We start from the raw sequence: 144,179 nt of genomic DNA on the forward strand, positions 1-144,179 counted from the left end.
AATAAAGTTGCAAAGCAGGACATCCCAATATCTGGACTATTTATTGCCCCTGTGCAAATAAATTGTTGGTTACTTATAGTGATATATTGAATTGTGGCATAGTTGTTCCTTCTGAATAAGCATGCATATGACTGCTCTATTTTAAAGATATGCCAACTGTTATGGGCCCTTAAAGGAATTGAATTGCCTACTGAAAGGTATAATGTTGAGGCTGAAAAATCCCCATGGACCTTTGCAAATAGATATTTATTCAGCTCTTTGAGTACAAATGGGCACTATGAGATCAACCCATTTCATTAGATTAAAAGTGCACACTGTCACTACTAGTAGACTTGAAAACATCTATGCAAACGGAGTTCAAATATATCACAGGGTTGCATAAATACAGATGTCCATGGAGCTTAATTGCACGGCTATGTTCATTTTTTTAAAAAGGTACTGCAGTGCGCTTTGAAAGTCAGAACTTTTAAAAGGTCATGCTTTAACACAGAAATTAAATTTTAGATGTTGATATTCTCTGGTTAGAGTAATTGCTTATTACCTGACTCCCTGGGGTTTTAAGCTCTTGGGAAATCATATTTGCATCTCAGCTCTTGTTTAAAGAAAGGAGGTAAAATCAGACAGCCTGTCCCACCAACTTAATGCTGAAAAGAAGGAAGAGCCATGTAGACAGGTTTACAGATCACTGCAAAGCTGGCCACTTCTGACACCATCTGCTTTTGGGACTTTATGCTACAACACATATGTGATCTGCAGTTTCTTCATGGTCTCATGCACCATACAAGGGGTGGTGGTGGTAGCAGGAAGCAGCCTAATAGTTACTGGACAGCATCCATCCCCTAGCGGTTATTACACTGTAAAGAAGTCTGTATAATAGGCATGAATGAGAAATCCATTTTAAACAGATTTATACATGAAATCTGTTAGCTCCAATCCAGCATCACCCACACAGAACCACCTCTTGCTGTTGTGAATCATGCACCCACTTATTTCTGAGCCACTCATGCATTAAAATTGAACCCTGCTTCCTTTGATTTCAAACCTCATGGTCAAATAAAGCATTCCCCCCTTTTTAAACAAGGCTTATAACAGCTGCTGCAAACCTCCCTTTCTTTGCAAGTGTGGTTTGATTTCAAACCACATAGGCAAAGGAAGAATTTCCCTGTTGGGTTTCCTGCCAGTGTCAATCAGCCAGTCAGTGTTGACATCAAGCATTGCTTTGGTTAAAGATTAGCTACACCATGAAGTTCCTAATTCTGAACTCCATGATACAGTCAATCCCAGACTTGCCTAACTGGGAATAACCAGGTATTCATTTTAATGCTGCATCTTTACTCAGCCCCACATATGATGGTAGGTGTGGGACATATGGGTATGCTTTGGGGAAACAGCCTCATGTATTAATCACTCATCATCACTGACCATGAAAGGTGACAAATGTAAGGGTATGCAGTGTGCAAATAGAGTACTGTGTGCCAACATCTGCGGTGTATGAACCAGTTCTGTAAAATAGCACTGCAGTAGCTTTAAGGAATGGGACACGGGTGGCGCTGTGGTCTAAACCACTGAGCCTAGGGCTTGCTGATTGGAAGGTTGGCGGTTCAAATCCCCGCGATAGGGTGAGCTCCCTTTGTTCGGTCCCAGCTCCTGCCAACCTAGCAGTTCTAAAGCACATCAAAGTGCAAGTAGATAAATAGGTACCACTCCGGCGGGAAGGTAAATGGTGTTTCCGTACGCTGCTCTGGTTTTGCCAGAAGCAGCTTAGTCATGCTGGCCACATGACCTGGAAAAACTGCCTGCAGACAAACGCCGGCTCCCTCGGCCAGTAAAGCAAGATGAGCGCCACAACCCATTCATTTGCGACTGTACTTAACTGTCAGGGGTCCTTTACATTTACCTTTTAGCTTTAAAGAACATAGCTTGGTTGTTGACTCTAGAGCTGTGAGATTGCACCAATGAGGGAGCTGTAGGCCTGCTTGGTTGAATGTAGCTGTTGCTCTTGTCGATATTTTATCCTTTTGCTCTCCAAGTAAAGGGATAGCTCAATTAACCCACACCCCACCCCTGCACCAGGCTGGTAGGGGGTTGGATTCAATGGAGTTAGTGCTGCTGCTGAAACTGGCCTCCTGCTGGCTTAGGATGTGGAGCTGGGAGCCCAGCTGATGAATCTCCCCAGCGGGGAGTTCCAAGTGGGAGTGTAGCCAGGACTGATTGATCTGCCCCTGCTCCGACCTTCCACTGTGGACACTGTGAGTAGCTGATCTATGGATGTACCAGTGGCTCTGCTGTTCCACTGGTGGGGCAGGTATTTGGACTGCACATTAGGTGAGACGTTATACTTCACAATATCTGTTGGCTGGCTCTAAATGTAAGTTGTTGTTGGTTGTTGTTCATTTCAATTAATTAGCCATCCTTGCCCAGAAGATTGCTGGTATGACTAGCCAATGAGAATCCCTCACTGATCACTTGAGGTTTGCAGACTCAAACTATAACTTTGTCCTCACTGTTTCAAGCATCTGCTTGAAATCTCATGTTGAGATTTTTGGAGTCGGTGTGCTAGGGGGATCCTTAAAACAACAGTGAGGCTGAGCAAGAACCTGAGCGAGAGCCTGTAACAACCTTTCCCGGGAACTGTAGTTTGCTAAGCGTGCTGGAAACTGTAGCTCTGAGAAGGGGAGATTACAAATTCCCAGGATTATTTGTGGGGATTCATGTGCTTTGAATATCTTTTAAAATGTATGGGGTGGATTTGCCCTTGGTCTAAAATCCTATACAGTGGTACCTCAGGTTAAGTACTTAATTCGTTCTGGAGGTCCGTTCTTAACCTGAAACTGTTCTTAACCTGAAGCACCACTTTAGCTAATGGGGCCTCCCGCTGCTGCCGTGCCGCTGGAGCACGATTTCTGTTCTCATCCTGAAGCAAAATTCTTAACATGAAGCATTATTTCTGGGTTAGCGGAGTCTGTAACCTGAAGCATATGTAACCTGAAGCGTATGTAATCTGAGGTACCACTGTACTTACTTAAACTGGGAGTAACTACCATTGAACTCAATGGGACTGGCATCTGAGTAGATGTGAATTTGATCCAAGCCTAAATAACCCCATCAGGACCCTTGAACATGGGAATTCATATGACTGGTTGCAAGCACAGTTTAAGCACAATTGCAAAAGTTCTGTGTGGTTTGTAGCATTCACATCATAGCAAATTGTAGAAAGCAAGTAGCAGTAGCTTTTATACACCCTAACTGTTGTTCAATATAAAATAGATTTAGCTTCAGAATATGTAAAATATTAAAGTTTCTCTCTCTTTTTTTCTCCACAGTTAGGAATAAACACAGCTATAAAGCATACTGATGTAAAACAACCACAAATTGAGGCACTACTTCAAGCTATTTGTACCACAGTTTTATTCCATTCACAGTTATGTACTATATGTAAATAAGTTCCATATTGTAGGGAAATGTTCCACTGTAACTCAGTTATTTGATCATTAGAAAAGAACAGAGGGTGGAGGGGAGGAAGCAGCAATGGATTCATTCGCATCTACTGAATTAGGACTGCTTTGCTCAAGAAAAACATTCCTAAACAGTTTGTCTGTGTGTGTGTGTGTGTGTGTGTGTGTGTGTGTGTGTTAGCTAGTGGGTAGGACAACACAGGTTCAAATACCTACTGAAATGTTCTTAGATTAGTCACTATCCCTCTTCAAGCTAAACTACATTGCAGGGCTGCTGTGAGAAGACAATAGAATAATTCCATGAATATCATCCTGAGCACCTTGGAGACAGGGGGATACAAATGTGGCTATAATATCAGATAACCTGAATATCATGTGTAGTAACTTCTGCAGATTTGACATGAAGTATATATTTCTCTGGCCATTCTCAGTGGTTTCTCTAATCCTTATTTTTTTATTTATCTAAAATGGAACAAAACTGTGATGAATATAGGGGTTACTTGTGCGTAAGTTGCCGCCACTCCTGGCTAAGTTGGCTTGTTAAACCTTTTCTGTCTGGACAGCCCTTCACTTCGTGGCTGCCTCAGTCGCTAGCAGAATCCATCAGTGGGCGTTTCTTAAACCTTTTCCAGCATAAAAGCTGTTTGACGCCAAGTCTCCTTCTACTCTCCCTGCGCGGAAGTCTTCTGCGCAGGGAGGGTGTGGGTAGCGGAAGACCCGTGCTCTCCCCGCTGGTGTCCAGCGAAGAGTCCTGGAGCCCTCTCGCCGATTCCCCCATCGGCCCCCCTTTATCTCTGGTGTTGCGTTGATTTCCTTCCCCCGCTGATGAGCTACCTCTCTCCCTGCTGGGTCCCTCTCCAGCATCACTTGAGAGCCTTCCTTCCGCCTCTGGCTCCGATATCAGTTCCCTGACAAAAACAAAACCCACTATTATTACAAGCAGAGCCGCAATGAGATGGCTAGAAGCAAAGGAGGCCATCAGGCACTCAATCACAATGTTTCCCTGTGTTTGTTACTTTTGCATATTGCAAATTGAGTTTCAAGTCCCTAGGTGGGCTAGGTTGAGCCAATCTCATGTTATGCAAACATATGCCAAGTGCAAGAGAATTGCAAATGCAGTGAAGAAAATGAGGCTTAACTTGACTAGCAATTTTATTAATGCCCATTTGCTAGCATAAAAAGCAACCTGGCAGATTAGATGAATAAAACAGATTGTGCAAAAAGAAAAATCACGCAGGGTCATTCTTCTAATGAAACCCTGTATATAATTTTACTCTAGCCAGAAGGAACTCAGGAAGCTATAGATAATCTTTTTGCTTTCCATCTCATGTGCTTCTGTGCCTTCAAACTGAGCAACTGATGAAATTTTGGACATGAGCAACAACTATATCGCAGATAAAAACAAACAAACTATATCGCAGATTTATTTTCCTACAGAATATGCACAGAAAATCCAATTCTAATATGAGGCTGTGTCTGAATGACTGTGAATCTAGACAGGTTCCGAAGTCCAGATCGATTCCTTCAAGCAAGAACAGTTTTAACTCTCTGTTCCGGTTTCCCTCTTTTCAAATGCTTTTATTTTTCTCTTCCTTCTCTTTCTTTCCATAGGTTAGTCAAAATTATACTAGATGTTTGTTTTGTAAACCCAAAGCTCTGTCCCCTTTAACAGATGTTGAAAATAATCCAAAACAGCCAAAATATTTTAGGGCCTTTGTTGTTTTTATTTTTTCACCGGCCATCCAAATGAGCCCTCCATGTAATACATGGTAATGAATCAACTGCACCTTGCAGAGGCTAAATAAATTTATCCTGTGCTATATTACCCCAAGGTTTCTAGTAATTGCAGTTGATTGGTGGGGGCAGAAAGCCATCCAGAGGAGAAACACAATTTGTTGCTGTGGCCACCAGCTCCCAGATTTATTAACTTGCTTCTTTCTCTCTGGGTATTGTAAAACATGTAGCAAATCCAGCTGGTTTAGTAGAGTCCTTTACTCCTTTGGCTAGTTATGTTTTTTTAAAGAGTGCATTCCAATTACAGCTTGTAAAGGGAGGTGGCATTTGCAAACTGTTTTCCCTAGTTCTCTCTTTTCAGCCCTTATCCAGAAGCTTCAGTTTAATAAGACATTTATGTAATGCTTCCATCCCTTGGAGGATCTTTAAAGGCTATCCAAAATGGAGCGCATTATCCACCAAAGAAAAGCAATTTTCTCTGACATGGCAAAGACATGAACGATTTTCACAATGTGAAACTGAAGGTACGGCGTGTATCTTACAGTATAGCAAACTTGGCAAAGACAAACACCCGCGTGCATTTTACATTGTCCTGATGTAATCATGCTAAAGGGGGGGGGGTTAGTAGAAATGGATACATACTCCATAGGGTTTTGCTCAGGGCCAATGACTTTATGGTCTTTCCTCCACAATGCCCTCCTAAGAAAGGGAAGAACAAAATCTCTTCTGAATTCATCCTGTATATGCTAATCTAGTTACAGATGGGTAGCCGTGTTGGTCTGCCATAGTCAAAATAAAAAAATTCCTTCCTGTAGCACCTTAAAGACCAACTAAGTTAGTTCTTGGTATAAGCTTTCGTGTGCATGCACACTTCTTCAGATACACACGAAAGCTTATACCAAGAACTAACTTAGTTGGTCTTTAAGGTGCTACAGGAAGGAATGCTAATCTATGCAGCCTAATGTTATCTATCTGGCAGCTAGCCTTAGTTCTGAATTTAGCTCCCTTGTTTCCTGTTCCTTAGCCCTGTCCCATGGGTACTGAATACCATCCTCAGTTTCAGGATGCGTTCCCTCTTCTGCTCTACAGCTTTTGCCCTACAGCTATGCAGGAATGTGCAACTGAAGAATTGGCTACAGTCATTAAAGCTTCTGCTCTACAGCTATGCAGGAACGTGCAACTGAAGAATTAGCTACAATCTTTAAACAGATTCTTCTGTTCTGCAGCTATTCAGGAATGTGCAACTGAAGAACTGGCTACAATCTTTAAAAAGATTGCACACAGATTTAGGGGTGGAGCCAATTCTAGGGAAGGTCCGGACAGCTGTCTTAAGCCTTCAGATGACTCTGGTTGAGATAATGTCTTGCCTAGCCAGTGGGATCTACTGGAAATTGCCCATGATCTTGATCTGTCTTGACTGGCCATTAGTAATCACTACCACTTCCCTGGTAGGCTTTAGGTCCCAGTAGAAGAACATAGTACCTTGAGCATCCTGTTATTTTGGCGCAGAGATAGCCCATGCAGGTACCCTCCAGATGGCATTGGATTGGACTACATCTATCATCATTCCTGGCCATTGCCCATGCTGACTGGGGAAGGTGGTACCACACTGCCTAAAAGACACACCACACCTCCATATGTTGACACATTTCTTCATTGTTGGGTTAATAATAAAAATTCATCAGCCTCCAGAGACATGGTCTTTGTTTTCGGTTACAGGTAGGGAGCCGTGTTGATCTGCCATAGTCGAAACAAAATAAATAAATAAAATAAAATAAAATTAAAAAATTCCTTCCAGTAGCACCTTAGAGACCAACTAAGTTAGTTATTGTTATGAGCTTTTGTGTGCATGCATTCCTGTTTCAGACTTAATTTTCATGTAACTTGAGAGTTAAATCGATCACAATTGGAGTGACTATCATTGTGGTTTAACTTTCCCACACCTCGGTTTATTGCCAAAAGCAAAGACATCTTAACCTTTGTTACGGAGGGCAATAAAGTAATTAATCTTGCCGAGCTGTTGCATAGAAAATCAGGCTAAGGCAAAGCGTGTGATTTAGACTTTATGGTTTATATTGCATTACAGCCTCAAGGATTTGTACATGCTGCATGTTAAATTATGAGTGGCAGAACTGGTGAAACTTGCTGCTGCTGCAAGATTGGAGAGGAGTTGGAATTTATCATCAGGGAAACTGGGTTGGATAGGATCAGTCCTAGCTCTTCTTACATTAGCAAAATGTTACACAAAGGACAACTGAAGCAATGTGATGAGCACTGGACTAGAACTAGGGAAACCTGCATTCAAATTTCTGTTTACTTATGAAACTCACTGAAAGAACTTGTGCCAGTCATCATCTCTCAACCTAACTTACCTCACAGGTAATTGAGAAAATGAAGGGGTGTGTGCGTGGACAATAGATGACTATATAAAACAGACAGGTGAATAGATAGATAGATAAGAAACTGTGGAGGAGGAGTGATAGTGTTGTGTTAGGGCAGTGCAGTGTTGCTACAGTCGCTGCTGGGGCAACTACAAAATGCTTCAAGTTTTAGTGCAGGCATAGGCAAAGTTGGCCCTCCAGATGTTTTGGGACTACAACTCCCACCATCCCTAGCTAACAGGACCAGTGGTCAGGGATGATGGGAGTTGTGGTCCCAAAACATCTGGAGGGCTGAGTTTGCTTATGCCTGTTTTAGTGGGTTGCTGCTGGAGTGAACTGTGGTGTGCTTTTAGTCATTATGAACAGCTCTAATCATAATAGCAAACAGTGTAAGCAGAGGTGTACTGCAAAAGAAAAGATAACTAAGTGGCAAGCCCAACCACTAGGCAAAGTGAAGTGGCTGCCTCAGGTAGCATATTCTCAAGGGTGGTGAGTGGAAAAACTGTGTGTGTCATGCAGCCCGCCTTGCACTCCCAAAGTTTGTCTGTTGAGTTCAGTGCAGTGTAGGACATGGTCCCATCATCGGTGTTGAAGTAAGATTTAGCTGCCAGTCTGATTGGATTTTGTTTATGGGTTGGGAGAGAGGCCATTTTGTCCATTGCCTCAGGCAGCAAAATGTCGTGGGCCAGCCCTGATAAGTGGCAGGATAATTTGCATAATCTGCTACCATTTGGCCTACTTTAAAAAGGAGATTAGACAAATTCACATGTTAGCTTCATCAATGAGGACTTTATGAATCATCCAGGTTAAAAGACAATACATCTCTGAACACCAATTGTTGTGGAACAGCAGTGGAAGAGGGAAATTGTGTTATAGCCTTATTTTTGGAGGCACTGATTGACCACGGTGGGTAGAATGACTCTGAACTAGGTGGACCCCCAGTCTGATCCAGCAAAGCTGCTCTCGTGCTCTTGCTGCAGTTTGCTAAATATTCAAATTTCCTTGACAGCCTCTTGATCTAATTCAGGCTCCTTAGCTAGTTTCCTGATCCCCATTTAATGGCAGAGTGCTCCTGTAGTTAATTTTTTACGTTTATGGCCCCTACCGTCATATTCTTTGGGTCTGTTAAATTTTATGTGCTGTAAAACTGTTTATGATTCATGGTGACCCAGTGCCGTCTTAGCTACAAAGTACAACTGTAAATCCTTTGCTTGGTCTGCCATAGTCAGTTTCTTTCCTTTCGTTCTTTTTACTCTTCACCACATCAGCTGTCAAGACTGACACAGTAACTAGTGGAGGAGATCATTCGCAGCCAGCTTTCCAGATGAACCAAGCATAGATGATCAGTTTGGGGTGTTTGTGGATCAGAGGGGAGCTGTCTACATATTTGGATAAGGAAAATGCTACAGGCAATTAATAACATATTGCTCCCATTAAAGACAATGTAAACTATCCAGAGAAAGATGAATAACCTCAGCTTCCACTGGAAGCCAGAAATCTCTTTGCTTTTTATTTTCCCTACCCCATATTAAGTGTAGTGGCTTTGTTTTATTAAATTTTATTGGTCTTTTCCTATCCTCAGATAGAAACAAGCAGATTCTATGTCAACAGTCTATATCATATGGCTAAACTTTCCTCACAACCTAATCTCAGCAACCCACCCAGTCAACTACTCCAAAAGATGCTTAGTCTTCCAAACTGAAATCTAAATGAGATTCCAAATGGCACTGTATCTGGCAAAAAAAAAAAAAAAAAGAAGACTTTTAGTTTATAAAAGAGATTAATTTGACCTTTGGGGGTTTGTGGAGTTGTAGCGTTTTTCTGAGTTCCACCTTTGTGTGTGGCCCTCTCGATGCCCTGTGGTGGCCACAGGGAAGCATCTAATAAACTAATGAAGCAGAATGATGGATGGATTGTCCCATATACATTCACCACTAATGCAATATTATTGCACCCATTACATGTTGTGCAAGATATCTGCCAAATACCCACCAGTATGGAGGGGCTTTAAGAAAACTGCAAGGCAGTTGTGGCAAAGTGGGATACTCCCTGGCCCTTACAAAATTTCAGGCTGACACATTTTCATGAGCTTGAGCAACAAGGGCTGCCTACTGAGGTCAAAGATTCTGGGGCACAGCTAGCTACACATATATGGCGGTGAAGCATAAAGAAAGATAATGTTGAAATCAGAGAAGACATGAGGAACAGATAGCTGGCTTATGAGTGACTTGAACAGCAGGGGCTGACAGGCTTGTAAACTAATAGAGCCATGGAATATTGAATCCACCCATCACCACAAATATCAGAAATATAAGTATAGCTCTTGGTCATTATGTGCTCCCCTAATCATATCTGCAAATAGCCATAGCGACAAGGAAGCTGCCTTATATTGAATCAGGTCAGTCTTTGTTAACTCAGTATTGTCTATAATACTGAGAACTTCACAGATGGTCATGCCTTTGAGTGCAACAAAAAAATAGTGGTAGGTCCATAGCTCAGTGGTAGAGCCCTTGCTTTACATGCAACATATCCAAAGCAACATATCCCAAGTTAAATCTCTGGTATGTTCTGTTGAACAGGCATGGGGGAACCTGTCACCCATCTTTCATGATCCTTGACCGGTGTCCAACAACTTCTGGAGAACCACAGGTCCCCCAGCCCTTAGCTAAAGGGATCAGCTAGAGGCTGCTGTCAAAGGCTGCCACCTAAGACCCCAAATAACCATTAGCTGGTCTGAGTAGACATTTCTGGGTAAAATGGACAAACAGCCTTACTTGACACAAGGAAGCTTTCTGTGTTGCAAATTGCTTGTGTCTTAGGATGAAGAGTGGCATATACATACCGGTATTTAATAAATAAAAGAATGTTAAATGCCGCTTTCTCTTCTGCAACACTAGGGGAACCGACAAATGCTTCATGTAGATGATTTTTCTTTAGCATTTTGGGTTACCTGTTCTACCTTCTTCTGAATTGCCTGTGTTGCATTTCTGCCTTGCTGCGCACAGATTTGCTGTCCTTTAGGTTCTTTTCTCACAGTTCACTGTGTTTCATTGTAAATCTAAGTCAGTTTATCTGTACCTGCCCTCTGGCTCCAGGCACTTCTGCCAGTGCGGATTTGTGTAATACTTCCATCTTGTTGAATAGGTCGTTTTAGGCCTCCCAACTATCATGCACTTCTTTTACTTGCTCTTCTCTATTCTTAGTAGTAGAGACAAATGGTTGAAGTATGGGGGCCTGTCATCTCTGTCTTGGTTCATGTCATTGCTGTGAGATGACTCAGTTCATTCTTTTTCCAAAATTCAGCCATGTAGATAGATCTCAAGGACAAAGGAAGACCTACTGAAAAATAAAAAAGTCAGAGTATGTTAGCCATGTAATGGAGGCTGAAACAAATTCTAAGCCTGCACAACAGTAGCCTGAGAGAAGGAAAGCTTTGTGATGAGTAAATAAGATAAAAACTGGAAAATGCCAACCATCATAATTCTCCATGGTGCTCTAGGAAAGTTTATCTGCTACAAGCAATTTTACTGGCTTTTGTTTAAGATATTGTAGGTGTCTGTACAAATGCTCTGACTTAGAGCTATGCACAAATACCTTCTTGAAAGTCTCCATCCTGTTTGTAAGAAGAGAAATTAGGGGAACCATTGGGATGAGAATTCTCCCAACATTTTCTTAGAGTGGGATTTGTAGTGGAAGTAGCAGTTTCCTTTTCCCAATCCCAGCTAGTACTGTTATTGTTGTTGTTGTTAGCATATTTTCATTTATTATTATAAACCCAAAGTGGCTTATATCATTAAGAAATATTAGAAATGCAATTGGTGGTCAGTCCTGAACACTGATAATTGCAGGAGTGAGTTCTTTTTAGATCTGATTGCTTCTCTACCTTTGTAGTGCATGGACACACATTGTTAACATCTACCTTGATCACTATAACTTTATTTTGGTTCTTTTCATTTCTCTTTATGCAATGCAATAGCCATAGACTAATGATTAAATCCCCTCCAGCAGCCATTTATGTTTCATTTGGAGTCATTATTACCTCTCTGGATGGGTTTTACAGTTTCATTCAAAACATAGTGAACGTTAATAGAACAGCACTGAAATCCATGCCTGTGTAGCTATTTCTTTAATTGCCTGTAGATGGAATTACTGCTTTGCTTCACTTTGCAAACAAAAAGGAGCAGCAGGTTTGATAGGATTCCCTGGGCTGCTGCTACTGTGATCTGGAAATCATCTCTCTGTGTCTCATAACTGCTGTTATCTGTGAAAGAGGTACAGCTTCCTTTGTCCCATTCTGGAGCAGGGCACTGCTGTCTTAATAAGTACTATCTGATTAAAAATGCAATTGGAAACAAAAACAACTGCATAGTAAATATTTCAGACAGTATTTGTACCCTAGAAGACAGAAGGCCCTTCCAAGGCAGCCCACCACTAACTGGAGAGCAAACTCATCAGATATAGAGACATCACTGAAGTTTTCAGTTACCTGGTTTGGAATACAAACCTGTCCAGTATGCCATGATTGGATGTCTTATGAATTGAGCATCATTTCTCCTCCTCTGAAAGTACTTTGCTGGCTTCAAATAGAAAATGTGATAATGTACACGCAGGGTTAATGATCAGAAGACCATGCACACCAGATCAGCTGTTTTGTAGGCACATACAAAAGTTCTTTAATATTACACCCTTACTCTCAATTAAACTCTCACTGACTGCTATATACTGTGGGACAAAGCTTCCTGATCAAGCACCTTTTGGGTTGGTTAACATTTGTTTCAATCAATTACCTTGAATATTTCTTGGTAACATTTTATGTAGTCGTTCTCTGTCCAGATCTACAACCCTCTCTTGTTCCCAGGGATGTCTGCCTATGGGTTCTTAATCTCCAAAGGGTTGTTTCTATCACTGCTAGTATGCAGTAGGTCCAGAGTAGGCAAGGGGAAAGTGCAATTGCCATGGGGCAGCAGCATAATGCACACTTGCATGAAACTATGTGTCATAACCAGGGATGAAGGAGAAATCTGATGTAGTTTGCATTGAAAGGCAAATTGATGAAATTAGTACTTTCTGAAACAATATGAGAATGGAAACATCCAAAATTTGCAATAATCCAGATTTTGTGATGCAGTTCTCCAAGCAAACCATTTGTAGAAAAATGCACATGTTAGGGAAAGATGTGCATAAAAATGACTATACTGTATTAGTGAAAGCAGAATACAAAAATGCATCACAGAAGGGGAAATTGCTTGCAAAAATGTGTATATTAGACAAAACTGCATACTCCATTGCCTCAGTAATGGACTGGATGAGAGCCAACCAACTGAACCTCAATTCAGATAAGGCTGAGACAATGTTAGTGGATGGTTCCTTAGACCACAAGGATGGGAGGTTACCTGCTCTTGATGGAGTTACACTCCCTCTGAATTAGCAGGTGTGCAGCTTAGGGTACTACTGGATCCTTTGCTGTCACTTGAGGCTCAGGTGGCCTCAGTGGCACAGAGTGCTTTCCATCAGCTTTGGCTGGTGGCCCAGCTGCACCCCTCTCTGGATAGCCTAACGTCTGCCATCTATGCTCTGGTAACCACTAAGTTATAATATGTTATACATAGGGCAGCCTCTGAAGATGGTTTGGAAACATCAGCTAGTGCAGAATTCAGTGGCCAAGTAGCTAACCGGGGCAAGATGGTTTGAGCATATTACATCAATCCTGGCCCAACTGCGTTGGCTGCCATTTTGTAAGTTTATGTTGTGATCTTCAGTTGAGGAGCGGTACACAAATTCAGTAAATAATAACAAATTATTGGGACAAATTTCCACTAAAATGCTGATGAATTTTCAGTACAATTAAAAATAATCATAGATTTTATTTCTGTCACGTATCCAACATAGAAACAAGATTTCAAAGAATCTCCTGGACTTCCCTCCTCCCTTTTGTGGGTCCTATTGTTAATCATTTTCTCCTGCATCTTTTATAATAATCCACATCTTTTACCTCTCCATTGTGTCCAAAATCCACCATTAAACTACAAGTGTTATTCCAATCCTACTAATGCTTTTAACAGTTTACAATGGTTTTTAAGATAAATTATAAATTTCCCCTGTTCCTTATTAAAATTTTGGTCTTCCTGATTTCTGACTTTAGACATTTCAGCATAATCCATCAACCTGATCTGCCATTCTTCTCTGGTATGGACTTTATCTCCCTTCCATCTCTGAGCCAATAACATCCGTGCAGCCATGGCCACATACATAAATAGTCTTTTCTGCTCCCTTGGGATTAAAAATGATCACAGATTAAGACAGGTTAAGGAGAACTGAATTCAAGTTTATTAAAAACGAGAAATGGAGAGATCCTTCCATCCCTAGTCTTGAAAAACTTCTGGACTTCCTTGGAAAGTGGTGTACTTTTCTTCATCGGAGGCTTTTAAACAGAGGTTGGATGGCCATCTCTCAGGAATCCTTTAGTTGTTATTCCTGCATTTCAGGAGGCTGGACTAGATGATTTTTTGGATTCCGTCCAACTCTACAGTTTTACAATTCTGTGATTCAAAGTGATTGATTCAATGGGTCTACTCTGAATTGATGTTTTTGTGTTATAGTGCTGGAGGAGACTCTTGAGAGTCCCATGGCCTGCAAGAAGATCAAACCTATCCGTTCTTAAGGAAATCAGCCCTGAGTGCTCACTGGAAGGACAGATCCTGAAGCTGAGGCTCCAATACTTTGGTCACCTCATGAGAAGAGAAGACTCCGTGGAAAAGACCATGATGTTGGGAAAGAAAGAGGGCACAAGGAGAAGGGGATGACAGAGGACGAGATGGTTGGACAGTGTTCTCGAAGCTACTAATATGAGTTTGACCAAACTGTGGGAGGCAGTGGAAGACAGGAGTGCCTGGCATGCTCTGGTCCATGGGGTCACGACGAGTCAGGCACAATTAAACAACTCTGAGTGTGAGTTAGGCAAAAGCTACTATATGAACTGGAGATAATTCTCTGGAAACAGATTAGATTTTCACATGAATCTTATGAGAAAGCTTGTCAGTTCTCAGATGAGATGAGTTTGCCTGTCACTAATCAGATGACAGCAGTATGCCATACTGAGTCTAAGCCTAGCTATATCAATGCAGCAATGGGAGCAAAAGGAACTGTGCCTGGGGAATGAATATTCTGAAAGATCTTTTCATGTCAACACGGAAGGCATGTGTAAAACAAGCAGAGAGATATTGCTTGTGCTCAGTTGGGAGAGGAGAATAGGAGAAAAGATTATGGTGGGTACATGGAGGGAAAGAGCAAGTTTCTTTAAAACCATCTGGCCATGTGGATCAGAGGTGAATAAAGTCTTGGTATTCCCTGCCCAGCAGCTCTTCTTCCTTTTCCAGATATTGCCTCAAGCTCCATCAATTATTTCCTGCACAGCCCATGTCAGCGTCAACCTTAGTCAAAAAAAGAAAGAGAAAAGAAAAGAGCAGGACACGCCTATACACAACAACCAACCACACACATTTTGAAAAGAAAACAATGAAATAAAAATCCCTTTGGACACGTGAATGCTCCCTTGCTTCTTGATCTTTTTCTGGCTTCTGTTTTCTTGTTTTGCAATTACAGACTAAGACACAATTTGTAGAGATGGAGCTCCATAGAGGAATCTGCTGTGTCCCTCTGATTCTTTCATCCTCTTCAGATCCGAGGGATTTGATGTGCTTTTTCGTTCTTTGCTTATGTTTGTAATTCTCATTCCTAAGAGAGAAGTTACTCCATTGGTATGCCCCCCTCTTCCCTCTTTCTGCCAGCAAATGATAAGCTGTCATGTGCTTGAGTGAAATGCATCCTAGGATCTATTCTGTGCGATGCCTAAATCCCATGTATGTATGTGTGCTTAGGAAACTTGCTATCTGTGGGTGGCCACACAACAGCAAATCCTTTCGAGCCACCATTGGAAAGTGCCAGTAATAGACCCTTGGGGACCTCACAAGTGCAGCAGGTCATCCGCAGCCAACTACAGCGTAGCCCCAAAGGGAGAAGTACAACGCCAATGCAGCACAAGACTTGTACTTCTTTATTTTTCAAGTTAAGGTGTCTGGGAGGGAGGTGGAGAACAAAAGCTCTCACCAAAGCCCATTTTGCAATCTTTTAACATTAAAGGGAAATAAAAAAAAGAGAGAACACAACACTTTTATTCATTTGACTACAGAGCGTTATGTTAACATCCCCTATTTAAATACAAAGCTGGCCGGCTTGTAAAATGAGCTTTGAAGTGCTGAGCTGACAAACCCCAGGGAAAGCATGCCTTTTATTAACAACTGCTAGTACACTTCAGGAACCTAATTCTAATGTTTAGTGAAAACCTATTCCGTAAGAGTAAAAGGCATCTTCAGATTGGGAAATCTGCTGGACGTGGCAAGGCAAATTGTTTCTATTTTACTGTCTGTGCCCAGGCCCTGTTATCAGTTTCTTTCTTGGCCAATTCAATTTAAATTCCCTCTGAGAAAAGTGATCCATTTTCTGTGTTGCTCGGCTTCAATTACCAGAGTTATAGGGTGAATGCACGGCAAACCCAGCTGCATTAATGGAGATAATAAATGCAAATATGCCTATCAGGGGTCTATATGTTCCTAAAGGTACACAGGCTGCCATGAAAAATATGCAATTAACAAAGGCAAAGCTGTCATTAAGTATGGGGACCGTGATTTTGCAGGGCTAAAGATAGTCATGGTACTTTTGGCTCAAGGTATGGTCTGAAGGCGCGCTTATTTCATTTATGAATTGCTTCCAATGAAACATCCCAAAGTGAATAACAACTGAAACATCGTAGGAACACAGAAAGCTGACAAACAGGCCATTGGGCCATGCAGCTCAGTATTGTCAACACTGGCTGACAACAACTCTCCAGGATTTCAGGCAGAGTTATCTCCCAGCCCCACCTGGAGATTCTGGGAACTGAATTTGGGATATTCTGCATGCAAAGTATGTACTGTAGTGCTAAGTAAAACTGTGAGGGGGATATATTTCACATGAGGCTACCACTTTGCAGAAGCTAAGCAGGTCTCCATCTAGTGAGGTCGTGGGTAGGAGACCAAGGGGAAACAACAAGCATGCTGCTGTCCTGAATTACAAGAGAGAAGTAAATTGGGATATAAATAAAGCAATTTTTGACAGTATTATAGAACTATCCACAGCACAGCCATTCATTTCTAGTGTCCTGTGACTGAATCAGTGAGTGAGCCAGCAAGATGCAACCCTTCATTTATTATAGTGGGCTCTCACTTGTGGGGTGCCTCAGGGTTCTGTTCTCTCCCCCATGCTTTTCAACATTTACATGCGGCCGCTGGGAGAGATCACCCAGCTCTACCTCTCTTTTAAATCACCAGTGAAGGTGGTGAAGGTCCTGTGTGAGTGTCTGGAGGCGGTTGGAGGATGGATGGTGGCTAACAGATTGAGGTTGAATCCTGACAAGACAGAAGTACTGTTTTTGGGGGACAGGAGGCGGGCAGGTGTGGAGGATTCCCTGGTCCTGAATGGGGTAACTGTGCCCCTGAAGGACCAGGTGCGCAGCCTGGGAGTCATTTTGGACTCACAGCTGTCCATGGAGGCACAGGTCAAATCTGTGTCCAGGGCAGCTGTTTACCAGCTCCATCTGGTACGTAGGCTGAGACCCTATCTGCCTGCGGACTGTCTCGCCAGAGTGGTGCATGCTCTGGTTATCTCCCGCTTGGACTACTGCAATGCACTCTACGTGGGGCTACCTTTGAAGGTGACTCGGAAACTACAACTAATCCAGAATGCGGCAGCTAGACTGGTGACTGGGAGCGGCCGCCGAGACCATATAACACCGGTCTTGAAAGACCTGCATTGGCTCCCAGTACGTTTCCGAGCACAATTCAAAGTGTTGGTGCTGACCTTTAAAGCCCTAAACGGCCTTGGTCCAGTATACCTGAAGGAGTGTCTCCACCCCCATCATTCTGCCCGGACGCTGAGGTCCAGCGCCGAGGGCCTTCTGGCGGTTCCCTCATTGCGAGAAGCAAAGCTACAGGGAACCAGGCAGAGGGCCTTCTCGGTAGTGGCACCCGCCCTGTGGAACGCCCTTCCAGCAGATGTCAAAGCGATAAACAACTACCTGACATTCAGGAGACATCTTAAGGCAGCCCTGTTCAGGGAAGTTTTTAATGTGTGATCTTTTATTGTATTTTTGGTTTTTATGGAAGCTGCCCAGAGTGGCTGGGGAGGCCCAGCCAGATGGGCGGGGTATAAATAATAAATAATAATAATAATAATAATAATAATAATTATTATTATTATTATTATTATTATTATTATTATTATTATTATATTATATATAGAGAGAGAATGACCATGGAAAGCAGGCATAGGTAACCTCGGCCTGCCAGATGTTTTGGGACTACAACTCCCATGATCCCTAGCTAACAGGACTAGTGGTCACTGATGATGGCAACTGTAGTCCCAAAACATCTGGTGGGCCGAGGTTGCCTATGCCTGATGGAAAGTAAGGCATACAGCTAGTCATCATAGTGACAAACAAGATAGAGTTGGAAAGCATAAACCTGTGCCTGTTTACTCAGAAGTAAGTTTATTGGGGTAATAAACCAGGTAAGAATGCATTGGCCTGCAGGTTTCATGAATATTCAGCTGACAAGCTATATATTAATTGCTTTACTTATTTTTGTTTTAACCTTTTACAATTAATAATTTTACTAGCCTTTTTAATATTCCACATTTGCAGGATGAGAGTGCTTCACATTTTGAATTATACAGTTCTCTGTCTTTGGAAGGCAAATCCTAGCTCGTATGAAAGGAGTTGAATTATCACTGGGAATTTGCCTTTGCTTTATAGGATGCTGAGTTCGAGCTCTCATACATTTTGCCAATGCAAGCAACGTTAACTTCAATGGGAAGCTCAGTGGTGCAAGAGTTTTGGGGACTGGGTAGGAAACTTAAGCTCTGCTATTCCCTGAGTGATTTTTTACAATGGAGATGGGAGATAAATTAAGAAAGTACTGTGGTGTTTTCTCTGCACACATGGGCCACTAGAGGCCACCACATACCTTGCAAAGTAAACGAATATGAAGGAATCCAAATATATAAAGGAAAATTGAAAACTCCAATCTTTCCAGGAGGTCTTCATAGGTCCATCTCTCACCTTCTATATTTGATCTTAACTACTAAAAAACAAATATAGAAGGTGAGAGATGGACCTATGAAGACCTCCTGGAAAGATCAGAAAGAGGATGGAAAATTAGACCATATGAAGAGTTAAAAAACAAATTAACAGGTTGGTTGCAGTATCATCAAATTAACACCTTATGGAAGGAAGATAAAAAGATTGGGATGAATGAGAAAAAATCTAGGTTCCAGGTAGAGATAATAGAAAGTAAAACCAAACTTCTATCCAAAATGTATAATCAGTTATTAGAATGGGACACTAAGGACGAGGAGGTCAAGGAAGGTATGGTAAAATGGGCGATAGACATTGGATACAATTTGGATTTTGACAAATGGACGAGGTTGTGAAGTACAGGAATGAAATTCACAGCCTGTACTACCCTTAGAGAAAATATGGAAAAGATGATGTACCGTTGGTACATCACTCCTGTGAAATTGGATAAAATGTATAAGACTGGAGATAAAAGGTGCTGGAAGTGTAAAATTAAAGAAGGAAGTTTCTGCCATATGTGGTGGAAGTGTGAAGAAATTTAAAAAAATTGGGAATCCATATACAACGAATTGAAAAAAATATTTAAATACAACTTCGTTAAAAAACCTGAAGCCTTCCTTCTGGGAATGATCGGAGACGAGATTAAGAAAGAAGATCACATAATGTTTCAATATGCAACTGTAGCTGCCAGGATCCTGTTAGCACAAAATTGGAAAACCCCAAATATCCCGACCGTTAAAGATTGGCAAATTAAATTATTTGAATATATAGAATTGGCAAAAATGACGCAGAACATCAGACAGCAAAAAGGTACAAAGTTTATTGACGATTGGACCAAATTTATAACATACATGGAAACAAACTCTAGAGATTTAAAAATCACAGTAGGTTTAACATAATCCTTGCGATGTGTAGATGATATAAAATGAAAACTGCAGAATGGAATTATTATTTTACATAACCCAAAACCGAGATGGAGGGAAATCAACCATTATTTGTTGTTAATTAATGTTTGTCTTTTGGTCTGTTTATGTTTTCTGTTTTGATCGATGCTTTCTTTTTTCTTTGGTGTGTTTATTTGTTTTTCTTTTTCTTTGTTGTTTGGTTACTGAAAATCAATAAAAAGAATTGGGGGAAAAAAGAAAAAAAAGAAAACTCCAATAAAAATCAGAAGTCTGATGAAGTCCCAGAGGTGGGTCCGTGCTAGTGTTATTCTTCTGCTCATTAAATTCATCAGAGCTCTGCTTTATATTGTATACTTGGTTCAGTATCATGTAAGTATTTTCATCTGTTCTAAGAAATACAGAACCGGTAAAAGGTAAAGGGACCCCTGACCATTAGGTCCGGTCATGACCGACTCTGGGGTTGTGGCACTCATCTCGCTTTATTGGCCGAGGGAGCGAGTGTACAGCTTCCGGGTCATGTGGCCAGCATGACTAAGCCACTTCTGGTGAACCAGAGCAGCACACAGAAATGCTGTTTAACTTCCTGCCAGAACGGTACCTATTTATCTACTTGCACTGCTTCCTTTCGAACTGCTGGTTGGCAGGAGCAGGGACCGAGCAACAGGAGCTCACCCCATCGCGGGGATTCGAACCGCAACCTTCTGATCGGCAAGTCCTAGGCTCTGTGGTTTAACCGGCAGCGCCACCCACGTCCCTACAGAACAGGTAAACAGGGGTAAAAGCTCTTAGATAATGTTGTAGCTAACCAGGTTGCATATCACTGAACCTCAGCATTGATGCCTTTTTGTTGTATTGAAATAATTTAAATTAATAAACAAAAGCTATAATTCATGATTAAAAGGAAAGAGTCACCTTGAATGTATTATGTTTCCGCTTTCATTCCCCTAACACACCAGAGTTGAATTAGCCTAAGTAAAAACTTACTCCTTACTCCTGGGGCTTTCTTCCATAGAAGAAGGGTTAGGATTTCAGCCACTATATCTTGATTTTTCAGTTCAGTACCTAGACTATCTTTTTATCACTGGCCATTAGAGAAGGAAAGTCTCATCAGAAGGTCATACAGTTTTTAAAACGAGGATTTAGGGTGGTGAAAAGGAGCAGTCAAATCCCAATGGTTCTCCCCATGTTATGAAAGGGGGTAAGACTTTAAGTGAGGAGCATAAATAAAATCCACAGGTAGCAAAAGAGATCACTACTTTCCATGTGAAAGTACAATAATGAGCGACACATTCCATTGGTTTTTAAAATTCACAGCATGAGGTGAAAATCCTAACCCCTGGAATAAAGTGGAGAGTAAGTATCACTGAATTCTATGGGATTTACTTCTGAGTAGACATAGCTAGTCTTAGTGAATATAGGCTGCCTTTGGCAACAAACAACACTTCAGAAACAAGAAAAGCAAAGACATCTGTACATATCAGTGAATTTACATGAAGAACAACACAAGGGTGAATATTTTAAAAGTTTTAGAACACTACGGCAAACACTTTTTATAGCAAGAGTTCATTCCATCCAGAATGGCCGGGGCAACCCATTCTGATAGACTGGGTACAATTAATAATATTATAATTATAATAATTATGCCACAATTAGGGTTAAATGGGCAGATGGAAGAAAATTTGGTTGGTAGTTCATTTTCAATGGATTCCACTGCCATATCTAGGCAAGACACCTTTATTTCCATAAAACAGAGCAAAAGTTACAAATCAAGGAAGGGGGGGGGGAAGGTTCCACTTCAGGAAGTAGAGGGATGCCGCAAATACACATTTATTCGGAAACTTCCAGCTGACTCAGTGGATAGCAGATCATTAGTGAATTAGTGAAATTCAGTAAAGCTGGGGGAAATTGCATCAATTATTTGATGCTTTCAAATTATGCAATTTCTACATGCTCTCCATCAGTGATCATGCTTGGTCAACTTGACCTGAGTTACTATAATGCTTTCGTGCAGGGCAGATGAAAACACTGGTGAAAGTGAGCATCTGGTGTACTCTGCAGTTGGAGGCAGAAATGCTTTGGAAAACCAGTTACTGTAAACCACAGGAAGGGAGAGTGAGTGCTCCTGTTTTCAAATCCTGCTTATGAGTTTCATTCGGCCACTGAGAACAGGATGCTGAACTAGAATGGGCCATTGGCCTGAACCAGCAAACTCTTCTTATGTTCTTATATTCCCATGATACCCTCTAGCTGAAGCAAAATATAATGTCAATCACCTAAAAAGTAGCATGGTATGAAAACTGCTTGTTTATACTCCACAGTTAAAATCAACAACAAAATATAAACATGCTAAAATAGCATTTTTTAGATCAGGAGTGAGGAACCTAAGCTCTCCTAAGCATGGCCACTGGCCAGATTCACCCAGATTCACTACAGACAGACACCTTTCATTTCTGCCCCTTTTCTCTGTAGAATGGGAGAAAGTTCAATCTATAGGTCAGACATTCCAGGTGTGTGTTAAGGATTGTTCTTCAGAACAAATTATACATAGCATTAAATGCATTTTTGAATCCTTCTCTTTCCACCCTTAACTTGAACCCTGTTCCTGTCCCCAATTACCAGGTTCTTTAATCCTTTATCATCACTCTGGTACATTCAGTGTTGACTTCTGGAAAGAAGATGGTGCCTGATGCAAGTCTCCTGTGAGCCTCAGCAGAGTGAGTAGGAGCTTTTAAAAAATAATAAGGGGAAAAGACACACTCCCGGAAAACAAGCTTATATCCCAGCCAAATAAGGACTCTGGGAGTCGCCGGACAGCATTTTAAACATCCTCCCTTCCTTTGAGGCTCTTGTAAAGCCCCCTTGAAATCCCGCTGAAGCTACCCAAAACTCCATGAGGTTGTCTAAAACTATTTGAGGCTAATTACAATGCTCCGTCTTTGAATCTTGAGATTGGAATGATCTTCTCTTATATTTTTTCACTCATGGCGACCATGGCAGTGCATGCAATCAAGATTGGGACATGACATGGTGAAGGGAATTTACCCATTTCTCTCTGCTAAAAATCACCTCCACAGAGCTGTGATTTGCCCCTGAAGCTGTTCATAGAAGGGGGGGAAGGGTAATTCCCACCCTTCCTTACACCATTCTTCCACTCTCTAGTTAGTGAAAGAAAATATACAGGAACCTCTGAAATACACATTTTGAAAGTTCATTTAATGTAGTATGCAGGTTAACCCTTTCTCTTTAGGGTAATACATTTTAGATGAGCCATTTCATCTGTGGCAGTGGAAAAACAACTTGTGAAATCTACAAGTTGTGGATTTGTACCCAACTATGCCAGACGCGGGTGGCGCTGTGGGTAAAACCTCAGTGCCTAGGACTTGCCGATCGTATGGTCGGCGGTTCGAATCCCCGTGGCAGGGTGAGCTCCCAATGTTCGGTCCCTGCTCCTGCTCACCTAGCAGTTCGAAAGCACCCTTAAGTGCAAGTAGATAAATAGGTACCGCTTTATAGCGGGAAGGTAAATGGCGTTTCCGTGTGCTGCGCTGGTGCTGGCTCGCCAGAGCAGCTTCGTCACGCTGGCCACGAGACCCGGAAGTGTCTTCAGACAGCACTGGCTCCCGGCCTCTTAAGCGAGATGAGCGCGCAACCCTAGAGTCGGACACGACTGGCCCGTACGGGCAGGGGTACCTTTACCTTTACCTATGCCGGAATAAAACAGCTAGTCCTTAAGATATGGCCAGCACAGACCATTGGTCCTTCCAGGTCAGTATTGTGAACACTGAGCAGCAGCATCTCTCTATGCTTTCACACAAGAGTTTTCCCCATCCGTAGGTGGAAATGCCAGGCCCTTCTGCATGCAAAGGATGTGCTCTCCCACTGAGACATGGCCCTCGTCAGCAGCCCGAGCTTAAGCTCCATGTGTAAGGAATTCAAGCAGAGTCTTCAGAAAATGTCCTTTTTTTCGCTTCCGGAGGCGGCGCGAAACGAGTAATGGCGGTCCTCTTTGCGCAGCAGAGAGGGGCTCCGCAGGAAAGGGTTGTTCGCTACGGCGAAGCGACGACCCATTAAGTTAAACCACGAGCAGAGTGAGCTCGTGGCCGTGGGATCCGGCGGGCACCGAGAGCGACCCCCAAAACGAAGAAGGTTCATTTAATGAAAGTTCATTTAATGTAGTATGCAGGTTAACCCTTTCTCTTTAGGGTAATACATTTTAGATGAGCCATTTCATCTGTGGCAGTGGAAAAACAACTTGTGAAATCTACAAGTTGTGGATTTGTACCCAACTATGCCAGACGCGGGTGGCGCTGTGGGTAAAACCTCAGTGCCTAGGACTTGCCGATCGTATGGTCGGCGGTTCGAATCCCCGTGGCAGGGTGAGCTCCCAATGTTCGGTCCCTGCTCCTGCTCACCTAGCAGTTCGAAAGCACCCTTAAGTGCAAGTAGATAAATAGGTACCGCTTTATAGCGGGAAGGTAAATGGCGTTTCCGTGTGCTGCGCTGGTGCTGGCTCGCCAGAGCAGCTTCGTCACGCTGGCCACGAGACCCGGAAGTGTCTTCAGACAGCACTGGCTCCCGGCCTCTTAAGCGAGATGAGCGCGCAACCCTAGAGTCGGACAAAGGATGTGCTCTCCCACTGAGACATGGCCCTCGTCAGCAGCCCGAGCTTAAGCTCCATGTGTAAGGAATTCAAGCAGAGTCTTCAGAAAATGTCCTTTTTTTCATCAAAGCAGAGCAGGAATAAAAGATCTCTCTATTTTGTCCAAATGAAAGGCTTGAAAGATGACAAAGATAAAGGGAGCATCAGAATAATTGAAAGAGCCACCTGATAATATAAACAAATGCAAGTTCCTGCCTCGACTCTTGACCTGAGCTCCTGGCATATGTTAGCTGTGCGGTGCACCCTGTTACCCTTTGCAAAAGCATTTTCCAGTGGAGAGGAGGAAGGTTGAAAGGACAACATTGTGCTTTCAGATATTTAAGACATTTATTCACCTAGATTCATTTTCACAGACATTTGTTCATGATGTGAATGCATTATATAGTATGAAAGAAGCTGCTGCAGAAGAATGATGAAGTTTTGTTTCCAGGCTCATGATGGGGGTCAGTGAATCTGCTCTCATTTCCCCCCAGTGCAATGCAACTCCCAGACCTTTTAGCATCCCACTCCCATTCTGGTATCTGTACGTATTAGGGCTAAGCTGAAAAGCAGAAGAGGAAATCACTCCTGCAAAATGTGTCACCAGTTTCCATGATAATGCAGTGGGCCTTGGAAATGGGGTGAAAAGATTGTCCTGTTTGGCAGAGAGAAGCATTGCTGTCCCTCTCATTTATGGTCACATAGCAATCTGATTGGCTGTGTGCACTGTGGCATCATTGCATTGACTACATGATCTCTGATTGGCTTGATTGCATAACCAACAAGAACACCAATGCTCAGGGCAGTGTGTCCTGATTCACTGCTTGAATCAAAATGGGAAGTGCTACACTGCCGCTGCTTCCAGCACCACCTACTTGCTTCTGCTGCCGCCATGCATCCTGCAGCATCTGCCACTGGTGGAGAAGTGCTGCCACAATTGGTGCCAATTTCAGGCAAGATTGCACCAATTTTAGGTGAGACCTCACCCCAAAGCATGCGAGGTCTTGTATGCTCAGGCAAAATCTCATCCAAAATCTTACCCAGTATCGGTGCTGCTGGTGGCACAGCTTCTCTGCTGCCGACAAAGGTGTGGCTTGGAGATCTTCTGCCACCTGATGCCATTTTCAATTGCCTAAAGGCTGTGCCAGCTGTACCAATGCCATTTTCAATTGGGACAATAAACAGCGGGAAAACGGCATGAAGAAAATGTTTGGGGACAGATCTTTTCAGGAGTGCAGTTTTAGCAACCAGTTGTGATGACGTGCTTTGGATCTTACTTGCTCCTTTGTCATCCCTTGATTATCTCCTATCCAATGCTCATTACTCTTGTTTGGATCCCTGATCTGTTCCCCATCCATGTCTTGGCTATCCCTATTAGATTGCAAACTCTCTGGCCTAGAACCTTATCATCATCATCATCATCATCATCATCATGATTTGTGTTCTGTACCGCATCTAGCAGATCTTTAGTTACAACATTAATGTTACATGTTAATGCCTCTGTTCAAAAAACAGGCACGTTTAGCTTCCTGAATGTTTAGCCGTGTGCCAGAGGTGAAGTATGCTTTATGTACTTTTATAGGAAGCGTTCCAATAAACTGAAATTCTAGACATCTCTTGCTTCATTGTTGTTGTTTTTCTCTTGGTGGAAAGAAATATGCGCCCAACACAACAAATCTCTTTATAACCCACTTTATTGTTCCAGCTTTTCAAGGCTTCAAGATTGGCCCGGCTGTAGCATAACTGGTGAATATTTTCAATCCTGTTTTCTGTGCATTCTTTGCAGTTTCTTCTCTCTTTAGAATTCTTAAACTGTGCAGAAATGCTTGGAGGCAATTGCTTTGGAAATTCTTGATGGGCACCTGCTGTTGCTGTTTGTGTGTGCACTGGAAATGTGTGTTTGTGTGTGCACTAGAAATGGATTCTGTCCAGAGTAAACTAACTGCAAAATCCTCTCCTTCCTCACCCCAACTCAGACAGAATTTAATGTTGTATTTCATCTCCTAATAAAATATCATTTTTTTAAAAAAAACAACAACAATTGCAAATATCTTTGTCTGCTATATTTGCCATCAAGTCCCATGATCCAGCAGGAAATGAAATGTGGAGCATGTAATTTGATGCTGAGAAGAGGCCCTGCAAGACATCTACTAACGCATTCTCTTCCATTCTCTGATACCATCTCCACCTTCCCCAAGGTAAGGGTGAAAGAGGATGAGCACTGGCAAGAAGACTGTGTGTCATGAGATGTGAGCCTTTTGATGGCAGCCTGGTCCAAATCTGAAATGTGGTGTGTGTGTGTGAACCATTTTAGCCCACCATTCTTGAATACTTGCCACATCCCAAATTCAGAATTATTACAGATACTGTGAAATTGAACCAGCCTGATCTAATTCCCTGTACTTTAAGAGTGAGTTCACACATACATGTTCATCACTCAATGACGGCAGTATCAAACAGTTACTTGAACATATAGAATAACCTTCATAAATCAAACGCCACAAAATGAGCTTCTCATGTCAGCTGATATCACCTTGAACTTAATACTCATCAATTGATGCATTTCACATCTTCAGCTTCAAGTCTTTAAGTGATGAATCACTTAAGCCAAAGCTATCAGTCACATTGCATCTGCTTGGCATATGAGCCCCATTGCTCTTTCTCTATTACAAAGTGCTCTTGGTAGGGAGTGCTTTGCAGTGGGAAAGTGGCAAAGAAGGGGAAAGGGATTGTTTAAGCCTTCCATTGCCACCTATCTTTCTCCTGACATTACACCTAGCAGCTTTAACTACTTTCTGATACAACCCCTGCCTCCTTAGATATGCCTTGCAACTTAAAAAGAGCTGTTTGGTTAATGGTGCAGGGAACCTCCAAGCAATATGAACTTTGATCCTTTGTTAATATTTCTGCATCTTGTGCCAAGGAAAGAGGACACTAGAAGGCACCTTTTATCATATGTGGTGGATGTGCAAGGTAATAAAAGCATTCTGGGAAATGATATATAATGAATTTAAAAAAATGTTTAAAATAACTTTTATTTTTAAAAAACCCCAGAAGCTTTTTTTATTGTAGGTATCGAGATTCCTGAGGAGCAGAAAAGACTTTTCATGTACGTGACAACAGCCGTACGGATGTTACTAGCCCAGAGATGGAAAGAAGACAAGGTCCCTACCAGAGAAGAATGGCAAATTAAACTGTTGGACTATGCCAAAATGGCAAAATTGACTGGAAAGCTCACGAACCAAGAAGACCAAAACTTTAATAAAGAATGGGGAAAATTTATAATTTACCTGGGAGACTACTGTAAGCAGATGGAAACATTAGCAGGATTGCAATAACACTTGTAATAATAGCAAATATTATGGACAAAATGGAGAGACATAAAATATGGATTACTGAAGAATATGCAGTTGAAAAGGTTGACAACAGGACCCATGGAGGAGAAAGTGGGAAGTCCAGAGATTTGGAGAAATCTCTAAATATGGATATGTATTTTGTATTGTTATAATTCTACACTTGTAAAATCCAATAGAAATTATTTCCGAAACAGAAAAAAAGGAAAGAGCACACTCAACAACAACATTGTAACACATGGCAAGGCAGAACTGGGGAACCTCAGTGTTGGAGTCCTCAAATGCACCCTCATGAGTCTTCCCAAACAACAGCCCCTCCCCACCACAGCCTTTCTTTGTACCTTCCTTTAATGTTTTTGCCTGGCTGGAATGTGCCCTTCAATTTAATGCTTCTTGCTTGCCTGGATGGAAGACAGAGAGGGATGTGCCAAGGCGAAGAACCTATACTACTGTCCAAAGGCAAAATTCACATTTGTTGTTCCTGCCACTTTTGCATCTGGTTCCACCCTTCAGTGGCATATAGCCAAAAGGGAATATGGCACTCAGGCTGAAAAAAGTTTCCACATCCAGTGGTAAGATTTGCATACAGTCAGCCTAAAACACCTGACCTTTCCATCTCGGTAATAAATGGAATTGAGTTTTATTGAAGAATTTCAATAAACACCAACTGCACGGCTATATGATCTAGCTTGTTGCTGCCAGTACCTGCTTTCATTAGGCTAAGAACAGTATTTGGCTAGAGTTCCTTTTCCCAGTAGTGGACAGCCTGCTGTTGGGTAAGGTTATTTTTTTTTTTTTACTATTAGTTTTTCTTTTTCTTTTTTGCTTGGGTCCTCAGAGCCAGACCTTAAAACCAAATCCAGCTGTCTGTTGTAATTAAATTTTAATGACTCAAGCCGGGTGATTTTTTTTTCCTTTTCCATTTTGCATCCAAAGTTGAATTACGCTTGAGATGATTTTGAGCTGCTGTTCTCCACCGACATTTCCTGCAGGCTTCTGCATTTATGTCCATGGATGAGAATGGGAGAAGGGAGTTCATACCTACCTTTGCAAATGTGGTCACTCCGTTGTGCTTTAAATGGACTCAAATCAAGGCGGTGGTTTATTGAAGACATATCACATTTACACCCCTCTTTCCTTTTATGTGCTACTTAGATGTGGCAGAGAACTTTTGGGTTCCTTCACCTCCTTCTAAGGTCACACGATCCCTCTCATGCTAGGGCATGATCTTAATGATCCTAAAAAGCTGGAACCTCTTGCCCTTCCTGGTCTTCTGTTTTGCCCCCTGGAAAAGACTCAGCATATTAATAAGTCTGGCCTTGGCAAACAGCCAGGAGAGAGTGCCTATTTCCAACAGGGAACAAGAGTCCTTCAAGAGTCCTCAGATATGGAGAAAAGGGTTACCACCTGCCTTGCTCACTGCTCAACTTTCAGTTCCTCTTGCAGCACACCTGTACAGGCACAACAGTATGTTGTTGCTGCTGGCATCCATCCCGTGTGACAATGTGCCTGTGGATGTCAAAGTCAATCTGCTGGAGAATCACAGTGCCTGCTGCGGCTGCGGAAACCAGCACCTCATAACTGCTGCCTCCCAGCAGGCTCTTCTTATGCTCTTATGGGATGCACAGCCACATAGGCATACTTAGAATCACAGCTTTCCTTTTACGGCTCAACATGTTTTATCTTTTGGGTTGTTGGTCTTTGATGATATGGGTATTAATCTGATTGAGAGGTGGTTGGTTGGTTGCCGCTCGAATAGGATTTTTGGATCAGCATGAAAGTCCACACAGAAACATAATAATGCTTGCTTCAACTCGCCTGTGGAAACAACTCAGAGGTTATTAAGAAGAAAAATGATAACAACAAGAAGATTGGAAGATGGAACTTGTGATCATTAAAGCAGCAGAAATATGAGATGATTGGACCCTTACTGAACTCGAAGCATGGGTACCCCCAACAAAAATTTTAAAAATTCAGCAAAATATTTGGATTTTATGATATGTATTGGTATAATTTGGTTTAACTAGTGTGATATGATTGGATTGTTAAATGGAAAACTTAATAAAATTTATCTTTTAAAAAAGAGAGGTGGCTGGTTGGTTTTTTTAATAGTGACTTTTGTTAACTGCCTTGGAAAGTTATTTGTGTATTCATTAAGAATGATGACATTTCTTAGAAATGAAACCACATATTATAAAACAACAACAACTGCTGCCTCCCGTGTTGTCTCTGCTCCATTAGCAGCACTGAAGTGACCTGTCTGGGGCGCAAGCCTGGGCAGTGTATATGGAAGTCCTGGGCTGCCCAGACAACAAGACATAACTCTCAGCCACCATTAGCCATCCTGGTGCCCTCCCATTTTGAAGTTTTGGACTAATGCCCAAAATACAGGAAGCGGCCTTTTACTGTGCCAGAACAATGGTCCATCTAGTTCCGGATTTCCACACTGAAAGGCAGTAGCTCTTCAGGATTTGAGGCAAGAAACATTCCTAACCCTACTTCGAGTTGCTGGAAATGGAACCTGGGTCCTTCTGTATGCAAAGCAGATTGTCCACGACTGAGCTATGCCCCTTCTCTGTCTGGAGGGCACAATGTTGGAGATGACTTAACTAGATAAATTGTGCTTGCCCTCATCATGATTCATAGACCTAATTCCTTCCCCTTTATCTTCACTGTTAGAGAAAAGGCTAGAGAACTGTTAAAGGTACTTTCTTGCTTGATTCTGAATCAGACTACCAGTGAATTTCAGCACTTTTTTGCTGGTAAAAAGAATCAGGGGGGTGGGGAGGCTTCCTTCCCATCGACACTAATTCTCTTTCATAGCCTGTAGATGGAGCTTGTGCATGGAGATTGCTGTGTAATATATATTCCACGCCTGCATACTCAGATTTTGAAAACAAGGGTACTGTCAGTCTAATGGCTCCACTCTGTGATGAATTTCATTGCTTTGCCAACTACATTTCCATGAATGCTAATGTCACCATTGTTTTTACAGCGTTTGCAGTGTGTTTTGGAAACCACAGAGTGATCCTATCTGTGAGTGATGCCTGTCGTTGTATGGGATAGGATTCTGATATGCTACACCAGTGAATTTATGTAAGATTAAGTGTGGTAACAGGCTTGCACTAGCAGGGCATTATGGCTTGTATCCCACACATTGCAAACAGATATGCAACGGGTCTTCCTCTCTTTCCACTCACTCCCCCAACTATTGGTGCCCCAAAATTTGCTCTAGAGTTTGCCTCCTCCCAAAAAGTGATTCTGATTCCAATCCAGTTCAATTCACAGTTCGTTCATGTGGTCCTTGGCATCCCCCCCACCAGAATTTTACACGCTGTGTTGCTAAACTATACTTAAGGGGGAAAAAGAAAAGAAAATATCAACACCAACAATATAGTGCCAATATTAGTGCTATTTATTTCTTCCAACATTTATGATATTTAAACTTAAACAGCAGCATCATTTTTCACATAGGTAGAAATGGAAAACACAATTGCCACAATCAAACACCAATTGTAATGAAGCATTATGAAATTGAATTGAATTTAAAACTGCCCAAAGTTCCACCACAAAAGAAATTTAATTCACATTCAGTTGACCTGGAAAGTATAAGAACTACTTCAGATGTAATTCATAGATTTTTTAATTAATTCAGTGAATTAGTTAATCTGAATTAGTTCTTTCGAAGTACTGTTTCTAACACATTCTTTGAGGGTCCGCAGTGGAGAAGGATGAAAGTACAACTGAAAATCAAACAATAAAACCGAATGACCACTCCCCACATCAAATGGGGGCACCTTTTGCATGGTTGTGCGCAGCCCCCCCCCGAACCTATGCTGCTCCTGGCAGTACAGCCTAGCTTTGCCCCCCCCCCCGCCGGACTCCTGGAGGTCTCCACCTACCTCTGCCAGTTATCCTATTCTGGCTGGGGAGGTGTTGCCAGGAGATTTGGCCAGGTAAGGGGAGGGACCGCCCTGCTCACACAATAGAGGGTGGAACTTACCTGGAATCCTCAATTGACTATTTAAAAAATAAATAAATTGTGATCCATAGACCCTCAAAACAGTTTCAAAACAAGATACAGTTAAAACAACCAAACAACAGATGAAAGAGACCAAGGTAGTCATTTTGTTATGTCTAGAGCATGAAGGTCTTTTTTTCTTGTGACCTCCAGAAGAAACTTTGCCACGGTCAGTGTAATATCATTTGACCTATCCTCCAGAAGGTATTTAATATGGGAAGCTTCATATTTTCCCAGCAAATTTGCTAGTAAGGGTTTGATCAGTTGATCCCTTGCTTGCTTGTACTGCCCACAATGCAGTAGGATATAGTTCATGCAATCAAGGTCCTGAAAACATAAACAGATGCCTCTCAATCTGCCATTTAAAACTTCCGATGGAAATAAATTTAATCTAGCTTTGGTAAATAAATGCCGATAGGTGGGTACGGACAAATTCCGAAGATATGACGCTAACTGAAAGTCGTGTTAGTATTGGATTCCAGCTGCAGTCAGGCCACAGATTACATTGGATCTGGATCGCAGGTCGCTATGTGAGATGTCCCAAAGCCTTTGCCTCAGGGATACAAGGGCGGTATCATAGCCCAGTTGATACAAAAGCGATGGAGACAGTCCAATTGAGATGCAAGCCAAATATTTAAATTCCCTGAAACTTTGCTAGAGGGCTGATGCTTGTGGATATCATAAAGGCAATGCAAAACATAGTGTATGTTAGAGGGAGCTGGTCAGGATCCTGTTCTCATTCCTCAAGACAGCATTTGTGTACATGTGCAGACGTTATGTGGGTGTGTTTCCAGGTTCACTCCAGGTATGCATTCTCTGTACTTACGTTGCCTAGACAGATCTTCTGACTCTGCAGGAGGAGGATTAGAAGGAGGACACAGATTTTCATGAAACCAACCAACCAAAAAAGTACTGTACATGTGCATCTTGTCTGTCATCAATCCTGCTGTGAATATTTGGATGGGAAAAGTGCTTCAAGGCAAGTTGTAGGAGGCTAGAACAGATGGCACTGGCCATCACTTTGAGAGAATCGAGAACTAATGTGTTGGTCAGACAGCACACAAAGATAAATTATGCAATCATTTATGTAAAGTGAAGTGACAGTTCGCCAACCAGAATGAGGAATGTGAAGCTCAAGAGATGATTGGGCAGTCATGGCCTGTAGACGGAAAGCAAAATTCATGGCAGCTACAAGCTGTGTCAAAAGCAAACCCTGGGAAGGAAGGTGAGAGTCAATTATTATAATAGGGGATGATCTTCTTTTCATTGCTCTTTGATATCTACATGAAGCCTTCGAGAGTGGTCATTAGGAGTTTGGGGGCTGAGGTGCCATCAGTATGCTGAGGACATTCAGCTCTATTTCTCCATAACGTCTGAATCAGAAGAGGTCATACAGTCTGTGGGAGAGGAGTGGAGACAGTGGTGAAATGGGTGGGTAAAATAAGCTGAATTTGAATGCTGGCACTGCATTCGAGAAATTGGTCAGTTGCCTACCCTGGATGTGGCTCCACTCCCCCTGAAGGATTTCAGAATCCAGCTAATATTTGGAATATTGAAGGGGAAAATACAGGCTGCAGCAGTTCTCCTGGGTGCAGCCTAAACAAACTAGCCTGGCTGGGCTAGTTTAAATACAAGCCCTTATGAAACAATAGACAGTTGTTATCAGCTCAAGAGGAATCCTTCAGGTCTGTGCCAAGCAGAGGTTACCAAGGTGACAGGAGGATGTTGGGGTTTTGTGCAAGGTATGCTGGGAAGAAGAAAGGGGAACAGAGGAGTCCTCAATGTGCTGCTGCAGAAGCCAGAACTCCATGCTGGAAGTCCGAAACCATCTTGGCAAGCTGAGAGAGATGTCTTGGAGTCAGGCTACACTACTGTGTAGAACAATCACCTCTTGAGATGACCATGCTGTAAGATCTGGACTCCCTCCAGGTGTAAATATGTGAATAAATAATATTTCTTAAAGCTGTGACAGCATCTGCTTCTTATTGATTCTCAAAGGAACACAGACCCCAGGTGAGGACCTGGGACCCCCCTGGAATCTTGCCACAATTCAGCAGAGATTGGGGGTGGCGTCCAACCTTTGTATCAGTATTTTAACTTTTGCATAGTTTAAAGAGTGGTTGTGAATTGTTCTTGATTTATCTTTTTTTTAATTATTATTTTTTTACAATCAAACAATGTATACATTTTATGGAATAAACAGATAAATGCTAAGAACCAATTCAAACTGATACAGCATGAAAGGATGGGATAAAATGGGCAATTACTCACCATATATATATATATATATATATATATATGCTTTCGTAGATTTTCACGGGTACAGGAATGCAGGTTTTGGTGTCTTCGGGTGTCTTCCCGTGTAAGAGTCGGGGTGTCTGTGCGACGTTTCGACGAGGTCTCACTCGTCATCTTCAGGCTGGTGCTTTCGGCTTCTTGTTACTGGAACAGAGCTGCAGGTTTTGGTGTCTTCGGGTGTCTTCCCGTGTAAGAGTCGGGGTGTCTGTGCGACGTTTCGACGAGGTCTCACTCGTCATCTTCAGGCTGGTGCTTTCGGCTTCTGTTCCAGTAACAAGAAGCCGAAAGCACCAGCCTGAAGATGACGAGTGAGACCTCGTCGAAACGTCGCACAGACACCCCGACTCTTACACGGGAAGACACCCGAAGACACCAAAACCTGCATATATATATATATATATATATATATATATATATATATATATATAACCTTCACATCACTGCACTCTTTTCCAACGAACCTGCTGCCTTTTTGTCATCTCATCACCCACATATCAGCAGAGCGGAAAGTGCTGTGTCCCTTTGTTTCATCTCTGCTCAGAACATATTTACCTGCATCCCTCTGGGTAATGGTTGGCTGTCTTTCATAAGCAGGCTAGCCAACAGTTACAATTCTTAAGCAGTAGACAATTGCCCCCATTAGGATAGAGAAGCTGTCGAAAGCTCTTTCCCCTTCTTGGTTTATCTTTTCCCATGTGTACATTCTATGTCGTGCCATGTCCAACAGAGTATCAAGTCCGTCACTGCACTGAGATGTTCCACTGCTGCCGCACATGACACTTTCTCCCAGCTTCCACAGTGTGGAAAAATCTCATTAGTTTGTTCTTGAAAGGAATATATTCAAACCCACTCCACTCCCCCCCTTTTTTTAAGCAGGAGGCTCTGACTTGTGAGATTTTTGCTCATGTATTTTTATGCTGGTTTCAAATGGTTTTAGATTGCTTTAACTGCAAATGGTTATGAGCTGCCTTGTGTATCCTTTTTGAAGTTTTTAAAGAAATAAACAAATGAACAAACTTCAAAACCTCTGGGGGATGACCTGAGAGAGGAAGAAACCCTTTACAAATGGTTAGAAATGGCATCATTATTCCTGAACATAATAATTGTCACATTTACCTTTTGTAATAGCTGGAGAAGTGAATGTATAATTTGACTTGTGACCGAACCAATCTAGAAAAAAATGGGAGGGAAATTTCAGAGGTGAACAAATATCTACCTTTAAACCCATACATGTCCTCCCTAGAAGTCTTATCTTACACTTGGAGAAACTGAATCCAGTATCAAATATAACCTTATTATTATTATTATTATTGGTGAGGGGAACACCTTTTAATTTGAAATATTAAGGGCCAAATAAGGCAGAGAATATTAATAGAGAATTTGTAGCTGCAAGGGGCAGGGGAGAGAAAATAAGAATGAAAGAGCTTCCTATTTTTTGATTATTTTCATATCGCCTGCTATATTTGGGGAAATTGACATGCATTGTTGGTAAGAGGCATCATTGACAAGTATTAAGGGTATGAAGTTAATCTAAATATTTGCCCAAACGCTGCAATAAACTTGAGCCAATTTTTATGGCTTAAAAGTTGAGTTTCCACTTTCTTAAATTGCTGCTCATTTTCGCCGATCTCCTTGGAACGTGCCTGCATGCTAAAACAATCAATAATAGCAACCACCACAGGGCAACAGAAATCATTACACTTGATTTGTTTCATTACAAGGCTTGTAATAGGAAATAATCTTATCACTCTGTTGGTAATGCTCTGATATCCTGCAAGTTACAAAACAGCATAGCAGTTGCATAGAATCATTTTGGGAAATTTCAGTGTTGTGGAAAGCTAGTTAACAGCAGAAGTGTTTATTGCACATCGATGCAAAATAAGCAAAAATAGAGATGGGTCTCTTCCCTGTGGAACTTGCCTTGAAGATTTTGACAGTGATGGCAACAACAAAGATTGGAAATGGGAGAGGGAAAGAGAAGGCAAGGGTAATAGCAGAAGAATGTGCAGAAATGCAGTTAAGCTTAGGCACTGCTTTCTATGGAGGTGGAGAGAAAAAGGGCTAGGCCAGGGGACGGATTTAAGAAGGCATTGTTTTCTATTCTGTTCCATGGACTTGACACATGCAGAACTGTTTCCATTAGGCTTCAGTTCACCCTCCACCAAGAACTGCATTATTCATCTTGCTGTTGGCTGTGCTGAAATTACCTAGCGTATGTAATGCATATAATTAATTATATAAATCACTTAGTCATATTTGCCCACCCCATTCATTACAATGCAAAGGGAACTGGGCACAAATGGTGTGTGGGGTTGTGGGTGTATTCAATCAATCATGTATTGTTTGCAGACTGAAAGCAACAACAATGAATGTTGATTGCATTCACTGGATTGATTTCCGTTCCAGATATGGGATGAATAAGTGAATGCTGGCAATCTCCGCTCCTCTTTCCGTTTTCATGAGAATTTTCTGCTATCCTTAAGCCACAGACATATTGGAAGAGATCATTAATGCTCCTAGGCACAAACTTTGGGACCCAAGTCTAGAGCCCCACATGCTCTGCGTTCAGGGGGCACCACAAACAATACTCCCTGGCACATTCATCTCACCAGCCTTAGACTGAGCATAGATTGGCTGCCAATCTCTGGAAAATCACTGCCTGCAAAGAGGCAAAAATGCACCTGAAAACCATAGTGGCTGGTGCCCACTTGGGGTGTTCAAGTGGAAGGCTGACCTAGTGACCCACAGTAAGTGGAGCAAGAGATGGCAAGATAGAGGCAAAGCTAAAGAAGGAATGGGAGTATGAAATTAGATTAATGATTGCACAAGGTGTCCAGGGAATGGACCTAGGGAACTGGCCCTAATCTGAAGTTAATGTGAACATAGATTACTTTGCCAAAAAGCAAAATAAGTCAGCAAATTCATGTCTGCCTCCCATGGTGGGTATCCAAATGCTCAGAGATGAGACAGATCTCCTGAACCCTGGCTGTCCACCAGCAGGAGAAAACATCACACCAAGATATAGTTTCACTGCAACAGAAAGATTGTTGGGGGGATCTCATATGCAGAATTGAACTCAGTGTGATGTTACTTGGGCTCAGTAAAATTAAACTATTTAAGCAAAGCAGTGGAAATTTAGGTTGTTGGGCCTTTAAAATACCCCCTTCTAAGTTGCTTCCAGAGTTTCCCACTTCCCTTATATAGAAAGAGACCACACATTAAGCAAGTTAAAAATGGTTTACTTACAAACACTTCAAAGGTCAGATTCATGTGCTTTTCCATACAGCGGCAAAAAGAAACAGACAGTATAACTTAGGTTCCAAAATGGTAAGAGTTTCTAAATTATTTGTATAGAAACACAAAGATGGCTTGCTTAAGCCGTTCACTCTAAGCTTGGAACTTCCAACTTAGACCTCCTTACTGGTAGAGTTCACATGATAGAAGAGTGGAATGTGAAAGAAGAAAGAGTTTCCTAGCCCTTCCTCCAAAAGTGAGGGGGAGTGACTTAGCCAAGCCTGACAGGACAGCTTACTCTATGGTCTTAACCCCTTCATGCATTATTTAGAATTAAGCATGAGGCTGGATATCCCAGACATACAACTCAAGCAGCTAGTTTTTATTAGCATGGTCACTTACCTCTATCAATACTACATCCTGGAGAAAATGTATCATTGCTGTTCCCTAAAGGTCAGTGCTAATTGCTAATGTTTCCATGGGAAGATCTAAAAGTGTCCACTAAGCTTCAAATGCAGAAGCCAAGCATTGATGACAGTCTGTGAGACAGAAGCTGAGGCTTTGCCAATAGTGAAAACGTTACCCGTTCCCCAAGAAAGTGTTGGGTATTTTCCCTCCTCCTAGAGCCATTCACTGAAATGCTACTCTCCCTTTCTCTGCCAACAAATAGGGTGGAGAATTCCAAGAGGCCATCTGCATATAGTTTTGGAATGTCTCATTTCACTAAAGAGCCAAAAGAGAAAAACCCAGTGAAAAAGTTTTGTTTTCACCATCCATCTGAAGAAGAGGGGAAAAAGAGACCTGTTGCACCTCCTCTGAGGAGGAAGTTCCAAGTGAAAATGTATTATTATTATGTTAAAAAAAATCTTTAATATTCTCTGTGCCTTCGTAGCCAATTATCTTGACCTAATTCATGACGCAGGATGAAGCTACAGCAACCCTGTTATCTTTGCTTAGTTTGCTGGGTTTGCTTAATGGAAGATCTGCGCACACGCACACACACTTACATTTGCTTATTTACATTTGCTGACAATGAATTTGCATACATTTCATATTTCTCCATCTGTTTTAGAGCCTGTTAGATGAGTCCTCAACAAGCTCCAAGCCCCCTTTAGACATCATTGTCTGCACATTTCCTGAGCTCGGCAGTCTTCTAATGGAACCAATAGATCTAGGTGACAGGCCTATATGATTTAAAGAGGTTCATTAGGGCTATGATGAGCCGCACAACTATCTTGTTTACTCACAGTTAGCAATTCCACTCTCTCTCTGCCTTTATTTCAAAATAAATAAATAAATCCCTATTACGCACTGGGTGACATATCCTCCCCCCTCCCCAAAATAAATTAAAATTCAAGTACTGACACTTCAGGCATACATCAAAGCCTTACCAATTATGCATATGACCACCATTTAAAAGAGGAAATGCTATCGCTGCTCTTCCATTAATCTCTGCAACATTGTACTTGCAATGCCTGGTACTAGCACATAGGTTACTGGGTTCACTGCTGAGAAATGCTGGGTTTGCTGCTGCTGCTGCTGCTGCTGCTGCTGCCAGGCCCACAGGTGCTGTAATCACCCAGTTGCTTTCCTCCACCATGTTGGGAACTAAGGTGGGCAACAGTGATCAGAGTTCTAGACCATGCATCCAAAGTTGCTGACTCTGCCACCTTAGTCATATTTCACGGTTGGCTCAGCCAGTGTGTTCAGGCTAACGGCTCATAGCTTCACTTAGTGTGACTTCTGAACTGCCACAGTTGCTGCTGAGTAGGTGAACAAACTGCACACATGCACTTCACTCCCATTCAAATGAGACTGGAGTAGCCTATACCCACATTTAGTTGAATATGCATATGGCAAGCAGCTTTGGTTTCTCCCTTCATACCAGTAGGCATTTGAGTTTCTCCCCTCCTTCTAATTTGCTGTGTCAATTATGTCAATTCAGTACCAACAGGGCATATGTGCAGATAGCTGTTTGTGCACCTTTTGTATAGATATATATATAAAGCCCTTCCCAAGAAGTGTGCAAAGTACACAGTCAGGCCATTTCAAATTTGCTTGTGCTGTTTTTTTAGTTTTGTGCAAATCTGAGGTATCAAACAAAAACTATATACATATAAAAGTTTAAGCTGCTGTCACACCCTAACGAGCATGGTGGAAAATATATAAAATTATGCACATACTTTTCAAATTGCTGCCCAATATATGTGGGGTGGAAATTGTTAATGTTGTTTGTGCAGTTTTCTGGTTTTGTGCAAATCTAAGGGATCAAACGGGTGAGGAGAGTACTCCTCTCTTCAGGAGAGCACTGGAAATAGTTGTGAGCATGACCAGAAAAGAAATGAGGAATTGTGAGCATAAAAAGGGGGCGTAACAGAAATTGACTATAGAACTGCCCACCTATAAACAGCAAAACAAGTAGTCTGCAGCCCTAGAGGGAGTGCTTTGAAGCCCAATTTTCCCCAATTTGTTGGATTTTTCATGTATTGTGTAAATGAATTTACAAGGAAGAAGCATCAAGATTGGTGGCTTTTTGGAGAGTAATGTAAAGTGGATTATGCAAATTAAATGGGAATGCAAACAGCTGCAAACACAATGTAAACTCTTAATGTGGACAAGCCCTTACTTAAACTCCCATCAGCTTCAGCCAGCATGGCCAGTGATCAAGATGATGGAAATTAAAGTCCAGCAAGTTCTGGAGAGCCACAGATTATCTGCCCTTGACATAAGTGCTTGAACACAGTTGCACACATTCAAGAGGGAGAAATACATGTGTATGAAATTGAAACATGAAAAGCAATTATAGAACAGCAAAACTCAGCTGGTAGAGCATGAGAGTCTCAATTGCAGGGTCATGGGTTCAAGGAGCCCTATATTGGGCAAAAGATTCCTGCATGGACTACTAGATGATCCTCATGGACCCTTCCAACTCTACAATTCTATGATTCTATGAGAAGTCAAATGAAATTAAATCTGACAACATCACTCAGTACTTGCAGAGTCCCACTCGCTGGATCATCACCTTGTCGTGGTGAGTGGGCTTGCATGTTCCTATGACCCTTGTGAGTGAAGCCATTGGGAATCTCGTACTCCCAGCAGGGTCACCCAAGGCGGTAAGGTCAAAGGGAAGGAGCCAGACAAAGAATGATCCAAGAAGTCCTCAATGGCAGAACAGACGGATGATCATAAGTGATATGTTACAATGGCTGTGAAGGCGGATGAAGGCTGCAGCAGATAGGAATCTACCAGTTTGTCATGACCACTTCATGCCATTGGAACACAGCCCTACTGCAAAGACTGTGCATTGGTCAGTGTGCACACGTAAAACAAATTCATGCACAGGCGTCTTCCAAAAACCCAACAATGTCCCCATTGTGGAAGGAATGTCCCAACTGTGGAAGGACGTGTAGATCCAGAATTGGCCTCCACAGTCACTTATGGACTCACTGTTAAAACTGTGTTTATGGAAGACAATCTTACTCGGCTATGAGTGATTGCCAAAGAAGAAGAAGAAGACTTGCAGAGTACTCCTATATATGTGCCTACTCAGAAGCAAGTCAAATTACATTCATCAAGACTTACTCGTGGGTAAGTGAGGACTGGGGTACAGCCTCAGAGCCAGAGGGAAAGGTATACAATATATGATATAGAAAAGCACCACATAGCACAACCATTACACAGCAACAAAGCAAAGCCTCCTCTTTTTTTCCACATTAAGATTCTCCTCGTATCTGTTAGAGCAATATTAACCTTTTGAATTTATTTAGAAACTCATTAGTGCTTTCTACATAGTCCATTCTTTTCCTGATTAGCTCTCCTCATTACAATTCAAATTTCTTTCTGCTACATTTACCACATTGTCCTGCTTCCTTTCATCTCTATTGTTGTTCAGCTTAATTTATTAAGGTAGTGAAAGAGGAGCAGGCAAGGGAGGGTGAGCGGGGAGGAGAAATCAGTTGACATCGCAGACTTCATATTTATTCCCAGGCTTCTCTGGGGAAAGGATGCACAGGAAGCTTGAAGAGAAGAGGAGGGAGGAAGCCTCACGGCAAAGAGGGATGCAACGTTAACTTCTCCCAACCTTTTGTATTGGTAGGCTGCTTTCTTCTTCACTCTTCACTGATTCCATCACACAGTGATCTAGTGTCTATGGAAATAAGAAAAGGAGCAAGAGAGGATACTGGCAGAGTTCTGATGCGTTTGTACCATGAAAGCACCAAGGAATGCACAGAGGCCATCTTAATAATAGAACCCAGATCACAGTGCAGAGAACAAAAACACAACCCCGAATGGAGGCCAGTGCTTTTCATGCTTTTCAGTCTCTGGGTGGGCATCTGCACTACTGTACTGACTGTATGTGAAAAGCATTTGGAAACATCCACTGAGCCAAAATGTCACTGCCAGATGGTTGCCCAGGACTTGTCCAAAGGAGTACCTTAGGTTACAAATGCTTCAGGTTACAAACACTTCGGGTTACAAACTCAGCTAACCCGGAAGTAGTACCTTGGGTTGCGAACTTTGCCCCAGGATGAGAATGGAAATCGTGTGCCGGCGGCATGGTGGCAGTGGGAGGCCCCATTAGTGAAAGCGTGCCTCAGGTTAAGAACGGTTTCAGTTTAAGAACAGACCTCCAGAACGAATTAAGTTCATAACCTGAGGTATCACTGTATATTATTCCAATCCTTTGCAATATTCACTGGCTCCCTATTGTTTCCGGGCTCAATTCAAGGTGCTTGGTTTTACTTTTAACATTTAAGACCATCTATTCTCATGTGTTCTCTGTGCCACAGACTGATCAACAAAAGAAGTCCTTCTCCCCTGCCAATGGAAATACAGCAGGTGAGTATTAAGAGTCTTCAAGGGCAATCCCACATGCAGCACATTGCAATAGTCTAAGTGTACAATTACCAGGTGCATTGTGCCAAAATTTGTTTTCCGGGTTCTTCTGGGTGCTTTGAGAATGAGGCAGAAAAAATGGAAGAATCTTTGGCAGAAGTTGTTTGTTTTTTTTAAAGACCAATTTGGTCACTGCACTAAATTACGCAAGCTAACTCAAGCTCCCAGCACCCAAGGAGGCCTCTATTCCATATTCCCCTCCTATCCATAGAGGATTTCCCTTTCATTATATAGGATTCACACCCAGCAACCTTCCTTTGGATCCTTCACCATAGACAGGGCATTGCCACACACAGATGATGTCACTCCAGGTTTAATCTTCCATCAAGATTCTGAATGTATCACCTACAACATTTATATGAACTGATTAAAAGCAAAACACCTAATCAGCAACAAAAACAGCCTGTACTTGGTTGACAGCACTAATTAGAAACAACCAGGTGGCTGTTGTGTATTGTCACACATTCATTTAGTTTCACGTACTACTGTAACATTTGCATGTGTGAAGAATATCAATTAGTTCTTGGATCGTGACATAAATTGTGAATTGCAATGGTTCTCAACCAGCAGCATGGTGCACCCCCCCCAATCCAATCCAAGATAAAGACTTAATGGAACATGGACATGGAATTAGAATTAAAATGGCTGCAATCCTAATATAAATCATTTTGGAAGTAAGTTGTATTTATTCAATGGCATGTGTTGCTGATGTGAGTAAGTAGACATCTCCCTTTATTCCTTTACTGTCCTCATATGGTTAGACTTTACAGACAAAATGGGTTGTTATTAATACATAAGTCTGATTTGCATCATTAATTAATCCAAACCTACCTACCCTGACTTAGTGCAGGTATATTTGCTATTTGAGAGCTTGGAAATGGCATCTTCTGCTGCCTGTTGTGTGGAAGTGATTCTACCACTAGTCCAAGCGTTGAATGAATGATATAACTAGTCTTTGCTTTTCAGTGCCTAAAGACATGAAAGGTGTACCAAGGATGCCCTGTCAGCATCATCAGCCCATGAGCCAGCACACCTTGTGGTCGATGAATATGTCAAGGCTCACAGTGGACCTCCTACCTCCAGGTCCCCTTAAGGCAGTTCAGCACGAGAACTTCATTAAAATAAACCTCCCTTCATTGCCCTGATGTCTCAGGGTGTTCAGAACAACCTGTATGCCTCTCCATCCCTTCAAGCCATGATGAATTTCTGCCAAACACTAGCTGGGAAGTGGGGGCAGGGAATATTTGGACAAGGCACCCTGTGGGGTTCAAACTGAATTTGCAGCTCATCTTGGAATTTACCAAGCAGTGTTTAAGTTCTAGGAAAATAGTTTACTTTCTCCCCATCAGTAGCTGAAATGCATGCATTTTTGTGGTGCTGCAGCATATCCCACACAAAATATTAAATATCCAAAAATAAATGTTTGCTAGGAAAGCTGTGAAATTGTGCCAAGAAAAGCAACCTTCTATCAGTAACCAAAGCCAAGCCATGTGATATTATTTTACTAACCAAATTGGTATGGCTTGCATATTAGCTGATGACTAAGTAGGAAATATGCACACAATTGGTCCCGTCAGTGTGATTCCAGTTACTGCACTTCTAGACATAACACAGTGACAGTGGTGGACTTTGGACTCTCAAATTTCAGCGGTGCCTTGTGCAACACCAAAATTCAGTGCCCCCCACCTCTTGCACTCCATTATACAGCATTGTTGTGATGACCCCTACAGCATGACACCCAGTGTGGCCAATCCAGTTGCACGACCCTAAAAGTGCCTCTAGGGATGCGGGTGGCACTGTGGTCTAAACCACTGAGCCTTTTGGGGTTGCTGATCAGAAGATCGGCGGTTCGAATCCCCACGACGGGGTGAGTTCCCCTTGCTTGGTCCCAGTTCCTGCCAACCTAGCAGTTTGAAAGCAAGCCAGAAAGTGCAAGTATATAAATAGGTACTGCTCCAGTGGGAAGGTAAACGGCATTTCCATGCGCTGCTCTGGTTTTGGTGTTCCGTTGCGCCAGAAGCAGCTTAGTCATGCTGGCCACATGACCCGGAAAAACTGTCAGTGGACAAATGCCGGCTCCCTCGGCCTGTAAAGTGAGATGAGCACCACAACCCCAGAGTCCTGTCCGACTGTACTTAACTGTCAGGGGTCCTTTACCTTTACCTTGAAAACTGCCTCTGGCGGTGACCAGGTGTTCTGATTTGCCAGCTCCCATCAGCCCCAGCCATCATGGCCAATGGTCAGGGACAATGGGTGTGTGGTCAAACAGCATCTGGAGTGTTCATACCACAGACCATCTCCACAGGAAATAATTTTCATATTTGTTTTTATCCTGCATTTGAAAGTTAGTTCTTTTTACGCTTTTCAGGGGATGGGGAGTGCAAAATCTTACTTTGCATGCTCCTATAGAAACCAAACAAAATGATAGCAACAATCATAATTGCCTAAGTGTATAATTTTGGACTCCAACCGAGGCCTAAAACAAGTGGGGTAATTACTTCACACATCTCAGAGCCATTGGGAAAGTAGGATGCTCTGAACAGCTGAGCTTTTAAGATAAAGAGCATGAATTGGAATGAATTCAGAGAGCAATAAAATTTTTAAAAATGCAAGAAGTATTTGGGGAAATGAGACTTTTTTTAAAAAAGAAAAAGTTCAGAAGGAGTTGGGCCTGTACAATCTGGATGGAAATGCCATGGGTGATAAATCATTGTAGCCTATATCTGCCAGAAAAGTCAGAAGTCCATTGAGGCTAAGTCATACATGACCATGCTGAGTTGGGATATTTTGTTGGCATGGTGACTCATCTTGTGAATGCACACATTGAAACTTCAGCTTGCTCAGCCCAGACAAAAGAAACAAACAAGTAGGCAATTGATCTTGTCAGTACTGGAAATGGTTTGGAATACCCACAAGGCCTGTCAGTCACTATTATTTATTACATTTTCATTCCACTCTTCCTCCAATGAGCTCAGGACAATAGATGCAATTCTTCTGCTCCTCTCTTTGCCCCCCACAGCTACTCTGCAGGTAGATTAGTCTTAGAGGGCGTGATTCAGTGAGCTAAATTGACTTGAGTCAAAATTTGAACTCTAGACCCTTCAGGCCTGGTTTGACACTCAAGCAAGTACACCATGCCAGATGTAGGGGCACTGGGTGCACAGCCAAGGATGGCACCTTCTCAAAGCCCAGTAAGCAGTTGCCTGGTTTTGGGTAGGAGATCTGTGAACTCAAACAAGGTCCTAGAGTCCACCTACCTCCTCCCCAAAGCCAAACAAGTGCTTACCGGGTGTTGGGAAGGAGATGGGAGGGCTCTAGGGTCCTTCTGGAGCCTCACACCTCGTTCCAAAAGCTTAAGCCGGGCATTGTATGAAGGAGTGCCAAATCTCTTGTCAATCAATACCACTGGATGCCCAGAGTAATTCTGTCTCATCTTGCTAAGTCATAAGGAAGATTATTTATTCAGGAAGAGATGCTTGGTAGAATACGAGTGGGGTGGGGAAATAAAAGAAGTAATCTATCTGAGCTGTGTAATATTATGTTCCTCATATAAGCACATTCTTAAGTATGGTGCAAGGTACATGCAAGGAAAGTACTGTGTGAACTGTACTTCCATCAGTATATGATGGAAGGGTAGGCAGCTTAGAACATACGAAGAGCTTGCTGGATCAGGCCAATGGCCCTTTAAGTCCAGAATCCTGCTCTCACAATGATCAACCAGATACCTATGTCCTCAAGCAGGACCTGAGCATGCAGTACTCTGTCCTTTGGTTCCCAGTAACTGGAATTCAATCAATCAATCAATCAATATCCTTTATTCGACCGACAGTCAGAAATAAAACACAATAATTATAAACTATAACAAGTAACTGGAATTCAGAAACATATCGCCTCTGACAGAAGGCAGAACATATCTATTAGGGTTAGTCGACATTGCTAGCCTTCTCCTCCATTAATTTGTCTAATCTTCTTTGAAAGCCACCCAAACTGGAAGCCATCACTGCTTCTTGTGGGAGCAAATTATATAGCTTAACGATGCTTTCTACGATTTTGCTGCCATTTTTTTAAAAAAGCTTCCAAGGCCAGCAAAATATACTTTGCACGTAAAAAAGTACTGTACAAACAAAATAACAATATGCTGAAACTGAAGACGCAAGACCGTGTATGTCTAATGTGCTTATGTAAAAATGAATGTTGTAGAGAAAGTGCTTCTGGTTTTTGTCCCTACATCACTAAATGCAAGTACCAGGCTTTACTTTCATTTCTCTTGCTCCCTAGAGGATATGATCTGCACATTTCTTCAAATATGACTTCCTGCTATGTAAGTTCGTCATGTAGCTTATGCAAACTTTACTTGTGCTGGCAAATATTTGGACACTCAACAAACACAGTCATAAAGTGATCCGATGTCTATCAGGGCACAGGAGAACTTTAAAGAGCTGAAAGTGCAAACGTGCTTTATTAAAAAAAAAAAATCACTGATAAAAAGGAATGCAGGAGGCTGCTGCACTCCAAGTACGAAGAATAAACTAACAATAAAAATATCTACACTTGTGTTCTTTTATGTTGGGAAAGCCGCATCCACAACTACTGCCTGCATATGGCCTTGACTATGCTATTGTTTTTATTCCTTTCTCAGTAGTTTCAGTAAGATGAACCTAAATAGCTCTGAAGACTAATAAGTGGATAGCTATAATTTTCCTTTTCGTGACTCTGATTTGAATCTCGCAGTAGCTAAATTTTAAACTTCGCCCCCACAAGGCATGGATTTAAAAGGTAAAACTACGGTATGTCTTTTGGGGTGGGGGTGGGATGGGGAATAAGTTTTAATAATTATTATAACAACTGATCCTAGTTACACATTTTTATCCAATATGTAGATATCCAATAATGACACTTAAACATATGTATAGTGCTTTCATGTGTTCAAAGCACATGACAGTCATTACCTATGCAATCCTTACAAGAAGTCTGTAAGGGAAGTAAATAGAACCTTTTGCTCCCACCCCTCAGAAGGGCTAGGTTCTTAGAAGTAATCCCAAGCACTCTTCACTCATGTCTCTGTATGCAATAAGAGATTAAGTGGAGCGTGATCCTGAAAAGAATCGTGCACGAGGTAATCACGCATGTAACTGTTGTAAAAGTGTCTTGAATTTTGCATTTGGGGTCCAGAATTTGGAGAGTTCCTCTGGATCATTTATTCTTGCTGCAGCCTGCAATAAATATGAACTCTTTCCACGACGCTGCTGTCTTTATTTGGCTAAAGAGGACTGGCGTATTTCCAGACCCCCTTTGTAGGGTAACAATAGTGGGGCTATGTGCACTTGCTACTGTGCCCCCATGTGTTGAGGGCAGGTCAGAAGAGGGGAAGCTTTCTGAATGCCTGTTGCCAGGAATGGCCCAAGACTTTTTGGCACCTGGGGCAAACCACAAAATGGCACTCCTCTCCCCAACAGGGAAGAAGGTGTGTGTGAAGGAACAAGGGGGGGGGAGGCGTTCTACATCAGGATCTGCTGCCCCTGTGGATCCTGTCACCTGAGGCTGTTGCCTCACCTTGCCTCATGGTTGGGCCATCCCTGCATGAAACCTACCCCTGTGAACTGGGAGAACTTTGGGAGAAGGCTGAGTCCCTGCTAATGGAGACAAGTTATATGCATTTGCCAGTGGAAGCTGTCCGAGTAAGGCAAATAGGGTGTTGCTCCACCAAGCTCTGTCTGCCATCAGTCAGCCCCCCACTTTCTTACTTACAGCTTGCCCAGGATGTGGTCCTGGCTGTTGGCTTCATCCTCTTCAGTTTCAGTGCTGCCATTGCAGAATGCAACAGGGAAGAGGATGGGCCAGAAGTAGAGTTAGTTGGCTCTCCATCTCACTGGCTCTGGCTGCACCTGCTACTGGCCTCCATGGAGAGAAATGCCTGAAGATGGCTCTAGACATGCCATCATCTATGGAGCAGCAGGTGGTTCCAGTGGCCAGAAGTTCCGTTTAAAAGCTTTGACTGCTTTTCCACCTGCAACCTTATCGATAGAACAATGGTTGGTGGTGTGCCAATGCTCACTTGATCTCTGGTTGGTCACATTGCTGCTGCTTACCGGGAGTAGAGGGGGTGGCACTGAGGGGGCAGAGAGGTTGACATGGTGCAAACACACCAGCAGGATTGCCAGATTGACTCTTCTGAAGCAAGCAGACCTTGCCTCAGTGAAAAATACTTTGGCTACATCCAGTCCAAATTACTGCCATGCACTCTATACAGGACCACCGTAAAGTCTGGAAAGGTCAATAACTGCTGAAGCTGGCAGCTGGAATAGAAAGGTAAGAACAAAATATTTGGGTCACGTTACAGTTATCTTGTAACAGTTACAATGATGTTTCTTGGCCTAATTTAAGGCGTTGCTATTAGCCTCTAAAGCCCTAAATGGTTTGGGGCCAGATTGAATGAAGGGACATTTACACCTGCAGGAAGCTACCTGAAATTTAAGATCAGCACCCATGGCATTGTTCTCTAGTCTGCCAGTTATGCCGACCATATGTTCTACTTTACAAAAGAACGTTCTCCAATTTGAAAGAGTCCATTATCTGAAGCAGAGGCTTGACAACCATATGTCAGGAGTGCCCTGATGGTGTTTCCTGCTTGGCAGGGGGTTGGACTCAATGGCCCTTGTGGTCTATTCCAATTCTATGATTCTATGATTCTATGAAGGCCAGTCCTGTCCAAGTCTGGTTTAAGGATGCCTAAGTTTGTACCTGGACAACCCAGAATTCTCATGAGCAGATCACACATACTGTTTTTTCAGTGACCCAATCCTGGCTCCAGTCCTGTCAGCACTCCCCACTTGAGTTCACTATCAAAAGAAACAATGCATGAAAGGTCCATCAGAAAAGAACAATGAAAGATTTCCAGTGAATCTTTCATTTCTTTTTAATTTTGGCTGATCACTAGTGAATCACCCCTCATTTTATGCTTATACAGTATATATTTCTTATTTGCCCTGTATATAATCATTTATATCGGCTAAATTTCCCTGTACAGTGGTACCTTGGGTTAAGTACTTAATTCGTTCTGGAGGTCCGTTCTTAACCTGAAGCACCACTTTAGCTAATGGGGACTCCTGCTGCCGCCGCGCCGCTGGAGCACTATTTATGTTCTCATCCTTAAGCAAAGTTCTTAACCCAAGGTAATATTTCTGGGTTAGTGGAGTCTGTAACCTGAAGCGTATGTAACCTGAAGCGTATGTAACCCAAGGTACCACTGTACTGGTCTCATTGAAGCTTCCTAGCCTCCCGGTTTACTGGCAGTATAATTTCCTCTAAAATTGTTGATCTTATTCCCCAAGTTGTATCCTCTAAGAATTTGATATGTGGACTGTTCACTCAACCAGGTAAAAATGAATGAAGTTGTTGAATAGCATCAAACCCAATATCTGGTCTGCTAATCCCCTGATACATTTTTCCAGTTTGATGTCTAATTGTTATGCTTTCTGTATGCTATATTTAACAAACCCAGAGCTCCCACAGTTATTCTTCCAAGTCCATATGTCTTAAGCGTTCTTAGAAGGCTGTCATGCTGGAATATGATGTTGTCTTGACTACACTTCCTCCAGCTAATAAAACCGTTATTGGATTCTCTTAGATGTCAACACAAAAGTTGGTTACAATGAAATAAAAGAACATAGTTTCTATATCTGAATGCCTGTAATAACCTCGACATCCTTTCTAATTTATAGCAAGGTCAATAAAGAGAATAGCAGCAAATAGTCTTCCAAAGACTGTGGAGCCTAGTCACTCCTTATCGGTTCAAAAATGTTGGTGCCTGGAGCTATCATTCTTGCTATAATGCAAGGACAACTTGCTTTCTTTCTTTTTTGTTGTTGTTGCTGTGAAATATTTAAACTTACCCTACACACAAGCAACAGCAGACCTGTTTGGTTCATTTCTCTTCAAAAGCTCTAACATGGACATTTGTCTCGGATTTTAAATTAACACTTTGTTTAGAGTTTCTATTATACAAATCACAGCAAAGGCTTGTGGTGTGTCTTTGTAGATTCCCCCAACCACGAGTGCAGGAAAGTTCTTCAAGGAAACACATTTTTCCCCCTGAGTATAATTGGAAGGAATTCCACAGAACACTTTATTTCCTTCCATACAGTGAAAGGAACATATCAGGGGATGATTAGCTGCTTGTGCTTAAAATGGTGCCCCTTCAGAGTTTGTGCGGCCCCACAAACCTCTGTGTGTGACAGAGCTCCTCAGACATGTCTGCTCTAGTCACTATTAGAGTCCGACAGTGGCTGTTTGCGGAAACGCCTCCAACAAAGAAGTTCCTTAACGGAAACACGTCTCCTGGACTCACGACGTGACAGCTTCCGACGAAGCATGGGTCTCCCTGCAGTTGCTTCTGACACCTCCCCACTATTTTCGCTGGACGTGTCTCTCACCCCTTTCTCTCCCCTGCTTCCTGCCTGCGTTGCTGCGTCTCTCTCAGTATTACTGAGATCCTCCTCCAGAGACCCCGCGCTCCCCCTGCTGGTCCCTGCTTTGGCTGTTGAGTCTCTCCCCGTCTCTGGGAGCCCTATCACCTCCTTTCCCTCTGATGTCAGTTCCCTGACATCCACCTCCCCTCCAGGGCCCCCTTCCCCCCCGCCCCCTCCCTCTCCTCTGGGCGGTGAGGAGCTGAAACCCCGAAACGAATCCTCTTCATCTTCAGACGTCTCGAACATTTCCCTCCATCGGTCTTCGTTCCGACTCGCTGAATCCTCCTCCACCTCGGAATCAGAGAACCCCTCCAACTCCTCTTCTTCGTCGGTGGTGGCGAAGTATTCCCTCCGGAACCTCGCCACTGGCTGGGGTTTACGAGGGAATCTCTGATGAAAAGTTTCAATTAGAACCTCGTCCTCTACATCCTCTGCCCTGACCCAGGTGTTTTCCGACTCCGGTTCCCCTTCCCACATTACCAAATACTCTACTTGCTCTCCCTTCCACCTGGAATCTAGAATCTCCGCTACATGGTAGCTGTGTTCTTTTTCCTCCATCGCTGGTCCCCTATTGACCCTCCCCTCTCTGTCCCCTATATACGGTGACAGCAACGATCTGTGGAACACTGGGTGCAACTTCATGTGGTTCGGTAACCGGAGTCTGAAAGCCACTGGGTTGACCTGTTGCGTGACTTCAAATGGGCCCAGTCTTTTGGGTCTTAACTTCTTACAACCTCCTTTAAATGGTAACCCTTGGGTGGACAGCCACACCTGGTCTCCCACCCTAATGCTTTCCCCTTCCCTTCTGGTTTTGTCTGCCTGCCTCTTATATTCCTCCTTCGCCCGGTTTAAATTAAGTTGGAGTTGGCGATGGATCGCTTCCATTTCTTCAACGAACTGTTCTGCTGCTGGAACGCTCCAGTTCTCCCCCTCCCCCCCTGGGAAGGCTCGGGGATGACACCCGTGATTGGCCAAAAAAGGGCTCATCCCCGTGGACACGTTCTCTGCATTGTTGTAAGCAAATTCTGCCAACGCCAGCTTCTCCACCCAATCATTCTCTCTGTCATTAACATAACACCTCAAATATTGCTGGAGGACACCATTAGCTCTTTCCGCCTGCCCGTTGGTTTCTGGATGACGGGCAGTAGAGAAATTAACCTCTACATGCAGTAAGCTCATGAGCTTCCTCCAGAACCTGGAAGTAAATTGTTTCCCTCGGTCCGAAACCACCCTCAAGGGGGCGCCATGCAACCTAAACACATTTTCCACAAACAATTTGGCGGTTTCTTCTGCTGTGACCGCATGTGAGCAGGCTATAAAGTGGGCCATCTTGGTTAACAGATCTACCACCACCATAATGGCTGTTTTCCCTTTGGACCTGGGCAGATCAGTCATGAAATCTATTGCCACTGCCTCCCACGGTCTTTCCGGCGTGGGTAGTGGTTCTAATAAACCTGCCGGCGCCCGCCTCTCCCCCTTGGCTCGTTGGCATCGGTCACACCCTCTCACATACTCCCGTACATCTTCCCTAACCTTGGGCCACCAGAATTCCCTGGTAACCAGCCACATGGTTTTGTGTTGCCCAAAATGCCCTGCTGTGGGGTTATCGTGCAGTTGCTTGAGTACCTTTTCCCTCAATTCCCCTTCAGGTATGTATAACGCTCCCTTGTAGTACAACGCCCCATTTCTCTCCTCAAAACCCCCGGGTTTGTCTCCCTCCCTCCTAAGACTCCTGAGTTTGTCCTGGGCGTATTCATCCTGCCCCGTTCCCTCTACCAGTTCCCTTTGCCCCACCAATGCCGCCCCACACACCCAGCGGTCCTCGGGAATGACATGGGTCTCTTCGGGTGCACCCTCTCCCTCCAAATATTCAGGTTTGCGTGAGAGAGCGTCCGCCCTAACGTTCTCCGGGCCTGGTACGTAACAAATCTCAAAGTTAAATTTGGAGAACTCCTGGGCCCATCTCAACTGCCGTTGGTTGAGCACTCGCGCAGTTCTCCAATACTCTAGATTCTTATGGTCCGTGCACACTTGCACCTTCTGTTGTGCACCAATTAGTAGGTGCCTCCATCTCCGGAAGGCCTCATAAATTGCAAGAAGTTCCCGGTCGTACACCGTGTAGTTCCTCTCAGACTTGTTCAGCTTTCGCGAAAAGAAGGCACACGGTCGCCACTCTGACCCCTCCTTCCCCGGCTGCAGAAGAAGCACCGCCCCTATGGCTCTGTCCGACGCGTCTGTTTCGACCCTCAGCTTTTTTTGTAAATCCACATGTAGAAGTTGTTCGTCAGAGGCGAAGGCCCTTTTCAGTTCCTCAAACGCTCGCTCCGCCTCCCCCGTCCAAACAAACTTCTTTTTGCTGCTGAGACAGTCCGTGATGGGCGCCGTCAGGTGGGCGAAGTTTCGGATGAACTTACGATAAAAGTTTCCAAACCCTAGGAACCTCTGCACATCCTTCTTGGTCTTGGGTGTTTTCCATTCCAGCACCGCTTGAACCTTGCCGGGGTCCATGGCCAACCCCTTATCTGACAAGCGGTACCCCAGGAATTCCACCTCCTTGGTATGAAACTGACACTTCTCCAGTTTCACCCACAGTCTGTTGGCTTGCAGCCTGCTCAACACTTCTCTGACGTCTCTCACATGTTGCTCCTCATTCTCCGAATACACCAACACGTCATCTAAGAAGGCCACGCAATTCTTGTAGAGCAAAGGCCCCAGTACGTGGTTCATGAAAGCTTGAAAACACGCGGAGCCTGTTTGTAATCCAAAAGGCATAACTAAGTATTCAAATGCCCCCAAAGGGGTGAACATGGTGGTCTTCCATTCATCCCCTTTCCTTATACGTATCAGGTTGTACGCCCCCCTTAGGTCCAGCTTTGTAAAAATCTTTCCCTTCCGCACCCTGGTCAAAATATCATCAATCCTGGGCATAGGAAAAGCCGCCGGCTCGGTCACTGCATTTAAGGCCCGAAAGTCACATACCAGCCTCGGCTTGTCCGTGTGTTTTTTGTCCACAAAAAACACTGGGCTACCCCCCGCTGCCTTGGACTCTCTGATGAAGCCTCTCTTCAGGTTCTTGTCAATGAACGCTCGCAACTCCTGCATTTCCCTGTCTGACATGGCATACAACTTGCCTACAGGAAGCTGTGCTCCGGGGAGTAAATTGATCTGGCAATCAAAGGGTCTATGCGGAGGTAGTTGGTCAGCTTCCTTCTCGCTGAACACGTCGCTGAGATCAGCATACTGTGGTGGCACCTTCCCCTTCTCCATTACTTCAGTCCCTGCCAGGGTGGCTTGGGCCCCTGCTGACCCCTTTTCCCCCCTGCAGTGTTCTAAGCAATGTGCGGAACCGAAGGAAACCACTCTTTGATGCCAGCCCACCAGCGGATCATGTAGGGCTAGCCAGCTCATTCCCAAAATAATGGGAGCACCTCCCAAGGTGGCCACATTAAACGCTATCAGTTCTGTGTGCCTTGCCACCCTCATTATCATTGGGATGGTCTGCAAGCTGACTCCTCCTCCCAACAGTTCCCTGCCATCGATCGTGGTCACCTGCAGGGGGTTGCTTAAAGGGATAGTCTGTATCTGGTGTTCAGCAGCAAACTCCTTGCTCATAAAATTGCAGGAGCTGCCTGAGTCCAACAGTGCCTTTATTTTTAGGGGGTGTCCATTTTGCAGCTCTAGCAACACTTCAATCACTAGAGCAGGTCGAGGAGCTTCTGGCACTGGCACTTGGGGAAGGGGCACTTTCACTGCTCTTTGGCCTGGCTGCAGTGCCCTGATGGCAACCAGGCGTTGGCTTTTACCTGCTCCGTTTCTCCCTGCTCTTCCCCCTCAACAGCTCCCACCATTCCTTGCCATTCCTTCCTCTGGGGGCAGACTCTGGCAAAGTGGCCTGGCTGTTGGCAGAGATAGCATTTCCGGGCTCCCTTTCCCTCCTTCTTCGCCCCCTCACTGGGCTTTGAAACTGCGCGCGCGCGGGCTGTTCCGATTTCCATCGGCTCTGCCGGCGGGAAAGCTGGCTCAGGAATGTCTGGAATGCGTAACTCCTTCCAACGTTCCCCTCTCCCTTCCCGCCTCTCCAAGGCTCTTGCCTCCTGGCGCGCTCCAATGGTCAGCGCAGATTTGGTCAGCTGATCCATAGACACCGCCCTGGGGCTCCTGGCCAGCTCGTCTTTCACAGCTGAAGAAAGACCTTCTTCAAATAGCATCTGAATGGGTGCTGCCGATAAATCCCACCCCAATCTGTGAATCAGCATGGTAAATTCAGTCCAGTACTCACGGACAGATCTGCTTCCCTGCTTGCAAGCCATTAACTGTCTGCGCACCACCCCTTCCTCAATGTCGCTGGAAAACATGATATCCATTGCACGAAAGAATTTCATAGTGTCCTTTAGGATATCGTTGTGCGTTGCCATCAGGGGTCGAACCCAGTCTCGCGCGCCCTTCTCAAGATGCCCAATTACAAAAGCAACTCGAGATTCCTCATCAGGGAACTCATCAAACTGGACATTCAGGGCATATTGCATTTCAGTCCTAAAGGCATGGTAATCCTTGGGGTCCCCCCCAAACTTCTGCACCAATCCTGGTACCTTTCTGGGGAACTGAGTGGTTCTCCCCTTCTTGTCTGCATCTTGAGCCCTCCTCTCCTCGAGCCTCGCCGTCTGCAGCGCCAGTTGGACCTCCAATGCTCGGTATCTTTCTTCCAAGCTTGGATCAGCTCCTCCCCCTGCTACTCCGGCTCCGGCTGGGTCGCTCATGATGCTTTCTCCTGCACAGGCAGCGTACAGAGACTGTCGGACTGCTATCAGGGGATGATTAGCTGCTTGTGCTTAAAATGGTGCCCCTTCAGAGTTTGTGCGGCCCCACAAACCTCTGTGTGTGACAGAGCTCCTCAGACATGTCTGCTCTAGTCACTATTAGAGTCCGACAGTGGCTGTTTGCGGAAACGCCTCCAACAAAGAAGTTCCTTAACGGAAACACGTCTCCTGGACTCACGACGTGACAGCTTCCGACGAAGCATGGGTCTCCCTGCAGTTGCTTCTGACACCTCCCCACTATTTTCGCTGGACGTGTCTCTCACCCCTTTCTCTCCCCTGCTTCCTGCCTGCGTTGCTGCGTCTCTCTCAGTATTACTGAGATCCTCCTCCAGAGACCCCGCGCTCCCCCTGCTGGTCCCTGCTTTGGCTGTTGAGTCTCTCCCCGTCTCTGGGAGCCCTATCACCTCCTTTCCCTCTGATGTCAGTTCCCTGACAGAACACTTGGATCATCATAAAAATAATATAGAGATCTTTTCATATTGGAATAGTGGTGCAAATGGTGAGTCCAAGCCATGGAGCCACCTTCCGAACACTGGAAGAGGAAAATGGCCACCCTGGGAAGGAAGTGAAATTAGTCAACAAAACAATAAATACTTTTAGAATGCCTAGATGGGACAGGTCAGGGTGGTGGTGAGGCTGAGGCTGGCACTCATGCCAGTGAATTCACAAAGCCTCACTACACCCCCCCCCCAATGCGCTGGCCTGCTCAAATCCCATCTAGGTAAGCAACAGCAATGTAGCAATGTAAGAAGGTATCATTTGCTATTCTGCCTGGTAGAATGCAGCATTGTTTCTGTTCCGGCCACAGTTCATCTTTTCCCCAAAACTACATTATTCACCTCATTGTCTGCTCTGGAAAAGTTATGTACAGTGGTACCTCGGGTTAAATATGCTTCAGGTTACATACGCTTTAGGTTACAGACTCCCTTAACCCAGAAATAGTACCTCGGGTTAAGAACTTTGCTTCAGGATGAGAACAGAAATTGCACGGCGGCAGCACGGCGGCAGCAGGAGACCCCATTAGCTAAAGTGGTGTCTCAGGTTAAGAACAGTTTCAGGTTAAGAATGGACCTCCGGAACAAATTAAGTAGTTAACCTGAGGTACCACTGTAAGTAAAGGTACCCCTGCCCGTATGGGCCAGTCGTGTCCGACTCTAGGGTTGTGCGCTCATCTCACTTAAGAGGCCGGGAGCCAGCGCTGTCTGCAGACACTTCCGGGTCACGTGGCCAGCATGTCGAAGCTGCTCTGGCGAGCCAGCACCAGCGCAGCACACGGAAACGCCGTTTACCTTCCCACTAAAAAGTGGTACCTATTTATCTACTTGCACTTAGGGGTGCTTTCGAACTGCTAGGTGGGCAGGAGCTGAGACCGAAAGACGGGAGCTCACCCTGCTGCGGGGATTCGAACCACCGACCATACGATCGGCAAGTCCTAGGCACTGAGGTTTTACCCACAGCGCCACCCGCATCCCTGCTAGGTACCACTGTACTTTACTTTATTAATTATGTAAACTGCACATTAAAGAGTACTTTAAAATGGACTGGAAAGATTGTCATTCCTGAGTTAACCCTTTTCTCCAGCACCCAACAATCCTTCTAAACAACTTTGTGTGTTAAAGTAGTATTGTTACATACCTGCCAACATTTCTCTGATGAAAATAGGGATGTCCCATTCCATAATGATAATTTTACTATTTATACCCCACACATCTTACTGGGTTTTCCCAGCCACTCTGGGCGGCTTCCAACATATATAAAAACATAATAAAACATTGAACATTAAAATCCTTCTCTCTACAGGATTGCCTTCAGACAGCTTGGGGGTTTGGATAACTCCATACCCTCCAACATTTCTCCAGTGAAAATAGGGACATCCTAAGGGAAACGGGCACATTCAGGGATCAAATCAGAAACCAGAACAGCTTATCAGGGACATTCCTGGAAAATGCTTCTATTCCCATATTACAGATCCTGGGTATTGAAAAGGAATGACTGGTCAAAGTGAGATCATGGCACAGGTCAAATATGAACCAGGAGCCCCCAGATTTGTCACTTTCTTTCTTATCCTCTGGGCCATACAAGCTCAACCATTCAGCAGGGTGATGCAACCTATGTCAGGTGACATCATGAACTGTGTGTGTATATTGATGAAGGCAGGAATGAGTGTCTGTACTGTGTAGCAAGACTTTCTAAAATGTTGGCTTTAGCAGGGAAGCTTTTGGGTTCTGCTTCAGGTAGAAATATCTTGGACCACCACGGAACAGTAAGCTCCTGTAGTCTTCAGTTATGCACCTTGGCTATTCGTAACCAGTTCATTTGGTTTGATCTGAAACTTACCCCAAAGAGGTATTAAGCAGTTTTTGTGCCCATTAGACAAGATAGGGATCTGATCCCAGTGTATCGCTGATGACACCTTCTTCTCCCTTCGGAGTAACAGTAGAATGTAAAGATGATGCTCTTGGAGCACAGGCTGGGAAATACTTCACGGCCCTTGACCACACACTGTAGAAGGACAGAAGCATTAATTGAACACAACAATAGTGTCTGGGAGTGTGTCCATCTCCTCATGGCAATGAGAATGGGCATTGTGTAAAAGGATGCTGGAATGAGACCCACAAGCTCTTCCAGTTCGGAAAGTAATCACCACCAAATGCTTTTGTAAACTTCTGTTCACATGCTGTCATGTCTAACACAGGGATTTCCCCCCATTTCTATTTCTGAATTGTTTTACTGTCAAGAGATGAAATGTGAAAAGAAGAAAAGGATTTATACTTTGGCAGAGAAATGAAAACTCTAGTTTTCACTCACTCTTTCTCCAATTAGAACTTCGAGGGAACACACCAGGAATAGAAGGTGACCTTTCTCCTCATCTAAGCTGGAAAAGATTCAGATGACACAGTCGATGACAGCTACCAGTGGGCTGAAATTGCACTTGCACTTGCTCTGGAGAAAATTGTTACAAGGTGCATGCACAAGCCTGTGTTATATTTAAGGAAAGCACATATAATCTTCAAATGTTTGTGCCATTTGGAAACACCACTCTTTGGGGGTATGGTGGGGGGAATGAACAGAAATGCATTTTCGACTCTAAAGGTTACTGCAGAGAACACAGGCTGAAACTTGGGTTTTGACTTTTGAAGAATGTTCCCCATTTGGGGGAAAGTTCAGATTAATCCGATTTCATCTCAAGAGTCTGGTATTTTGTAATTTTCTGCCCTCCCTAAAAATGTGATTTCTCTCTTCTCCCTCCCCAAACAAATCTTAGCAATCTCTCTGCTCTCTCTCTCACACGAAAATTGGTTGACATACCACATCTGTTTTTAAAGGGACATGAAAGAAAAGTAGTTCGATAGATACGGTAACCTTTCTGAGCATATCTACTAGAGGAATGGAGATTAAACTAGATCCAAGGAATGATAAGATGAGACACCAGGATGTATTCAGAATGGTCTTCAGTCATGGTAAAGCTAAATGAAGGGAATGATGTTTCCAGGAGTTTAAATATCAAGTGGAGGTCAGAACTGCTGTGGACATTTTGAGCTGTTATAATTGCAACCTGAGGTGCTATAATTGTTTGAGAATGGATGCTATTTTTTGTTTATTTGGTGTGCTACATTGTACCATGCAATGAAACTCTTAATAAACATTTTAAATAAAAAAATATATTATTCTTTATTTCTCTTGATTCAATACTGTTCCTGTTGGGATTTTCCATTCCACCTTACAGACGTGGGATTGTTACATGTCACATGTCTGTTTATATTCCAGCACAGTTTTGCTGGTGTAAGCGGAACTTCTGCTGTGTTGTTTTTGCTTTTGCTTTTCTCTCTCTCTCGGAAGAGACGGCAAAGAGAGGCGACATGTTTGTCCTGATTTATGTTTAATAAATCCGTAGTTTGTTAGTATGTCTCCACAAGCCTCAAGCCTCTTTTGCTTTGCTGAATATAGTGTGCTTGGGTCTTGAGGCCTGAGTTGCTGATTTATGTTGCACCAGAGGTCGAGGAATCTTTGCAGCGGCATGACCGGAAGGAGACGATCCAGCTGGGGGCTAGCCAGCTGGCCGTTCGACCCCCGGATGCCGACAGTTCCATCAGTGTCACTATTGTGCACGGTTGCTTCTTCTTGAACTCCATCACATGGATGAACTATCCACTCATAGATCACATTGTGAATGGGATGATGTCATGGTGCTTTGACATGTTAATGTTGTGAGATGTGAGCAAATAGAATCTCATAGCTTGACATAGCTAACCAGGTCTGGCTGTGTGATAATCACTGAGGGCAAATGGTGGCCACCAATCAGAGGTAAGGCAAGTGATGGAAATTTAAATGCATGAGTTAACACTTAATTGCAAGTTACTAAAATAGAAGGAATCATATTCAAAAAATATGGTGTGTGCAGCTTATGTTCAGCTGGGTTTAAAACAAGTTCCAGAGCTAGGCTTTGGTGAGCTTTAGCACAAATTAAGTCTGGAGCAGATCTATATTCTATATCACAGAGCAAAGGGAAAATGGATTGTATATATTTTCATGTAAAAGAAATATTCAGGTTTTCATTCCCTGAGTCACAATGGCCACTTATCAAAGTCAATGGAATGGCCCTGTCATTCAAATGATGGATTTTCCCCATTGAAAGAGAAATGTTTAATCTGCTTAAAGGAATGTTGTTTTAGCTACTTTAAATTCAGTGGTGTTTCGTTTTTCTCATTTATTTAAGCTATTATATTCAAAAACGGGCTTAGTTTTGAGCAGCTATAACAAATAAATAATAACATTGCTCGTATTACTGCACTGTACTCATTGTATCCCATTAGCCCACGACTATTAATAAAGACAATTGAACTAATAAATCAGTAGTCAACAGAGCTACCAAGTAACACTCCTGATTACATTTTAGCTCTTCTGTCATATTGCTGCAAATTCCTTTTCTATGCCGGTAATGGGAAAAATCACTGTTTTGGTCCCAAAGCAACATTTAAGAATCTGAGATACAGTCACGGGAACCACAGAATGCCCATTTGACAGAAGGAAAAGTGGTGATTTTAAGAAACACCCCTCTTCCAAAACTACAGGCAAAACAATGCACCCCCCCAATAAAACAGACAGAAATGCAGTCAACTCCCACTCAAAAGAGGCAACTCTCAAAACAAAATGAAATTTTTGAAAAACTCTCAATTTTTAGTTTGAGCAGGAACCGAGTAGGGTGTCTGAGGGTGTCAAAGTGCCCATAGATGCCCTGTTTTGGACCCCAAACATATGGTCGATGGATTGGCTGTAGATGAAGCATTATAGTTATACCTTGGGTTGAAGCAGCTTCGGGATGAATATTTTCGGGCTGCGCTCCGCGGTGACCTGGAAGTAACGGAGCACATTGCTTCCAGGTTTCGCCGCTCGTGCATGCGCAGACGCTCAAAATGACGTCACGCGCATGCCCGGAAGTGGCAAAACGTGACCCGTGCATGCGTAGACACGCAGGCGCGTCTTACGTTTACTTCAGGATGCGAATGGGGCTCCGGAACGGATCCCGTTCATATCCAGAGGTACCACTGTATAGGGTTGCATAGGTTTACCTTCTTTAGCGGGACGCGGGTGGCGCTGTGGGTAAAACCTCAGTGCCTAGGACTTGCCGATCGTATGGTCGGCGGTTCGAATCCCCGCGGCGGGGTGAGCTCCCATCTTTCGGTCCCAGCTCCTGCCCACCTAGCAGTTCGAAAGCACTCTTAAGTGCAAGTAGATAAATAGGTACCGCTTTATAGCGGGAAGGTAAATGGCGTTTCTGTGTGCTGCGCTGGTGCAGGCTCGCCAGATGCAGCTTGTCACGCTGGCCACGTGACCCGGAAGTGTCTCCGGACAGTGCTGGCCCCCGGCCTCTTAAGCAAGATGAGCGCGCAACCCCAGAGTCGGTCACGACTGGCCCGTACGGGCAGGGGTACCTTTACCTTTACCTTTTTACCTTCTTTAGCAAAATGGATTTGCCTCTACACTCAGTAAGGCCGCAATGTAGGGGCATGTGTGAGGGGCATGCTGGTGACACATGGCTGATGAGTGGGTGCTGGCCTTTATAAAGTGCTTCTCCCCCTGGCTCTTTTCCAGCTTGTCCAACAACCCCCTCCCTTCACCATCCCTTAACAGCAGTGTGGAATTAGCCACGATGGCTCTGCTCTGACTCCCGTAATTCTTCTGAATACCAGGTGATGGAAATCGCAGGAGCGGAGAGTTGTGCTTGAGGGTTTCCCACAGGCATCTGGGTGGCCACTCTAAGAACAAGATGCTCTTCTTATGTTCTTGTTAGCCACTTACCTTTGTGGGGGTTGAGCATAATTTTGGGGTGTTCCCCAATTGACTTTGGGGTGCACCTCTGTTCACCTGCTCCATTCTGTTCATGGGAGTAGGGTGCCCCTCGCCCCCCTTCGTGTTAAAAAGACAAAGCAAATCACTATTAGAACATGTTGCATGTCAGTGACAGGTTTTATGAGATCTCAAAGCAAAGATGATTGTTAATGACACGGCTTTAGGCAGATGCGACTTTACATCTCCGTCTCCTCCTCCCTGGTTCTTCTGAAACTTGGCTCCCTTTTGTAGAGTAAACAGCCTTTAATTAATACAGCCAGGTCATCTCCATTTATAGCATAAGATGCTGCAGCCAAGAGAACAACAAAAATGTATGGCATTGGCAGGGAGCCCATTTCGAGATCCGTCTGCAATAAACAGGGAGAGACTCGTGAAATTGAGAGAAGTGGCATGCAGCTGTCTCATTTGCCAAACCCATTGCAAAGAAGAGCCAAATATTTTCCCCATTCCAGTTCCATTCGTGCACAGATCCCGATGCCATGCCAAGAATGCTCTGAGGCCAAATTCAGGCCTGTTGCAAACATATGTAGCACAACGGATTTCATTGGTGTTACACCTGCTTAGACCAGGGTCCAGATCCCCTGCAGGAACAGAGGTTGGATCACTTCTGCTATTTGGTAATGATGGGACCAGCATGAGGTCTAGTTTAAACATGATGTCAGCTTCCATGAGACACCAGCTCATGCTATATGTTGTTTTCCGATGTTTCTGTCTCTGCTTATTAACTTGATGTAGCTTTCTTCTCGTATTCCAACATAAACTGAATTAGGGGTTGAAAACACAGCTTCGGGTAAGGCCAGAAATGGCCGATTCACATTCCCAAGCTATTGCCACCTGCCAGCAGTCTGGAGCTCTCCGCCCTCATATATGCTGCAAATTTTGCTACTGCCATTCACAAGGGTTTGGCATGCATGTATTGTATATTCAAAATAGTGGCCAGGCCAGTACAGAAATGCTTCGTTTGTTCAAATAAGTCTTCCTACCATGGTTGTTTCAAACTGTCTCTGAATGAGTGGGCTTCGCAGTCAGTGGTGGTGAAAGTGATTGGCGGGAAGGATAATGACATGAAAGCCAAAGGAGGTGTGCCCTGGCCCTCATGTTTGTACTAGTCACTCAAAGTTAAGTTGCATAGTCTGGACAAGTTATTTTGGCACCACAAGTGCTCCCTGCACATAATAAAAATGCAATACTACTACACTAGGGAACCACAAATTTGCTGTCATTTCAGGATACCCACAACCAACTGCCTGAGGCAGGTGCCTGAGTTCACCTAATGATAGGGCTGGCCATGTCTCCACTGAAAAATGTTTTATATAGTAGCTGCTGGTGATATTATTGTTGACATCTGAATGCAATGGAAATGTTTATCATATCTGATTCTGGTTAATATGTTTTAACCAACTGATATCAGTTGGTGTGTTTTAATGATGGATAATCTATATTATTACCCTGTGAACTGCCCCGAGGTTATTATTCCCAATGTATGGTGAACTAATGCCTCCATTAGTCTCTATGTGAGTGAGAGAAACAATGCAGAGCTAAAATCAGAGCCTCAGGCCAAAATCTACCTGCCACAAATCATTTATGGGAAAGTGACTTTTGGCACCCACCTCGTGATTTCATCTGTGCACCTCTTAAAATCCACCCTGTATAATGGAGTGGAATGGTCCAGCTTCATTACATCACATAAGGACAATTTTAAGAGGGATAATCCCCTCCCCTTCCCCCCCCCCGCCCAGCCCTTGGCTCACAAAAGATATGCTGAAGCTCTGCACAAACCAAGGAAACCTGTGTTGCTTCTCCTTCTCAGATTTCAATCTGAGAATTTCATTCTGAAAAGAATGTGGGGGCTTTCAAAGCTTGCCTCTCCTTTGAGCTGGGTTTCTATGAGGCTCCCACCCCAGTTTTTCTGAGCCTAGCTAAAGAAAATGCCCCCAGAGTTCTTAAGAGCTCTCCATCTGATGGCAGTGCAGAATATTGGGCAAATGAAGAGGGGAATATACAAATGTGTCCCACAAAAGTGATTGGAGGTGGCTAAGTCATTCTGATCAGTGACAACATGTCAGACACACACACACACACACACACACACACACACATCATTTGTATTGTAGCTCCATTTGTGATTTTTCAGCCCAGTTCCTATCCAAGACAGCATTTCATGCAGTTAGCTTTGCAAAAACAAGAGGAGGAGGAGGAAGGGCACAATGTAAAAGTCAGCCGTGCCCCTGCAACTTGTATACAGAAAATCTGTGACCCTGCTCTGCCACATGTGGTAACATTCATGGCATTTCAGTTGATAAGAATGATCTAAGACACTGCTCTTTAACAGCCTATAGAAATCAGCATGTACTTTGAGCGCACTGCCCTGAGAAAACTCCCAGAGATCATGCAGGCTTAGTCACAGCATGTGCCCCAGTGGTGGTCTGTAATGGGAAATGACACATTTATGTTGAAAGCTTTACATGCTCCTGTCCTTAGGCGTGAAGGAGACAACATCTGTATGTGCGTGAGGCTTCTTCAGCTGCCGGAGGAATCAGGAAGGAAGTGTTTGCTCCCTACTAATAAAACACTTGCTGTCTTGATAAAGGAGCAGGAAAAATAGTAACTGTTGAGGTGCTGGGTTTTACTCTGCCTCTGACAATGTCATTCAGGGACACAGTTGAGGATTCCCAGGTGTATTATCATACTTTTTATTATAATTTATGACATGCACAGTAGACCTAACCGGGTTGACAGTAGTCTTGATGTATAAATATTAGAGCTGATTGCAAATGGAAATAAAATATACAGTCTTCTTGACATTTTTGTATTGAATCAGAAGAATGTCGGCTGGCTGAAAATGCAAATCAAAAGTGAAAATGTTCTTATTCAACACAAGTTGCGTTGAAAATGAAATTGTACTGTATGTGGGCATAGTCAGGGAAGACTAGCTGAAGGGGTGTGTGAGAGAGGCAGTCTAATATGGCCAATAAGAGAAATGTAAAGAGCAGAGCTGAAACATGCATTGGCAAATAGAAGGAAGGGAACTTTTCATTCCGTACTGTTCAAATGTTTGAGGGAGAGATTCTGATGCAAAAATTCAATTTTTCATTTTGCAGGTAAATATTGTTTCGAGTTAAAATATGAAAGCTTTAGGCTTGGCATCTCTGTTTCAATATTGTTGGGATCCAAAACAGTTTATAGGAATCTAAAGCAAGATAAATAAAATTGACTTTCTAATAAAAATACAGTAACAGCTGGAGAAACCAGGAAAATTGCAAAAGACTGGCTATTAGTCACCTGAAAATGCTTAGTCATCTATCTATCTATCTATCTATCTATCATCTATCTATCTATCTATCATCTATCTATCTATCTATCTATCTATCATCTATCTATCTATCTATCTATCTATCATCTATATCTATATATCTAGGTAAAGGTAAAGGTACCCCTGCCCGAACGGGCCAGTCTTGACAGACTCTGGGGTTTGTGCGCCCATCTCACATCTATTGGCCGGGGGCCAGCGCTGTCCGCAGACACTTCCGGGTCACGTGGCCAGCGTGACAACGCTGCTCTGGCGAGCCAGAGCCGCACACGGAACGCCGTTTACCTTCCCGCTAGTAAGCGGTACCTATTTATCTACTTGCCCCCGGGGGTGCTTTCGAACTGCTAGGTGGGCAGGCGCTGGGACCGAGCGACGGGAGCGCACCCCGCCGCGGGGATTCGAACCGCCGACCTTTCGATCAGCAAGCCCTAGGCGCTGAGGCTTTAGCCCACAGCGCCACCCGCGTCCCATCTATATATCTATCTATCATCTATCTATCATCTATTAGCAAACAGCAGCTTGACATGGTCTAAACCCGCAGCAGCTTTCCCAACACCTTCATATAGATGTTAAACACAGGGCTGGCCTGCCCATGTGACAGGGTGAGGCAGCAGGCTTGGGTGGAGGAAGCCCAAGAAGCAGTGCCTCAATGGGTGCCCCACCACCTCCGTTGCCAGCAGAGAAGCTCTGACTGAAATTTCACAATTTTTGGCAAGATTGCACCAGAACCCATCACCACCACCGCTTCACAGGCACTATAAAAAAATTCCTTCCAGTAGCACCTTAAAGACCAACTAAGTTAGTTCTTGGTATGAGCTTTCATGTGCATGCACACTTCTTCAGATACCACAGGCACTGTCACACAATCCAGGTAAGGGGATTGGTGGGGTGGCAGCAGGGCAGGGCAGAACATTGTGGAAGTGCCATGGACACCAGTCACAAAATGGCTGCAATGGGCCATGGTATATTGCAAAATGGCTACTCTCTGTGTGTGATACAACACAAAAAATAACAACCAGTTTTTCAGTGGTGCCACCACTTTCATGGAATGCTATCCTGAGGGAAACACACCTGGTGTTGGGATACTGCCAGGGAGACAGAGGCATCAGGCAGGCCCCCAGTCGTCTCTGGACGATCACCGGTCTCCCGTGGAACAGCATCAGTCAATTAGCGACACGAGCCTCAGAGACAATTCAAAGGCCCGTGCACACCCTTTTCAGCGGAGTCTCCACAACGAAAGGATGCAGACAGAAGAGCATATTTACAGCTTTATTCAATGTAGTTGAACAAAGGAACAACATGACTGCTTGCCTCCATGTCCAGGAAAACAGCTGGAACAAAAGCTATATACAAAACGGAAGTTCTCAGCGAGAAGTTAGAAGTAAACAGGCATGTGATACACAACAGCCTGTTCCCTTTTTAAGGTGGAACATCTGGCACCATCACTGTCAACTTTCAGGTGCTACTTTAAAACATTCCTTTTTGCCCAGGCTTTTTGGTTGTTGATTTGGTTCATACCTTGTTATGATTGAGGACAGCTTATGTGTTAAGTATATTCAAGTGGTAAAGTTTTCCTAGAATGATTCATTTCAGGCTGCCAATAGTGTCTTGCATTTCTGAGCACTCCCCTATAGAGAGGTGGGAGGAGACCTCTCTGTATACTAAAATATAGCTTGTTATTAGTTACAAAGAAACATAGGCAGGACTCTTCTCCTTAGCATGTTCCCCCAACACTTCCTAGGCATAGAGCATCAGGATTCTATCCTCTAACTGCAGCCTGCACTCCAGAAATAACACTTAGTTCTTCTGACTGTATAAACTTTCCCTTATTAACATTCCCTGCTTGCTTTTTCCCCATTTCCAAACTAATTAGAATGACATATAGGGAAAGTATATCTCCTTTCCAAAGCATCCCAACTGGAGATTAACCCCTCTACAGGAAGGCATCACATGCGAAGTATGCATCAGTGCATGAATGAGTCATGGAGCAGAATTAGTACCATTGTGAAATGATAATGCTCTCAGGCATCTTTCCTATATCACAGTCTGTCTGGTTACCCAGATCCTAGATTCTGATTATTATTTTGAGGGCAAAAAATAAAATCTATATAGCCAACTAGGCTTATTTTTCTTTTATGCTATAACAACTCCTTTATGCACTCTGCAGCATTTCCTTCATGCCTTTCAAAGTGTTATTTGCATAGAGATGCTGACTAGAGCTATAAATTAAGAGCATCACCTGCATTGGCCCAGATTTTGGTTTTGCGTGGCATTTGCTGTCAAACAATTTACAAATATTTGCAGCCAAAATACACCTTGAGTTTTCATGCGATATTTAGTAATGCCATATTAGTAAATGACCCCTGGATGGTTGAGTCCAGTCAAAGACAACTATGGGGTTGCGGCGCTCATCTCGCTTTCAGGTCAAGGGAGCCGGCGTTTGTCCACAGACAGCTTTCCAGGTGATATGGCCAGCATGATTAAACCACTTCTGGTGCAACGGAACACTGTGACAGAAGCCAGAGTGCACAGAAACATCATTTACCTTCCCGCCGCAGGAGTACCTATGTATCTTCTTGCACTGGTATGCTTTCAAACTGCTAGGTTGGCAGAAGCTGGGACAGAGCAACGGGAGCTCACCCCTTCGCACAGTTTCAAACTGCTGACCTTCCAATCAGCAAGCCCAAGAGGCTCAGTGGTTTAGACCACAGCGTGGATATCAGCTAACTGGACCAAAAAAGATAATGAGCAGAAGAAGAAGAGTTTGGATTTGATATCCCGCCTTTCACTCCCTTTAAGGAGTCTCAAAGCGGCTAACATTCTCCTTTCCCTTCCTCCCCCACAACAAACACTCTGTGAGGTGAGTGGGGCTGAGAGACTTCAGAGAAGTGTGACTGGCCCAAGGTCACCCAGCAGCTGCATGTGGAGGAGCGGAGACGTGAACCCGGTTCCCCAGATTAGGAGTCTACCGCTCTTAACCACTACACCACACTGGCTCTCAACAATATCAGATTGTTACAAGGCATTGTATTTAGTGCTCTCTCTGTGTGGAGTTCTGCTTGTGCAGTGGGACTTCTTCCTCCCCTCTGCTCGTATGACCTCAAATCTGCTCCAGTGGCTTGGAGGGGGAAGGCCCATTGCACAAGTGGACTTCTGATAGTCTAGTGGATATCACTCTATGTGTCCTCATCTACACATACATTATTACCAACGTACTCCTAGGGAACATGTGTTTGGTTCTTGAACTTAAAGTCACAACACACCATGACAAAACTGGTAATGCCAGGAGGTGACATAAGCCTCAAGACAACAAGTCAGAATAATGGGTATCTGGCCCAAATTACATCATTGGGTTTTCACACCACATTTTATGGGTATTGACAGACAGGAGCAACAAAGATCAGACAGTGCTTTTCTCCTGATAGGTCCCATCACACTGAGGAGAGTGAGAGCATGTTAGACCTCCCCCCCCCCAAAAAAAAAATCTGGCACATCTGTGAAGGCAAATAGGAGGGCGCTGGCTGAGGTTGGTGGGTCAGTGTCCCAAATGCCCTAATGGATAAGCTTCCATTAATCCTCTGAATTTCTGTATGGATTGTTTGCCAAGTATACACAGAACTGTAGCCTTAACCTGTTTAAGTAGGTGCCCACTTCAGTCATGCAAAGTTAAGATGACATTGACCTGATGATTGAAAAGAAAGAAACTCTTTCCATGACAAGGTGCCCACTTGAACTTTATAAGCATTCCTCCTGCATCATCAAACTGTTCACCAACAGGTTTTTGGATGAGGAATGGCTGCAAGGGAGGCCAGTCGAGTTGCATATGGCCATGCAGTATGTTCATATCGCATGGTCCCCAACAACGTAGTCAGAACTTCCAAATGCCTTTGAAAGCTAATGGTCTGTGTGTAATCGCTCCTGGCCCTGGAACCTAGGCTAGCAGCTGGTGCCACTAATTGGTAGCCCTGAGGAAGAGTGTGCGAGCAGCAGCCAAGCAACTGATTCTGGACCAACCGAAAAGGATTATTGTCACAACACGGCTAATTCCATCATTCACTGTAATTTTTAATCAAGATGCAAAGTCAAGGGACCACAAGGGGCTAACAAATAGCGGCTTTCCCCCCGATTACTGGAGACCATCTCATGCAAAACTTGATGTCCTTTGCTTTGAAATGGTTGGGCCTGTAGCAGCTTGCAACCGCGCCTAGTCACAGCTGCTCATCTCCCTTCCCTCTGGCATCTGCCAGACAACACTGGAAATAACAACATCAGAGGGAAATTTTGCCTGGCTTTTGGCCTCTGCTTTTTGGGACACGTGCTTTGTTGTTCAAGAGGACCATCTCACATTATATATTTTTGTTTTAAAGTGAAAGAACGCCAACCAAGCCAAGCAAAGCTGAGATGAAAGCCGTAATACCAAAGGGATGCATTATGGAAGCACAGCTTATCTCCAGTTCCTTACTTGGTGCCTGCCCATCGCAATACTGTCGAGGAAATTAAAACAAACAAAAACAAACCCACTGCTTTCTGATGCATAAACACAGTGCAGCTTTCTATCATTATTTACTGACAGAAAACCCAAAAGAGATTGCTGAATTGCTAATGTTCTAAGTGGCTTGTTGAGATTAAATACAGTGGTACCTTGGTTTTCGAACATCTCCACTGACAAACATTTCAGAACTCAAATGCTGTAAATCCAGAAGTAAATGCTTGTATTAAGTTTTCCGTATTGAGATTTCTGTTTTGAGGCTTCTGTTTTGAGTTTTCGGTTTTTGTGAAAAATTGCAATGACAAGGTTGGTTGGTTAGCTTGTGATGCTGCAACTTCAGAGAAAGCCATGCCTAATGGCTTTACACAATAAAGGTAAATTAAAGACCACACCATTTTATGCAGCAAAGAGGCATTTCTGTAGTTCTGCATTTCCCACCCAAGATTTAAGAGTGTATATATTTCAGTACTTCTGCTAAAGACTAAATTACTGGATAAAACTGTTTCCGATACAGTACGATCACATATTACAAAGGGGTTCGGGTCCAAGTGTTCTACGTGTACACAAAAATATGTATACTCAAACCAGCTTCATATGAGCATCAATAGCCTTCCTGACGCAGTGAACTTAGCAGGCCTTACCTCCCCAACCCCACCCCACAAGCAAGACAGAGAGCGTAAAATTTCTCTCTATCCCAAGTAACTCAAGTGGGCATGACACAAGAGGTGCTTTTAAGCTCTCTGCTGAGCAAATGGCCCCAAATCCTTGAATATGAGGCCTTTCAAAGGTCACAACACAGGACTTATGGGGCAGGGACCAAGGTATTTAGGCAAACCATGGGTAAATTCCCTTGGGAGCTTTCAGAGAAACCCCTGAACAAGGAGGCAAAGATTTTCTCAAGTGCTTTTCAGAAATTTTAAACAATACTGGAAGGCTTTAGAAGAGGATTAGACAAATTCATGGCGAACGAGGCTATTGTGGCTACTAACCCCTAATGGCTGCATTCTACTTCCACTGTCAGAGGCAGTGCGCTTCTGCATACCAGTGGCACAGGAGTGGAGAGTGCTGTTGTGCTCAGGTCCTGCTTGTGTGCTTTCCATAGGCACCTGGTTGACCACAGTGAGAACAGGATGCTGGACTCAATGGGCTACTGACCCTGATGCAACAGGGTTCTTCTGATGTACTGCTTCACAAACCACTGCAGTTGCTCCTTTCTTCTCTCTTCCTCATCTCTGGCTGCAAAGGACCAAATGTGACTTTGCTTCTTATTTAGCATTATGTAAAAGGCACCAGATATATTGCTTTATTTCCACATAAGGTCTCCCTTTACATTCCCTGTTTCCCTGTTTTGTGCATAGCCCCACTGATGTTCTCGATTAACACTCCCTTCTCTACTTTGATTTCCCTGTCCCATTGATGTCTTCCTCTCCTGTGCTCTCTATTTGACAACCGACTTGATATCTTCTAAACAGCACTTCCTGAGATTAAGTGAGATAATTTTTTTTTCACCTTCTCCCCTCTTGTATTAGACATTAGGCACCATTAGCTGGCTCGTAGCTCACCTTGGTACAACATATTGAGATTTAGAGCATCATATATTAAACATGCAAACAGATACTTTTAGCGGTAGCCGCCACATCTTGCAATATGTTTTATTAACGCCAGGCTGCTCCGAGTCATTTGTCACTGTCAGGATCACTACTGTTCCCAACATTTCTTAGGACCATGTAAGTGAACAGAATAGCGGAGGATATTACATGTTTCCCCAAGGATTTTTTGTAATCTCTGAGATGGGGGTGGGGGGTGGGACGGACAGCAGGGGAGGAAGGAGAGGGGGGGAGCAGAATGCAGTGATTTAAAGTGCACTTCAAGTTTGTTTATGTATTTTGGGTCATTCCTGTTCCTAGTGCTTCAGACAATAAAGGATATGTGTTAGTCAAGGGACCCTCAGATTGTGCAATTACAATCAACGGTGCCTTTTAAGTAAAAGGGTACAAATTTGCTCATTTTGCAAATATTATTCTGTTTCTAAGCTTCAAAGACTTAGAAATATTTCAGAAAGGAAGGCAGCAGCAGAAGGAAAGGAAAGAGGGGGAAAGGAATGCGAAATTGGGTAAGATAGGCTCAGGAGGCAGCAAGTAGTAGCATCATCCACTTACCATAGACAGTCCTGCCAAGGCATTATTTTGCTTTATATCTGTAGTAATGGGACTAGGGATGGGTGAATTTTGGTTTCTCTCTGTTTCTCATTTTACCAAGTAGTTGCACTTCTCTTACTTTTGCAGTAGCTGAATTGCAGTAGGTATTTGCAAATGTCCTTCCATTCTACAAATTGTGTCCTCCATCATGGAGAGCATGTGTTGCAGTGAGATGACCTAAAACTGCCTCCTTGTTGCGGGGTGGGACTGTTTGGATAGCCACAACACCCCATTGGTTGCCCCTCAGTTGCTGGGGCAGAAATTTGGCCTGTTGGGTTGTCTATTGGCTACCGAGGGGCTATTTAAGTTGCTGTACATCGCTGTATGTTGCTGGGAGCTTCCTCTTTCTTGCGACGTGCACCGGTAGGAATTTTGCCATTTGGCTGCTTGGCTGTTGCCATCTGGTTTTTGCCTACTGTGTAGCAAATCGTCACAACTTTGTAAGGTTGGCGGTTAGGCATTGGTTCAATGTTTTCATTTTTTTTCAGTTTCATTACTTTTTATTAAATTCCTTTTATGCATACAAAAAGAAAAAACAGATACATTTATCAAAATAGAACAGCACTTAAATACTAAAGTGCTAGATAAGAAAAAGTATCAAAAAGAAAAAAGAATCATAGAATCATAGAATCATAGAATCATAGAGTTGGAAGAGACCACAAGGGCCATCGAGTCCAACCCCCTGCCAAGCAGGAAACACCATCAGAGCACTCCTGACATATGGTTGTCAAGCCTCTGCTTAAAGACCTCCAAAGCAGGAGACTCCACCACACTCCTTGGCAGCAAATTCCACTGTCGAACAGCTCTTACTGTCAGGAAGTTCTTCCTAATGTTTAGGTGGAATCTTCTTTCTTGTAGTTTGGATCCATTGCTCCGTGTCCGCTTCTCTGGAGCAGCAGAAAACAACCTTTCTCCCTCCTCTATGTGACATCCTTTTATATATTTGAACATGGCTATCATATCACCCCTTAACCTCCTCTTCTCCAGGCTAAACATGCCCAGCTCCCTTAGTCGTTCCTCATAAGGCATCGTTTCCAGGCCTTTGATCATTTTGGTTGCCCTCCTCTGGACACGTTCCAGTTTGTCAGTGTCCTTCTTGAACTGTGGTGCCCAGAACTGGACACAGTACTCCAGGTGAGGTCTGACCAGAGCAGAATACAGTGGCACTATTACTTCCCTTGATCTAGATGCTATACTCCTATTGATGCAGCCCAGAATTGCATTGGCTTTTTTAGCTGCCGCGTCACACTGTTGGCTCATGTCAAGTTTGTGGTCAACCAAGACTCCTAGATCCTTTTCACATGTACTGCTCTCAAGCCAGGTGTCACCCATCTTGTATTTGTGCCTCTCATTTTTTTTGCCCAAGTGCAATACTTTACATTTCTCCCTGTTAAAATTCATCTTGTTTATTTTTGCCCAGTTCTCTAATCTGTCAAGGTCGTTTTGAAGTGTGATCCTGTCCTCTGGGGTGTTAGCCACCCCTCCCAGTTTGGTGTCATCTGCAAATTTGATCAGGATGCCCTTGAGTCCATCATCCAAGTCGTTGATAAAGATGTTGAATAAGACCGGGCCCAAGACAGAACCCTGTGGCACCCCACTAGTCACTCTTCTCCAGGATGAAGAGGAACCATTGATGAGCACCCTTTGGGTTCGGTCAGTCAGCCAGTTACAAATCCACTGAGTGGTAGCATAGTCAAGACCGCATTTTACCAGCTTCTTTACAAGAATATCATGGGGCACCTTGTCAAATGCCTTGCTGAAATCAAGGTAGGCTACATCCACTGCGTTCCCTTCATCTACCAGGCTTGTAATTCTGTCAAAAAACGAGATCAGGTTAGTCTGACATGACTTATTTTTCAGAAATCCATGCTGACTATTGGTGATCACAGCATTCCTTTCTAGGTGCTCACAGACTGTTTGCTTAATGATCTGCTCCAGAATCTTCCCTGCTATTGATGTCAGACTGACTGGGCGGTAATTATTTGGGTCCTCTCTTTTCCCCTTTTTGAAAATAGGGACAACATTTGCCCTCCTCCAGTCTGCCGGGACTTCGCCTGTTCTCCAGGAATTCTCAAAGATGACTGCCAGTGGTTCTGAGATCACATCTGCCAGTTCTCTTAATACTCTTGGATGCAGTTCATCTGGCCCTGGAGACTTGAATACATCTAAACTAGCCAAATATTCTTGTACTATCTCCTTAGTTATTCTGGGCTGTGTTTCCTTTGCTGAATCATTTGCTCCAAATTCTTCAGGTTGGGCATTGTTTTCTTTATCGGAGAAGACTGAGGCAAAGAAGGCATTGAGTAGTTCAGCCCTTTCTGTGTCCCCTGTTTGCATTTCACCATCTTCTCCTCTGAGTGACCCCATTGTTTCTTTGTTCTTCCTTTTGCTACGAACATACCCATAAAAGCCTTTTTTGTTGCTTTTAACCTCTCTAGCAAGCCTGAGTTCATTCTGTGCTTTAGCTTTTCTGACTTTGTGTCTACACGTGCTGGCTATTTGTTTGAATTCCTCTTTGGTGTTTTCCCCCCTTTTCCATTTTTTGTACACATCCTTTTTTAATCTTAATTCAGTTAAAAGTTCTTTAGATAGCCACCCTGGCTTCTTTAGGCACCTTCCATGTTTCCGTCTCATTGGTATTGCCTGACGTTGTGCTTTTAGTATCTCCCTCTTAACAAACTCCCAGCCATCATGAACTCCCTTTCCTTTTAGTATTGTTGTCCATGGGATCTCACCCAGCACTTCCCTAAGTTTTATGAAGTCGGCTTTCTTAAAGTCAAGAAATTGAGTCCTAGTATGTTTGGCTGCTCCTTTCCGCTGTATAGTAAACTTCAGAAGAGCATGATCACTCGCGCCTAATGATCCTTCCACTTCTACCCCACTAACCAGGTCATCAACATTGGTTAGGACCAGATCTAAAATGGCTGTTCCTCTTGTTGCTTCTCCCACTTTCTGGACAATGAAGTTGTCTGCAAGGCCAGTGAGGAATCTGTTTGACCTTATGCTCTTGGCTGAGTTTGACATCCAACAAATATCCGGGTAATTGAAGTCCCCCATTACTACTATCTCCCTTCCTTTTGCATGCTTGGCCATCTGTTCCAGGAAGGCATCATCTATGTCCTCCGTTTGGCTTGGGGATCTATAGTAAACTCCCACAATGAGGTCTCTGTTATTCTTCTCTCCCTTAATTTTGACCCAAATGCTCTCACTTTGGCTTTGAGGATCTAAATCTTGGATCTCTTCACAGGTATACACATCCCTGACATATAACGCCACTCCTCCTCCTTTCTTGTCTGGTCTGTTTCTCTGAAATAGATTGTATCCCCCCATTATTACATTCCAATCGTGGGACTTATCCCACCAGGTTTCAGTGATGCCTATTATGTCATATTTAGTTTGCTGTACCAAGAGCTCAAGCTCATCTTGTTTATTTCCCATGCTTTGGGAAAAGAACAGAAAAGAAAAGGACAACAAAAAGATAAAAAAAGTTATAGCATACAAAGGTTGACTTCCTTCCCTACTGCTTTCGGGTATCTGCTATTAATAGTTTCATTTTTACCGCTGGTGTTTGTTTCTGGTTTGTACATCGGAAGTTTCATAACAGACCTGCTGTAGTTGGTAAGTTCTTAAAGTTATTTTCAAAATAAACCATAAATTTATTCCAATCTTCTTTTAACTTCGTATTTTTTTGATTTCTAATTCTTTGCGTCATTTTTGCCAATTCAATGAAGTCATATAATTTTAATTGCCAATCCCTCACCGTTGGGGGGTTTGTACTTTTCCAGTTTTGGGCGATTAGCATTCTGGCCGCTGCTGTTGAATATTGAAATAAAGTTTTATCTTTTTCTTGAATTTCTTTCCCAACCATCCCTAATAAAAAGGCCTCTGGATTTTTGGGGAATGTGTATCTGAATACCTTTTTTAACTCATCATATATCTGACTCCAAAATTTTTTTACTTCCTCACATGTCCACCACATATGTATAAAATTGCATTCTTTTGTTTTACATTTCCAGCAGGCCTTGTTTTCAGTTTTATACATCCTGCTTAATTTTTCTGGTGTTAAGTACCATCTATATATCATCTTTTCTAAGTTTTCTCTAATTGCAGCGCTTGCCGTGAATTTTAAACCCTCATTCCACAGTTTTGACCATTTTTCATATTCTATATTATGCCCCAGATCCGTCGCCCACTTGACCATAACTTCCTTAATTTTTTCATCTTTAGTGTCCCATTCCAGTAGTATATTATACATCTTAGATAGGATCTTTGATTTGCTTTCAATTATTTCAATCTGGAATTTAGACTTCTTTTCGTTCATTCCTGTTTTTTTATCTTCTGTCCATTTCGCATTGATCTGATGGTATTGTAGCCAACCCGCCAGCTTCTCTTTCAACTCTTCGTATGATCTTAATCTCCAACTATCTTGGGATCTTACCAATAGATCTTCATATGTCAATTTTCGCTCTTCCATGTTTTTCTTTTTAATTGATACAATATTTGTTGGGGATAGCCACCAGGGAGTTCTCCACTCTAACAATTTCTTATTTTTTCCCCAAACTTCATACAAGGGGCCTCTGATGATGTGACTCGAAAACCCTTTGTGTATTTTTTCTTTATTTGACCAAAGGTAGGCGTGCCAGCCAAATCTGTTGTCAGCTCCTTCTAGGTCTAATAGGTCAGTATTCTCTAAGGTTATCCAATCTTTAACCCAGCAGAGGCAGGCCGCTTCATAATATAATTTTAAATTAGGTACTGCCAGTCCTCCTCTCTCCTTTCGGTCTGTAAGTAATTTGAATCTAATCCTTGGCCTTCTTCCCTGCCATATGAATCTCGAAAGAGCTTTCTGCCAGTCCTTAAATATTTTGGACCCTCTGATGATAGGTATATTTTGGAATAAGAACAGCATCTTAGGGAGTATGTTCATTTTTATTGCTTCCATCCTGCCCAGCCATGAAAGATTCACCCTGTTCCAAACATCTAGATCTTTTTTCACTTTGTTCCAGGTTGGCGTGTAGTTGTCTTCGATTAGATTTATATTTTTGGGTGTGAGCCAAATTCCTAAATATTTTATTTTTTTAGCTACTTTAATTTCATATTGTCTCTCTAATCTTTCCTTCGCGTCATTTCTCAAATTCTTCGTCAACATCTTTGTTTTGGTTTTATTCAACTTGAAGCCCGATAATTTCCCGTATTCCTCCATTATCTCCAATGCTTTGCCAATGCTTTCTTCCGGCTCTTCTAGGGATAACATCAGGTTGTCCGCATATGCTTTTAACTTATATTCTTTAAATCCTATTTTAATCCCTTTAATCTCTGATCTTGACCTTATTTTATTCGTCAGGACTTCTAAAACCAAAATGAACAAGAGCGGGGAGAGGGGACATCCCTGCCTTGTTCCTTTCTCTATTTTAAATCTACTCGTAAGATTATTGTTTATTGCCAATTTAGCATGTTGGTTTGAATATATTGCCTGTATTCCTTTCAGAAATTCACCCTCAATCCCTGCTTTTTCTATAGATTTTAATAAAAACCACCAAGAGACGTTATCGAACGCCTTTTCTGCATCTATAAAAATCAGGGACGCCGGAATATTGTTATTAATCTCCAAATATTCAATTATATTTATAACGTGCCTCACATTATCTTTCATAAATCTATCTGGGAGGAAACCCACTTGATCTTTGTGAATTAGATTTGTTAAACATTTTTTCAATCTGTTCGCCATGATGTCAGCATATATTTTATAATCGTTGTTTAATAACGATATTGGCCTGTAATTTTTCATGTTCAGTTTATCTGTGTCTGGTTTGGGGATTAGTGTTATAATGGCTTCCCTCCAGGACTCGGGTATTTTCCCTCCTCTTAAGATGTTGTTCATGGTGTCGCAGAGTACTTGTGCCAGTTGGCCTCCCAGGACTTTATAGTATTTGGCCGATAGACCGTCTGGGCCTGGTGCTTTTCCCAGTTTCATTTTTTTTATCGCATTCTCAGTCTCTTCCATACTTATGGGTCTATTTAATTGAATTCTTTCTTCTTCTGTGACGGTCTTCCCTGTACAATTCTCTAGGTATTTTTCTATTTGGGCTGGGTCCTCTTCTCCTTTCTTGTATAGCTCCTCATAAAATTTTAGGAAATTTTTTGTATTCTTTTTGGTAAAGGTAAAGGTAAAGGTAGCCCTGCCCGTACGGGCCAGTCTTGCCAGACTCTAGGGTTGTGCGCCCATCTCACTCAAGAGGCCGGGGGCCAGCGCTGTCCGAAGACACTTCCGGGTCACGTGGCCAGCGTGACATCGCTGCTCTGGCAAACCAGAGCCGCACACGGAAACGCCATTTACCTTCCCGCTTGTAAGCGGTCCCTATTTATCTACTTGCACCCGGGGGTGCTTTCGAACTGCTAGGTTGGCAGGCGCTGGGACCGAACGACGGGAGCGCACCCCGCCGCAGGGATTCGAACCGCCGACCTTTCGATCGGCAAGCCCTAGGCGCTGAGGCTTTTACCCACAGCGCCACCTGCATCCTATTCTTTTTGGATCTGTTATTAATTCTTCCTCTACCCTTATTGTGTTTATAACATTCTGTTTTTGTCTTCTTCTCAGTTGCCAGGCTAGAAACTTCCCCGTTTTATTCGCCGATTCAAAATACCTCTGCCTCATTAACTTAATTTTCCATTCTATTTCCTGGTTCGTTATTATTGAATATTGTCTTTGTAATATTTTTATTGTTTGTATGCTTTGCTCATCTTCCGGGTGTTCTATTAGTTTTTTCTCGTGCTCCCTTAGCTGTTTAAGTATTTCATCTATCTTTTGCTGCCTTATTTTCTTCCTATAGCTATTCTGCTGGATGAAGAGTCCTCTTAAAACCGCTTTACTGGCGTCCCAAACTATTTCTATGTTTGTTCCCGTGTTGAGATTCAGATCTAAATACTCTTTTAGCGTGGCTTTGGCTTTTTCAATGACCTCATCGTTGTCTAACAAGTAATCATTCAATCTCCATCTAAAGCCTCCTTGTGATTCCCCCTTTATTTCCAACATTATTGAGTTATGATCGGAGAGAGTTCTTGGCTGAATTTCGCATTTTATAGTTCTTAAAGTAATTTCCCTTGAGGCCCAAATTTGGTCTATTCTTCCCCAGCTTTTGTGTACTTCTGAGAAGAAGGTAAACTGTTTTTCTGTCGGGTGCTTGTATCTCCAAATATCTGTTAGGTCCAAATTTTCTTCCAAACCTTGAAATGACTCCGGTAATTTTCCTTGTTTTCGTTTTCTCTTTTCTGTCTGTCTATCCAGTTCTAATGACGGCACTGCATTAAAGTCTCCCAATAATATCATCTTGTTATTTCCTAGTTCTAGTAACACTTGTTCCAATTTTTTGTAAAACTCTGATTTATTTGAGTTTGGAGCGTAGATGTTTATCACGTTGATCTTCTCACCTTGAAAATTTATTTGAACTCCCAATATCCTTCCTTCTTCCTCCTTGTAGATCAATTTGGGTTCCCATTTTTCATTGACATATGTTACCACTCCCCCTTTTTTCTCTCTCCCGGAATTTATAAATTCTGTTCCCAAGTTCCTATTTACTAATACATGTTTGTGCTTTTTGGCTACATGAGTCTCTTGTATACAAATTACATCCAATTTTTTCTTCTTCAACACATTTGCAATTTTATTCCTTTTTGTTTTTTCGTTCAATCCATTTACATTCCATGTTAAAATTTTAAGATTCATTATCACTTTAATCTGTTAAAAAGTCAGTAATTTGTCGGTTTAAGTTTTAAGTTTTAACCGGTTTAGATTCGGGTGTTTTGGTTCTCCGCTTCTTCCTGTTCCTCGCCTGCCTCTTCCTCCTTTGCCTCTTCCTCCTCTTCCTCCTCCCCCTCCCCCACTTCTCCTTCATCCTCCAGTCTCCCCCCCGATCCCACACCTCCTTCCCCCCCTCTCTCCACCCCTGCCTCCATATCTCTCCACCAATCCCCCGAGGTCTTTTTCATATCTGCGGAGAAATTTACTGACTTCCTGAGTCTCTGTTATCTTGAATCTTTTTCCCTTGTAAAAAAAGGAAATCCCCTCAGGGAATTCCCATCTGTGTTGTATACCATTCTTTTTCAGAGTGTTGACTATCTGTTTATATCCCTCTCTCTTACGGAGGAGTCTGATTGGTATTTCTTTAAAGATAATAATTGGTTTCCCATCAATTATCAATTTCTTCTGATAGCTTTCTTTCAGAATCATATTTCTCATCTCTATCGACCTAAAAATCACCAAGCAGTCTCCTGCAAAATTTTTCTGTTTGTTTTGTTTCGGTCTTATTTTTATTCTAAAAGCATTTTCTATAGTTTGTGCAACTTCGTCTTCTCTCAGTGCTAACCACCTCGCCAGTTCCTTTATCATTTTTCCTTTTATATCAATGTTTCAATGTTTTCAGAGGGGAAGTGGTTGGCTGTGCCTGCCCCTCCATTTGCTGCTGCTAGGGAATTCCGTTAAAGGAATCTAGGGGCTCGCCTTGCTTTTGTCCGAACCCTGTCGGGGGGCTAGGGCTACGCCAGAGTCCCTGGGAGCATCTGGGGTGAGCTGACAGACTGAAGCCAGCTTCGTGCTCCCCCAGAATGCTTTCCCTTACTGACATCTGGTGGTGCTCAGTTGTCAGTCCTGTTCCCGCCACAGTGCAGGTTCAGGTAGTCTGGAACCATGCCTAAGCAACCACTCACATCTTGTAATCAATAAAGTTGTGGCCAAAATTATTGCCAAAAACCTTAAACTAAAATTCTGTGTCTATTGTGTATTTATTTGGGGGTGGTTTGGGGGGGGTCTTCATATGCAAAGCATTTCGCCAGTGGACTGTACTTCATATCCTTACTGGGTGTTCACATTTCCATTGAAGCCCAAGGGTGGGGGGTAGAGACAGAAAGATTTCAGGTTGTGTGCAAGATTCACAAAAGGTTTCCTGATCTCCACTTTGGTATACCCAAACATTGCGGATCAGCAGCAGCCATGGTAGTGGCAGCGGCAGTGGCGGCAGCATATATTAAGAATATTTGTTGTGTTAACCTTTTTATGTCCAAAGATAAAATGCTCCTTCCTGGGCATGGTTGGCCAATTGGTGTCAAAGAAGGATAGAACTTTTTTATGTATGCAACAACAGCAGCAAGAATACTCATCGCGAAGTATTGGAAGACACAAGATTTACCCACCCGGGAAGAATGGCAGATGAAGTTGATGGACTATATGGAATTGGCGGAAATGACTGGCAGAATCCGAGACCAGGGAGAAGAGTCGGTGGAAGAAGACTGGAAAAAGTTTAAAGACTATTTACAGAAATACTGTAAAATTAATGAATGTTAGAAAAATGTTGGAATGAAGTTATATGGCTTTAATAGAAATGTTATAAGGAATTAAGTATAAATAGATGAATAGAGTATTAAAGGGAAAAATAAGGTTAGAATGTGTTAAGATAATTATAGGATAGAAATCAGAGGAAGATGGAAAGGAATTGCTGAAACAATTAATAGAAGTGGAATACAAAAAGGGAGGTGTGAGGAGGTCATTGAAATAAGGGAATGAAAGATAAGATATTGAAATTGTTTGATGTGTTTTAAACTGTTTTTGTTTTGTTTTGTTAGTTGAATGTGTTAGTGTTATGTAGTGTTTTTGTATTGTATTGTTCATTTTTTTGTAGTGTTTAAATTGTTGGAAAAGTAATAAATATTATTTTCAAAAAAACAAAAAAACAAAGATAAAATGCTCCTGAGCAATAAACCATATGTGGTCTAAAATGTAATAAAGAGATTGACTCCACCTCATTCTTCCAGCCCTGCTTTCCTCCAATGGCTCTACTCTATGCAAAAGGATTATGATCACTTACAGGTCTAATTGCTGCTGAGGGTTTTCTTTGAGAATCCATCCAGACATCTCTATTATTCTGACCATTAGCATTACTGTAAATTCATATAACAAAGAAGTCTCTCATGAGAACTGTAGCCTGAAGGCTGGATTCTCCACTTGCTGTGTTCTAATATGAATCGAGTGTGAATATGTTAATAGCTATGGTATTGTCCTTCCAGTTGTGTAGAAATAGTTTGCAAGGAGATTCATTAAAAGAGACCCATGTGGGATGGGTGGATTACTAGTTTCATGTGAAATGTCTATTCTTTGTGAATCTCCACTGCATTGCATACATTTCTAGAGTTCTGTGGGACTGAGCCATATTGAAGCAACAACCATGGTACACTGATCATATTCAGCGACCCACCAAAACTTGCTGGTTTAAGATCAGCATTAAAGTTGTCTCATGTTGGATCAACCCTGGGAAATGGGAAACGAAGGCTAATAGCTTAACAGACATGTCCCATGATCAGTAATGGTGTTGCAAATTGTGCTTGCTTATAACACACCCTCCATACATCCACACTGTTTCTGGTCTTTGAAACCCAAATCTAAGTTGGGTCAACCCCAGATCATCTGAGGTCAGACTGGGGCCTTTCCAAAGTGCCAGATTGGGCCCCAAATCAGATCTGGGGGCCTATTCCCACCCATAGTAGATATCTCTCAGTTTATGTGGCTCCATTCACCTTTGCCTTTGGCCCTGCGCACCACTGGTATGCAACCCCTAGAAGGCTTTCCAGGAAGGGATGCTGTCCTTGGGGTGAAGAACTCTCTGCATTCCTAGATAAAGAAATAGGAGGGCACACTCTTCCAACATCCATCACCATCCTTATCTTGGCTCATCATAGAGGCAGTTTCTCAATGGCACTAATTGAATGACATCATGAGAATTCATGTTTCTTTTTCTGGATTTGGAATTGCAACATGGTGAACAAGAGAAAACTATTTATTCACTCCCACATTGATATTTTCATCAAGATACTTCCTGTTGCCAACTGGCTGCTGATTAAACCATCCAGACTTGATCCACCTCAAGTGTTTTCCCCACCCCATCATGCCCAGATTAACCAAAATGTTGGTAAATGAACAATGTTATCCCCTGTTGGCATGCATTAAATGTATTGAAATGTGTGAGGGATGCCCATTTTATTTCCCTCCTGGGGAAAACTTGGTCCCAAGCTTAATGTTAATCAAATGGCAATGAGAGAAATGTTTGTGGACTCACTTGTATGCAAAAGAAACCTGTGTACAAGAACCATTTACACATAGTGCCAAGGGTGCATGAAAGCCTAGGGCACAACAACTGAAAATGTGGGCCCTTAGGGCTTTGCCTCCATTTGGCAAAAGCAAGACAGCACCTGCATATGTGGGCAAACAGTGGCAGCTGGTGTTGCGATGCTTTGCTGAATGCATCTCTGGGAAACAACAATGAGAAGCTGTTTAGCTATTCCATACAAAATATTGATAATGCTGCCTTAGTGCCTTTCCTCTGAAGGAAGAATGGCCTGATCAGGATGCAAGCAGCATCCAACTCAGTCCTTTGCATCTTATATACCAGTGCAAGAGAAACACCGTGAATATCAGCCGCGTTGTTCCCAATTTGCACTGGCAACAGCAAGAGGAGATTCAGCTCCTGGGGCTGAAATTTGCATGCGAGGTGACATTTTTATAGGCATTTACAGTGTTACCAATCATCAGAATAATAAGGGGAGTGTCCAAATGGGCTTTCTAAGCAAGCCCTCAGCCACAATTAGGACAATGAGCAATTTGAATCCTTTGCAGAGAAGGCACAGGGGTACTTTCTGGAATTAAGAAGGCAACAGAACCCTGCAAACTCTCTCTTGCGGCAATGTTACATTGCACACTGCTGTAATTAATAAGAATACATACTTTACAGGAAATTTTTTTTTCTTTTTCAGCCTGACTTGTCTAATAAAGAAAAACAATACCAAGTACTTCATAACAGGACTCCTGCCTCTCTCTTTTTAGTGGCACAGTGTTTGTTGTGAATTATTTAAGGCCTTTAGATTTAAGCACAGAGATTCAGCCTCACCCCAGATGAATTGAAAAAGCCTAATTAGCAGCTTTGATTTAATTCTATTTCAGTGCTAGTCTTCCACTCATGAAATGTACCAGCTACATAAAATGCTTCTGTCTTTGAGTGGGGGCAAGGCCTATCTTGAAACAGGACTTGGAAGTCCTGTCTTTCCTTTTTTCCTAACAGGAAATCCACATTTCATGTTTGGTGTTCCATAGAAGCTGAGGGAAGTAGGATTCCCCAACACCACTTCTGTTTCACCTTTTTGCCATCTGACTGTAGGCTTGTTCCATACTTCCCAAGCACCCTGGGGGAAAACCCGGTTTTTTCATGTGAGATCACGGTGGCCATTTTGAGCATTGTGATCTTGTGTGCTCTCACACCATGCACTCGCCTCAGAAAAGCACCTTTGTTGGTGGCGTGATCTTGCGTGGCACCAAGATTGCATGTTTGGGGGCAACACGTGAAAACTCACTCCAAAAAGCACCCTTTCAAGGTTGAGAGAGTGGCGCACGTCTCAGTTTTGGCTCACTGAACACAGATACAAGCTGTCTTTAAGCCTGTATAAGTGTTTGTGTGAAAGAGTGAAACTTGTTGAATTGTGCAGCTTTAGCTGTCATGTGGACAGGCACACAGACTGTACAGCTGTTGAATGTTGCACATGAATAACTATATGAGTAATTCAGAGAAGTGTAGATTTTGAAGGATTGCTGTGGTTTGGTTCAAGTATTGTTGTGGAAGGTGCAGATTTGGTAAGTTTGCCTTTAAACATGGACTGAATCATATTTCACCCCCTTCCCTGGCCAGTAGAGACTGGGATGTAGGTTGTGATGCTAGCAAGGAATATGGTCGAGCAAATTCAGCCCTATGCCCTAGAAAGAGCCCCTTCTGTGATATGGACTCTTGATGGAGGCTGGCTAGCTTATTCAAGAATATGCAGTCTACTATAAAACACAAATATATTTACTATGTACAGAATGACATTATTTGCTGCAGTACCTGCAATGATTTATTATAAATAATACATTTAGACTGTAGCTGTAAACAGTAAAGGTATTTATCAATTAATTTCAAAACATGAGTGATACCCTTTGTTTGCCTGATGCAGTCATTCATTCTGTATCTTTTATGTAGTTATATATATGTAGCCTTACAAAAGATGGTTTATATCTTGTCTGTGTTTTGTTTCTTGTTAAAACTACGTTGCGATTGGACGTGTTTTATGCATTGTGCTTTATCACCTGAGCGGCTTTCAGTTCACCTTGTGGGAAAAGGGACATAAGTTATTAAATAATAACTAAACAAATAGGTGAATTACAGCTATAACCAATAAAAAATGGGTAGAGAAATTCAAAGGGGAAGAGGCAGGAATGAAAATCAATTGGGTTTTTTTTCTGTGCCCTCCTGGCCTACAGTGACAGTACAGAAGGTGTGGGAAAGTGCATTTTTCTTTCTTTTTGTGTTCTTTTTTTAATGAACAATTTCCCCCCAATTCCCATCCTAGAACTATTGGGTCATATGTTACATCGTTCAGATGTCATCTATCATGCATGATCTAACTGATCAAGGTATAGGTTTCTGTGTGGTGCTGGTAACTTGTGGAGAAGACCAAAGTCTTCAGTCCTGAAACCATGCAGTCCAGAGGGGACCAACTGAAATCTATCGCGTTCAACTAAAATAAGTAGGTTTGAGGATCCAGAACAAGGTTGCTTGGTGCTGACATTCCTTTGAGTGCTGAACTGCCAGTGGAGAGCCAAAAGGCAACCTTGAAAAGGAATTAAGTTGGCTACAGGAGAGTGAATGAGAACAGACAGTCAGGATTTCCCAAAGCTAAGTACTCGGGTGCAGCACATTAATACTCTGCAACAGCTCTGAATCTGCCACGGCTGACAGCCAAAGGGGACTGAACTGAACATCTGCCATCTGTGATTTGTAACTGGCTTGTTGCAATCCTCTACTCCTTCCCCCCCTCCTAAGTTGGAGAGCATGAGTCCCACTCCAAGCATCTCATGTCTTGGTTTTACTGGATATACAAAAGAACAGCCATGCCAAGTGGGGAGTGATGTTGTCTGATGACTAGTCCCATTTGTTGCTTATTCTGACAATGAGCAGGAGACAGAATAATTGTTCCCTTTCAGAGAAGGCTGTTGCTCAAGAGGTTTCCATCTGGTGAATCTGGGACTAATTAGAGTGCATCCACACATCAAGGTTTTGGAAGGGCTCAGAAGGATGGTGGATAAATTGCACTATGCACTAGGCATGTGGGTGCCCCAGCGGATGCAAATCGCGACGTGGGGGTATGTCACTCAAGGCTTGCTAATAACCTGCATCAGTATTATTATTTTGTTTGGAAGCAATGGGCAAATATGTTGCTCCCTATACATTTTTTCTACCTAGCAGGATATTATTAAGATGCTACTTTGCATAAGATGTTAGAAGGGTTCAAATAATAGGCTGACAATGGAATTGTGTTAAAAGGGAGGGGCAGTGGATTCAGATACAAATAGAGAAGACAGCAATTTATCCCTCAGGGCTTAGAATGTTTGGGCATCTGGGAATTCACCTCTGAATACAGCCCATTTTACATACATAGGACAGCAGTCACACAAGAAAATTAACATAAATATCACACTCTCCTATCCCAACCCCCGAATGTTTGTGCAGAGATTTGGATCCATGTAATGTAGCACATTTTCTTTTTCCTTTTTTGCCCAGAGGGACTGAAATGCTGGAAGGAAAGGATGAAAGCAGAATTATTTCATGGGAAGGAAAGATTTGAGCCAACTCTCCAGGCAGCAAAGGAGTGGGAGTCAAAAGATCATAGCTATATATCCCATCTATGGAGAATTCTAGTATTTTAGGGGTGTCTCACCACCTCATTGTCAGTGATGGAAGAAACATTAAAAATAAATCTGAATTGCTGTGAGGAAAAATGCAAAATGCATTCTGGGAGGGGAAATCCCTGCTTCACTTGACAAAAAAGTCCCCAATTTCTAAACTTTATCAAATGAGTTGTTTCTAGCTAGAATGGGAAGAAATGATTTACCCTCCAAAATGAACAAAGATCTTGTGGCACTGCAATGAAGTGAAGTGCAGCTGACGAATTGGACTACAGTGCAGCTTATGCTATAGTACAGCCTTTGCCAAGCTGGTGCCTAGCAAATGTTGCTGGACTACAACTCCCATCATCCCCAGCCAGCATGGATAATAGACTGGTTAGTCTGTAAGCTCCCACAAGCAGGGACAAGTGATACATATTTCATTAAGAAATGCTTGGCAAGGCTTAACCTTTACAGGCTGTAGACAACTTAGTTAGGTCTGGCTTACTTCTGCTTGACTACCACTCGGTTATTGATGACTTGCCTGAATGAGTGTCCTGTATATTACCAATCAAATGTTACAACTAGAACTTCCAAATAACATCATGTCAACTCAAACATAAAATTATTCATTGAATTTAGCCGACACATGGTGCTGTGAGTCATCAAACATAGAATACATTTGCATTTTCAACCCAAGGGTCACATTCCCTTCTGGGCAACCTTCTGGGAGGCAAAAAAGGCAGAACAATACATGTGAATATTACCTTTGTATCACAATCTGGTTTCTGCATAAACACAAGCCTCTCTGTCCTCTATCTGAGGAAGAAAGAGGAATGACCAGAGTTCAAGGACATATGCCAGCCAGGCAAAAAAGGAGGAAGTCAGGAAGGTGTGGCCTGGGGAGAGTCCACAGGATCAGACAAAGAGGCATGGAAGGTACATTTGACCCACTGGCCTGAAACTCACCTGTTTTACCTGGAGATGCTGAGATTTGAACCTGAGGCCAGATCTAGTATGAGTACTGGGAGTCTAGTAACTTTGCCTCATCAGCAGATCAATTTATTCTGCTAGCAGAGCTTCAGGTTCCAACTTCCTCCAGCTTTCAGCCCAAGCATGTGGTATAGTGTGGTTTAGTGGCCAGAGTGCTGGGCTAGGACCAGAGAGATCCAGCTTCAAATCCTCACTTTGTCATGAAGCTCATTGGTTGACCTTGGGCCAATACCCCTCAGCCTAACCTAGCTCGCAGGGCTGATGTGAGAATCAGGCTAAGGGAGGATAACCGTGCACACCTTCTTCAGATATTTGGAGGAAGGTGCCATATGAATGTGGTAATTAAGTGTCAGTAACCTTGAGGTAGTGATGTACTGAGATGTGGCCCCTTCTTAGCTCAAAGTATTTGAATGCCCTAACCACAATATGAATAAAGTCACTTGCTGTATGATGGGAATAACAATCTTGAAAAAAAGACTTGTAAGCAGCAGTTGTGGTGTATTTATTGACAGTGGAATGTGATTGCGGCGCATAAGTATTATATAAAATCGAACGATACCTCAAGGCAGCTATGGACAAAGAAATTAATAATGATCAAGGAACACTATAGGGAATGTATACTGAAAGGAACCTTGAGTATTATTTATTATCTGAGAATTGGTGTTTTCTAGCACATCATTATGAAGTTTGAGCAATAAATTATTTGCATGTCAGGAAACAATGATCTCCCCATGAAGTTTTTTCAGCCCCGATTACTCTTAATGGAAATTGCATTGAAGTTCCAAAACAGGTTAAAATGTTACTCCTTGAGGTAGAATAAGTCAGAGAGAGGAACTGGAAATCTTCTTTATTGCCTTTCCATAAAGAGTTCCTGACAAGTATACAGCCTGTTCCATGACTGGTTTAATTTATTTACCCTTACCAAGACTCACTCAAGAGCCCTTTTCATCAGTGCTGAACCATGCCTTGCCACCTATTTGAGAAATAAAGATATTAAGCAGGGAACAGTTAGTTGGTTCTAAGAGACCTGTGCAGGCTGGCTTTCAATATCTGCATCAGTGAAATCATTTGCCAGAGCCAGAGCCTTTGGTGCTCACCCTGTGGCAGGGGCCTGCTTGTGGCATTTTGAAGGACAAGATGGGGTCTCCTTCTAAATTCCATGTACAATAGCCAACTGCACTGACAAGTCAGTCTAGGCTGCAGTGTGAGAAGGGAAAAGGAAGTTCTAGCCACATCCGCACCATACATTTAAAGCACTATGGTATCACTTTAACAGCCAAGGCTCCCCCCAAAGCATCCTACGAACTGTAGTTTGTTAAGGGGGTTGAGAGATGTCCTCTATTCCCCTCACAGAGCTATAATTTCCAGAGTTTCCAGAGGAATTGATTGTTAAAGCTACTCTGTCAGTTGCAACTCCTTGAGGAGAATAGGGGTCTCCAAACAACTCCTAGCATCCTTAACAAACTCTAGTCCCCAGGATTGTTTGGGTGGAAACAATGCCTGTCAAAGCTGTGTAATGGGTTTTGGGGGGAGAGGGGTAATAAAAATAAGGCTCAGTAAACTGAGCAGGACTCCTAGTGGTCTAGGAAGGGTCAGGCTCCAGACTTCTTGCCTCTTTATGGAAGGGCCATAGCTCAGCAGCAGAGCACTTGCCTTGCCTGCAGAAAGTTCCAAATTCAGTCCCTAGCATCTCCAAGTAGTAGTAGAAGAAGAAGAGTTTGGATTTGATATCCCGCTTTATCACTACCCTAAGGAGTCTCAAAGTGGCCAACCATCTCCTTTACCTCCCTCCCCCACAACAAACACTCTGTGAGGTGAGTGGGGCTGAGAGACTTCAAAGAAGTGTGACTAGCCCAAGGTCACCCAGCAGCTGCTTGTGGAGGAGCAGGGACGCGAACCCGGTTCCCCAGATTACGAGTCTACCGCTCTTAACCACTACACCACACTGGCTCTCGGTAGAGCTGGAAATGTCTTTTCTCTGAAATCCTAGAAAGCTGCTCCCCGTCAATAGACACAATACTGAGTTAGATGGAGCAATGGTCCAACTCTGTATAAGGCAACTTCAATGTTCCTCTCATGCATGGCAGCAAAAGTAGAATACAGTAAGCAATGGATTTGCCAATTTGTCTTCATTTACATAATTTATTCACTTTTCCTTTCTTGGCACAGCATAGAAATCTCTTGTTAAGATTACTGCCTATATATCCTGACCAGATGGGGTTAACAGTCATAACAAATAATAATGTTCATAGTAATGTGGACCAACCATCTGCTATGTGTTAGGAAATCATGGTTTCACTGACATGAGCTTAGCATTATGGATTTACAGTGGATAGAGTTCTCCATTAGCATTTTGCTCCCACTCCCCGTCCGGAGCTGTGAGAAAGCCACATTAATCCTTTGCCTTGATTGGCATCATCTCCTTTCATTGGTTCATCTGGTGCAACATGGACTCAAGCTTGTCTGAACCTGGATGATAAGCTCTCCTTGTTAAAAGCCATTATATTCACTAGTAGCTGTGCATAATTCTGATGGACTGCCACACAGTTCTCTGTACATAATTGAATTCATATTCATCATAGAGCAATGAAAAATAAATTGTGTATCTATGCAATTCACACACACACACAGCACCCTTGTCATAAAGGAAGGCATGCTGTGGGCCCTGTCTTTTCCATAATCATTCCTCTTTGCAATGTTGTAATAGAATTCACAGTAACAGAGGAGCTGAAATTGCACACTTGTGACCCACCTAGCAGAAGAGACCTAGTTAGCTGCCGGGAGGAAATAGATTCATTTGCTGAGGGTTAAAGCTGCAGACCCTACACAGTGGTCCAAGAGTAAGCCCCACAGAAATCAGTGGGGCTTATTTCTGAACAGATACCATACTTTTCCATGTACAAGACTAGGGTTTTTTTTTAACTGTCAAATAAGTTTAAAGGGCATCTTATACACGGGCAGTGCATTGGGGTGGCTGGTGATTGGTTGCAGCAGCTTGTAAGCGGCAATTTGGTTGTTTATTTGTGCCTGCAGCAAGGGCTGCTTTGGATTGGCTGATGTTGAGGCAATTTCCTGTGCGATTGCAGGCTGCTGTTTGCGAGTGGACAGATGCTTGTTGGCTTCTTGGATGCACACAATTTTTAGCGTTTGCCATTCGGGTTAGTGAATCTCTGGTGTCCCCCCCTCAAAAAAAGCTCAAAAACTCTGGGCAGCACAACCCCCCCAAAAAAGTTCAACAACTCTGGGACACCTCCCCCCCTTTTCTTAAATTTGAGTCCCCCAAAATAGTCTTATACATGGGGGCATCTAATACAGGGAAAAATACAGTATGCATAGGGTATTAGGACCTGGCCCTGAGACTGTGCAATAACGGCTCAGTTCTCACTGAGCTGATACACCTGCTTTTGGACTGTACCATTTCAGGCCACAGAAGGTGGCTCAAATGATTGAACATTGCCCCAGATTTTGTTAAGGAAAAAAATTAGTTGGACATACAAAACAAGTATGATGTGGTAATTGCATGGAAGACTTTTTATTCACAGAGACAATTGTAGGCTGAATATCTCAGACCTATTAAGTATCATTCACCTCAAAATTTAAGATATTAGATTTGTCGAAGGACAACAATTCGATATGCATATTTTAAGAAATGAGTGGAACAAAGAATTGGAGGTTCCTATCTTACCTAGACAGTGGGGAAGTGTTTTAGCTTTTGTAGCTGAAAAATAATATTTAGAATTTACTGGACTCCATTACATTTCTATAGAAAAGGACAGCAAATTTTTGGAGATGTAATAAGGACAATAATTTTTTGCAACATATGTTTTTACAATGTCCTTCGGTTAGTAAGTTTTGGGAGAAAATATTGGATTGTATAAACTTAACTGTGCAGAGAAAGTTAAAAATTTCAGAGGGAAAAATATTTTGAATTATATACCTATTGTATGGAATTTGACAACTGGATAATATAAATGGATTCCTTGTGTCCTTAGTGCGGCCAAGGGGCTGATATCGATGCACTGTAAAGAAAAATCTAGGGTCCCCATTGGTCAATGGATGACAACACTCACAGCTTATGAACTGATTGTTTGAAGACTTTGTATGGACAAGGATAGCGATATTCATAAGGCGTTCATAAAAAAACCATAGTAGGGTATAAACAACCATATATGTTTTGGATAATAACATTTATTATACTATACTAGATAAGCATATATGGAATTGTAGTTGTTTGCATATACAGTAATATAGTATAACTTTTCTCTTTTGCTTATTTTTTATTCACATTTTATTTCCATTATATTTTCTTCAGTTGAAATATTCTCAGTAAAATATTATCAATAATAATGTTTGTTAAAGGACAGGCACTAAATGTAAGAGGTTATTGAAGGAATTCTAATGTATACCAAACTGAAGCGAAAAGTTTCATTCTGCATATTAACAAATCAAAATGAAACAGATCTGTTGATACTACCATAAATGGATGATAATTACAAGGCTAAAAATGTTTTCCTAGCTTAAAATAGATATTATAGATATGCTGGTTTATTCTTTACAGGACAATTTGTCATAGCTCCCAGGGAATGTCCAACTTATATTTGGTGAACTACAGTGAGAGAGAGAGAGAGAGAGAGAATATAATATTAAGCATACAGAAACCAGTTGTAATGCATCTTACAGCATTCCTAAGAAACCCAGCTATTATTTTCCCAATTTACAAATAATTAATTGAGCCTGAGATCCCAAGGTCATCCAGTATCCATTCTCAAGATCTCCCTGGTCATGTTTAATAAAGTGGCAGCAGGACACCATTGGTCCTCCTCCAGCCATTCCCTGGAACTCATAATAGGAAGGAGACTTGGGAGAGGAAGAAAGCAATTTCTGATTCTCAAGGCAATTGTTTTCATATGCATCCATGTTTCATAAATGCAATGGATAGGAATCAAATGCTTACCACTCCCTCTGGAGTTAATAAACAGCTTTCCCTAAAAGAGAGATTATTCTGGGCCCCATCCTGTAATGAAGGTGAATCTGTGGCTGTGACATTAGGCAGTGCATCTGGTACCCTTCCTCAAGGGCTATAAGAAAGCCATCTCTCTGTGCAGATAATTAACTCTGATAGGAGTGCCACAGCCCAGGGAATAGCTGGAAGTGCTGTCAAATCCTGCGACTCTAATGATATAATTACATTCAACAATCTTTAAAAACATCAGATCTCATTCATGCCTGTTGGGGAAATAATTAATGCATCAAAAACGCAAATTCAAAAACCTGGTACAATAGCCCTAACCAACATCCTATAATTATTTGCAAAAAAAATCACTGTCTTTGGGGTGGGTGTCCCTTGGGGAGGGGCCCATCGTTAATTTTTCTTCAAAGATGTTTTTGTTCTTTACATCGGCTATTAGGGATGCCAGGCATTGTCTAGTAGACAAATTTATTGCTAACTATCCCCCCCAAAGTATAAGGTGGATACTGTAATATTAGGAAATGCTAATACTCCCTTTTATTACAATGGTAGTAATTATGTAACACACACACATTTTTCTATGTTGTAACAAATTGCTGGTTCACACATTAACAGATTTCATGGAAGCGGACAGTTCAATCGCAGATCGTAATGCCATGAGAATACCAATCTGTTGAGATTCATCTCCCAGATTCATTTGAGCATGTGTCTTCTGATAATCGACCCAAGCCAGAATCATCTGCTCAGGAGAACTTGTGTCCCATGAACATGCCAGGCAGAGCATTGGAGGGCTTCACAGAATGATCTCAGAATAAGCAGGTGGAGGTGACCGCTGAGATGTCATGAAAAGACAGCAAATTGTTAGATATTTCATGCATTGTATATGTTGTGTTTTTGCCATTAAGGGGCTGAGAGGTGCTTCTGTGATTTTCTGCCCGAAATAACATGGGTATTGTGCACCTTTACTTAAGTGGGTGGGGATTTGTTGCACTACTTTGGGTAGCCCTGATCAGAGTCCCAACTGAAGAATAGCAATTCACATCTTTGAGATAGATTCCGTCAAGCCTTGCGGGACCTTTCTCCCCCTGGCGACTCATTGACTGAGCTTGTTGAGGGCTGGAATACCCAGCTCCTGGCAGCCATCAATGAGATCGCACCTAAGCGCCCTCTGCGACCCCGCAGAAACCGGGCTCCCTGGTTTACTGAGGAGCTCCGGAAAATGAAGCGGGACCTCAGACGGCTAGAGCGAGTATGGCGGGGTGCCCATGACGGAGCCTCAAGAAAATCTTATAGGGTTTTTATGAAAACCTACGAGATGGCAGTGAAGGCCGCCAAGAAGTCCTACTTCTCGGCCTCCATTGCATCCGCTAGCTCTCGCCCGGCACAATTATTTAGTATAATTCGGTCTTTAACGTCCCTCGAAGGACAGCCAAATTTAAATAACAATTCGACACATAGCTGTGAGGCATTTGCAAGCTTTTTTGCGGAGAAGGTCCTGTCGCTCCGCCATGACCTCCCTGCCAACTTGGATACAATAAAAGAACTGGAGGCCCCTCGACTGTCCTCGGGTCCAGTATTGGACCACTTTGACCGGATATCCCCAGCCGATGTGGACAGACTCCTCCGAGCTGGAAAGCCCACCACTTGTCCTCTCGACCCGTGCCCGTCTTGGCTGATTAGAGCATGTCCAGACGAGGTGCGGGCCCCCCTGGGGGATATCATCAATTTGTCCCTTGGCACCGGGACATTCCCAGGGGAACTGAAGGAGGCAGTGGTGCGTCCGCTCTTAAAGAAAACATCATTAGATCCCTTAGATCTATCCAATTACCGCCCAGTTTCGAATCTTCCATTCCTGGGCAAGGTGATTGAGAGAGCGGTTGCTGAACAGCTTGGTAGGTTTCTGGATGAAACATCGGCTCTGGATCCATTCCAGTCCGGCTTCCGCGCTGGTCATGGGACCGAGACGGCTCTGGTCGCCCTAACAGATGATCTCCGTAGACAGCTGGATCGAGGCAGGTCGGGGCTGCTGATTCTTCTAGATCTGTCAGCAGCTTTCGACATGGTCGATCACGAACTTTTGGACCACCGCCTCGCCGACGTGGGGATCCAGGGCGCAGTCCTTCAATGGCTGCGCTCGTTTCTCTCTGGTCGGGGACAGAGGGTGGCGCTTGGGGGGGGAACTGTCATCCCGCCACTCCTTGGTGTGTGGAGTGCCTCAGGGTGCGATTCTCTCCCCGATGCTTTTTAACATCTTTATGCGCCCCCTCGCCCAGCTTGTCCGGAGTTTTGGGCTGGGCTGCCATCAGTATGCCGATGACACCCAACTCTATCTGTTGATGGATGGCCATCCTGACTCGGCCCCAGACACACTGATCAGATGCTTGGAAGCTGTGGCTGAATGGTTACGTGGGAGCCGGTTGAAGTTAAATCCTTCGAAGACAGAGGTCCTCTGGCTGGGACGGGACGATATGGGATTGAGGGGGCAACTCCCATCTCTTGCGGGGGTGCAATTAGTGCCAGCACCGTCCGTTAAGAGTTTGGGTGTAATCTTCGATACCTCCCTCTCTATGGAGGCGCAGATTGCAGCTATAACAAAGGCGGCATTTTTTCATCTCCGCCAAGCTAAGCAGTTGGCCCCTTACCTCTCTCGCCCTGACCTAGCCACTGTGATCCACGCGACGGTCACCTCCAGACTGGATTATTGTAACTCGCTCTACGTGGGGCTGCCCTTGAGACTGACCCAGAAACTCCAGCGGGTGCAGAATGCCGCAGCGAGACTCCTTACGGGGTCTTCGCTGCGGGATCACATTCATCCGGTGCTATACCAGCTGCACTGGCTCCCAGTGGAGTACAGGATCAGGTTTAAGGTGCTGGTTTTAACCTTTAAAGCCCTATACGGCCTAGGACCCTCGTATCTACGGGACCGCCTCTCCTGGTATGCCCCACAGAGGAACTTACGGTCCTCTAATAAAAACATCTTGAAGGTCCCAGGCCACAGAGAGGTTAGGCTGGCCTCAACTAGAGCCAGGGCTTTTTCGGCTGCGGCTCCAACCTGGTGGAATGCTCTGTCACAAGAGACAAGGGCCCTGCAGGACTTGACATCTTTCCGCAGGGCCTGCAAGACAGAGCTGTTCCACCAGGCCTTTGGTTAGGGCACAGCCTGACTCCCTCCTTCAGCAATCTTTACAATACTTTAGTTTATGGTTGCCATTAATTTTGATTTTAATTAATTCTTATGATGTTTTTATATTGTTGCACTTTTTTAGTGTTGTTAGCCGCCCTGAGCCCGGCTTCGGCTGGGGAGGGCGGGATATAAATAAAAATTTATTATTATTATTAAGAGGAGTCTAAGTAATATTGCAGCTTTCTTTCTTCATATTCCAAGTGATAGAGGGAAAAGACACAATCCCCTTTGATCAGTGTTGGAAGCTGAGATATGAAAACTAGGAGCTCAATGGCACCTTAAACCTGGGTTATGGGCGCAACAATGGAATGTCTAGGCACACTTTCTTATAACAAGAATACAAAGCTGAAAATGAATGAACTGCAGTTGAAATATTGTGTTCATTTTTCATGTGGTCTAGTCCTTCCCCTGCCCATCTGCCCTATATTCTTAAGAGGGTTTCTTCTCCTGTCTTCAGAGAGTAGCTGGAAGTGGGTTGTTAGAAAAAAGGTCTTCCTTTCCTTCCACTCTGCAGTTTTAATCTGAAATCTTAGTCACAGTACTGCTCCCAGAGCTCAGAAACTGCCTGTGCTGATGAAATTCTCTGTCGCAAAATGCACCTAGAACAATGGGAGTTTTGAACACTGCCTTTGATAGCTTCCCTCCATGCATATATTATATTAGTGTATTGCTGTTTTAATAATATATGACTTTTTGATCACCTTGGGTATCAGATTGAAATTGGGTATCAATATTGGAAGTGAGCTAGAAGGGCAAGATAGAGAATTTTTAAATAAATAAATGCTGAGCAGAGGGGAGTCACAACACACCTGCTGGCCCTGCCTCTGATCTTGGGGGAATTTATGCACGGGTAATTATTTGTACAGGTGTTTCATATGACTGGGAAGACTGGATGATCAGGGTTTCTGATCATGTGGAAGGCCCTGTGTGAAGCCCCAGCTACACCTACTGACCATATAAATATCAAATGTGGGGTCCACTAGTCATGATCCTGTCCCCCTGCCATACATTCAGTGAAAAATACTTTAAACCAAGTCCAGTCAATGGGTAGAAGGATGCATGTTTTCCATTAAATTTCCCTAGTAGGCAGAATTCTGGAAGTCATCATGCGCTGTTTCTGGATATAAGAATGGAGTTGGAGCTTTGGGCCACAGTGGATCAACTCTTGGTATCCTGGGGAGCTGTCCCAGGTCCTGTAGTACCTAAGCCTAACCAAATGCCTTGCAACTGGGCCTCAGTTACAGATGTGTTCTCTGCTACTGGTTGCCTTGTGCCTCAAGTTGGTTCTGCAGTATTAGTCCAGCCCTTAGCTTGGCTGAAGCAAAACACAAACCTAGGTTCTTCAAAGAAAGGGCCACAGCTTAGTGGCAGAGCACTTTTTCTGCCCACAGAAGGTCCTAGATTCAATCAATGACATCTACAAGTGGGATTGGGGAGATTCCAGTCTGAAAACCTGGGAAGTTACTGCCAACTAGTGTGGACAATGCTGAGCTAGATCAACCAAGGGTCTCACTCAGTAGAAGGCAGCTTCTGCAATGATGCATTTATTGGTCATAGGCCTATTAATTTGTTTTGTGCAGCTCTCATCATTTAGGGCCATGAAACATGATGAGCTTGCATTGTAAATATTTTTTAATCTTGGTTGGTCTAATAATTCTTGGTGTTGTCATTGCAATGGGTTCACAAGAAGGTCTATGTTAATCTAATTAAGCTCTTGGCCTCTCTGCTGTGTAACAAGGAGGTGCTTACACAGGTTAATTGTGTATTGTGTAACATGATGCTTCAAGTTAGCAGTGATTTTCCTCCTTTGAATTTGCTTCCTTGAACCTTTTTCTAGACTTCTTTGTTCTCATCCAATAAAGAATATTAATCTCTACTCTCAAGAGTTAATCAATGGGTTTTTATGCTTATATATTCTATTCATACAAAATGTGCTGAATGTGGTCCAATAACTTTTCGTTATGGGGGAAGGGAAGCATGTGTTTTCCTTCTTCTTAAAATCTGTTTTGTTAATATTGGTGAATTGGGGAATGAATTTTGGCTAGCAATAAAAATACTTATTTATTAGATTTATCTCTCATTGGCCGAGAGCAGCTTATAGCAGTTCACTCCCCAAATGTCAACACTGTTTTCCCAAATGCACTCATTATCCACATAATGAAAGTGTTCAGAGGATAAAAGAAGCTGAATGAAATAAAAATGACATAGCATACATAGATTTCAATCCATGCATGGAAAGAGTTATTCCATGGTCAGAAAGGCCTTTGAGGCAGTAGAGGCTCCAACCCACCCACCCACAACAGTACCACAATGAACAAGAATTATTACATTTGTCTCATTACCAACACACCCAAGAAGACTTGAGACAAGAAAAAATGGGTAACAGGTTATATTTATTAAAATATAGAATCTGCCAATATGAACCACTGGCCAACGTTCACACTAGTGAGCCTGACAGGCTCAAACACCACTCTAGTTCAGATTATGAATCTACTTACCTGCCCAGACCAAATGGCAAGTAGCCAAATACAAACAAAACACTGTGCCAGTCACACAGACAACACCCAGCTGTGAAGTAGGTAAAAGAGAGTTGTCAACTAAAAGAAATCTTACTCTGTTTCCTCAAAGAAGGCAACTAGCAGAACCCACACTGTAAAACGGTGGAGGGTGGGTCTCACTGAGAAGAGATGAGAGTGTGGGGTGGAACAGACTTTAATAATAATAATAATAATAATAATAATAATAATAATAATAATATTGTTTTTTATACCCTGCCCATCTGGCTGGGTTTCCCCAGCCACTCTGGGCAGCTCCCAACAGAATATTAAAAACACCAAACATAAAAAATTCCCCAAACAGGGTTGCTGTCAGGAGTGCGTGCAGGAGCCAGGCCCTGTGACTGGTAGGGCCTCGCAGGACTGGGGCCTTCCTGAGTTTGGCCTGGAAGGGCAAGGTGCGGCCACACAGGTAAGGCTTTACAGAAGATTCGTAGCACCTGGTGGCAAGGGCCGGGAGGTATATAAGACCAGCATTTCCCTCTGGCTCTTTGCCACAGCAGCATGCTACCCACCTAGCTGTGCTTTGGCTTCCTGACTCCTGGTATCCTGACTCTTTGACCCTTGGCTTCCTGACTCCTGGTTTCCTAATTCATGGACTCTTGGCTTCCTGACCCCTGGACTGCTGACCCTGGACTGCTGATTCCTGCTTCCCGACCTGTACCCCAGTCCTGACGTACCAAGCCGGGACTCTGACTGCCCGTAACCCGGACTGTGACAGTTGCCCACATTACCCTTGCTGCAGAGTCCACCTCTCGTCGGATACTCAGGCCGCAGTCAGATGTAACTGGCCTCACTCCAGGCATTCGGCTTGAGATCCTTGTTGACCTCCCCGTCTGCGTCTCCCGGTAGGATACAGGCAAGGTCACCAATCGGCGATCCCACTCAGCGTAAGAGGGACACACCTCTCCCCCTCTTCCCTGCTTCCCTCAGGGAGGGGAAAGAGCAGACAGAAATTTATTTACATGTCTTTATTTCTGTCATTCCAGCAGTACAGAGAAACGTGTCTGCACTCTCCAGACTCCAACAGTAGTGTGAGAAAACTCCACCCCTGTACTTCCAGTACAGGTCAGATGACACTCTGAGCTAACATCCGGTGCTCAGTACAGTGAATAGACTGCCCCTTTGTTCCAATAGTACAGTCCCAGACATCAGCATCCTGTTTTGCATTCCAGACACCTGCAGCTGGCTTTCGCATTGCTGCTTTTTCCTGACAGGGAGAAGGGTGAGTCAGATGTGTGTGTAATGTACTGAATCTAGGTTAAAGTTATTAAAATAGGATGTCACTTGCTAAATGGTTAGTCAAAGTAGGGCGTCACTTGCTAAATGGCTATTTGTTTTAACAGTACTGCAAAGGCACATATTCTGATCCCAGGTGTGGCGGTGATCGTGTTTCTGCCGCTTTGCTCAGGAGTTACCTGTATCTTTACTCACAATGTCCACCTTTCCTAAAGGGAAAGTGACGAAGCAAGGGCTAGACTGAAAGAGGATGAAAGCTCGGTCTCAGGTATGGTGAAGATGGCGTCTATGACACTCTGCCCATCTGTGTCTTAAACCAAGGCTGCACCAGGAACAGGTGTGGTCATCTTAGGTACTAGACCTTCCAATCCAGGTTCCCAACAGTCAGGAGTGGGTGGCTGGAAACTAGAGCATAGGCTGCAACAAGCAGGTGGTTCTATCTGATAACAAATAACAGTTTAGGCTTCCAGGATTTATATCTAGCCCAGCTAACCCAGAGGTCTTATATCGCTTTCTTCCCACAGGGGCTGGTGTTATTCCATGCCTCATGAAGGCTCTGGAATGTGAACACATGATACTGGATACTAGGTTATACTGCATAATTACACTATAATGTTCCCAAGAACATGCTGCAGATTGTGATACACTCTGCTGTAGTATGCAGCATGGTCTGTTTCAGATAACTTACTGGAGTGGACCTCCTTCTTGCTTGTTACACATCCCTGCAGTGCAGATTGATGCTTGGGAGCCCTGGTGGATGGATAGCCTTGTCCTGAAGACAGATTTGGCTGGATAGCCTTTTTCCTCTTTTCATTTCAATTGTTTGGTGAACAAATTGCACAGATCTATACATAATTGAACAGGTTGTGTTATTCTGTTACAACATGGCAACTTGAAGGCAGTACTAGATTGCGGGGGTTTCAATTTCAATCGAGATTACCATGATTTTACAGGTTAAATAAAAAGGAGCTTCTTTTATGTCTCTGAAAATGGGATCTACCTAGACTGTGATGCAGAGCTGGGCTGGCTTTCATGCATGCCATACCAATGAAGGGTAGATAAGAATCTTTAACTCAGAATCCCGAACATTTTTATATATTAACCAGTGTCACATCCCATTTTAAATTTTCACTAATATGCTGAACAGATCCTTCTGAACATCACCATATTTTCACTCTGAAGGCATCTGTCTACACTTCCAAGCATATTTTTTCCTTCATCCCTCTGAAGTCCTTTTCATTTTGCCATAGCCTTTTTGAAGTAGAGTGACATTATGCCACCTGGGGATAAGTCATCATTTTTAGAGCAGAATTTCAGGACCAGCAATTCTTTCAAAAAGTAGATATCCATAGAAAATCACGGAGACTGTTTTGGCTGAGGTGCAGAAAGCAGTGAGATGTTGCAGCCCCTGTTAAAGTTGCTAGCATTTGCTTTGTAGACCCTTCTGATTGTGTGTGTGTGTTTTCTGGAGAGGAATCCCAGCAGGGTGGGTGACAGTACACATCTAGCCTCCTAGCTCCAGCTTCACTGCAGGTTACTGGAAGGGAAGGGGACAAGAAGATGAGGAGTTAAGTGCTGTGTACCTCGTTGTCCCTCCGCACCAACCACTCCTGTGCTACTGAATTGCTTAAGGACCACCTGACAGAGGTCTACAGTGGTACCTTGGAACTCAAACGGCTTGGCTCCCAAACAAATTGGCTCCTGAATGCTGCAAACTCAGAAATGAGTGTTTGCGAGTGTTTTTTGGAAGCCTAACATTCTGTGGCTTCCAACTGAGTGCAGGAAGCTCCTGTAGCCAATCGGAAGCCATGCCTTGGTTTTCAAACCATTTTGGGAGTCGAATGGACTCCTGGAATGGATTAAGTTCAAGAACCAAGGTACCACTGTATTTTGTTCTGCTTTCAGATACTGCAGGTTTGAATTTCCACATGCTCAGACAATTGTATTAAAACATAGGTAATAGAAGCAGTACATTTAAATCATAGAGGAGCCATTTTCCAGCTGTCCTCGCTTGCTGGGGAGGCTCGAGACCCTGGTTATAACAAACAAAGTTGCAGCAAGAATACTCATCGCAAAGTATTGGAAGACACAAGATCTACCCACCTTGGAAGAGTGGCAGATGAAGGTGATTGACTACATGGGACTGGCTGAAATGACTGACAGAATCCGAGACCAGGGGAAAGAGACGGCGGGAGAAGATTGGAAGAAATTTAAAATTTATCTTAAGAAATATTGCAAAATTAATGAAAGTTAAAATGTTGTGGTTATATAAAGTAAGGGATTACAGCTGTTAAAGATTAAGTAAAAGAAAAGAAAAGGAAAAAATCGGATAAAATTAAGGGGAAGGATTTGCTGAAATAATTTGGGGAATTGGAATGCAGAAAGGGGAGGTATGGGGAAGTCGATGAAGTTAGTTTAAGAAAAAAAAAGGAGTTGAAATTATACGTGTTTGTTTGTCATTGTATGTATATTTTTGTATTGTGTGTATTGTATGTGTTTTTAAAATTTGTGAAAACTTAATAAATATTTATTTTAAAAAAATATAACAAACAAAGTTGCCAATCTGCTACCCTCTGATCTCATGACAAGGCAAACCCAAATGCCCACCCCAATTTGGGCCTTGCTTACAATTGCTTGAATTGCCACCATTCAAACTCAGCAGCTGGGAAGCCAGGGAGCAGTTATTTTCCATTCATTCAAGCTAAACAGATTAAAGGTCAGGGCATTGGAAAACTATAGTCTTCAGGTTTTCCAGCAGCAGCGGAACCTTTAGGGGTCTTGATAGTAATGGCATAGCAGTGATGACTGAAGAGTGCTCCTTCGTCTTTCTGGGAACTCTTACAAAAGCTGAAACTGCCACACAATGTACCCTGAAAAACTCAGGAATGCCAAACCAAATATGAATCAAGTTAGTAGGAGCAGTGCACACACATCACAAGTGATTGTCATGTCTACATTACTATGATTATGGGACAGTCAGTATAGAAGCATTCTTTTCCTGGTTTTCGTTCATTTTATGCACGCCATAAACATTCCTACTAAAAAGTAGAAACTGTTCACTGCCTAAATGTGCATTTGTTCTCTGATGCTTTAATTGATCGCACCAGCCTTCCAACTGATCTGCCCGTGAATATCATTTCATCCAGTTCATTGGATCACTTTCCCTAATCAGCACCATTGAACTGAGAAACATTTTCCAAGCCACCTCCAAGTCTGTTCACTGTCAGTGCTTACTTCTGCAGGGACAGCAAAATCACCCGAGGTTAAGAAGTGGGGTAGTTTTGTAACTGAAATATGCAGTTGTAATTTTTATTATTTCTTATGTTTTTAAAGGCAGGAAAGCACTGCAGGCAGGATGCATTCAAATGGGGGAATTTGATTTACACATATTAGAATGTTCATAAAAGTTTAGCCAGTCCTTCGCATACTGAATTACAATGTGCAGGTTACTGTGTTCATGAGGAAAATGGTAAATAAACAAAACCGAATAACGAGTCTGGACCTCTGGGCCTTCTGCTGTACTTGTACATAGTTAAGATAGCTAATGTTGTATGCTGTGGCCAAAAATTCAGATGCGTGGATGGCATAGGTAAAGCAGACCATAGCTGTGTTTTTTTAATCCTCAGTGACATGGGGTTATTGTGAAATCTACTATAGGTTGAAGCCAACAGGCAGGAAGTATGTGTTGCTTAAAAATATGGGCAATGGAGGTACTACTACATTAGGGGTAGGATTCAGCAAGGATTTCTGCCTGTGCAATGGAACATTCACCCCTTCTCAACCCGTGCATCTCCTAAATCTGTTCTAGGGGCTCCTCCAACCCTCTATACCACATTTGGAGAGGGTATGGGGCAGACACAGGGGGGGAGAGGGAGAGAAGTTTAGCTGAGTGACAGCAATCCTTGCACTGATGAGATGCTGTAATGGAATGCTGCCCTAGGTGTTTTAATATAGAATTGCCCATCTTTTCCCTGTAAAAAGTGAGGAACCATTGACATGATAGGAAATGTACTGGCTAGAGCATGGAAAGTTCTGCAGCTAGCAGAACAATGAGTGGGCAGTGCTTAAAGTCCTCCGTTTGGAAGCACCATAGAACATAAATTTGAGAAAGCCTTAAAATAATTGCATCTGATGGGTAGTTTATGGAGAGCTCCAAGAACTAAATGGATTTATTTTAATTTTAAGGGTGTGGTCATAGCTTCGGGTTAGGGCATATGGTTTTCATACATGGATGAAGTTGCAGATTCACTCCCCAGCACCTTTAGTTAATGGACCTCAGGCCTGGAAAGATGTCTGCCTGAGACCCCGAGAGAGCCACTGAATAGTCGGAATAAACACTCTGGGCTAAATGAATTAATGATCTGAACTATAAATTTAAAGAAGTATCATAGCACTTTAAACAATCATGTTTCCCTCCACAACACACGCACACACACACACACACACATGTGAAAGTGTATTTTGTTAAGGATCCTGAGAGTTGCTAGCAGACCGCTGTTCCACCTTGTTGAGCTACAATTCTCAGAGTGGTTTAACAACCAATGTCTCTTCCCAGGGAACTCAATGGAGAATGGGACAGGATGGAGAACAGGTCTCTTAACAACTATTGTGGAAAATGGGGCCTCACAATAATGCAGCTTCAAATGTGTGTAGTAGGCTGTCTCTAAGAACATAGGGTGTTGGTATGAAAAGCAACACCTCTGGAACAATTGTGTTTCTTAAACAATGGGCTAAAACTGGATGGTTTTTTAATACTATATGCTATAGCCATGAGGGTGGAACTAGGGGTTCAGATTTAAGAGGCACTCATGGTCCCCCTAGTTTACTTCAAACAGCAGGAGGCAGTAGATAAATGTATGAACACCTCCCACATTTAAAACATCAAAAACTTTGAAGAAGGTTACGTTAGAACCCTTCTTTCTGACCTGCTATTTTCCCTATGTGCAGGGACTTTGTTTTGGATAAGACAACATTCATTTTCTCTATTCTGCAGTTGCACTATCAGCGTACAACCCATCTTAAGAAAGTGCCTTTTTGCTAAACGCAGGCATCTGCCTCCTGCCCTTTTCACATTGTTCTGCTAATGGCCTCAGAATTTCTAAGCAGAGCTGGCAAATGTCAGAACTTATTGATGTCATCCCTAATTCTAATAGATACATTAGGCTTTTAAACCAGTCTTCTGGAAGCTGTTGAATTTTTCTCAGGGAATATTTCACAGATAAAAGAGACTCATTTGTAGTACTAATTACACAGCAATGGATTTTGTTAGCAAATCTTGGGAAATTAAAGACAGAATTAGGTTCATCCTGTGCAAGAATTGTAAGATCAAAAAACCTTTGGTTTTAAGAGAAAAGTCAGGATGGTTACAACAAACTCACACACACATTAATGAGAGTTCTAAGTTAATTTGTATGTCATGTAAGCAGTGACATATGTTCTACAGTCTCATATATTGTATTGTCTTATAACCTCACACACCACACTTTCCTTTGGTTTATCAGCACCAAACCTCTTCCCTTGCAGGTCTTGGGAACTGGATGTGAGAATGAAGTAATTGAACAACACATCGGGCAAGCAATAACCCTTTCTGCATGGATTATCCAGACTGCCTGGTTTCATGAAATAAGTTATTGCAGATTGGGCAAATGATCCTTATTTTCTTTTTATGACTGCTGCTAATGATAACGGCTGGTTTTATTTGTTTCTTTTCTTACATTTATATCCTCCCTGCCTTCCATCACAGAACCCAAGGCAATGAACATGGACATCCATTCAGGCATTGGCCAGATCCAGACCTGCTCAGCTTCAGCAAATCAGCAGCTTCCTGTGCTTTCAGACCACACTTTGGAAGCTTACCTGTTCATACCTCAACAAGGCTATGACTTTCTAGATGCTGTTAGACTTCAAACTCCCATCAACCACAGTCTCTACATGGTCAGATACGATGGGAGTTGTAGTCCAGCAAAATCGGAGGGCCACAGGGTCTTCACATCTGCTTCCTAGGATCTATTATATATTTTTGGAAAGTTGTTTGTCTGTTCTGTGTGCATTCAGACCCTTCCAAAGACATCATCACCCAATTTGGCATGATGGTTCCCAAGATGGAGCAGTGAGTTTGGCATGATGGTTCCCAAGATGGAGCAGTGAGTTTTGGTCTTTGGAAACAGTCAGACACCATTTTGAATCAAGATGGCAAAAGGAACCATCCCAAACTGCACTGATTTGGACATTTCTGAATATATTGTTGCCCAATTCAGTGTGACGTTGCCTGAATTGGAGGAGAAGGTTTTGGTCTATGTTTAAATATAACTGAACTCCATTTGAGTCAAGATGATAGACTGAGCCTTTTGAAACTGCACTGATCTTACCCACTGACTTCAAAACTACAGTTTTCCTCTGGTTCACGGGCAATGCCAGGAATGAAACAGTATTTTATATGGAATCCGAACAGTGGGAAAGCGTGCCTTGGTTTAATAACAGTTTCAGTTTAAGAACGGAATTCCGGAATGGATTAAGTTCGTAAACCGAGGTACCACTGTATATAATGCCAAATAATAATATGGCAAACTTTATTACATTGAAAGGCAGAGCATCCCTAATGCTGATCCATCTGCTCCTGGTGGTCCCTCCAGTCCTGGCGCAGATTATTATTTTTTAATCTGCAGCATATGCATGCATGAGTTATTTCATAAGGGGAGACTGTCATCTTCAAAATACAGGGATGGCTGTAGACATTTTGCTACATTGAGGTTCAGAACAAGATGGCATCCTTCCTGCTCATCTGAAGATAGCCAATAGCAGCCTAAAATTGAATTTTGCTTGAACACTGGTGACAGGAGAATGTCTTCCATCACATCCAAGGGCAGCAGACCAGCTGTGTGGCACACGAATGTTGGTCTTGCAACGTTTTCTTCTGATCTAATGTGGCTGCCTCACTCTGCCTAATGATAGGACTGGCCATGTAAAAGAAACAGCAAAGAAAGATATGGGGTAAATGTTGACAACATGTAGGAAAGAGGCAAAGGCATGACAGACACATCAGGAAAGGTTGCTGGGCCTGACATGGCCTGCAGACTGTCTATTGAGGAATTGCCCTGTTTAAGTTTATAGGGGCATTAAGACTGTGAAATCTGAAATAGCACCAAGCTCTGGTGCCACTTCAAAAAACATTGAAGAATGCAGTGGCAGCACTGAAATGTGAAATATTCCACACAGTAGCTGTAACCACTCCCTCTAGTAATGCTCCTTGGCCTTTGACCCATTCAGCGACTCAAGACTCTGTTGTATATAATACTGTGTTGTGATTCACCACTCAGGAGTCCTGATCTTAATTATAATCCTGTCTCTTGTGTGTGTACTGGCCTATAATTTGAACCCCAAACACTCAAATGTTTAATGAGGCAATGCTTTATGGCTCATATCTTGACATGCACCAGTGGTCTGCTGATGCGTCTTTTCATGCAGACTCCAGGAATACAAAACCAAACCAAAAAGAATAAGAATAAAACATCAACACATGTGGGTTCTTTCAATTGGAAAGAGGAAAAAAACTGTTATTTGGCTGACTTTTTAAGCTTGCCTGGAAAATACATACTTGCGAAGTCTGGACTTCCTTTCTCAATTCTCATCGCATCACATATTCTTGATATCTGCTGGCCCAGAGGAGATGCTGCAAGTTGGATCGTATCAGAGTCATTCCTGCCTCTGACTTATCAAGACAGAATGCAAACATACATACACATCCAGAGACACTTGCTAGTGTCTGAATGTCCTTCCCTGAGGATTGTTAACAGGCAATTCACTGTCTTGCTTCCATAACTGCTAGGCTGAAATGCCAGCTTAGATTGACACTCAGACTTCATGACTTCTCGTGGCTGGTGCAGGCTTGAGTGCCTTTTGCAACGTTGCGCAGATTATTCTGGGCGCTGTTAAAAAAACAACCAGAAATTATCTGGTAGCGTATTATCAGGCTACTTCATCTGTGAGGATATAGGAAAAGCTGAAATTGGTGGATCCTCAGGGTAATGTATGGGAGTGTTCAAAGACTCTGCAGGAAAAAATATGGCCTTACAGGCAGTATAATACTGGCAACGCACCATTTAGAGAGAGAGAGAGAAAGAGAAGACAGGTGGGGAAATGTCCAAAATGGGAAAATAACATAATACACAAGATTTTGGATATTTCAGTGAGGTGTTTTTATTTATTTATATAAAAAAACAAAACCACAACCATTAGAGGAAAAGGACAGAAGAAGGTGATATCAGTCTGAGCAAACCAGGCAGACTACACTTTCAGAGACATGGGATTGTTAGATGCCTATATTATTTGAAAGAAATGTCTCTTAATTTAAGGAAATTGGGTTCATTCCAGAACTTCACAGTAGCTGTGAAAAAAAGAAAAAAAAAGAAAAACCAGAATTACTGCCTGCTATTTTAGAAAATTACAATTCCAAAAACACCAGCCATTGTAACACCACAGGACCCTTATCTGCAGCCCAGAAATCCTTTCTAGGAAGGAATGAGGGATGCCTATGATTCATAGGTATTTATTTATTTCATAAAATTCCTATTGTAAAAATGATTGTAAAAAACAAAATGAAAACCACATTCTTTCTCCAAGATGCATAAGAGAGGTTGCCCAATGTCTGAAAGGCTACAATACTATGAAAGACTGCACTGAGCCCTGACTAACCTTCTATGTCCCTATCTCCTTATTCACTGTACATCTGGTTCACCAAGGACTTGAGCCCTACTTATATATTAGTTCCCCTCATCACATGACAGGACCAAGGGGAAAATGCTCATTAGTTGAATCCTGCTTTGAAATTGGCATATTTGCCCATCCATGATTTCAGGTGAAAGTCACCCAGTACAGATGCGTTGTTTATGTATGTATTCCATACCCTCCAACATTACTCCGATGAAAATAGGGACTTCCCATTCACATAATTTCACATATTATTGAGTTGCCTCAGCATTCTGGACAGCTTCTAACATATTGGATAACTCCATACCCTCCAACATTTCTCCAATGCAATAGGGACATCCTCAGCATTCTGGACAGCATTCAAAGTGCAAGTAGATAAATAGGTACCGCTCCGTCAGGAAGGTAAACGGCGTTTCCGTGCGCTGCTCTGGTTCGCCAGAAGCGGCTTAGTCATGCTAGCCACATGACCCGGAAGCTATAGGCCAGCTCCCTCGGCCAATAAAGCGAGATGAGTGCTGCAACCCCAGAGTCGGTCACGACTGGACCTAATGGTCAGGGGTCCCTTTACCTTTACCTTACCATACCCTCCAAAATTTCTCCAATGAAAATAGAGACATCCTAAGGAAAAGCAGGGCATTCCAGGATCAAATCAGAAAACAGGACGGCTTCTCTAAATCAGGGACATCCCTGGAAAATAGGGATACTTGCAGGGTCTGTGTATTCAGATCTCTGGGCTATTTATTTACTATTGTTCAAGGGTGGTTATGATCTAAAATACATCGTTATGAACATGAGTCTTCAAATATCAGTTGCAGTCATCCCCCCAAGTGTTTTGGGAAAGAGCTTCATTTGTGCAGAAAGAAATAAAAATCTCATTCCAGCTATGCTGAAAATATGTGGGGGTGAAACTTTGGGAGATAAATATTTAACAAACCCTGACTTTGTATACCTGTTTTGCATTCTGTTTACTGTAACTGTGCCACCCCCAATTTGGAACTTTAGCATCATTTTTCAGACAGGGCTCCTTTCAATCACATAACAAAGTCAAGTCAGAGTGAGTACAATGCTCCTTATTCTCACTCTGAATAAGTAACATTTTTGTCCCGTTTTGCAGAAGATTATTATTATTATTGTTGTTGTTATTATTATTTTGCAGAACTCTCCACATTTGTCTCATAAGCAGCCTTCAAAAAGTTGTTCTTCCAATTCTCAAATGAAAGATCTGGCACAAACATGACACAAATTCAGTGTTATATTCATAGCTGTCTACTTATGAAAGTTGTGTTAATTAATAGGTGAAATTAGCCAACAGCTCTTAACAGCATAATTGTAAATAATTTCCTGATGATTTGCACAGTTTCTCTTGCAAACACAAGAGATGAGCTAATGATAATCCAGCAATCTCCAGAAAAATGACAAACATTAATTATGGACTATTATGATGTAATCTTCAAATTTAACAGACTTTGACATTTGCACAAAGAACCAGATAGAAGGACTTGTTTGACAACCTTGCACTCTGCCAATGCATTCTATAGCTTACATTATTCTCAGGCCCTGTTCTTTGTCACTGTCATGATAATAGTACAGATTACAGGGGAACAGAGAGCAAAATAAATTCTAATATTTGTAACATTGGTGCTTGATGGAGTTATAAATATGCAGAAAGTAGGGTGAAGTGGAATGGCTTACAGAGCAATACATTATTAGAGAACACTTGGCCAACTTCTTTCAAGGCTGCAAGCTGGAGGCTGAAATGTACACATTGCACTAGTGATCACAAACCTGTTTGCATTAATTGGTACCCATATTATTCAGACCAGCTACAACCTTTCCCAAAGAGGCAAGCTTTCCTCAACGTGGTTGTAATTTAAAATACTTATAAAATCTCCCTATCCCAGTTTCCTCTTGGATTTTGGTTAGGGTTCCAAATTACCTGGTCCTATTTAGAATCAGAATCTTAGAACTGTAGAGTTGGAAGGGATCCTGAGGGTCATCTAGTCCAACCCCCTGCAATGCAGGAATCCCAACAAGGGTTCCCCCATCAATTTGAACCCTGCTTAGCTTTGCAAATGTGCTAGTAGTTTTATTGCTGCAACACTAGGAGGAAGATACCATCTGTGTTTCTTTCTGGACTTTGCAAGCTCAGTTTAGCACATTTTTCATTTCCTTCTGTACTTTTGAGTCTCTCCCCACCCCCCTATTTTTGTGATGGTTGCTCATCCCTAATTGTAATTTTCATGTGCTTTGTACGTTCCTGTCCATGCAAGTAGCTAACCATGAGTTACGAAGCATGGTGGCAACATCATGGACAAGCTTGTAAATTGGGTTGGAATTCATTCAGCTCTCATATGCCCACTCCAAGTTCATGTACACTTAGGGACCTAATTCACTACAATGATAGAGGTCAAGGTCAGAGCTCTCAGCTGTGGATTGTAGCCCAATAAAAACCATGTGGATGCATCACACTGGTTTTTATTAATATTGCTGAATTTTCATGGCTGGATGACTGTGAATAGGGAGGACATAGTTAAACAAGTGGTGGGTCTTCTTTTGATAATGAAAAGCAGTAATGACATCTTAAACCTGGTTTTATTGTGTTTTTTACATTATAAGCTGATTTGGGTTAAATTTTTTTATATAAATCAGGGTATCCTTTTTTCAACAAAATATATAAGAAACTCAGGGCTAAGGCAAAACAACTGGCATCTGCTTTTTGTTTGGAGTCTGTGGAAAGGATTTAGTATTGTCGGTTATGCTTTTTAGGGTGGGTTGTGTTCAAGGGAAAGGGAATGAATTAAATTTCTTCATTTGCTGTGCTACAGCACAGTGGATTCATTACAGTGGTGCCCCGCAAGACGAATGCCTCGCAAGACGGAAAACCCGCTAGACGAAAGGGTTTTCCGTTTTGGAGGTGCTTCGCAAAACGAATTTCCTTTGGGCTTGCTTCGCAAGACGAAAATGTCTTGCGAGTTCCTGCGGGGTTTTTTCCCTTCCCCCCCTTTTTCCCAAGCCGCTAAGCCGCTTAACAGCTGATCCGCTAAGCCACTAAGACGCTTATCAGCTGATCCGCTAAGCCTGCTAAGCCACTAATAGCGCTAATCCGCTAAACCGCTAATGGGCTTGCTTCGCAAGACGGAAAAAACCGCAAGACGAAGAGACTCGCGGAACGGATTCTTTTCGTCTTGCGAGGCACCACTGTACCCAGCTTTGCAGTGCAGTGTGGGAAAACAGGGGATGCACTTCATTTGCCAAGACAACTGGATGAATCTCTCTGTCCTCCATGATTAGCACAGCACCACAAGGGCAAGGATTGGAATTGCCACAGAAAGTGCAGAAAGAGAGGGCATGTAGGTAAGAGCTGTACAGCAGTCAGAAATGTGTAGAGGATTGCAGCCTGCTTCAAAATCTGTACATTCATTTGTAAATTAGACTTAATATGAAATGCAATTGTGGTCATGTTTAATATGGTAAAGCTGATCTTCATTATTAAATATTTTGCTATCTAAATGATCTCTCCCACTTACACCAATATTTTCTTTAAGAAGACTGATATAATCATGGGGATGGATTCATCAAGGGTTAAATGCTGTACTGAGATTATATCTCCATGAATACTAACAAAGGAGCATGTGACTGTCCTCATTCCTTATAGACAATGAATCAGCCACAGGATAATTACAGAGTTGCTGTATTTATAGGAAAAGGGCATTTCAGAATTGCTATTTCCATATGGACCAGTATTCTATAAATAACGATAATTGAGAATAATCACCACTGGAACGATTCACTAGAATTACTAAGATGTGAAAAGGACAGACTGGAATTTTTGCTGTTCAGTGGTTGTTGTTTTTTAAATGAGACGCCTTCAACCATTATTACCACTAGAGGGATGCTTGGATTCAAAATTTTAGTCCAAACTTACAAACCTTAAGAAGTAGGTATGGACCTCCCTTAGTAATTGAACAGCTTGTCTTTTGCCAAAGCCAGCACTATTTTTGGCACTGGACAGTTCACTGTTTTTCAGCACACTTGGGTGCTAGGTTTGGCTCTGCCATTTAATTGCTATAAGCTCTTTATTTTTAATTATCTTTTCCTTTAATTATTTGCATGTTTTGATGCAAAGGAGGAAGCACACAAAACATATGTCCTTTCATTGTCCTTCCTCAAGCCTTTCCTTACCGGTGAAGGGCCTGCAATGGGAGCTATGCATTTATAATAACAAGAGGGAAGTTGAAGGCAGCCTTCACTTTAATTTATTCAGATGAATTAGAGCAGGGTTTCTCAAACTTGGGTCTCCAGCTATTTTTGGACGACTACAATTCCCATTATCCTTGACCACTGTACCTGCTGCCTAGGGATGATGGGAGTTGTAGTCCAAAAACAGCTGGAGACTCAAGTTTGGGAAACCCTGAATTTGAACTTTACATGCATGGCTTCTGCAATTTCCAAAATTGGCCCCCTTTGAGCTGATGCTATTGGATGAATCATAGCAGGTGGGTTTTAACCTTTTACCTGAAATCCATGTTTCTGTGTGATTTTGGTCAGGTCAAGCCAGCAAGCTTCTTCAGGTTTGCCCCCAGGCAAGTGAATCAGGGCCCCAAGAGCACTTGAACCAAGTCACAGAAAAATCCCTTAGATACAGATAATGTAGACACATTTATGTATTATCCATAGCTTTCTTCAGCTTCTTGCTTAACAGAAACAACATTTTCTTTTTAGTTTCAGCCAAGGGGTGCAAGAGGTCTCTGGAATATTTAGCTCAGGCATAGGTAAACTCTGGCCCTCCAGATGTTTGGGACTACAATTCCCATCATCCCTGACCACTGGTCCTGTTAGCTAGGGATGATAGGAATTGTAGTCCAAAACATCTGGAGGGCCGGAGTTTGCCTATGCCTGATTTGGCTCTTAAGAAAGCCCGGATTCTTTGGTAACACAGCTTCTAGAAAGATAACCTGTTATTGTTTGAACTTATACTGGGATACAACCATATAAATCTCACTTTTGAGATGTAGTGCCAAGAATGGCCTCTCTCTGGAGAGCAACTTTTGCAACTGTTTCAGTTCATGACTACCAATGCTTTTAACCCAAGCATAGTTCCAGCAAGTACTGTGTGCCAAAAACTGTTTTGCTGTTTCTCAGATGCTTTATTCCTCTCTGAAAGAGGCATCTCCCTTTTCTGCCTCTTTCTCGGGCTCTTTAGAATTTATTTAGAACTGCTGTGGGTTCAGGGCTTGCAGCTTCCCTCATCATTATGAGGTGGCCAAGAGTGGTTTTCATCCTAGAATTGTAGAGTTGGAAGGGATTTTGATTTTGTGGGGTAGGCTATGAAGGGAAATTACAAGCTGCAGAGGAATTCCTGGGCTAGCCGATGAAAAATGATCTGGCCAAGCTAGGGCCATTAAGAAACAATATAGGGACATTGAAGGCCATTGGCTATGCAAGAGAACGGAAATATTTCTCTAGCACTCCGCAGTCTCCCTGGCTGCCCACACTTCCTGATCTGAAAAAGTCCCGTGGAAAAAGTTACACAAAGGGGGAAACAGGTGTACAGAAAGGAGAAATCCCTGGATGCCTAGATCCAGGTTTGGAGCAAGTACTTTTTTGTGAGAGAAGCACAGCATTTTTTTTTAAAGGCAGCAAAGTGTGGAAATATTGGCTGTTAGACCTTTAAAATATGCTGTTGTGAGTTCCAAAACTTCCCTCTTCACTTAGTATCGAAACAGGCCACACATTTAGTAAGTTAAAAATAATTTGCTTACAAACTCTCCAAAGGTCAGGTTCATGTGCTTTTCCATACATCAGTGAGAAAGCACAGGCAGTAGAACTTGGCTTAGTTATAGTGATGAAAGTTCCTCCATTTTTGGTATAGAAACTCTAAAGAGGCTGACTAGAGCCATGAAACTGGGTAGGCTGGAGAGTGAATAAAAGGCTTGATTACCTTTCTCCCAAGGTAAGGAAGAGTGACATAGTTAAGCCTGACAGGACATCTTTGTTGTTGTTTAGTCATTTATCGTGTCCGACTGTTCGTGACCCCATGGACCAGAGCACGCCAGGCACTCCTGTCTTCCATTGCCTCCCACAGTTTGGTCAAACTCATGTTAGTAGCTTTGAGAACACCGTCCAACCATCTCATCCTCTGCTGTCCCCTTCTCCTTGTGCCCTCCATCTTTCCCAACATCAGGATCTTTTCCAGGGAGTCTTCTCTTCTCATGAGGTGGCCAAAGTATTGGAGCCTCAGCTTCAGGATCTGTCCTTCCAGTGAGCACTCAGGGCTGACTTTCTTAAGAATGGATAGGTTTGATCTCTGGCATTAACCTTTTCATGCATTAATTAGAATTAAGCATGTTGGTTATATGAGGCTGCTTATCCCACACAAGTTACCTTATGATGTCTTTCTCTGGGCTTTTGCTGAAGTGAAAGGAAGCTAAGAAGACTGCAGAGTGCAGACCAAGGGAATGAAAGCAAGGGTGCTCATAAACACTCCTCAGCCTACTCAAAAGTAAGGTTAGGATGACCAAAACAACCCACATCTCACTCACCCATGAGAATTTCTCTAACATTTTCTCTCCCTTTTTGATAATTTTCAGGTGCATATTCTTTCCTTATTAATTGTTATGAATGGTTGGGGGAAGTGTGGGAGAAATTTTTGGCACAGGACTAGTTCCAGCTGCATGGCCTGAACTGTCTGTGTGGATGCCAGCACCATCCAGTCCTGCAGAGTTCAGCACAAGGCATCTGATTGCACAGAAATGGCTTGGCTCATGGCAATACTGCTTGAATTCAGCGTTGGCTATTTTTCGGGGAAAACAAATTCAGTAAAAGTAATCTTTCATACAGAAAGTTGTTTAAGCTGCAACTTCCAGAGCTCACACAGATAAGCTCCCATTATATTCTCATACTGTTCCTCCCAATTATCCATAAAGCATGTTTGTTTCCCTCCAACAACAGTCACTATCCAATTACTACCACACCTTCTAGGTTATCAATTCTATTAGTGTGTCAATCTCTGCAAGAACCAAACAGTTCAAAAGACACCCTATTAATGGCACATGTTGTGGGTCTTTCCACTTACAGGTCAACACAAATTTTGTTGAGATCAATAAGTTCAAGCTTATTGATAGATATTTCCAACAGTATCTACTGAAAGCAAAATTATGGGTATTTGGGGGTGGGATTCAATCACAAATGCAGGTTGCAAAATTATAGTTGATTGCATAGTATTGTGCAACAAATCTGCTTCCCCAGTAAAATGGGACTTTTTGCAATAAGGAAAGTTATGGAGAAATGCACTGGAAGGTGTGGGATAAGACTTGCAATGTTGTCTAGCCACTCCACCCCCGTCCCTTTGTTGCATTCCTAATGTCCTGCCCTCATTGCCCCCCATGCTTTGGGGAGAGGCATCTACACTGGTGAGCTGCCTATAGTCATGGAGGATCCCTGTGTGATGCAGAACCCTGATCATGCACAATTCTAATTCTGTGGGCCTCTGGAGAAAAGATTCCAAGCTGTAGATATTCAGCCCCAAAGTGTGGAGGGTGGTGGACCACGAGGAATACAATAGAGGAGGAAAGGTCATCAAGCATGATCCCACTCTCCCTGTCATGTGATGGGAAAAGTATGAGGGGCTCAGGTGAAGAAGGTTTACATTTGCTAGGATTTCAATGTGAGGTTCTCACATTGTCAAAACAGTGTTAATGTACCATTCTTTGGGTTTTGAATCACAGGTCTCCCAGGTTAACTGGGTGTCACACTTTATCTTCAGGATGAAATTGGTACCCACAGTAGTAAACTTGTTAACAACCTTTACTGATAGTTTCAGTAATTACTTGGCAATTCCAGCAATGTCAGCTGAAAGTGTTGGCTCAACTGAAGGGTGAGAGTTTTCCCCTGTTCCTATGGAGCAGTCAGATAATGTATTAATTCTGCTACTCTGCCCAGTTGCAAACAAGGGCCTTGAAGTGGGGGGTGGTGGTGGAGGGCAGCAAAGGTGTCAGGGTAACCTGCCAAGCCAACAGACCTTCTGCTCTAAAAGATAAACCATGGAAAACAGGCAACAGTTCACTGCTGTTCCTCATTTTAAGAGTCTTTCACAACTGCTCAGTATGCTAGGAATGATCAAACAGAGTATTAAAATACAATTTAATATAATATCACCTTAGAACTCTATTGGCAAGGCCTGTTGGCACATGCCATTTAAAGCAATGTGTTCAGCAAAGAGCAAGTTTGAAGTCCAGATTGATCTGAAGTTCCAGATCAAAAAAATCTGCTCCAGAATTGTGCCCTCACAGTATTCTATGGGCATAAATTATACAAACAACATTTGACTGTTTTTGCCTTCATAAAATAGGCAGGTTATTTGTGTATTAGATCTACTGTGAGTGCTGCTATTTTGTAAAGATAGGGAGGGGGAGTTGTTGTCTTTGCCCAAATCTCCAAAATGGGCTCTGAGACCAGGTATTTGAAGGGTGGGGTACGACTGATTTGGACCCTAAGCTGGCATCCCTGCCATGCTTCCTTCCACTGTGAATGCTGTGAGCATGCAGTTGTGGTGGTTTTGATGCAATGCAAAGTCCTGCTAATATAGAGAAAGGTTAGGATTGCATTCTTGGCTGCCTGCTAAGCCCTTTCTTGTTATTTCAACAACCCTGTCCAGACATATAGGGAGGAATTGAACATCACACACTTTCAATCGTTCCATCAGTACAAGCATTTAATTTCATATCCCTGGTGGAACAATTTCTCCTCTCCTCTCCTCTCCCTAAACACTGGGAATTCTCCAGAATGCCTCCCCCCTTCCACTGAGCCCATTGAGAGGACACACAAAGGAATCCTTTTTACACTAGAAGGACTTCCTTTATTGGCCCATATTTTAGTTATGTATACTTATGTTTAAATTAGGATGGTCTGTATGTTGTTGAGCATTATACTTTATGTACACTATTGAAATTATTTTTTAATGAAGAAATGTATAAAAAATTCTTAAATAAGCATGTAAATAAGTAGATCTGCATTATTATTATTTTTTATCCCAGTAAGGATCTGCAAGCACACAGATATTTTGCTGGTTTGATCAAAACTCTTCCTTTCTTCCAAGTTTTTCAGATGCTTTGCCCTAGATAGTGGAGCCCACTAAGTAAGACTTTCTAATGCTGCAATCCTATGCATCCTTACATAGAAGTAACTCAGTGGTACTTACTTTGGAATAAGCATGCATAGAATTAAAAAAAGGAAATGTTTCTGACAGGGATTAATGCTTTGCTTTTTAGGTAGCCGTGTCGTGTTCTCCCGAGAAAAAAATGTAGGGGAACTTGTAAAATCTAACATGAGGCAATTAGGCTTGCCAAAATGAGCAAACTGGAGCTTCCACTCATTGATTCTCAAACCAAACAGTAGAGGAGAGAACGTTCCTTACAGTCAGTTTTACATATAGAAAGCACTGATTGTTTATAAAATGGCCACTGTCCAGTAATAAAAACTAAGTTTTGGAATTATCCTTTTAAAAAAGGGAAAAGGACGCAGCTCATCAGCTTTACTCTCACTTGTCTTCTGTAACCTCCTGAGGCTCAGAAGGTAGCACATTTAGAGGTCAGGCAGGATGGAAGAGGACCTCGTCCTGTCTTTGCTGAAAATGGTTGGCAGGTTGAAATGATCAATTTCCTCCCTCAAGCCGCCTCCAAGGGCAGCATGCAGGTGCTAGCCATCATCCTGCAGGGGCTGGATTGTGCTGGCTGATGAGAAATTAAGAGCCCCATTCCTTTGCTGGCTTCTCAAAAATGGTTCATTTCCTAATAGTGAAGTAAAACCTTGCAGTTATGAAATAGTGCCTTTGCCCGCAGGCATTTTCTTATTCTTGCTGTGGTGGCTGTGTGACAGTGCACTGCTAAGATGACATCTTTCAGTGCCCTGCTTCTATTATCTCATGCCCTGCCAATTTTCTAATTGTTAGTGTTTTTTATTTGTCATGCTTTTATTTCTTCATGCTCAACCCACATAGGCAGCTGAAGCAGGAAATGAATGCTTCCTAGAAAGAACATCCCAGTATCTCTCCAGCCTATTGCACACCTCTGATCTTCTCCCTTTAATATTGCCGAGGTTCTGAAGTGTCAAGCATTTGAAAGTAGACATTTGCAAAATATGCAGATGGAATGCCATTTTCAAGCCTATCCATCAGTAGCTATCTCCATAATCTGAATTTCAGCTACTTCAATCCATGTTACTATTCCCAATTTTTCAATAATAATAATAATAATAATAATAATAATAATAATAATAATAATAATTTACTTCTACCCCGCCCATCTGACTGGGCTTCCTCAGCCACTCTGGGCAGCTTTCAACAGAACATTAAAAACAGAATAAAACTTCAGACATTAAAAACTTCCCTAAACAGGGCTGCCTTCAGACGTCAAACATTCTCACACATGTGCATATAACAACATGGATCTTGGAGTCTGGAGCCACAAAATTTTGTTGCTCTCACACGCACCAATGAGAACGTGTGATCTAGAGAAGAAGCATGCCACAATAATGTAAAGCAGGCACCCCAACCTTTGGCCCTCCAGATGTTTTGGACTACAATTCCCATCATCCCTGACCACTGGCCCTCTTAGCTTGGGATCATGGGAGTTGTAGGCCAAAACATCTAGAGGGCCACAGGTTGGGGATGCCTGATGTAGAGGGTCTTAAAGATTTCAAATAGACATTAAAGGGAAATTAAGAAACTAAGTTTGAAGACTTGAGGTAAAAGCTATGAATCACAGTGACCGTCATATAAGTTACTTTCTCTGAGAAAGTGCCCTAAGATCTTGAATGCAATCCCAGACTGGACTAGAATTTTCTGCTGAAGAATAATCTATTCCTTCCACTCTTTCCTGAACTGCCTAGTGTTGGTGATCTGTCAAAGGCAGAATGGCTAACTAGATTTTAGTCAAAAGTCTACAGAATGCTGATACCTGAGTGTTGCTGTGACAAGGTGGGGCAGGCTGTGAAAGAGGAAAAATTGAAAACTTTGAGAACACCTGAGTATAACAAACGTCTCTGAGGAATTGAAGGCTTGTGCAAAGCAAAATGCATTCTGGGAGAAGTAAAGAGACATGGAGAAGCAGAAGGAACTGATCTCAGACATGTGTAGCGTCCTATTTTAGTTGGGTTTCCGTTAGCCTACTAGCAGACTGGCCTTGCTGCACATATAAATATTCATTTCTCACTAGTAACAGAACTGTCACTGGACAAACCAGCAACAAGGAAGCAGGAAGATTTCTGTCTTAAGTTTCAGCCATGAGCAATGGGGCGAAACCTGCCAGCAGGGAGTGAAGGACCAATGACAGTTCATTTTCTTCTTATCAGGAAAGCAATATCTTGTTCACATACATGTGAAGAGGGAGGTTTACTGAATCACATCGCTGAGAAAGAAACAGAAGTTGTAACAAAGAGTTGGTAAAAGGAAAAGTATAGCAATGTGAAGTGGACATTGCGTGCTGAGGTCCCCCAAAACCCCTACCCCAATAACTCACACATCACACATAATTTTTGTTTAAGGTTTTTGGCATACTTTTGGCCACAACTTTATTTTCATACAAATTGAGAGTGGTTGCTTAGGCATTGGTTATGACTATCTGTCCCCCCCGCCTTGGGGACAGCGCTGACTCCCGTGAGTCAGCGTGTGGAGGAACAAGACCAGGGACAGCTGGGACTGCGACACAGACCCTCAGCTATTCCCTGCTTGTTCCTTGGGAACTTACACGGCCCGCACCCTGCTCCAAGGGTTTGGACGAAGGGATGGTAAGCCCCAGAATTCCTTTAACGGAATTCCCAGCAGCAGCAGCATTGGAGGGGCAGGCACAGCCAATCCATACCCCTCCACCAACCAATTTAACCAATGCCTAACCGCCAACCTTACAAGTTGTGACGATTTGCTAAGCAGTAGGCAAAACCCAAAAGGCACACACTAATCAGCCAATTGGAAAAATTCCTACTGGGCCCCCGCACCAAGGCGAACGACCCCATGACAGGCAGAGCAAGGTCAAGGCGCAAGCCCAAGCAAGGGAGGGCGGGCGGGAGATCCGATGTCCACAGCGAAAGAGAAAGAGAAAGCTGTGGACCTTGCTTAAATAACCACTGATCCCACCCCTAAATTGGCAACATCAAATTTACCCCAGTAACACCATCCTCCAATCTGCTCCAGGCCCCTTGAATCTAATACTGCCTGGCAACCAAGTGGAGTTTTGTTCGGCCCCATCCGCAACACGTGCTCTCTTTTAGTGAGAACACGCTTTGCGTGCTGAGGTCCCCCAAAACCCCTACCCCAATAACTCACACATCACACATAATTTTTGTTTAAGGTTTTTGGCATACTTTTGGCCACAACTTTATTTTCATACAAATTGAGAGTGGTTGCTTAGGCATTGGTTATGACTATCTGTCCCCCCCGCCTTGGGGACAGCGCTGACTCCCGTGAGTCAGCGTGTGGAGGAACAAGACCAGGGACAGCTGGGACTGCGACACAGACCCTCAGCTATTCCCTGCTTGTTCCTTGGGAACTTACACGGCCCGCACCCTGCTCCAAGGGTTTGGACGAAGGGATGGTAAGCCCCAGAATTCCTTTAACGGAATTCCCAGCAGCAGCAGCATTGGAGGGGCAGGCACAGCCAATCCATACCCCTCCACCAACCAATTTAACCAATGCCTAACCGCCACAGAGCCTTAGCTCACCGCCAAACCACTCACAAATGCAACCCTTCCTTCAATCCCAAAGCAACCATAGCCAACCAGGTGTCGTTCCCTATAGGGGAAATATTCACCCTAAAGCTGGCAGCAGCCTTGAAGGTAATCACAGGGTGCAAATCATGGAACCACCTGAAGCAAAGCCTATTTTACTTTATTATTTTAATTATTATTATTTTATTTTATTTTATTTTATTTTATTTTACACTTCCTTATTAACATGCTTCCCGGCCTCTTTGGTGGTAGTTTGTCTAGGCACTGGTTCCTGACTAGCTGCACCTGACCTCAGCAGGGCAGCACTGACGACTGGGCCCCACCATATCGTCAGTACCAGCAACATTGTGGGGGAGCAATGAATCCCAAGGCAATCGCATCCCGCCAGGTGTCGTTCCCCATAGGGGAAAGATGCACCCCCCATCTGCCCCAAAGAGGGGAACAGTCTTGAAGAAAATAGCAGGGTGCAATATCACAGAACCACCTAAAGCAAGGACCTATTTTATTTTATTTGTTATTTTATTTTATATGTTATTTTATTTTATTTGATTTACTTTATTTATTTTATTTTCCACCGCCATATTAACATGCTTTCTGGCCTGCTCGGTGGTAGTTTGTCTAGGCATTGGTTCCCGACTAGCTGCACCTGACCTCAGCAGGGCAGCACTGACGACTGGGCCCCACCATATCGTCAGTACAAGTAAACAGCGTGGGGGAGCAATGAACCAGGATCAGACTCAAGCTCACCCCAAATGCTCCCAGGGACTCTTGCGTGGCCCTACCCCTCGAAAGGGGTTGACAAAGCATGGCAAATCCTTGGTTTCCTTTAATGGAATATCTTTGCGCATTGGAGGGGACAGGTGCTCCAACCCCCCCTCCAGACCACCTTGAACCAAATGCCTTAAATTATTTTGAGTCCAGGGAGAGCTGCCATCAACTCAATCCAAGCCCTCTTGCATGCAGGAATGCAAACTTATGCTGGAGGAAGACAGCAAACATTCTCGCCCAGCTGTACCACCAGCACTGCGGGAGGACCTGAACAGGTCACACTCGACCGCACCAAAGGAAGGACCTCCTCCCAAAGCATTCCCCATCTGGACATCCAGTATATGTCCACATGGGCAGGAAGACTGAGATGGCGCCCCAGTCCAGACTTGTCAGCGCGCTTGCCAGCCCAGTGTACAATGCTGTGGCCCAAATGTGCACCACTGCTCCTATGAGAAAAGGAAATAACAGACAAGCATCAGCACAGACATCATTGTGACACTTCCTGATATAACCCTTGTCAGCGTCAGACTTCCAATGACCCGTATTCACAATCCTGTCTACAGACAGGCCCCCAGTGTGCAGCCTTTGCAGCAGCACTTATTTGGAAGGAATGAGGTGTATTCAGCGGTAGGCAAGCCGCAGGCCGTAATAACTTGTGCACGGCGTAAGCACATTAATGCCTGGCTAACGGGAACCCATTTTCATGCACTAGGAGTGGGCCAGCCCCCAGGGGAATGAAAAGCCAATTTTTTCTGGTATCCATAACCGTGCAAGGGCCCTCCTCATCTGTAATGGGAAGCCTGATTGTGGCACTCCTGCCCACTAAGTCTGTTTTAGAGTTCCCAACTCTAATGACAAGCTCCAAAGCAGATAAGGAAAAGTCCTGAAGCAATAAGCCTCCAGACTCTCAGCCCTGTGCTGGCTCCAACAACCATTTCCCCAACCCTCAGTGCCCAAAATGCAATGGAATACTGAAAGGAGTCTCGCCTTGATCTTTTACCAGCAGACAAGTTTTAACTTGTTGCAGATCCTGCCTAGGTAAAATTGACCGACTTCCTGCCCACTGTCCTATGAGGTTGGAGCCTATTCCAACCTTCCAAGGCCCTGCACATTACAAACTTTATGCAAGGGTCTCTGAAGAATAAAGCTTCAGTATAACAGACATTGCAGCGGACTGAATTCTTATAGTTATAACAGGACGCCCAATCTGCGGCAGGTGGACCAAATACTGCAGGATCTGCTCAGAGGATGGGGGCCAGTTCATCTGAATGGCCGAGGACTGCCAGCTTAAGGCTAAGAAATCCATCCAGGCCTTCCCATAAGAGCTAAAAGCAGAAGGGGAAATGGAAGCTGCTGCTCTCTGTAATTACTAATTGTTGTCAAAATGCCACAGGTGGTCTGGAAAAGTCTGGCAATAGCTGAGTCTGGAGCCCAGGATCTGAAGCGCTCCATCTGAAAATGGGATAGAGTGTCAGAGACATCATTAGAGGATCCCGTAATCAGGAGAGCAGAAAGCACAATAGTAAACCTTAAGCGGTGCAGCTCAAAAGCATGAGCGGAGGGGCGGAGACTCTGCTGGAGCGTGAGAACTGTTTAGCCAAGACGCTCACCACTACCTGGTTATCAGACCAAAAGCAGATCCGATGGTCACTGAACTCCTCGGGCCACATGTGAACTGCTACTACAATGGGGAAAACTCAAAAGTTAGGTCACATGATTGCCTCACCATACCGGGCTTGAGGCCATGGCTTTGCACACCAGCAGCCCCTGAAATAAAAAACCAAAGGGCAAAGATCCAGCAGCATCAGCATGAACCTGAAAAATCCCTGTGCAAGTATCCTGCCATGGCCAACTACTATTGCATACATATAGGAATTGCAACCATTGCATGAGATCCCATTGCATGAGAAAGGTAAGGGGACCTCAGGCCGCAGGCAGCCTGGCCTAGTGGGAAGGGAAGGGGCGGCCTGGGGCAACCACTCTGCATGCAAGATTAATTAAGTGACCCAGCAAGATCGGATCTGATGAAGCATCACTTGCTACAGAGGAAGTATTACAAAATAACTTCCTTCAAGGCAGACAGCTTCTCCATAGGCAAGTGGTATGTTTTAGCAACGATATCCAACTGGATCCCTAAATAAAATGGGAATATGGGCAAAAAGTATTGATGTATTGCTTGCCAGCTTCCAGCCCTGCTTGGGCAGGGGGCATCTTGTGCTGCCATCATAATACGTAAATTTACAGGGCCGACGCTGGCCAGAACCGCTAAAAAAGTCCCGACAAAACTGCCGCCGTGCCAGCTTCCTTTTCAGACACACACTGTGCAATGCAAAAACACACTCCGTGCGGTGCTCACACAATCCATGCAATGCAACTATACTCCGTGCGATGCAGCTACACACTCCGTTCAATGCAACTACACACTCAGTGCAAAAAAAAAACACTCCGTGCAATGCAAAAACGCACTCCATGCAATGCAACTACCCTCCATGCAATGCAACTACCCACTCTGTGCAATGCAACTACACACTCCATGCAATGCAACTACACACTTCATGCAATGCAACTACACACTCTGTTCAATGCAACTACACACTCCGTGCAATGCAAAAACGGACTCCGTGCAATGCAAAAACGCACTCCATGCAATGCAACTACACACTCCGTGCACTGCACACACCCTCTGTTCAATGCAACTACACACTCCGTGCAATGCACTCTCTGTGCAATGCAAAAAAAAAAACAAAACCAAACCACACACACTCTGTGCAAATGCCACTACACCCTCTGTGCAATGCACACACACTCTGTGCAATGCACACACACCCTCTGTGCAATGCACTCACACCCTCTGTGCAATGCGCACAACCTCTGTGCAATGCAAATGCAAATCTCTCACGCAATGCAATGCAAATGCAGCCCGTGCAGCGCTGTGCCCTGTAACGCACAGAGCAAACTGCAGTGCGGGCACACAAAGGTGCTTTCTCCCGCTTGCATATTGCAAACGTGGCGCCTGTTACATCCCTCGCAGTGAGGGAACCACCAAAAGGCCCTCGACACTGGACCTAAGTGTCCAGGTAGAGCAATGGGGGAGCATGCAGCTGTCCCATATAGGGACCAATCCTGCAACCTAGGCATTACCGGCACTATGCGCTGACCAGCTGAGTTATCCAGGATGATCCCTAAAGACCCGGGACAGCCTCACCCTGACCCCTGTAGAGGTCCAAGGTGATGTCTGAATCATGATCCCTGCTCCTCTTTGCCCTCCTCCTGGATTGCAGCCTTCGAAGATGCTTTCTTCTGGAAGAAGACACCTGGGGCGTCCACAAGTCATCCCCTGAGGAGAGGCAAGCTCTTGAGGCATTTGCAAAAGCCCAGTCATAGTCCGCAAAAACTAAACAATGTAAGGAACTGGTGAAACCAATGCTTCATGGACCACATGGGGACACTATTCAGGCCGGAAACGCTTCCAGGCCATCGAATTCTAGGGCAAAGCCCTAGGATCACCTGCCAGGCCAGGCATAAATGTTTCCAGTGAAATAGCAGAGTTGAAGCAGCCCACAGCTTGTCCAGGTACCCCTGCTTGCCCTTTTAGAGGGAAGCACCCCTTCAAGAAACCCAAAGTTCTTTTATGGACCGAACTACCCAGCAACAGAATAGCCCAAAAGGAGCAGTTTGTTTTGTTTTGTTATAACAATGGCTAAGAGGGGGATATGAACCCTGTCTCCCAGGTCCTAGTCCTACACTTTAGCCACTAAACCACAATGGCTCGCCTCTAAAATGGCAGTCGCCACTATCAGGGCAAAACAAACTTAAAGAAAATAAACTTGTTCAGAAACAGCATAGTTCAAGAGCATATACAGAGTGCTCATAGTCATTGGAGGCACAGAGAGCCTCTGCCGCCCTCTGATATACATTAGCAGCAACTGAGCCTGCAAGCAGGTACATTCTTATAGAGAGGTCAGAGACTTAACAATTAACTGCTACCTGTAGCATACTTAGGCTCGGAAGTTATGCCCAGGCCAAATAGGGCTCCACGCCTCTGCTCTTGAGAATCTTAGTCTCATAGCAATATTAAAGGAACTCAAAATAGTGCTCCCGCCCAAGGCTAGATTAAAATTTGGCCAACAGCGCTGCACACACCCAAATAAAGCCAACCTTCGGGGGTGCTGTAAACGAAAGTGATTCCAGCTAAGCTGGGAACAGCCCTGACTAGCCCCACAATTTACAACAGGAGAAATGGGGGAAACCTTTTTGCGAAAGAAAGGCAAGCCACAGATACAGGGAGAATCTTCCCACAGGGCAGGGTAAGGGGTGGGGTGGGAAATTGAACAGGAAAAAGGGGAATTAAATTATTTAAGGGACTAAAGAGGATTAAAAGAAGGGGGAAATAAAGAAATGTAACCAGACAATGAGAAGTTTGCATCACTGTCCTCCAGACAGTCCAAGTGCTCCATGTGATCCGATGTCCACAGCGAAAGAGAAAGAGAAAGCTGTGGACCTTGCTTAAATAACCACTGATCCCACCCCTAAATTGGCAACATCAAATTTACCCCAGTAACACCATCCTCCAATCTGCTCCAGGCCCCTTGAATCTAATACTGCCTGGCAACCAAGTGGAGTTTTGTTCGGCCCCATCCGCAACACGTGCTCTCTTTTAGTGAGAACACGCTTTGTGGGAGGTTGAAACTGGCCACTACAATAACATGAGACGCTAACTCTCAAGAGATGTCGGGGTTTTTTTGAAAGTTATCAGGTGGATCAAATCTAAACATCCTGGCCATTACAATCTTGAATGCCAGACAGTAGCCTCCAGGCACTTATGTTTGATGTCTTTTCATGGATATTACAGCAAAATATATTGATACTATGATCTCAAAAGTCTCTGCACTAGTGTCTAATGCATAAATTTACTTAATTAAAGTGAACTTTGTCAATTCTCGCTGCCTGCACAGTAATATTTACTTTATGACAGGATTGTTGTCTATGAGCTCATAGGAAATAATAAGAGAGAAAATGAAAATATGAGTTATATTCAATATCTTGTTAAGCTTGTGCTTCATAGTTAATCCTTTCGTCTTTGCCTTTTTCATTCTGTCCTCTCCAGCTAGCTGTTTCCTCATAACTCAGTGTTTCCTAGTCATTGTCTGCCAGCATGGTTAGATATTTGTTCATCTGCATTTCACCTGCTTTATTTCTATCACCAGAAGAGTAAGGAAGCCTGTTGAGGGGCTTAACTCTGTTAATATTGCTTGCTTGCACAGTAAGATGAAGTTGTAATGCAAATATTTTTGAAGTAGTTCTATTGAAGGTCACAGACAGGGAACTCTTACCTGACCTAAAGCCAAGTATTTTGTTTTGGACCTTAGCAAAGCTCATCATTTAGGAAATGATGACATGTGAGCAATAAACTGAACTTCAAACAATTCATTATTTAAGAGTGATGATCAAAGGCATTTTTTCCAAAGAAATATCAATATGTGTTGGATGGTATAAATAGAGATGGTTCAGAGAGAATTTGAATAAGAGTTTTGACACCTTAACACTCACATCATTATGCTCTCTCCTATTCTCACCTTCTTTGGGACAAACTCAGACCGTTTGGGTAAGAAATGCTCCTTAAGAATTCTTAGAAATCTTTTGTTTTTGCTTATTACACGAGTCCTGTACATGTGCTATGCTGTCATATGATATCTTGTTATTATGTAACCATTATTTAGTATTTTGAAGTAAATTACTTGAAAACACACACCTTTCTCTCAAGTAATTTAATCCAAATTTAATATCCATACAATACCGCTAAGAACTGCCATGAACTTGGGATTTCTGAATGGGGTGTGAGAACTTATCTATAAGAGGCATACATTAACAATCCATTCAGAGCCAGGTCATGAAAGTAGGATGGGATAGGGAGGACTTTGGCTAAGCATTTATGGTTTAGAAATCAAGCTTCAATAGTTAAGTTGTGGGTTCCAAAACTGATAAAATGAAATTTAATATGGATAGGGAAGCTGACATGCACGTGCAGACACACACACAAAAGACTTTATGTCAGAATTATTATTTTTTAAAAAAACTAAGTTTGTTATGATTCTAGAATATACAGCAAACAATAACCATTTGTCCACTGACTTAATAAAACTGTCACATTTTTTTTTTTTTTGCCAGTAATTAAAAAGTCAAATCCAATTATGCTCCATCGGAAGCCACTAGATTATGAGTTGAGAGTAATTAATTAAGTAATGTGTACAGTCCAAGGAATGTCAGAAATCCAATGAATGTTGACATGTGCTGGTCAGTCTTAAGATTTAGAAGGCCATAGAATGCAATGTGAACTGCTGAAAACTGAAGCTGTTCTTAATTGCTTAACCTTCACACTTTCTGGGTTGCCTGTTTTGTTTTGTTTTAGTTCTAGAATGTGATCACAATATAAACTGGTAACTGGCTTGTGTATATAGAATCATAGAGATGGAAGGGACCCTGAGCATAGCTGTCAACTTTTCCCTTTTCTTGTGAGGAATCCTATTTGGAATAAGGGAATTTCCCTTAAAAAAGGGTTGACACCCTGAGTGTCACGTAGTCCAGCCCCCTGCAGTGCAAGAATCTCAGCTAAAGCATCCAAGACAGATGCCCATTTAACTTCTGCTTAATAACCTCCAAGGAAGGATAGTGCACAACCTCCCAAGGGAAACCAAGCCTTATGGGGAATGGTTGAAAGGTTGAAGGAGCCTAGAAAAGATGAGGCTAAGAGGAGATATGATAGCTATCTTCAAATATATAAAGGGTTGGAAGAGGGAAGAAGCTTGTTTTCTCCTGCTCTAGAGTGTAGGACTCAAACCAATGGCTTCAAGTTACAAGAAAGGAGATCCCAATTAAACATCAGGAAGAACTTTCCGACACTAAGAGCTGTTCGACAGTGGAATGGCCTCCCTTGGGAGGTTGTGGACTCTCCTTGTTTGGAGGTTTTTAAGCAGAGGTTGGATGGTTATCTGTCATGGATGCTTTAGCTGAGATTCCTGCATTGCAGGGGGTTGGACTAGATGGCCCTTGGGGTCCCTTTCAACTCTATGATTCTATGAATCCGCTACACTGTCAAGTGTCTCTTAGTGTCAAAAAGTTCTTCCTGATGTTTAGTCAGAATCTCCTTTCTTGTAACTTGAAGCCATGGGTTTGGGTCCTACTCTCTAGAAAAGGAGATGTGTTAAGTATAATTAGTTTAATTCACACTGAAATGATAACGCTTGTGTATTGGTAAAAAGGTTTAACATGGAGTGATTCCACTGAAGGTTTAGAAAAGCAAGAAGAGCTCTCTAAGCTTTTTGCAGGTTAATAATTCTCTAGCAGCAACTAACACATGAGTGTTTAACCCTAGATCACATGACAAAGGTATTTGGTTGCAAATCTCTGTTTTTCAGGGAGTTGCCTTTGGTGCTTTGTTCTCCCCCACTCTGTGGAGTGAGGATGTAAATGGAGCTCTCCATATAAACAGATCCAGGGAAAATGGAGGCTGGAATGGGGGAGAGACAGAGTTAAGGTCTCAATCCTGTTTAAAGATATTTCTAAGAAGATGCTGTCCTGGATATGCACAAGATTGGATGCATCATTTACTGTTTATTTTAAAGAAAGTTCTGCAAAGTAAGCTTGGAATAATATTTTCATGGGTCTAGGCAATGCTTCATTCCAAAAGGACTCAGTTTTTATGCATCCAGTTACTTCATGCTGCACAATATTAATATCTGCAGAAAGTTGAAAGTCATCTTAATTCTGCCTGGTAAAGTTGGCACAGAAATTGTTTTCTTAATATATAAACAGCAGCATGGCACTGAGAAGGTGCATTGCATGGAGTTCCATGCATGGAGTTCCACTTCAGTGAAGTGGGTGATTCAAATGGCATTTGCATAGACATAATTCCATGTGCATATTTATTTTTTAGAATATAGGGTGCAGCAACATGCTGGACTGCTTTCAGGATGAAACAAAAATCGTTCTATCTCCCTATGAATTAAAGGGAGAAGGTCAGATTAATAAATACAAGCTGTTGCTTTCTGTCTTCAAATGGTTTTTGAACTCTCTCTCTCTCTCTCTCTCTCTCTCTCTCTCTCTTTTTTTTTTGCCAATCACCTTTTGCCAAAGGAGAGGCAGAGTTATTCCAGGAGGGTAACCTGAGTTATTATCAGAGTCTCCTTTTTCTTGTCTTGCTCCTGGTGCTGTGGCTCCCAATGTGAAGGGCAAAAATAAGAATAAAAAAAATACGGAGGACGCCTTTTATATGCAATACATTAGCAAAAACACCAGATTGAGAGGATCAGAAATGGAAACTGCATTTCTCTTTTGAAAAGGTAGAGCGCTGATAGCATCTGTTTATCCTTCCCACGCTTCTGAACTCCTGCTGGGAGCTGCAGACTTCATCTAAGAAGACTGTACAGAAGATTGCATACTTGATGATATACATGTGGGCAAAAAATGCTGACTATCTCCTCCAGAAACCCTCTATCCCTGAATGGCTCTAGATTAATTCTGGCATTATCAAGTTTGTTCATTTGTAGGCAAAATAGGATGGGTGACGCCTGCTGTGAGCCTCAACTTTCAAATAAGAGAAAGATATTGGATTGCACACTTGATGATATGGCTGTGGACCCAAACTCTGAAAATCTCCTTGTCAAATGTTTATACCTTTGAATGATTATGGAGCATTGCTGCTATTATCAAAGCCCAGGCATTTTTAACAGAAAACAGGATTTCTAAGTCCCTGCTGTTTTCAGCTAAAGGAGAATATTTATTGCATTTTTATCCCACCCTCCATCCATCCAACCTGTAATGTCCCAAGGGAAGATACCAGGTTGCACTTTTGATGCACAGGTTGCCAAATCATAGAATAGCCCCTTTGTGATTCTGCATCCATCTATGTCTAAGAAATGCTAGTCATCTTGTTTTGGGGTACAATAGAATCTGATAGCATTTCATTTAAGAAGAATAGGATCTTTTGCTAGATTTGAAGCCAAATAATTATTCCTAAAGTTATACCAAATAGTTATGCCAAATAGATAATAGCTATAAAACTTTGAGCTGATCTAGGGCTTTAATCTAGTGGTTTCAGTTACAGGTCTGGAGCATTGGTCACTGGATGCTATGCACACACAAAGACAATGTGTGCTGTTTTGCAACCATAACACCAACAAGACACATCAGCATGATATCCAGCAAAACCTCTAGAACAGGCACCCCCAAACTCTGCCCTCCAGGTGTTTTGGGACTACAATTCCCATCATCCCTGACCACTGGTCCTGTTAGCTAGGGATGATGGGAGTTGTAGTCTCAAAACATCTGGAGGGCCGAGTTTGGGGATGCCTTCTCTAGAACTCACTGGATTCTAGGGAGCTGGCATTTGAGAACAAAGGTACCACTGTGTGTGTGTGTGTGTGTGTGTGTGTGTGTGTGTGTGTGTGTGTACGTACACAGAGAGAGCAAGAGCAAGAGAGAGAGCTGTACCTCCAGATAGATAGATAGATAGATAGATAGATAGATAGATGATAGATAGATAGATAGGTGTAATATCATAATAAGATAAAGTTGCTGCCAATACTACTACTGCTAAACCTTTCTTTGGTGTCCAAAGCATACTGAGCATTGCATGAAACAGAAAAGTGCTGTGTGATTCTTGTCTGTTTTGGAAAGAAGAAGAGAATAGGAGTGGAATAGAGAAAGCAATATGACAGATGGTCAAGGAGAGGATTAAGTGGTAAGAGAGGGAACGAAACAAACTATGGAGGTACAGCTGTAATAAGTTAGCTTTGAAATGGAGCATAAAGATAGAGAGCAGGCTTTATCCACATGTGCTGGCGGTGTGGCTACTGCAGGCGGAGGGAGCAGTATAGCAGAGGTACAGTGGCAGGACAGGAACAAAGGAGGTCAATCGCAGATGAACAAAGGTGGCAAGTAGCAGATGCACTGTCCCAATTTATTTTGGCTGCACTGCTAGGGAATATCACTGAGAAGCAGAATGCTGCAGAGCTATTGTTGTTCCAAAGGATGGTGTGTTCCAGGTATCCTGCTGGAAGCCATAACCCTGTGTGAAAGTCATTCATCATGTGTCGCCCTCTTTTATCATGGTGTCAAGGATTGGCCCAATTGCTCAGTGGTGTGCAGGATGGTCATCTTGACTTCAAGCAGGAATCCTGAAGGGAACCATGGGGGGGATATTGTTAAGCTGATGGCGAGCAAGTGGAAATGTCTATAATAAAGTATATCTGTTACAGTCACAATCCTCTCTCCTTCTCGGTGCAGAAACAGAACTATGTGCATTTTCATACAGCAGACCCAATTTCCTGCCATCTTTTTTACTATGTAGAACCTGTTTAGTGCTTAGAGTTTCCCCTCGTCTTGTAGGTTTTCTTTACAAAGCGTGTTCTCCTTCATGGAGAGCATGTGTTGTGGTGGGGGCCGACAGGACACTCCAAAGTTGTGGAGCGGGCTAATTGATAGTTGGCCACTGATGCGATTAGGCTTCCCTTGTTGTTGGGAAGAAGTTAATGTTGCCATTTGTTGATTGACAGCCAGAAATGCTAAAACTCCCTGCACGAGGAGTAGAGTTTCATCTTTTCTCCCCGTGCATCGGATTGCCCGTCCCCCTCCCCCTATTTTTAGGGTTGTTCGCTTTGACCTTGCTATGCCTGTCATGGGGTTGTCTGCTCTTGGGGCAGGGGCCCGGTAGGAATTTTGTCCATCTGGCTGATTGGCTGGGGCCATTTGGTTTTTGCCTACTGCGTAGCAAATCGTCACAACTTGTAAGGTTGCGGTTAGGCATTGGTTTATGGTTTGGTTGGTTGTGGGGCATGGATTGGCTGTGCCTGCCCCTCTAATGGTGTTGCTGCAAGGGATTCCATTAAAGGAATACAGGGGCTCACTATTGCTTTTGTCCACCCTGTCAAGGGGCTCGGGCCATGCAAGAGCCCCTGGTTGTATTTGGGCAGGGCTGAGGGCAGGTTCCCTGCTCCGTCGCTACCCCAAGTGTATTCCCCTTTCTTACTTTTGCAGGTGTGCAGAATGTCAGTCTGTCCCCCACTGGGGGGCAGATAGTCGCAATCAATGCCTAAGCAACCACTCACATTTTTGAATTTTAATAAAGTTGTGGCCAAAATTATGCCAAAAACCTTAAACAAAAATTTCTGTGTGATGCGTGAGTTATTGGGGTGGCCCTGGGGACCTCGATACGCAATCAGAGGAGACAAGTAGTATCTCCTGTTCTTGATTTGGAGGTGCAGCAATAGATTTCACCAAGAAAAGTATACAGGACACATTTAAAGCCCACTGTTAGATCCATTTGTGATTCAACTGGAAAAAAGAAAAAAGAAAAGAGAGAGAGCATTTACTGTGTTTATTGTTTTTAATAACTCACAAATGGAGCAATGTTATCAATGCAGGTCAATAATTGTTAAAAGCAAAGGTTGAGGATTGGGCTCACTGCATACACAGACCGATATCATTGTATAAAATACAGGTATATTTATCCAGTCTGTGAATTTTCAGGTAACCCTAGAAAAGTCTCCTTTCCAAAACCTTGGAGATCCATTGCCAGTCAGTGTTGACTTGAGAATACTGAGCTAGATAGATGTGTTGCCAAAGTTTATTCTCCATTTTGTTCTGATCAGTGCTTTTTTCTAAAAAAAAAAGTTTAGTGGTACTCTCATTTTCCTACTTATATTGAAATACTGCCCCTCCATGGGGCCAAACTTAGATTCACAAAATGTTTAGGGGTATGCGTATCCCTGCCCCTCCAAAAAAGCAGTGGTTCTGATGCAGCATGAAATGGGATGCAGCCAGGAAATCTTGATCATAAGAATTTGATAACAGCCTCCTTTGATGAATTTATATGGTTTTGTTCCATTTGGGATGGTTTTGTGTGTTTTTAAATTTCAATGCTTTTTTCTTCTTTTAAAAAATAACAATATTTCTATTGTTTTAACCCATCCTCTTATCTTACAGTAAGGGCAGGTAAGAAATTTTGTAATAAAAGTAATAAAAACAACAAGTAATAACAAGTAATAAAAACATAGAATAAAAATAACAAGTAATAAAAACTAAGAATTTTTATTCACAATTTTCAAATATTTATCCACACTTTTCATTGTTTTGGGGGGCTCCTGTGATTTTGTTTGATATTCTCCCTACACAATCTTCCCACTTAATATTCTCTTAATGCCCCCCCCCCTAGAGCTGGGTGCAGAGAAGCAGCCTCTTTTGTACGTCACTCATGGAAATCATTTCAGTATTGCTCTTAAAAGAAATGTTTAAGAAATAGGCTGAAATCTGATTGTACTAATACAACTTTTCCTCTATCAGTGCTCTTTGCAAGTCTACCTGAATTATATCATTGCAATCAAGGCCAAATTCTAAAATTGTAAAGGGTAGATTTAATAAAATATCTCTCTCTCTTTCACTCTCTCTCTCTCTCTCACACCCCTCAGCCCCTTGTCCTCACTCCCCAAAGAACTTTGTGATACTCTCTCGGGAGCATTTGAATAGCTCCAAAATACTGTTGCAGTGCTCTTACAAATAGCATATTAATGGCCATTAGCAGACATTTCACTCCCATTCCATATTATAAGGCAGTGGATTGATAGACATCTGAATGGGGTAATATAATTAATAGTTCCATACTGATGAATGATTCAGCCCAATCAAGGCATCATTCTGATTGAGGCAGAAAGGAAAATTAGGAAAATGGTTCTTCTGCAATCACCTCTCCCATTTTTTTATTTTTAAAAGTATGTTTCAGTTCTTATTTCATAGACATGAAGCTAGAACCTGAAAGGTTGAAATGCTTTATTCAGGGTAAACTGCTGTGCAATTGATTTGGAGTTTAGAATGATCAAAGCTGTGCTCGGGTTTGCGGGAATGTTTCCAGAACATTATAATCTCCTTTTCCTTTATAGAATATACAGGGCTTGTGACTTTTATAGTGAGTCGAGATATTTCAGAATCAAATTTGTTAGTTTATCAAAGGACATGCAGCCACTTACTGGCAAAGACTATAAATCAATGAACATGCATATTTAAAAGCCAGTTCATAGGAACAATGGCAGCTCTAGGTTTTGCGAGGCTGCCAGGCAAGATGTTATGAGTGGCCTTCTCCCTACAGTTCCCCACCTGTTCTCCCTCTGCCAGTCTCCAATGCTTCCCCAAGAAAAAGGAGTAGAGAAGTGAACAGGTAGTGGCGCTGTTGTTTCTTCCTGCTCACTCTCATTGCTTGCAGGCATTCTCCCTTTGGACTAAATCAAGTGGGTGAGCAATGACAAAAGGAACAAGTCTAGGGGCCTGTGTCCAAAACCACCAACCTCCTGGCCCTGCATATGAACGTATTGCTGTCTGAATTTTGAATATGTTGAAGCTATGTGGCAAGTGCTTTACTGATCATAATTTTGAGTTGACCTTAGGGCTGGGCATTCAGGTAAGAAATTTCTTGACCACATTGCCACATGTCAACTGCTGTGTGTGAAGCCACACAACCTATGTTCTTAGTTTATTAACTAATTGGAATATCTGAACTGGCCTTTGAGAAACATCTTAATATGTATACAGTGGTACCTCGGGTTACATACTGTCAGGGGTTCAGGAGCAGAGGCGAGGGCAAGGGAGGAAACAGAGAGCGAGGGGGAGGAGGCAGAAGAAAAGATGAGTGATGACGACGACCCGAGATCTCCGAGTCTTTCCAGTGAATCAGAAGATTCACAGGAAGGAGTGCCAGTGGCCAGAGCAAGGGGGGAGCTTAGGGGGACACCCCAGGAAGAAGGGACAAAAGGGGGTTCAGAGAGCAGCAGTTGGAAATCGGGGCCAGCATCACCAACAGAACGCAGTGGAGAGGAAGGGCGCCAGGTACCGAGCTCTGGCAGCTCGCAGCAGGAGGGAGGGCATGAGTCAGGAGTGGCCACACCTCCATCGGGGAGCGAGGAAACGGTCAAGCGGAAAGTGGAAGGTTGGGCGCGCGCGCCAAGTTCAAATACACAGGAAGGTGGCGCAGTAAGCAGCCCGGAAAGGGAGCCAGGTCCTAAAGCCCGACGCAAGGAGACAGAAGGGTCCGGGGGGTCAGCGTCAGAAGCGTCCCGAAAGGAAGAGACCATGGGGGGCAGAGGGACCCAGAGAAGAACGGTCAGGCGGAAAAGGTGGAGTAAGGCTAGGGTACTTAGCTGGTGTACAGGGGGCGGAGACTCAGACGGAGCTTCGCCGGTCTAACCCATAAGACGTAGAGCTGCACGCAGCAGCTTGAGAATGGAAACTGTAACTCAATAAAGACTTTTACAAAGTGACCGCTGGCTAGCGTGATCCTCTGTGAGCTAGGATCTTGAAGCAGCTCTGACACATACGCTTCAGGTTACAGACACTTCAGGTTACAGACTCCGCTAACCCAGAAATAGTACCTTGGGTTAAGAACTTTGCTTCAGGATGAGAACAGAAATTGCACGATGGCAGCACGGCGGCAGCAGGAGGCCCCATTAGCTAAAGTGGTGCTTCAGGTTAAGAACAGTTTCAGGTTAAGCACGGACCTCCAGAACAAATTAAGTTCTTAACCCGAGATACCACTGTAGTCTATATGGGTTTTTTTTTTTGGGGGGGGTGGTGTTCCTAGTCATGGACAGCTAGACAGAGCTGTTTAAATGCTTCCCAAAAGGTCTTGAAGAGCAGAGCCTAGGGAACAAGGAACTCTTGAGTTTGTCTGACTAAACCCCACTTGTATAAAATAGTGCTGTGCAGATAATGAGCACGGGTGTACAGGCTATAAAATGAAAGCAAAGCTCTTAGGTCTGCTTCATTAAGAATCAAGGCCACAGTGAGCTGCTGGGGACTTCCGCTTTGCCGCTGATTGCTCTCAGACGCTCGTCTTGGGAGTTACGAGGGGTGAGCACTCACCAAAGGGGTGAAAGACAAAGGGGTTAGTCAGACAAACTCAAGAGTTCCTTGTTCCCTAGGTCTTGAAGAGCAGAGCCTAGGGAACAAGGAACTCTTGAGTTTGTCTGACTAAACCCCACTTGTATAAAATAGTGCTGTTGGTGAGCACTCACCAAAGGGGTGAAAAAGGGGGTTGCTAAGGTTAACTTTGGGTGCTCTTGGTAGGAAACAATTTATTTCAGTATCACAGTATAGAAGAAACTCAGGTTTTGGAAGTGGTTTTCCATGTGATGATATTAATGTATTATTATTTTTTTTTGTTGTTGTATTGTTGTTTCTTTTTCTTCTTTCTATGTATTACAGTGTTGTTTTTAATTTTTCTTTTTTCTTTATAACTTTGAAACTACTAATAAATATTATTTTTTTAAAAAAAGGAAAAATGAGTCTTGAAGGTTCAAAATGCTTGTCTCAAATATGAAGTAAGCACTGTCGCCCATGATTTGTCTCCATCTGAATATAGGTATCAGTTTGGTTTGATTCATATATAAACTGAACTATTTTCTGATTAATTGGAGAAATAGCCCAGTTTATTTCCAAGCCAATCTACTTTGTGCTGCGATGAGCTTGCCCTTCCATCAGGGAGGATGTTGCTTCATAGATTGTCTTCACCTGCCTTAAGCAGCTGCCGAAGTTCAGTATATGTTGCACTGGAATGCCGAAATAAATAGCATGGTAAGAGTGCCGATTGAAAGAATAAAGAAACTTAAGGTTGATTACTTCAGGCAAACAAATCCATTGTAAGCACAAGCTTACAGGTGGCCATCATGGAGGCAATAGGTTAACATTAACATTAACTGACAAGCAGAAGAAGTGAGAAGAAAGTAAAAGTTGGAGAAGTGAGAATCTGCAGGTGCTTATTCAAGAAGGGATCATAGGTTGCCTTTCTGTCTTCCACACCCCACTGTTTCAGGTAGCTTATTGCAAGTATTATTGCTTTACTCCCAACAACAAGTTCCTAAATCGGGCTTGAGGCAAAACCATTAGTATTCCTGATGTTGCTGGGCCACCACAGCTCCCACCGTTCCTGGTCAATCGGCCTTGCTGGCTGGAGCTGATGGATGTTGGAGTCCAGCAACATCTTGAGGACCACAGCTTCCCCTTCCCTGTCCTAAACTAACAGGTTGCTAACAAGGTCACATAATTCTTAACTTTCACCCATTTCAAGCTCAGTGCAACCCACAACACCTCCTTCTCAACCCCTAGGATGAAAAGAGGAACCTTCATAGCAAGAATTAGAATGGAAACAAGATATATTGCTGTGGAGGAGGGAACAACTTAAGTGTCATGCCAGGGTGGGGGAAAGCTTGTCTAAAGCTTCCTTTCTTCCTCTGGATTGCTTCATATAGAACTCTGACCCTTACTCATCCTTTGACTGCTAGAGTTCACACAGTGAGATTCACTTGGGAGGTGGAACTTGAAGAAGAGCTTTAAACTGGAAAATATCTCAAAGACCCAGCCTCAGGGCTGAAAATCATCTTAGGGGAAAATGTGGATAGGGGAAACCAAAGTTATTTTGAGTTTTCTATCTGAATTGAAGCCCCAAAGCCATGTAATATACTTACCCAAGAGGTATCGCCTATAAATCTATTTACACAAAGGATTTCACTCCTTCTCCTTATCTGAGGTCAGGTCTGCAGATCAGTGGCAGAGGAGAGCTGGAGACAGGAAGAAGAAGAAATATTGCCTGCTTAGTCAGCTGACTAGGTCCTGTCAACTGATAATAATAATGCACAATGTCAATGTTGCTGTAATTTGGAAATATGTGCTAAATTGCACTAACTGCTTGGTCTGGGTCTCAAGTTTCCCGTTCCCTTCATCTGATTTCCGTTCAGGGCTAGGACACCAGCTGTGGTGGGCCTCTTGAAACAGTTCAAGGCCACAGGCCTCTGGCATGACTCATCCACCCTCCACCCTCCCTTTCTCCAAAGAACGTGTGTATGTTCATTGGTGAGAATAAAGCCAAGGCTTTAGCAGCAATGTGGGAGTAGTGGGTCATGAATTGTGGCGGTGGTGGATCTGTCTCCAAACATGGATCTCTCTGTATATTTGGATCTCTTCAGTTTAAACTCTAAGACCAGGCGACTATACTTTGTAACATAGCTTATTATGCACCAGCATCTCTTAACTTTAGGTCTACAGTGTGCTTGAATTGCCTTGTGTCTTGAGGCAATGAAACACTTTACACTGAACAGTGTGAGCAAGGAGTTTTCTTCACCATCAATTCTGGAAAGGCTGACAGAAGACTATGAAAGAATACTATGAAGCTACAGCTGGTTGCACTGCTGTAGGTTTACTATCAAAATGCTACCAGTCAAGACTCTTAATCGCTCTCTTTTTATGGTTCATTTATCTTTAAACCAGACTTGGACTGAATAGCCCTCAAGTAGAGGAGCCCTTCACATCCTGTCCTCTGTAAAATCAGATGCACCTGGTCATCCTAGCAGTGGGCTGATGACACCAAAGGAAGGGGACAGTGACTGCGAAGCAGTGATTGGAGAAAATGGTCTCCAGTGGTACCTCAGTTCACGAACTTAATCCATTCCGGAAGTCCGTTCTTAAACTGAGGCATGCTTTCCCCAATGAGGCCTCCCACTGCCGGTGCCCTTCCACGTTTCGGCTTCCATTCTTAGACCGAGGTAAAGTTTGCAAACCAAGACACTACTTCCAGTTTTGCGGAGTTCGTAAACCGAATAGTTTTAAAACAGGACTGTTCTTAAACCGAGGTACCATTGTTCTGGCTTGACTCAGAGAAGGTTCCCTATAAAAGCATCTTTCCCAAAGACCCCAAAACATGGTTGGCACAGCAAGCAGGGCTTTTCTTAGGTTTCCTTCTTTTTAAGTCTTCTCCCTCTACCTCCATTCATTCCCCTTGCTTTGAGTTCTCCCTATGCATAAGCTTCATTTATTTATTTACCTCATAGGATCTGCACACCATTTCATAATGGGGGAGGGGAAGCCTTCTAAGGGTTTGACATGCAAATGTATGAACTAGTCATTAAAAACAAATATAAAGGCAGATTTTTTAAACAAACAAACAGCAGAGATAATAAAATTATAAGAATATAGAATGAAATAACAGTGAAAACACACACACACGTACATAATAAAATCACATGTCTGGGAAGTCTTGTCTAAATAAAAAAAGGTGCCTGCCTAATTGGCGTTTCCTTAATCATGGAAATTTCACACTAGGCCAAAAGAGGTGAAGAAGAGACCATCTATTACAGCACTCACTTTTCATAGTCGCCAGACAGGTGCCTATGAGAATAAAGTATTTTATCTTATTTGCAATATTTGCACACTCCTTTTCTAACATAATAGCTTTGTAGATGTCTTTTCTGTTTATTTGCTCTTTTAAGAGCTGCAGCACACACAAAAACACCAAGTATACCAGGTTCACTACAACACTGGGAATAAGCACAAATACATACACACATTTTCTTATATGGGAAATGCCACCACTATGCATCCAGAAACACAATGACCAACTAGTGTGAAATTGTTGAAATTACCTCATAAATAACTCTTAATGCACATATAACTAGGAGTTGCTGTAGCTCATAAGTGAATTATTCACTGCCATTATGGGGCATTACACAGTGGTTGATAAGGGAAATCTCCATAGGAGATTTACTGAATGCAGTTTTTCTACAGACTTAATCCCTGTAAAATCAAGCTGCCATTTCTCTTTTGCTCTGTCCTGAAATGTTAAAGGGAAAACATTTCTGGAAGGTGGCATCAAGTCTCTTATTTCATGGTTGGGGAACTGTTTCTTGTGAAAACAAGAGACTACCTAATGGACATTTAGAGGAAGGTTGCACACATCCATTCCTTTCTTTTGTTTCCCTTCTCACTCCCCTTTTCCCTTTCCTCCATTCTTCACAGATTCAGCCATTAAGCAACTTTCATGAACAGCATATATAATACATTAGGTAATCATTTCACTTTGTGCTGTGCAGTGTAATATAATCACCCACATAGTCCTCTAGGTATTTAAAAATGATTGTTTCATAATTTCCTTTAATATCTTCCCACGTAGTCAAATCACCCTCGTTGCTCCGTTATTCCCTGACTCGCCATTCCACTTGTAAAAAAATAATGATGCTTGTTATTCTCCGGCCTGTTTGAACCTGCCAATGCTCTAGTTTTCCAGCATAAGAACATAAGAAGAGTCCATTTAGTCCAACATTATGTTCTCACAGAGAACAACCTAACATGTAGTTTGTCCACTTACATTTCTTGCTCCTAGTTCTGGCCCATCACAGTTGACTTCTTGCACAAAGACTAAGATGAAGCAAGAAAACAAGGAGACTACCTCTTGTCCTACTGTACACTGCACTAATATCAGTGCAAACCTATAGGGGGCATTTAAAGTATAATGCATTGAAATGCCTCTTAATAGGGAATTGCTTTGCATGATCAGGCGGCGACTGCCCCAGCCCCCAGGGACCACCAGAAATGAATGATGACTCATGACAACATGTTATGGAATTAAAATTTGGCCACAACTTTATTAAACTCTCAAAGACCTTGGCTTTGGCATTGGGCGTGTATCCCTCCCAGCCTTGCGGCCGGGGGAACTGGGGCTCATCAGGGTAAATGGGATATGGGGGTGCTCTGCAAGATGTATGTGTATGCAGGCAGCTCACCCCATATCCCCTCACAGAGAGTAGTTCACTGATGTCAGCCAAACTCAGATGCTGACAGGAGGATAAGAATCAGGCATAGGGAGAGGACAGTTAGCAGCAGAAAGCAGAGAGGAGGGGGAGAGCAGCTGTAATCTGAGCTCTGAACAAAGGGACAGACAGCTGTGTGAGAGCTCCAATAGTGAGACAGACGTTGGAATGCAGGAAACATTCTCTCCCAAATCTAGCAGGATTTCAAAAGTGGCAAAGAGAAGAGAAGGTGGGGCTTCCATGCTGGGGAAGGGGGAGGAGCTCAGTCCAGGCAACCATCTTCTGGGGAGGACGATGAGTAGAGGAGCTCTGTCCTAGTTTGTTGTTTTAGCAATAAATCTGAAATAATTACCAGCCAGAGTCGTCTCACATTTGTGAGAGAGACCAAGCCGTAACAGCTGACAACCTTTCAGTGTATGGTCAGTGACATCCATATTACCACCCTTTTAAGAGGGGACCCTGGAATTGCCACCACGGGGGGGGGGAGGTGAGTCACCACTTCACGTCTCCCTCTCCATTATAGGGAAGAAAAGACTAAGGCAAGGCCTTAAACTGCCAAAGTTGTGACGAATTGCTGTGGGGAAGACAAAACCTGCCAATGCAGGAAAATTTCTTCCCGGCTCTTCAACAGCAACCAGTCAAAAGACTGTAGCAGTGCCCGCTAAACAGGAAGAAAAAGTTTAACCTGTAAACAAGAAAGGAGGTTTGGAGGGTGAAGCTCCTGAGCCGACCTGCCTGGCTCCACCCCCTATTTATGCGACTGGCCCCACCTCCCAGCAATGTAACTTGACTACTGAGGCTGGGCGTGAGCCTCCAAGGAGTAACACAGAGGCAGGCCAGCCCACACAAACTGGTAAGTTCCCTGAGGTCCGAAGCACGTCGCGCAATCCCGCAAACTGCACCCACAGTGTAAAGTGTGAATGCTCATTGTCAGGGGATGATTAGCTGCTTGTGCTTAAAATTGTGCCCCTTCAGAGTTTGTGCGGCCCCACAAACCTCTGTGTGTGACAGAGCTCCTCAGACATGTCTGCTCTAGTCACTAGTAGAGTCTGACAGTGGCTGCCTGCGGAAGCGCTTCCAGCAAAGAAGTTCCTTAACGGAAACGCGTCTCCTGGACTCACGACGTGGCAGCTTCCGGCGAAGCATGGGTCTCCCTGCAGTTGCTTCTGACACCTCCCCGCTATTTTCGCTGGATGTGTCTCTCACCCCTTTCTCTCCCCTGCTGTTTCCTGCCTGGGCTGCTGCGTCTCTCTCAGCATTACTGAGATCCTCCTCCAGAGACCCCTCGCTCCCCCTCCTTGTCCCTGCCTTGGCTGCTGACTCTCTCCCAGTCTCTGGGAGCCCTACCAACTCCCTTTCCTCTGATGTCAGTTCCCTGACATCCACCTCCCCTCCAGGGCCCCCTTCTTCCCCGCCCCTACTCTCTCCTCTGGGCGGTGAGGAGCTGAAACCCCGAAAAGAATCCTCTTCATCTTCAGACGTCTCGAACATTTCCCTCCATCGGTCTTCGTTCCGACTCGCTGAATCCTCCTCCACCTCGGAATCAGAGAACCCCTCCAACTCTTCTTCTTCGTCGGTGGTGGTGAAGTATTCCCTCCGGAACCTCGCCACTGGCTGGGGTTTACGAGGGAATCTCTGATGAAAAGTTTCAATCAAAACCTCGTCATCTACATCCTCTGCCCTGACCCAGGTGTTTTCCGACTCCGGCTCCCCTTCCCACATTACCAAATACTCTACTTGCTCTCCCTTCCACCTGGAATCGAGAATCTCCGCTACATGGTAGCTGTGTTCTTTTTCCTCCATAGCTGGTCCCCTATTGACCCTCCCCTCTCTGTCCCCTTTATACGGTGACAGCAACGACCTGTGGAACACTGGGTGCAACTTCATGTGGTTCGGTAACCGGAGTCTGAAAGCCACTGGGTTGACCTGTTGCGTAACTTCAAATGGGCCCAACCTTTTGGGTCTTAACTTCTTACAACCTCCTTTGAATGGTAACCCTTGGGTGGACAGCCACACCTGGTCCCCCACCCTAATGCTTTCCCCTTCCCTTCTGGTTTTGTCTGCCTGCCTCTTATATTCCTCCTTCGCCCTGTTTAAATTAAGTTGGAGCTGGCGATGGATCGCTTCCATTTCTTCAACGAACTGTTCTGCGGCTGGAACGCTCCAGTTCTCCCCTTCCCCCCCTGGGAAGGCTCGGGGATGACACCCGTGATTAGCCAAAAAGGGGCTCATCCCCGTGGACACGTTCTCTGCATTGTTGTAGGCAAATTCTGCCAACGCCAGCTTCTCCACCCAATCATTCTCTCTGTCATTCACATAACACCTCAAATATTGCTGGAGGACACCATTAGCTCTTTCCGCCTGCCCGTTGGTTTCTGGATGACGGGCAGTTGAGAAATTCACCTCTACATGCAATAAGCTCATGAGCTTCCTCCAGAACCTGGAAGTAAATTGTTTCCCTCGGTCAGAAACCACCCTCAAGGGGGCGCCATGCAGCCTAAACACATTTTCCACAAACAATTTAGCGGTTTCTTCCGCTGTGACCGCATGTGAGCAGGCTATAAAGTGGGCCATCTTGGTTAACAGGTCTACCACAACCATGATGGCTGTTTCCCTTTGGACCTGGGCAGATCAGTCATGAAATCTATTGCCACTGCCTCCCATGGCCTTTCCGGCGTGGGTAGTGGTTCTAATAAACCTGCCGGTGCCCGCCTCTCCCCCTTGGCTCGTTGGCATTGGTCACACCCTCTCACATACTCCCGCACATCTTCCCTGACCTTGGGCCACCAGAATTCCCTGGTAACCAGCCACATGGTTTTGTGTTGCCCAAAATGCCCTGCTGTGGGGCTATCGTGCAGTTGCTTGAGTACCTTTTCCCTCAATTCCCCTTCAGGTATGTATAACGCTCCCTTGTAGTACAACGCCCCGTTTCTCTCCTCAAAACCCCCAGGTTTGTCTCCCTCCCTCCTGAGACCC

This window comes from Podarcis vaucheri (genome assembly GCF_965113315.1).
Source record: "Podarcis vaucheri genome assembly, chromosome: 6".
In the NCBI taxonomy this organism is placed as follows: Eukaryota; Metazoa; Chordata; class Lepidosauria; order Squamata; family Lacertidae; genus Podarcis; species Podarcis vaucheri.